At 41.1% G+C, this 144,179-nt stretch overlaps 1 protein-coding gene and 1 long non-coding RNA gene across 5 annotated transcripts; both read right to left on the bottom strand.

Annotated features, from left to right (window-relative positions):
- Positions 1-41,128: 41,128 nt before the first annotated feature.
- On the bottom strand, positions 41,129-123,251 carry LOC122051144 (methionine aminopeptidase 1A-like). 4 transcript variants are annotated; one of them, XM_042612104.1, is made up of 6 exons: positions 122,954-123,251; positions 120,875-121,007; positions 42,303-42,364; positions 42,126-42,224; positions 41,897-41,967; positions 41,129-41,354 (listed from the first exon to the last, which is right to left on the bottom strand). In XM_042612104.1, the coding sequence occupies exons 2-6, from the start codon at positions 120,937-120,939 to the stop codon at positions 41,193-41,195; spliced, it is 459 nt and encodes a 152-aa protein (XP_042468038.1). In that variant the 5' UTR covers positions 120,940-121,007; positions 122,954-123,251; the 3' UTR covers positions 41,129-41,192. The 4 variants fall into 4 exon arrangements, 1 of the variants encoding a protein (XP_042468038.1); XR_006131338.1 differs by lacking the exon at positions 120,875-121,007 and having other exon boundaries at positions 41,897-42,224; XR_006131337.1 differs by lacking the exon at positions 120,875-121,007 and having other exon boundaries at positions 41,129-42,224.
- LOC122051145 lies at positions 44,642-54,446 on the bottom strand. Its single transcript, XR_006131340.1, has 3 exons — positions 53,336-54,446; positions 53,194-53,238; positions 44,642-44,657 (listed from the first exon to the last, which is right to left on the bottom strand). It is a non-coding gene; the product is annotated as an uncharacterized LOC122051145 (long non-coding RNA).
- Positions 123,252-144,179: the final 20,928 nt, after the last annotated feature.

Here is a 144,179-nt window from a genome sequence, read left to right as displayed (position 1 = left end):
TTCACTAACTGAAGAATAGGGATATCATTTCCAATGAGTAGTATGTCATCTATATACAATATGAGAAAGATGACTGTGCTCCCACTAACCTTCTTGTAGACACAAGGTTCATCTTCATTCTTAATAAAACTAAATGTTTTGATCGCATCATCGAATCGAAGATTCCAACTTCTAAACGCTTGCTTTAATCTATAAATGGATCGTTGCAACTTACAAACCTTTCCAACATGCTCTGGATCTACAAAACCCTCAGGTTGTGTCATGTACACATCCTCGAGTAGATTTCCGTTAAGAAATGTGATTTTGACATCCATATGTCAGATCTCATAATCATAGTAAGCAGTAATAGTAAGCATGATCTGAATGGACTTGAGCATCGCAACTGGTGAAAAGGTTTCATCATAGTCTATACTATGAACTTGCTTGAATCCTTTAGCCACCAATCTACCTTTATAGGTATACATATGACCATCCATGTCAGTATTCACATTGAAGATCCACTTACATTCAATGGGTTTGATCCCTTCAGGTGGATCAAGCAAAGTCCATACTTGGTTAATGTACATGGATTTCATTTCGAATCTCATGGCCTCTAGCCATTTCTCAGAATCTGGCCGCTGTACAGCTTCCTGATAAGATGTAGGCTCATTGAGACCAATAAGCTCTACATCACCGTGGTTAGACAAGAGAAATGAATATCTCTCAGGTTGACGACAAGTCCTATCAGATCTGCGTAGAGCATGTGCTACTTGAATAGGTTGTTGCTCTACAACTTCTTGTGGTGTAACAAACTCCTGATCCATAACATCTTATCGTACCTGTTCAATTTCCATCAAGGTATCAGTGCTAGTTTGTATATCTTGAATTTCTTCAAGATCGACTTCACTCCCACTAGTTTTTCTATAAATAAACTCCCTTTCTAGAAATACACCAGTTCTAGCAGCAAACACCTTGCCTTGTGTGGAATTATAGAAGTAATATCCCTTTGTTTCCTTAGTATATCCAACAAAGTAGCACTTGTCTGATTTGGGTCCTAGTTTATCTGAGACTTGTCGTCGAACGTAAGTCTCACAACCCAAAATATTCATAAAAGACATCTTGGGACTCTTTTCCTGTCCATATCATATATGGTGTATTTATGACAGCCTTGGATAGAACTCGATTAAGTGTGAAAGTGGCCATCTCTAGAGCATGCCCCCAGAAGGAAGTAGGAAGATCTGTATGACTCATCATCTATCATACCATATCTAGTAAAGTACGGTTTCTCCTTTCTGATACACCATTCCATTGTGGTGTTCCAGGTGGAGTGAGTTGAGATATGATCTCACACTCAACGAGATGGTCATGAAATTCTTGGCTAAGGTATTCTCCACCTCGATCTGATCGAAACATCTTAATACTCTTACCAAGTTAGTTTTGTACTTCATTCTTGAATTCTTTGAACTTTTCAAAGGATTCTGACTTGTGTCTCATCAGATACACATATCTGAATCTACTGAAATCATCAGTGAAGGTAATGAAGTAATAATAGCCTCCTCTAGCTGCTATTCTGAAAGGGTCACATACATCAGTATGTATGAGTTCTAACAGATCATTAGCCCTTTCGCCGTGTCCACTAAATGGAGCATTTGTCATCTTTCCTTGAAGACAAGATTCACATACCTCATATGATTCAAAATCAAATGAGTCCAAAAGTCCATCCTTATGGAGTTGGGATATGCGACTCTCATTTATGTGACCTAAGCGACAATGCCAGAGATATGTTTGGTTCAGATCATTAGATTTAAACCGCTTGGTATTTATGTTATAGATTGTGTTTTCAAAGTTTAGAACATAGAGTCCATTTATCAGAGGTGCACTACAATAAAACATGTTATTTAAATAAATAGAACAACATTTATCCTTTATTATAAATGAGAACCCCTTCTTGTCTAAACAAGAAACAGAAATTATATTTTTGGTTAAAACATGCACATAACAACACTCTTCTAGTTCTAAAACAAGCCCAGTGGGCAAAGATAATGAATAGGTTTCTACAGCGACAGCATCAACTCTTGCACTATTACCTACTCGTAGGTCCACTTCGCCCTTTGTCAATAATCTACTATTTCTCAACGTCTGCACATTAGTACAAATGTGAGATGCACATCCGGTATCTAATACCCATGAAGAAGAAATAGATAGATTGACTTCTATAACATATATACCTTAGGCATAAGTCTCGCTTCTCTTCCTTTTCAATTCCTCTAGGTACACCTTACAGTTTCTCTTACAGTGTCCGGTATCCCCGCAGTGGAACAGGTTCCTTCCTTAGTAGCCCCACTTTTGGATTTCAGTGCATTAGCCTTGTCCTTGCTTTTGGCTTGGGTCTTACCCTTACCTTTAGGCTTCCACTTACCTTTGCCCTTAGATACCATCAGAATGGAACTAGGCTTTGCCTTCTTAAGGTTGATTTCAGCAGTTCTCAACATGCTTAATATCTCAGGCAGTGGTTTATCAATTTCATTCATGTTGTAGTTCATGACAAATTGACTATAACTGTCAGGCAACGACTGCAAGATAAGGTCAGTGGCCAATTCTTGGCCTAGTGGGAATCCCAACCTTTGTAGGTTCTCCACATACCCGATCATTTTGAGCATATGAGGCCCAACGGGGCTTCCTTCTTGCATTCTGCATTAAAACAGTGCTTTAGAGATCTCAAATCTCTCATGTCTTGCTTGTCCTTGATATAGTTATCTAAGATGTTCAACCATATTATAAGCATCCAGGTTCTCATGTTGCTTCTGAAGCTCAGAGTTCATGGTGGTGAGCATAAGGCATGACACATCTAGTGCATCATCTTGATGCTTCTTGTAAGCATCCCTATCAGCTCTAGTGGCAGTAGTGGGGGTGCTTCAGGAATAGACTGCTCTAGGATATACAGTTTTCGTTCTTGCTTTAGGACTATTCTCAAGTTTCTATACCAGTCTAGAAAATTAGCTCCATTGAGCTTGTCCTTGTCAAGGACAGATCGCAAAGAGAGGGTATTTGTTGTACTTGACGACATGGTGATCTACAATAGTGAAATGCAGAACTTAGTATTATATATCAATTATTTAATTAGGCCTTTAATTAAATGATTCTCCCACTAAATTCTAAAGCTTGATAGGAGCAAGTCACTACTAGCTCTAAACCCAAAAGCAAAGACATTCTAGTGGGACAAGATCCATATTATACCTCATCTTGAGTTAGCATTGGCTAATCGCCCGAGACTTGTATAAATTAGGTAGGCAACGTGTACCATTTGGACAAGATCCATATTATACTTTTCTTGAGTTAGCTTTGGTTATTCACCCAAGACTTAGTATAACTTAGGTAGACATGTTTACCAATTACATCCTATGTAGCTCTTGTATCCTTAGGTGAATAAGACTATTTGTTTGTTTTCCCATCTTATGAAATCCATATTATAATTCTTCTTGAGTTAGCTTTAGCTAATTGTCCAAGACTAGTATAATATGATTTACATCTCATGGGTTATGTCTTTAAGTTCTTAATCCAATTGAGGTAACTTAGTTAAGTCATAACCAAAGTTCAATAGTCGAACATCACAATTGTCCTGTCACACTCTACCAAGATAAAACGAGTCACTTTGCTTTGACAAACTTGACTACAGATGATCGAGGTAGTAGTGAGTACTAAACTTTGGTAGGCATATGACAGAGACTTACTTACGATAGCTACACATGCATCACATACATCATGACATATATCAACATATACACAAGTTTAAATGTAACATGGTTATGGCCCCCATAAACTATGATCTTCTCAAGCCAATGAGAAGAGCGATAAGTCAACCTAGGTCTAAGCAACTTCTCCAAGCGCTTCCTTGGTTGTCGTGTGTTGTTGTCCTTCCTTCCTTTTTCACCCGTCGTCTAGAAGACTAACTCTTTCTAATTTTGTACATTACAAAATCTAAAGAAACTCGAGTTATATTCGAGTGTAGTCTATTTTACAACTAGAATAAAAAGAAGAAGGCACGACACGCAGGCCGTATTATGAATTACAACATTACACACATCCAATCACATTAGGGTCAAAAGACCATAACCATGCACCATGTCATATCTATTCATAATATTTTATGACATAAGATTTACTATGATTGGAACAACTAATTATGAGCCGAAACGCCACGGCGGTCCCGCTAGCCGGTTAGCGGGCGGGGTCAAGGGGCAGCGCACCTTGCGGGGTTTCAGGGGGCAGCACCCGAAGTAAAAAATATTTTGCATATTCGTTTATGAGTTGCTTCCATATCCGAGACCCTACTACCCATAATATCAACTATGTTTCGTTCCAAACAAAACATCTGGCCGAGACTTTGTTGGTCACACACTAACTTCATTTTGTTCCCAACAAAACACTTATTTCAATCAAGACTCAAGATTTGGCCGAGACTCAGAATCTGGCTAAGACTCAGAGTCTGGTCGAGACCCATAATCTGGCCGAGAGTCAAGTGTGGTCGAAACTCACAATTTTACCAATCATAGAAAACCCTATCATGCAATTTCTATATCATATATAAAAATTCTAACAACTTAACATATCCCTTCGCAAGTGGATTGATACCACTGTTGGGATCTAGCGCGCCAAAGATGCGAAAATACAGCGGAAAAATACTAGAACCTCTTATCCAGCGGATCCATGCGAAGGGAAGAAATAATTTCTAAAAACTAATCTATGCTAAGCTACATGATAGAATTATACCCTTGATGCGTGCACACGATCTCCCGATAGCTCGGATCACAACACGATCTCATGTTCGTGCCTCTACGGTATCTACACGAACAAATCTTCCCTTCATTTGTCTCACAAACTCAACAAGATGGAGAATAAAAACACACAAGGTTGTGCTAGCAACCTACAAGTGTGTTTCGGCCAAGAAAAGGGAAGGAAGAAGAAGAAGATGAAGGAGGCTTTTCACATTCTCAAGTAATGAAAAACTTATGAAAAATATCATCCAAAATGATATTTATAACCATCCCATGGTATACCAAGAGTCTCTATCCTTTCATCTTCTAATCCAATGGCTCAAAATTAACCATTCAATCCAATGCTTCAATTTTGACCATTCAACTTCCTTGGTGAACTCAAGTGCACCCAATGAGTCTAACCCATTGATTCCCATGCAATTCAAATCAATCCAACGATTGGATCCATTTGAGTCTAACTCAATGAATCCAATTCGGATTACACTTAATCCAATGATTCATCATATGAACCTCTCTCCAAATGTACTTGTTCTTTGTGTGTGACCCTGTAGGCTCTCGTAACATTGACAATGTATACAAACCAACATTTGCGATACATAAGCAATGAGTGGCATCTAGCAAGGCATCATTACTACCCAAGTGACGAGAAAGTCATGATCCGACCTAACCTTTCTGTGGCTATCATCTTGTATGACTTGATCCTTCTATCCTTGATATCTAGATTGATCAATGAGGCATAGACCGTGTCATCCTCTTATAAATCTTTGTGTTTCTTGATCTCCAAGTAGACACACTCAATCAAATAAGCTCAATATCTCATATTGACTCATTTGCGTATGGTCATGTTTTCTTATATCCTACTAATCAAAGGGCCCACAGATATCGCTTCCGCCATATGGAAGGGATATATCTCATCTACATCACTCATATCCCTCCGCATAATTCATTACATGCCCAGTGATTGACTTTATTGTCCACCCTGTTACGAATGACGTTTGACGATACCAAAGTACATAACTACTTATGTATGGAACCGTAGTGACTTCAGGTCTAAGGACTATTCATACCAATAGTCACATGAGAATGCTTATGACACTCATATGACGATACATGAAACATTCTCATGGTAGGTCATTCAGTATATATTCTCTAATATATACCCATGTGCCAACCTGATATCTCATATCAATGACTTGTGAGATCAAGTCATCCGTTGACCTACATGCTAGTCTCAACGCATTAATATTGTCCTTGTATATTAATGCTTGACTAGGAATAGTTAAGAATAGTATTCTCTACAATATCTCACTATCAATTCAACTAATTGATATACTATAGATATGAACCGACTACCCAAGAACATTATTATATTTATTCAATCAGCACTAAAATGAAATAAATATAATAACCATAACCTTTACCTTTTATTAATAGTGTAATATATGATACAAAATGAGCCCTTTACAATCATCTCATAATTGGTACTAAGGCTAATACTAACAAAAACAACCTTGGGGTTCCAACAATCTCTCCTTTTTTGATATGAGTAACCCAAGTTAAGTTAGGGTAAACAGACATAAAACTAAAACACTAAATTCTGCAATAAAGTGCAAAAATAAAAAATTTGAATCTACCTCTCCCAGATTTAATATTTTCCTTCTCCCCCTTTAATCACATAAAAATAGGGTACCAAGAAAAATCTAAGGGTAGAAATTTTTTGAAAAACTTTAAAAATTTTGATAATTCTAAAAAATTTGTAAAAATTTCTAAGTAAAAAATTTCAAACAATATTTTTGACTATCTATTTAAATCAAAAAAATTATTTTTGAGAAATTTTGCTGAGTTTTTCCATGTAAAAATATTTTTGAGAATTTTCTATGTAAAAAAAACTTCAATCTGAAAAATTTTCTAAGTTAAAAAAATTAAGTTAGACATTTTTTAATAAATATATATATTTTGAGACATTTCCAAATAAAAAAATGTTTGAAAAACTTTTTTAAAGCATTAACTAATCTCAATTTGATGTTTTATCAGTTAGTCAATTAAACATTTTATTTCAATATTTTGGCTTCCAAGTTGTGGCGAGACACTACGCCTTTTTGGTTATTGGATCATCAACCACTTCTAGACAAAGCATCATAAAGAAATTAAACATTTAATGAACTCTCTGAATGTCCTAAGTCCAATTAAAATTTTAATTAAGATAAGACTTTGGAACCCAGTAAAGGTTCCTTCCGACTGAGTTAACTAGGAATTTTTTAGGGACATATTTCTTTGAAATATTTCTAATTTATCTCTTGTGATATCTAAAATACCAATTTAGATTATTGAATTTTCTAAAACTTGTATTAGATGGGCATACATGATTTTTCAAATTATCTAATTGTATTTTCAAATTATCATTTTCTAACTTTACTTTGTCAAACTCCTCTAATGGGCAAGATTTAGCTAGAATTAATTTTAAATTTTTAATCTCTTTTTCTAATTTACAGCAATATTTAGTTAATAATTTAACAAACTTAAATAATTTATCGGGAGGAAGAGATCGTACCTGAAAGAAAGCAGCAGTTCAGGGGAGGTACGGAATCTTCTTTCTACCCTACGGATGGTTAGCTTTTCTTGATTTACATAATTTCTTAAAACGTCTTACCATCATTACCATTTCCTCATCGTCGAGAGAAGATTCCGACCCATGTTCATCTCTCGTTACCTTGAGGACGATGTTGTGCTTCGTCTCCTTCGTACCTGCACATCTCGATTTATGCACTTCAAACGTAGAAAATAACTCTTCTAAGGTAATAGTTTCTAAGTCCTTAGAGATATAGAAGATATCTACTAGTGATGCCCATTTCATATTTCTCGGGAATGCATTAAGAGCATATCTTAGCAAATTTTGGTTGCTTACCTTTTCTCCGAGATTCGAGAGTCCGGTGATGAGCTCCTTAATCCTCGAGTGAAAATGCACAATGGTTTTGTCCTCTCTGAATTGTAGGTTGATGAGCTAGTTGCAAAGTAAGTCCCGTTTCGTGAGCTTGGCTTCAGACGTCCCTTCGTGTAGCTCAAGGAACTTCTCCCATAACTCTTTTGCTGAGTCGTAGTTGCCGATCCGGTTGACTTCTTGTGGCGGAAGGACGCTCAGCAGATGGAACTATGCTTTACCGTTTGTCACGTAGTTGGCCTACTCCTTTTTCGTCCACTAGTATTTTTCTTTACCTTCCAGTGCTATAAAACAGAATTCCATTATCAAAAGTAAATCGAAATCAATTTTAAAAAAATACCAGCATTCACTTTTTCCAGCTTGTGAACTCCCCCTCGAACTTCGCGGGTATATGCTCAGTCCAACCATCGTCTTTGCTTCGATCGACGGTTAGTCCTCCTGAAGCGTCCTAGCTCTGATACCACTTATTGGGACCGTTGGACGGGCTAAAAGGGGGGTTAAATGGTCCTGCACAAATAAAAGCAAAACCCTTCTCGGACTTTAAAAGAACACTTGTGTAAATTAAATAAAGAAGAAAATTAAAAAGATGAGGCTCGCGGATTTGACTTGGTTACAACCGGGGAGGTTGTTAATCCAAGGAATGGATCACACTAAATATCTCCTTCAGGCAGAGAAGCCTCTTACAATAGTGAAAGCACAGAAATGAGAAGCCAAACTAAAATAAGAGTGCACAAGTGTCGTATTGCTAATTGCTTGATCATTGAAAAGCTTCTAGACCAAGGTTGTATTTATAGTCTTGGTCGGGGTGCCTGGAAGAGTTTCATGCGCCTGGGGGAGATAAAACTTTATTCCCTCCACAACGGATCATGGTTAAACGCGATCTGGTCAAAATTCTCTTCCGAGCTCTCGGAAGGGTTTCAGAAGCCCGGAATGGATTCAGGCACCCGGACCTCAAAGTCAACCCCGTTGACTTTTTCAGTCCAGGCCCTCTACTCCGGTTCAGCTCGCCTCGGTTCGGGTCTTCCGCTCCGGTTCCGCTTGCTTGGGTGATTTCGGCCAACCGAAATAAGGCTCACCCGAACCCAATTTCGGCCTTCTTGAGCAACCTTCCATTTTTGCTTCTTGTCCCTCGGAAACACCGTGCGCCTCCTTCTCATCCGCCCACGTACTCTTCCGTAGCACCTCATCCCTCAGACGCACTGAACCCGTCGGCTCTCTCTCATACCGTCCTTCTCGCTAGCTGCGTCTTCTGCTCGACTTCTTATGCTTCTAAGCTCCTACACACTTATACACAAGGTTAAAACACTACAAGACCTAACTTAACTTGTTTAATCACATCAAAACAACCTTGGGGTTCCAACAGTTCAGAGTTATGTCGCTTCTTCGACTTCCGCTGCGCAGCCACCACCGGATCCGACCCCACTGTTAGTTAGAGCCCTAGAGCCAATCATTTGATGATTGTATGGACTCATGTATATCATATTCTTGTATATTAATAAAGGCATTTGTTTGGTTATTATACTTATTTGTATTAGTGTCAAATAGACTAAGTATAATAGCGTCCTTGAGTAGAGGGTTCATACCTATATCAATCGATTAGTTGAATCGATAGTGAGATGATATAGGAAACATTACTCTAAATCATTCCTAGTCGAGTATTAACATTCAGGGACAATGTTAATGCAATAAGACTAGCATGTAGGTCAGTTCGATGACTTGATCTCACAAGTCATGGATATAGAGATATCAAGCTGGCACATGGGTATACATTGGAGAATGTATACTGAATGACCTGCCATGAGAAAGTATCATGGATCGTTATATGAGTGTCATATACTTTCTCATGTGGCTATTAGTATGACTATTAGTCTTTAGACCTGAAGTCACCATGGATCCCTACATAAGGAGTTATGTACTTTAGTTTCGTCAAACGTCACCCGTAACTGGGTGGACTATAAAGGCGATTACTGGGTATGTAACGAATTATGCAGAGGGATGTGAGTGATGTAGATGGGATCTATCCCTCCCATATGACGGGAGCGACATCGCTATTCTTGATAGAGAGAGACCACTAAGTGCATGGCCATGCCCAAATGAGTCAACATTAGATGTTGAGCTCATTTGATCGAGTGAGTCTACTTGGAGTTCAAGATTTAGATTGATTAGAGGATGACACGGTCTATGCCTCACATTGATCAATCTAGATGTCTAGGATAGAAGGACAATGTCACATATTGTGAGGAGTCACAATTAGTAGTCACAAGGTGATGTCGGATCTCGACATTCTTGTAACTTGGGTAGTAATGATGTGTTGCTAGATACCGCTCATTACTTATGCTCCTAAATGGGTTTAGGGCATTGCCAACGTTACAAGAACCTATAGGGTCACACACTTAGGACAATTAGATGGAGATTAGGTTCATATGATGAACCAAGAGGATTAGATTCATTTGATGAATCAAATTAGATTAAGAGTAATCCTAATTGGGCTAACTTGAGTTCGACTCAAGTTGATTCATGTATTTAATGAGTCTAATTTAGATTATGACTTATTAAATCAATTTAATTTAATGAATTAGATTCATTATATTAAGTTGGCTCGAATCAAATGGTTGGATTAGATCAACCATGGTAGAGATTGGGTCAAGTTGGACTTGACTAGAGAAGGAAGACCAAAGGTCAATTTTGACTTGACCTTTTGCCACCTCATTGGTGAGTTGGCATTAGGTGGACCAATGATGATGTTCCACATCATCATGGTGTGCCACCTCATGGAAGTTACAAAGCCATTTTCTTATTAACTCCACATTAATTGCATTTAATGGGGAGTTACTCTTGTGAAGAAAGTGGCCGGCCACTTTGTGAATGGAGGTGAATTCATTTTCATTCAAGTGTGGTGCATCTTCTTCCTTCTTCCTCTCAAGCTCTCCCTCTCCCTCTCCTCCTTGCTTGGCCGAATCTCACCAAGGTGCTAGCACACCTTTGTGTGAGGTTTTCTCCATCTACGTGTCCGTGTGGATACTTCTAGAGGATCGGCGCTTGACGGTCTAGAGATCCGGCAACTCCTTGGACGAGCGGGATAAGCGAAAGGCACGCTTCGAAGGTATAACCCTTATCTAGTGTAGATCTAAAGGTTTTACAAACTCGTACAAGAAAAGGTTTTTCGAAAAGTTTTGTTTACGAATCTTTGCACGGATCTACGGATTTGGGTGACTCGGGGTTTCCGCGACGCGAAAAAGCGGTTTTCGCGGCCCGACGAACCCAACACCCACAACCTTCCTTAATGACTTTCTGAAATGATTTAAGGATCATCAGGCTTCTGATTTCACTGTTGTTGTTGTACACGCTAGTAATTCCTTTGCTGGTATATCTCGCTCTTCAGGTCCTTGGGTTCTTTATTCTGGGGCCATTGATCATATCACTGGTAATAAATCTCTATTTTCTTCTCTCACTAGTTTTAGTTATTTACCAATTGTCACCATGGCCAATGGTTCCCAAACTCAGTCCAATGGTATTCGTATTGTTCATCCTTCTCCATCTCTTTCCATTCATAATGTTATATATGTTCTCGGAGCTCCCTTTAATCAATTGTCAATAAGTCAACTTATTCAGTCTCTTGATTGTATTATTTCTTTTACTAAAACGTTAGTTTCCTTAAAGGACCGGAGTACAGGGAGGATGATTGACTTCGGATGTGAGTCTCATGGCCTTTATCAGCTTCAACAACCCTCTCTTGTTGGTTCGACGGCGGCATCTCCACTTCATATTCATGCTCAGTTGGGATATTCAGGTCTTGATAAGTTGAAATAATTACATCCTAGTCTTTCTCACTTTGAGTCTTTGTCTTGTGAATTGTGTCAATTAGGTAAGCATGTTCATAGTTATTTTTCTCCTCGCACTGTGAGTCGGGCTACACCCCCCCCTTTGCTTTGGTTCATTCTGATGTTTGGGGTCTGAGTCGTGTTTCTTCTACATTGGGATCACGATATTTTGTTACTTTTGTAAACGATTTTTCCCGTTGTACATAGTTATATCTGATGAAGGAACGTTCAGAATTATTTTCTATTTTTTAATCTTTTTTTCATGAAATCAAAACTCAGTTTGGTATTTCTCTTTGAACTTTGCAAAGTGATAATGCACGTGAGTATCTTTCTGCTCAGTTTCGTTCCTTCTTGGCATCTCATGGTGTACTGCATCGCACGTCTTGCCCTCATACCCCTCAACAAAATGAGGTTGCAGAACATAAGAATCGTCATCTCCTTGACACCACTCAGACTCTTCTTCTCCATTCTCATGTTCTTCATCAGTTTTGGGGTGATCTCATACTTACTACGTGTTATCTCATCAATCGTATGCCTTCCTCCACTCTCCAAGGTAAAATACCTCATCATATCCTCTACCCTCATCATCCTCTTCATCCTTTACCACCTCGGGTCTTTGGTTCTATCTGTTTTGCTGATGATCTTGATCCTAGCATTGATAAACTCTCTCCCCGGTCTCATAAGTGCATTTTCCTTGGCTACCCAAGGTCTCAGAAAGGGTACAAGTGTTATTCCCCTACTCTTCATCGGTATTTCATCTCTGCTGATGTCACATTCTTTGATTCAGTTTCCTTTTTTGGGCCTCATGTTTCCCAGTCTGAGATATCTCCCTCTCCACCTGCACTAGTGACTATCTTTTGTCCTCCAGAGGCGCCTCTATCATCCCCAGCCTCGTCTCCTCCTTTGCAGGTTTATCAGCGTCGTCCTCTTCCTGCTTTGCCGCCAACCGACCCTGACACTGCCGTGGACACATCTTTTGAGCCAAGTCCTTCGTCGTTTCCTCCGGTCTCATCTCTTGACTCTGATATTCCTATTGCACTTCAAAAGGGTATACCTTCCACTCGTAATCATTCTCCTCACTATGTTTCTTTGAGTTATCATTGTCTTTCTCCTTCCTATTATTCTTGTCTGTCTTCCTTGTCATCTATTTCTCTTCCTAAGATTGTAGGTGATGTTTTTGCCCATTCAGGATGGAAATAGGCTATGCTCGATGAAATTTGTGCTTTACAGAGTAGTGAGACTTCGGACCTTGTTTCTCTACCACCTGGAAAGCAGTTGTTGGTTGTCGATTGGTATATACGGTGAATGTTGGTCGAGACAGTATGGTTGACAGACTTAAGGCGCGTATCGTCGCTAAAGGCTATACTCAGATCTTCAAATTGGATTATGGGGATACTTTTTCTCTAATGCCAAGATGCCTTCTGTACGTCTATTCTTGTCAATTGCTGCTGATCCTGTCCGAATGTGAAGCCGATGGACGCCGGGCAAGTGGCGCTCTCTAAACTTTTGACGTGGATCTCTGACTGGCCGTATAAATCTCCGGCGAACCTGCAAGGAAGTCGGGCCGAGGGGGGGGGGGGGGGTTCTCGGCGACGACCCTCCGACGCTCAAGTTAGGCAAGAGGAAAATGAGAAAGTGGCTCTGAAGATGAAACTGCGTGAATGCGTACCTCCGTCGAAGTCTGAAGGCTCTTATATAGAGCTATGAGGAGGCTCGTGCACACCTACCGAGGCGTACACGTGTCCTCTCACCATACCTCAGTATGGACTTGCCAGAGGAGTTTGCCTGATACCATACCACTACAGTCCGAGCACCTCTCTGATGGGACAATAGAACCTTCCATCATAGGATTATGTGCATGGCTTGGTCTTCGAACATGCTTGTTGTCAGAAGATGTTCCTTTGTCCTTTTGTCTCTTCTCTGCTCATGCCAAGCGCCCCGCCGCTCGGCAGTCCCATCACGTCCAACCAGACTCAAGTACTGGTCCGCTCGGGAAATTCCCGGTCGTGTGCTCGGCCGAGCCTGTTCCTTCACAGTATTGCTGCTTTATGCCTCGGCCGAGCGGGCCACCCGCTCGGCCCGACGACCTTGTTCACCATGAGCGTCGGAAACCCGACTCCCCGCCGGGTTCTTTGATTCTGTTCTGACCCGTTCAGCCGGTTGACCCGATCATTACCCGGTCGGCATAACCTTATATTGCCCTTAGGCTTTTGACCTTTACGTGTCATTGACTTCCCTCAAAAGGGGGTCCCCCATCCTTACTGCCAGATCACTTGCCTCCCCTTCAAGTCCAGTCGAAGGAGGCGATTAGTCCGACTGACTGGACCGCCAGTCACGCCAAGCGGCGTCTACAAGCAACTATCCTCCGCTCGCCCCACACGGGGGTAGCTATAACGTCAGTCAATGCCAACCTTCCTCAGATCTCTTCGAAGTTTGCGCCAATCTCCATCATTAAGGCCGAGCATGCGCTCTGTGCCTCGTTAAGGCTCTTATTAAATGCTCTCCTGTGGTGGAATGCCACGTAGCATTGCTGACATCATCGTACGGCGGCGGTGCCATGGGTGATGAGACCGAGGCGGTTTAAAATGGACGGCCCGATGCATGCTCCGGTTTCCGTGACATGCATCCGACGGCGGAAGCCGCTCGGACTCAACCCTATAAAGCTTTCGCCTTCTCCGCCCTCTCACCGCATTTGCATCTTCTCGTGTTCCACCGCTACTTCTTTTGGCGTTTCAGTGCTCCGGCGATCCTGTTCTTCCGTTTCCGGCGATCCCGTGTTCCTCGTCGATCCTCCTTATTCTCCGTAAGGTTCTTTTTCTTTTCTATCTTCGATTCTATTTTCTTTGTGTTTCTTTCCCGAGTTTTGGTCCTTCGGGCACTGTTTCGTCCGTCACCTTCTTCCTCCTATTATCCACCTTTCTCTGCCTTTTGTTGTTTCTTCCGCTCGGACAATGGCTAGTTCGTCTCAGCCTCAAGACCAAGCCCTCGGCCCGTGGTATACTACCATAGAGTCGCGCTTTGATCAGTGCAACGCCGATATTCTGATGGACTCTTTTGAAATCCCTTCTGATTTTGAAATTATCCTACCCTCCCCCTCCGCTTGGCCACACAAGCCGCCGCGCGGAGCTTTCTGTGTTTTCCGCGACCAATTTGTAGCCGGTCTGTGCTTTCCAATCCATCCCTTCATCATAGAAGTTTGCAATTTTTTCGGCATTCCGCTTGGAAGCCTAGTCCCTAACACTTTCCGCCTTCTGTGCGGCGTCGTCGTCTTGTTCAAAATCCACCACATTCCCCTCCGACCGGAGGTCTTCTACTATTTCTATTATCCTAAACAGTCCGAGCTGGGCACTTACATGTTCCAGGCTCGCCCCGGTTTAGTTTTCTTTAATAAAGTATCCTCTTCCAATAAACATTGGAAAGAGTACTACTTCTATCTTCGTCTGCTCGAGCGGGCCTCTTTCTGGACCAAGTGGCAAGTCGGACCGCCAATCTCCCCCGAGCTCAAAAGGTTCAAGACCCGACCGGATTATCTTTACGCTGCTAACATGCTAGCCGGTCTGAAGTTTGACATCAATAAGTTCTTGCCTGAAGGGGTGATGTACATATTCGGCCTGAGTCCGATCAGGACCCCCCTCCCGAGCGGCTTCGGTAAGAATTTTACTCGTACATTTGCCTTGATTGCTAACTGATTTTCTCCTTTTTTCTTTGCAGCGGACATTGTCATGGAGTCTGTGATGGCCTACATTTTGAAGAGGAAGGCGACGGCGCTCGAGGCCGCAGCTGCCAAAGAAATGGCGGCACTTGGCATTGAGCCGGTCGACTCACATGAAGGGGAGAGCGCGACCCACGACTCGACCGCTCAAGCCTCCGCCCGGGATGAGGAAAGAGGCACCACCCCAAGCAGGGGGCCAACGATCCAGGAGGGAGGCTCCGCGCAGGAGGAAGAGCGCCCTCTTCGATAAAAAAGGCGCCGAACGGAGACACCACTCCAATCGGCCACCTCCATGATCCAGCCGCCCGAACGGGCCACAGCCGATTCTCGTGGCAAAGCCCCAGCGGTTGAGGCAATTTCGTCCGATCGGACACCATCTTAGCTGGATGCGTCCGCGGACCCCCTAGAGGCCATTCCAGTCAGCGTCCTTCCGCCCGCTCCCCGCCAAGTCCAACGTTCAACCATTTTATCCCAATTTTCTGCGCCGGCCTCCGATCCTCTTCCATCTTCCGCTCGGACGACCCCCGGTCATGGCCGCACCGTTAGGGTCACCCTGCATCTCCCCACCGAAGAGTTAATGCCTGAGCCTGATCGTCCCACCGCGCCTGAGCACACGATCACCCTGAAGGGCCCCCTAGCCGAGATGTGGGCCGACGCTCGGGCACGCGTCGCTCTGATCCCCCTCAGAAATCTGGCCAACAGCCACATGCAGCAGGCTACTGGGGTAAGTATATTTTCTCTAAGTCTTTTACGCATTCTTTCCGATCGGCTATTAATGATTTTGTTAATTGCAGAGATGGGTAGAGGAGATCGCTGTCTCCAATCGTCTGGCGATGGTGGACGAAGAATTGAAAAGGCTGAAGGCTGCAGGCGGTCCGTCCGGCTCGCAAGGTCCCTCATATGCTGAGCTACAGCAGGAGCTCAAGAAGACTCAAGATCGTCTGGCGGCCGAGCAAAAGAAGACGGCCTATCAGGCCCACACTTTGGCCGAGCTCAATCGACAGGTCAAGACGCTCGACCAAAAAATAAACCTGGCCACCACTCGGAAAAACACTGCTATCTCCGATCTGGAGAAAAAGAACGTCGAGGCTCAAAGCTTGGAGCAAAAGGTTAAAGAGCTGGTGGAGCAGCTGGATGGCGAGAAGGCGGGCCGCTCGGCTGAAGCGGTTAAACATGATGATGAACTGAAGACTCTGTAGGAATCTCTCGCAGCTTCCCAAGCCACCTTCAAGGAATATCAAGACGCTGAGCCTGGCCGAGTCGCAGCCCTGAGGCTGAATTACATCCGTTCGGACGAATTCTTGGAGAAAGTCTGCGAATGGATGTACAATGCTTTCGAGCTTGCCATGACCGCCACCACCACTTATTTGAAGTCCAAAGGTCATCTTCCTGACTCAGTCCTCATCCCGTCCTAAGATCAAGCAGCGCTCCTCGGCACCATCCCGACGAACATTTATGCTTTTCTTGAGTAGAAGTTTCTGTGTAATTAGGCCGCTCGGCCAAAGACTATCCTTTTTTGTAATTCGGCCGCTCAGCCTTAATTTTTCTAATGATATGCCATCCTTTTGCTAGCTTTTTCTTTTATTTAATCAATACACGTGTTGTCCGCTCGGCTTACCAACTGCCGTTGTTCATGTTCCCTCACTTTTCCCCGTCATTCGCCTCTCATCGCACCTCTCTTGTGTTTGAAAGGTATTTTTTATGAAGTATTTTGCATAGCTAGTCCGCTCAGCTTAATATAGCCTGTTTTCCCAATGGGATTTTCGCTAGATGTTCACGAAGTACTTTTGGTTACCTGGTCGATCGGTGAAACGACTCACAAGTCGACCTCTTTTTTGTCTTCGTCCGGCCGGAGAATTTATAGTCGCCGGTCCGACTCTCGATTTTTAACGTCGGAGCTTGACGGTATTCCGACCGGAAGATTTATAGTCGCCGGTTTGACTCTCGATATTTAATGTCGGAGCTCGACGGTCTTCCGACCGGAAGGTTTATAGTCGCCGGTTCGACTCTCGATTTTTAACGTCGGAGCTCGACGGTCTTCCACCTGGAGGGTTTATAGTCGCTAGTCCGACTCTCGATTTTTAACGTCGGAGCTCGACGGTCTTCCGATCGGAGGGTTTATAGTCGCCGGTCCGACTCTCAATTTTTAACGTCGGAGCTCGACGGTCTTCCAGCCGGAGGGTTTATAGTCGTCGGTCTGACTCTCGATTTTAACATCAAAGCTCGACGGTCTTCCGCCCGGAGGGTTATAGTCGCCGGTCCGACTCTCGATTTTTAACGTCGGAGCTTGACGGTCTTCCGCCTGGAGGGTTTATAGTCGCCGGTCCGACTCTCGATTTTTAACATCGGAGCTCGACGGTCTTCCGCCCGGAGGGTTTATAGTCGTCGGTCCGACTCTCGATTTTTAACGTCGGAGCTCGACGGCCTTTAAGGCTAATTTCAACACGACCGTTCGGCGAATAATACCGAATGCGTGTTATCATTTTGATTCCTGCATTAAAAAGACACAGGCGACCAAGAGACACATAAAATGAATTACATCAGCACACCTCTCACCCAGCTCGGTACGGCTAGAGATGATTTACGCTCCATGGTCGATCCAGCCGCCGTCCGTCTTCATCCTCCAAATAATAGGCACCCGAGCGGAGCTTTTCTATGACTTTAAAGGGGCCTGCCCAAGGAGCCTCCAGCTTGCCAACGTCCCCGACCGGCTTTACTTTCTTCCACACTAGGTCTCCGACCTGGAATGCTCTGGGGATCACACGTCGGTTGTAGTTCTGCTTCATTCTCTACCGGTACGCCATCAGTCGGACGAACGCCTTGGCTCGCTCCTCGTCAATCAAGTCCAGTTCCATATTCCTCCGCTCGACGTTGTCATCGTCATAGTTCTGGATCCGGACGGACTCCACGCCGACTTCAACCGGGATAACAGCTTCACCGCTGTACACTAAGTGGAATGGCGTGACGCCCGTTCCCTCCTTTGGGGACGTGCGGATAGCCCATAGGACACCCGGCAGCTCGTCCACCCAGCTTCCTCCCATATGATCGAGCCGAGCCCGAAGAATGCGAAGGATCTCCCGGTTGGCAACTTCGGCTTGACCATTGCTTTGGGGATACGCCACGGAAGTAAAGTGTTGCTCAATGCCATAGCTTGTGCACCAGTCTTCAAGCTGCTTCCTGACGAACTGTCACCCGTTATCAGATATGAGCCGGCGGGGAATGCCGAATCGACAGATTATATGCTGCTAGATAAATCTTTTGACCATTTTCTCAGTGATCTTGGCCAGCGGCTCGGCTTCCACCCATTTGGAAAAGTAGTCGACTGCCACTAGTAGAAACTTCCTCTGTCCGGTCGCCATAGGGAACGGCCCGACGATATCCATTCCCCACTGATCGAACGGACAGGACACTGTAGATGCTTTCATTTCCTCCGCCGGTCGGTGGGAGACGTTATGATACTTCTGGCAGGAGAGGCACGTGGCGACGGTCCGAGAAATGTCTTCTTGTAGGGTTGGCCAAAAGTACTCGGCCAGAAGGATCTTCCTAGCCAGCGATCGTCCGCCCAGTTGTCCTCCGCATGATCCTTGGTGCACTTCCTGGAGGATGTACTCCGCGTCCTCCGAGCTCACACACTTCAAAAGCGGGCAGGAGAAAGCCTTCTTGTAGAGTTGATCTCCAATCAGTGTGAACCAGCCGGCTCTTCTCCTCAATAGCTGGGCTTCCTCCCGATCGGCTGGTGTCGCACCCGAGCGCAGAAACTCCATGATGGCTATCCTCTAATCGCTCGGGAATGCGAGGCCCTCCATCCGGTCAATGTGCGCCACCAAGGATATTTGCTCAATTGGCTGCTGGATGACGACTGGTGATATTGAACTTGCGAGCCTGGCTAACTCATCTGCCGCCTGGTTCTCCGCTCGGGGTATCTTCTGGATAATGACCTCTCTGAAGTTGGCCTTGAGCTTTTTGAAGGCTTCAGCGTAGAGCTTGAGCCGAGCGTTGTTAATCTCAAAAGTATCCGAGAGCTACTGAGCGGCTAACTGGGAATCTGAATGGATTCTCACCCAACCGGCTCCTACATGCCGGGCTGCCTGCAAGTCGGCTATGAGGGCCTCATATTCCGCTTCGTTATTTATGGCTCTGTAGTCCAGCCGGACGGATAGATGCATCCGTTCTTCTTGTGGAGAGAGTAACAACACCCCAATTCCGCTTCCAAGCCGAGTGGACGATCCGTCCACAAATATTTTCCACATAGCTTCGGGCTCGGGATTTTGCACTTCAGTAACAAAATCTGCTAAGGACTGTGCCTTTATCGCCGAACGGGGTTGATACTGAATGTCAAATTCACTCAACTCTGTTGTCCACTTGATGAGTCGTCCGGACGCTTCTGGATTCAGCAGTACTCTTCCTAATGGGCTATTCATCCGGACGATGATTGTATGTGCTAGGAAATAAGGACGAAGTCTCCGAGCGGCGAGAACCAAAGCAAAAGCCAGCTTCTCAAGCCCAGTGTAGCGAGATTCAGCATCTTTTATAATATGGCTCAAGAAGTACACGGGTTGTTCTTCACCGCTCGTCCTCACTAATGTCGAGCCTACTGCTTGCTCGGTTGAAGATAAATAAATAGAGAGCGGCTCGCCTACAGCTGGCTTGGCTAGCACGGGCAAAGAGTTTAGATATGTCTTCAATTCCTCAAACGCCTGATCGCATTCCTCGTCCCAATGAAACTTAGTAGCCTTGCGTAGGATCTTGAAAAAAGGGAGGCTCCGGTCGGCGGTCTTAGATATGAATCTTGACAATGTAGTTATCCGACCGGTCAGTCGTTGTACTTCCCTCAGATTTCTAGCACGGGCATATCTTGTAACGCTTTTACTTTGCTGGGATTGGCCTCTATGCCCCGCTCGGTCACTATATAGCCCAAGAAACGCCCACCTTTTGCTCCGAACAAACATTTCTGAGGGTTCAGCTTAACTCCATACTTCCGCAGCGTTTGGAAGGTCTCCTCCATGTCCCTAAAAAGATCAGCCGCTCGGACAGACTTGATGAGAATATCATCCACGTACACTTCTAAGTTGCGTCCGATCTGCTCCTTGAATACTTTGTTCATCAAGCGCTGGTAGGTTGCTCCTGCGTTCTTTAGGCCGAACGGCATTACATTGTAGCAGTAAGTGCCGTCGGCTGTGACGAAGCTGACCTTCTCTTGATCTTCTCGGGCGAGCGGCACCTGATGATAGCCCTGATAGGCGTCTAGCATGCATATCAGCTCGCACCCGGCTGTGGAGTCCACCAGTTGATCAATCCGGGGCAGAGGGTAGAAATCCTTTGGACACGCTTTATTGAGATCCCGGAAATAGATGCAAACCCTCCACCTGTTGCCCGGCTTGGAGACTAGTACCACATTTGCGAGCCAACTCGGAAATTGAACCTCCCTTATATGGCCGACCTCCTGGAGAGCCTCGACTTCCGCTCGGATTATGGCGTTTACCTCGATCCGTGGCGTCTTCCGCGCGGCATTAGCTTCGGCTCAGACCATTTCGACGTAGCATCGCCGAGCCGCCAGCTGGTCTCCTCGCACTTCTCCAACTTTGTCTTCCACCGGGAACTTGATTTTCTGGTAGAAGGTGGAGATGGCCGCTCGGAACTCACTGAGCGTCGGTCGCCCCAGAATAACATTATATGCTGAGGGAGAGTCGACCACGACGAAGTTTGCAGTCCGTGTCCTTCTGAGCGGCTCTTCTCCCAGCGAGATAGCCAGTCGGACCTGTCCGACCGGTAGAACTTCATTGCCATTTGTAGTCGGTCGAAGGCCTTTTTAAATATGATATTGACCGAGTTGCCTGTATCAATGAAAATGCGGTGAATAGTATAGTTAGCTATTACCGCTTTGATGATGAGGGCGTCGTCGTGTGGCACTTCGACTCCCTCAAGGTCCCTGGGCCCAAAGCTGATTTCCGGCCCGCTCGCCCGTTCTTGACTGCAGCCGACCGCATGGATTTTGAGCTGCCTGACACTTGCCTTCCTTGCTTTGTTGGAGTCGCCTTCGGTCGGTCCACTAGCGATGATGTTGATTTCACCCCGGGACATGTTATTCCTATTCTCTTCCTCCCGTGTGGACGGCCTAGGCCGCTCCCTGGACACCCAGGGATTGTCCTCGTGCCTCTGAGGATGATATCGCTCGGGCAATCTCCTGGATATCTGCCGACCGGCTTCATGGTGTCGTTGTCGCCTGTCGAGCGATGGCGATCAGCGACGACCACTCCGGGGAGTGGGGTGGGCGATCAGGGGAAGGCTTCAGCAGTCTCGGGTGTTATGTGTGTCAGTCCGGTGGAATGAGTAAAACATGGACGTCCATACCTTCTTTTTTGGCTTTGGCCGCTCGACGGCTACCTCTTGGATGGCGTGGGACCTTGCGTGGTGAGGGCGGACTGCTTTGGCTCGAGGTCCTCTGGGCGGCTGATGGCTGGTGAGCGGTTTCCGCTCGGCAGGTGTTAGCCGCTTAGTTGGAGCTTCTTTTCTTCAGGCTGCTTGGGCTTCCTCCACATTGATGTATTCATTGGCCCGATGTAGCATATGATCGTAGTCTCGGGGCGGCTTCCGAACAAGTGAGCGGAAGAAGTCTCCGTCCACGAGGCCTTGTGTGAACGCATTCGTCATTGTTTCTGAGGTGACCATTGGAATATCCATGGCCACCTGGTTGAACCGCTGGATGTAAGCTCAGAGCGATTCTCTGGGCTCTTGCTTGATGGCGAACGGACTGACACTGGTCTTCTAGTATCGCCGACTACTTGCCAAATGGTGGAGAAAGGCCATGCGGAACTCCTTGAAGCTCGTAATGGATCCGTCCAGCAATCTCCGAAACCATCGTTGCCCCGATCCCGACAGTGTAGTGAGGAACACCCGACACTTTACTCCATCTGTGTATTGATGTAAGGTAGCTGTGTTGTCGAACTTACCCAGATGGTCGTCCGGGTAGGTGGTTCCGTTGTATTCCCCGATCGCCGGGGGCACATAATGCTTTGGCAGAGGGTCCCGCAGGATGGCCTCTGAAAACTACCGGTTAATCCGCTCGGGGGAGGCGTCCGTTCGGGGAGCCTTGTCTTTTCTGTAGTCTCGCCTGGGCACCTCGTCGAATGAAGATCCTCGATCAAAGTTAGCTGGTGCAACTTCAGGAGGCGTATGAAATAGGGCCCGATGAAACAGAATCGGCTCAGGCGGTGCTTCTCCATGGACGCCGATCGGATCCTTATCTCGGCCCCCTGCCGCTCGGCCTCCTGACGTTGACGTCGCTTGTTGCTCCCTTTGATCGGCTTTCGCCTTCTGATTTTGCTGTTCCATGAGCTTAGCCGCTCTTGCCTCAATGAGAGCGTCGAGCTCCTCCTGGGAGAGCATCACGGTATGAAATCGTCCAGCTTCGTCCATCTCTTTCGCTCGGATGCAGGTGCTTTCCCACAGACAGTGCCAATTTGATCCTGTCTGAACGTAAAGTCGATGGACACCGGGCATGTGGCGCTCTCCGAACTTTTGACGTGGATCTCTGACTGGCCGTATGAATCTCCGGCGAACCTGCACGGAAGTCGGGCCGGGGGGGGTTCCCGGTGACGACCCTCCGACGCTCAAGTCAGGCAAGAGGAAAATGAGAAAGTGGCTCCGAAGATGAAACTGCGTGAATGCGTACCTCCGTCAAAATCTGAATGCTCTTATATAGAGCTGTGAGGAGGCTCATGCACACCTACCGAGGCATACACGTGTCCTCTCACCATACCTTAGTATGGGCTTGCCAGAGGAGCTTGTCTGACACCATACCACTACAGTCCAAGCACCTCTCTGATGGGACAATAGAACCTTCCATCATAGGATTATGTGCATGGCTTGGTCTTCGAACATGCTTGTCACGCCCCCAGAGGAGTCCCTGTCCGAGAAAATTTCGGCAACATCTCCCCTGTACGGCGGACAATCAAAAATTTCCTACAAGCACTAAATACTCAGCCACAGGCGGCTGGAATCATAACAATAAATAAAATCAATCACCACGCAGTTTATATATATATTCAGCCTCTGGCTGACACAACCACGCAGTAATAATACTCTGACTCGAAATCCACCCTACTCCACTACACTCGTAAAGCTCAAATCCGATTTTTCCTACTCCACTACACTCATAAAACACAAATCCGACAAACTTACCTCTTCTGCCATCCAGGCAGGCCTATAGTAGAATAAAACCAAATCCAAATCCATCGACATAATAAAATCCATACAATGTCCATAAGTGGAAAAAATCCAAAACATAACAAGTTCAAACAGTCTAGAACAGAAAGTAAACCAAAAGACAACTAATTCTATCCTCGAGGTCTGCAGGGACCAGCAACTGGAACTCTCTCCTGACAGCATCAACCTGAAAATATCAACAATGGAGGCGGGGTGAGTCCAACGCTCAGCAGGTACAATTGATATGCAAAGTAAAGAAATAACCCTAGCACTAATCATGCGTACAGTCTCCTGATGGAAATAAAGATAAATGTAAAACGAAGTAGACAGGAGAAAATCTGTACTAACCAGGACCCAGTATAAGGACAAACAGTCCGAAGGGTATAGAAAACCTGTATGCATGTCAAACATAGGTATCCAAACAATATGCAGCATATAAATGCAACAAACACAATCACAAACAATAAATGCATCATGCATATGATGCCAATGTCATGGTCACCCCTGACGCCAGTCAGCCAACTCATAACAAAAGTGGGACCGAGTGGGTAGGTGTGACGCTCCGCAAGTGTACGGAAATGTCGCAAGTAATATAAAAAATTATCGTATCCACAGGGACGGGGAGGGATCTCTAACGTGCTACACGCTGCGTCACACTACCCATGAGCGGACCAACGGAGCACCGGAAGAGCCAAACTGACGTGCTACCACGCTGTGTCAAGCTACCCATGAGTGTCACAACGGAGCACCGAACAGTGATGAAAATTGGCAAAGTGCTCGACAATAATGGAGCAATCTATCGCACAGCATGCGATCATGCAAATGGTGCATGTCACTAAGCATGGTAATCAACTAAACCAACCTCTGGACATATTATAATGGGCACCATAATGAATAAATCATATCAATATGTACTGATCAATAAGGAATCAATCCTAGGTCCTGGACATGTGAAACATGGTTATATCACTACCCATGAGCATGATAAATCAGGTACGATATCAGTACGAGATGCAAACACACAATCAATCAAACAGGTAATATGTATTGGGCAGTGATTAACCGAAACAAATAAGGAACACAATTAATGCAACATGTTAATTTCGTTACTAAGCATATCAAAGACAATAAGTCAAAAGTACCCGCCTCCAATCGAAAAGGATCGTATCCAAAACAGATCCCCCGTCAAGACACCGTCTCGAATCAATATCCTGTAATAAATCGTACAGTTTGGCTAAGTTTAATTATAACTAAAATAGCTAAACCAAACTATTTTCTTCAGGAACCCCAATTGAATTGAACTAAAAATCAATTAGGATTAGTTCCATTAACCCTAACCATTCTACTATTCGATTTCATTAAAACCTACACATGAATCCAAGTTAACAACTATTGCTAACTCGACTAGGAATCCTCAACAACTAAGATCAATTCCTACACTATACCTCAAGCTCGGTCGTTGTTGAACATAGAACACGATGAGCTAATTGCTGGCTGGAAACAAGGTATACCACAGCAAGACCTCCTTGCTGCTAATTTCCCCACAGCGCACAACCCTGCAAAAACCGAACCTCACTGCTGGAATCACTGTTGAATTCAAACGGATCATACAACAATCCCAACTCACCTTGCTATTTTGTTCAGATCCGGCAGCAAGAGGCAATCTAGGGCACGCTCCTTTGAATCTTGGGCACAACAGAGAGGAAGAGAAGAGAAGTCCTCGGCGTCGACTGTGGTGGCGGCACCGGCGCTAGGGCATGGAAGGGGTCAGCGTCATCAGAGGAAGGGCGACGATGGCGTTGTACAAAGGCTAGGGCATGGCGTCGGCAGTAGGAAAATGACCGACTTTGGATCTAGGGCACGCTGGCATTGTGGTGGCGTTGGGTGGCTAGGGCAAGCAGAGGAGAGGAGTTTGGCTTGGGTAGGCGGTCGGGCGACGGTGCTAGGGCTTCGGCAATGAACCGGCCGCCGGCGTTCGGGAAGAAGAAACCGCCGGCCGGCGGTTAGGGCAAGGAGAGGCACGGCGGCGTCGGGGAGAAAAGGAAGAAGAGGTGCGGGAACGGCTCGGGTTCGGCGACAAAAGCAAAGGAAAAGAAATAAAGAAATAAAAAGGAAAAAAATATATATATATATAATCTTTTCCTCGCTTAAATCGGGTAGCCTAAACAGGCTTTTCCGGACCCCGTTTTTATCCCCGTTAACTCGTCCGTACGAGCTCCGAAAAATTCCCGAAAAATGTCCAAAAATTCCGGAAAATTCCCTTATTAATATTCGTCTATTTCTGGTATTTTACATTCTCCCCCACTAATAAAAATTTGGTCCCCAAATTTTGTTATCTACCATCAGCAAGTACTAACAACAAATAGAAAGTATAAATGCTGAACGGTAAACTAAATCACATACCTCAAGTGAAAAGATGGGGATATCGAGCTCGGATCGTATCCTCGAGCTCCCAAGTAGCCTCCTCGTCCGAATGATGCTGCCATCCGACTTTAACCAGCCGGATAGTCTTGTTCCGCAACTGACGCTCTTTCCAGTCGAGAATCCGTACCGGAACCTCCTCATAAGTAGCATCAGGCTGAAGGGGAACTGGAATATCTGTCAGCACATGCGTCGGATCAGGTACGTATCTCCTCAGCATCGATACGTGAAATACATCGTGAACGCCTGACAAAGACGGTGGTAGTGCCAATCTGTAAGCTACTGCTCCGATCCTCTCCAAGATCTCGAAAGGGCCAATGTACCGCGGAGCTAGCTTACCTCTGAGGCCAAATCTCTTCACCCCTTTCGTGGGTGAAACTCGTAGAAATACATGGTCACCAACAGAGAACTCTAAGGGTCTGCGTCTCCGATCTGCATAACTCTTCTGGCGGTCCTGCGCCTCTGACATCCTCCGCCTGATAGTACGGACTAGCTGTAACACCCATAGGGTCCTTAGCAAAATTCTAGAATATTCTATCATGAATAAAGAAAAATATATATGCTTTAGTTGAATTTTTGCTCCTAGCCAAACACTTAAATAAATAAAATAGAAATAAAAATACATAAGGTCTAGGACTTGAACTCTAGATCTCTCATTAGATACCTGAATAAGATAACCACTAGACCAAGAGAAATTATTGTAAGGAAAGAGAGGGAAACCATAATTAAATGTAAGAAGAAAAGGCTCTTCTCTTAGAAGGAGAAGTGAGAGTTGTCTTCTCCCTCTCTAATGAAGAGATGCTCTAGAATATTCCTTTCTTACTCACCAAGAAGGGATGTATCTAGACTTTTCTTAATGATGAAGAGAGTAAAAGAAAGGAGGAAGAAAAATATATTTTTCCTTCCTCCTCTCATGATGAATAAAAGGAAGAAATTAAAATGAGTTGGCATTTTTTCTCATTCACTCTCTTACTCCTTCCTCCTTCACCGTGCCCCCTTCTTCACCCATTCTTCTTCTTGCCGAGACCAAGGAGCAAGGAAGCTTCCCCTCTCTAGGAAGGATCCACAACAAAAGGTTAAATCTCTAAGGAAAACAAGCGCAAGGATGTGAGTATCCCCTCACTGCAGTACAAATAGCTTCAGTTTTTAGAATGTTTTTCTCTTTCGAAACTCTAAAACTTTTCTTGAAAGAAGATGGTCAAGATAAAGAATAGGTAGTTACTTAGGGTTAACAAGTGATAAGAGATGCTTCATGTTATATAAAAAAAAAAAAAAGAAATTTAGAACTTGTTGCATGATTCGGCCAAGGATGGATGAAAGGATCTAGAATAAGTTTTTCTTTGATCACATACTTAAATTTCTACTCTATGATATATGAATTTCATATGTTGTTAGTTTAGTCTTCATTCTTCATGTCGTGAAGAAGAAATAAAAAAAAAAAAAAAAAAAGAGAGAAACCTAGCTATATGGTTCGGCCAAGTTGATTATAAGGCCTTAGGTCAAGAATTTTAGTTAGAAACCATACTAGTTGTACCTCTTTGTGATGTATGAATTTTTACATGTTTATAACTAAGGTTTTTATGCTTCATATGGAATGAAATGGTGGTAAACCCTACTGATATGGTTGGCAAAAATTGAATAAATGGGTTAGGGTTTAAGTTTTTGAACTCAAATATGCTTAGAACATGAAGTACAATACCTTGTAGGCACTTAGATTAAATGGGCTTGTTATAAGTTTAAGTTTTATACTTCTTATGGAATAAAATGATATGGAACTCTACTGATATGATTCGGCCAAATGAAAATAAAAGGGTTAGGGTTAGAGTTTTGAACTCAAATAGGCTTATTCATGAAGTATGGTTCCTTGTAAGTACTTGTACAATATTCTATAGGTACTTAGATTAAATGTGCATGCTACATGTTTAAGTTTTATGCTTCCTAAGGGATAAAAAGACATGAAACCTTACTGATATGTTTTGGCCAAATGAAAATAAAAGGGTTAGGGTTAGAGTTTTGAACTCAAATAGGCTTATTCATGAAGTATGGTTCCTTGTAGGTACTTGTACTATGCTCTATAGGAACTTAGATTAAATGTGCATGTTACATGTTTAAGACTTATGCTTCTTATGGAGTAGAATGATATGAAATCCTACTGATATGTTTCGGCCAAATTGAAATAAATGGGTTAGAGTTAGAGTTTTGAACTCAAACATGCTTATTCATGAAGTATATTGCCTTGTATGTGCTTAGATCAAGTTTACATGCTATGTGGATAAGTTTTATGCTTCATATGGAACCAAATGATATAAGAACCCTACTGATATTTTTTGTCCAAATTGAGATAAATGGGTTAAGGTTAGAGTTTTGAACTCAAACATGCTTATTCATGAAGTATATTACCTTGTATGTGCTTAGATCAAGTTTACATGCTATGTGGATAAGTTTTATGCTTCATATGGAACCAAATGATATAAGAACCCTACTGATATGTTTTGTCCAAATTGAGATAAACGGGTTAAGGTTAGAGTTTTGAACTCAAACATGCTTATTCATGAAGTATATTACCTTGTATGTGCTTAGATTAAGTTTTACATGTTATGTGGGTAAGTTCTATGCTTAATATGGAATGAAATGAGGATGAAACCTACTGATATGGTTCGACCAAGATGGATAAATTGGGTTAGGAAAGAGTTTAAACCTAACCAAACATGCTTAGCATTTTCATGATATGTAGTCTTTGATATATATAAGTGGAGTAAGCTTTCATGCTTTATGATATGTTGCATTTCTATGTCTTATGATAAGATGTGCCATGTTTATGATATGACATGATAGACTTATGACATGATATGCCATGTTAATGATATGATATGCTAGACTCATGATATGATATGCCATGTTCATGATATGTATGTTAAGTTCATGAGATGATATGCCATGTTTGATGATATGAAAATGACATGTTATGCTTTATGTTATGATAAGAACATGTTATGTTTCATAATGCATGTATGAATGACTTATGTAAGAAGAAAAGCCTAAAGAGTTGCTTCCCTTAAGCTGGGACCAAGAGCACTCTTCATGTTATGGAAAAGAGTTGCTTCCCTTAAGTTGGGATCAAGAGCACTCTTCGTGCTTTGGTAAAGAGATGCTTCCCTTAAGTTGGGATCAAGAGCTCTCTTAATGATATGACAAGAATTATGACATGTATGATATGATGAGATATGATATGCATGATATTTTACCTTGTATGGCTTGTACCTAGGGTGGGCTCCATAAGCGCCCCGGGGTCGACGGACTATGAACGGACCTCGTTAAGGGATGGGCTCCTCAGTACGCCCCTAGGTCGACGGACTATGAACGGACCTAGATCCCTAGTCGGTTCGGGGCTAGCTACCCTGTCCTAGGGATTGCGCGCATTTATGTTTACATGTGGTACAAGCCATGGCCCTTCTCATGATGATGATGATATGATATTCATGTATGTATACTATATGTTTTGAAAGAAGCATGATGCATATGTGCATTCCATGATACATGTTTTAAAAATATACATATTGCATCTACATGCACATATTTATGAAATTATGTTTATGCACCCTTATGAACAGGTATGAGTTATGATACTTGTTTACATGACATGATAGGCTTCATGATATGTGCTTACAGAATGTGATATGAATCATGATATGCACTCACATGATATACTTTGATATGTTATGCTCCTTATGTGATATGATATATTATGTTCTGCTTTCTCTCATGTTATGCTATGAGTTGTTATGGTTTTTACATGATAAGATATGTTCTATGTTATGACTCTCCATGCTATGTTATGATATGCTATGTTTTCTACATGTTATGTTATGTTATGTGTTTTTCGGATTTATGGGTAGGCAAGGATCTCACTAAGCCTTTGGCTTATAGCTACACGTTTTCCTTATACTGTAGATAACGGCAAGGAATGGATTGTTTAAGGGGAGCAGAGCAGGAAAGGCAAGGAAGATGTGTGTGGAAGTGCTGGTGGATAGATCTATTTAAGTTTCTTTGAATTATCTAAGTTATGCATGTGAACAATGTTGGACCTATGCTTATGATGATGATTTCAGCTAGTATTTCATACACTTATGATATTTTACTCATGTTAGAATAATGATGATATGATGATAATGTTCAGTATGCTTTGATTCACATGCCATGATAAGTAAACTAAATGCATATGAAAAAAAAAAATTAAATAAGTCTTCCGCTGCCATGAATCCATATGCATTAGTATAATTGATGTCTATGTTTCAGTGACGTCCGTCCCTCCGGGGTGGCCTTAGTTCTACCTGGAAGGGCGGGCGTTACACTAACTCTGCGTCCTGCTGAGCTCTCTGAGGTCCCAACAGCTGGGCCTCACCAACCTCATCCCAAAGAGTGGGTGTCCGACAAGGCCTACCATACAACGCTTTAAACGGTGCCATCTGGATAGCCGAATGAAAGCTGTTGTTGTAGGCAAACTCAACCAACGACAGATGGTCCTCCCAACTGCCTCCGAAATCCATAACACAAGACCTCAGCAGATCCTCAAGAGTCTGAATAGTTCGCTCTGACTGTCCATCAGTCTGAGGATGGAAAGCTGTACTGAAACGTAGCTGTGTGCCCAAGGCCTGCTGCAGACTCTGCCAGAAACGAGACGTAAACCGTGGATCTCTATCTGAAATGATACTCAAAGGAACACCATGTAGTCTGATGATCTCTCGGCAGTACAAATCTGCCAATCGATCCAGGGGATCAGTCCTCCGGATCGCTAAGAAATGCGCAGATTTGGTTAATCGATCAACGATTACTCAAATCGCGTCATGGCCTCGTCGTGTCCTCGGCAAACCTACCACAAAGTCCATGGTAATGTGATCCCACTTCCACTCAGGAACAGGAATCCGCTGAAGTAAACTTGGTCTACGGTGCTCGGCCTTCACCTGCTGACAGACAAGACATCTAGCTACGAAATCCGCGATGTCTTTCTTCATGTCGTTCCACCAGTAGGAACGTCTCAAGTCTGGATACATACGGGTCCCACCTGGATGGATCGCAAATCGAGAGCGGTGAGCCTCCTGAAGTAGCTCCTGTAGGACCGGATGAGACTGGGGTACACATAATCTACCTCGAAAGTATGTAACACCCTCCTCGTCTCGTAAACTCGAAGCTATCGAAATGAACCGCAAATGTTGATCACTAGCACGGCCTCGGATCTTCGCACCGATCGACGATCGAGCAACCATGGTAACAAGAATACCCTGCTCAGATCCTCCCTCAAGGTCTAACTCGGAGAAACCCTAAACCAAGTCTCAGAAACTCGGTGACATGCCAAAGTCCCTCTGGACTTTCTGTGCATCTCAACTACATTAGCTTTCACGGTGATAGCTAATAGTACAATCGTAGTCCTTAGAACTCCATCCATCTCCTCCGTCGAGATTAAGCTCCTTCCGAGTAAAATGTATTTGAGACTCTTATGATCGGTGAGAATCTCAAATGTGATACATATAAATGATGTCGCCATAGCTTCAAAGCAAAGATGATGGCGGCTAACTCCAGTCATGAATGGTAGTTCTTCTCATGCTCCTTCACCGACGAGAAGCATAAGAGACTACTCGGCCGTGCTGCATCAGAACAGCACCCAAAGGTGTAGAGTACAAATCCGTCCTCTCCGGAAGGTAAAACCAAAGCGAGCCGACACTAATCTCCGCTTGCTCCTGAAAGCGTGGGCTCCTGACCACGTGAACTTCACGCCTTTCACGGTAATGTCGGTGGCATAGCAATACGAGAAACCCTCGACAACGTCGATAATAATCCAAAACTACGAAGACCGCTCCCATCCGGTGACCTCGATCTTCGAGGATCAATCAAATACCGCTAGAAACCACGTGTCCCTAAAACCGATCAGAATGCACACTTGCTGAACTTCGCGTACAACTGATGTCGTCTAAGAATCTCCAAATTGTGCGAAGATGCTGTGCATGCTCCTCCGAACGTGAGTAGACCAATATATCATCAATGAAGACGATAACAAATCGGTCCAGATACTCCTGCTGTTCATCAAGTCCATAAACACCTGGAGCATTGGTAAGCCCAAATGGCATTACTAAAACTCATAATGTCCGTGATCCGTACGGAAAGTCGTCAATATCCGAGTCTCGACTCTCACCGATGATATCCGGATCGCAGATCAATCTTAGAATACACTGATCTGGGCTGATCAAACAAATCCTCAATCCGTGGCAGTGGATATTTACATTCAGCTGCCTATAGTCAATACACAACCTCATGGTGCCGTCCTTTTTCTTGACACTGAAGAACCCCATGGTGAAACACTAGGGCGAATAAATCCCCTATCTAGAAGCTCCCGGAGTTGAACCTTCAGCTCGCTCAACTCTTTTGGTGCCATACGATACGGAGCTTTCGAATCAGCCCAATAGCGAACTCCACTTGCCTCTTGGGAGGCAAACCGCAGCTCCGAAATACATCCGAGTACCCGCAGTGGAATGTCGAGTCGAACCATCCTCAAGATCGATCAAAGATAGCAAACCATGAGGAGACAAGAGCTTCGCGCTACCGAAATAATGGAGATGCTGTCATCTCTGATGCCAGTGAAACTCCACGAGGGTTGGTTCGGAGGCTGGAAGGTGACCCCCCTCGTCTGGCAATCAACGGTAGCATGATATACTGACAGCCAATCCATGCCAAGTATGATATCAAACTCGACCATCTCCAAAACTAAAAGATCTACCGTAAGTATCATGTTGCCAAAGTCTAATGGGCAACCTCTGATCTCCTGGGTGACTTCTAAAGTATCACCGGACGGTAGAGAGACAGTCAATCGCTGGGGTCTACAAGTTGGTAATCTACCAATCTCCCGCATAAAGGTACGGGATATAAAAGAGTGTGAGCTACCAGTATCAATCAATATATCAGCGGAAAATGCATAAACGAAAATCGTACCGCGGAAAACGGATGCGCATCCTCTCGGGTAATCGCATGAACCCGCCTCGGAGGAGGAGGTGGTACGGCCACGGCCTGCCAGTGAGGCGCTGCTGGACTATGTGCCAGATAAGACTAAGAGGATGATGACTGGCCGATCGAGTTTGTACCGCTTCGAGTCGGAAAATAAGGTCTGGAACAAAACTGGGGGTGCTATATACTAGAGTACTCCGCCCATGCATGCCAAATGCCGCCGAGGGAGCCGCTCCACTGACGCCGTGAGGGTGAAAATCTCGCCTCCTCGCCGAGACACCGATCGACTAGATCGCCCCTGCTCGACCGTCCGGAGCCGAGCCTTCACCGACAATCCCCGCTGCAATAAAAGCAACCGATCGAAATGTCAAGTGATGTGGTCTCTAGAACCACATCGAAACACTGTATATCACTGGTGGACAGTTTCCGAGGAAGACTGCCCTGACTTCTAAGGCCTACGAGATACCCTAGAAGAACTCGACCGACTGTCGCGACTACTCGATCTGCCGTGTCACCGGATCGCCTCGATGTCCGATTCGTATGCCTCCTTTTCTGTCCGGATATGCGTGGCGAGCTAACTCTATCATCAAAGCTCGCCGCTGCATCGTAGTAGGATGCGATCCCTAAACCGCAAGTCGTATATGCAGATAACCATCTAACTCGAATAAATCAGTACGTCCTCCGACTAACTCGACAAAACTTAGCCAACCGGTTGAATTCATGATATATTCGACCACCGAATTGTTCCTCGACTCATAAATCGCCGACGAGCCATCCGATAAGACAATGGAAAGAAGCGGCTCAAAAGCCTCTCAACTCGTCCACGTGACGCCGCCACCAATAATAGAACGCCGAGCAATCCACGGGCATTAGCTTCATCTCATAAATGTTAGGCGAAGCTCTGCTTTCTCCCACTCGGAGCAAGCCATATAGAAGAAAGTCTGCCCATAGTCTCTATCCACGAGCAGAGCATACCCGGATCAAGATCTCCGCGGAAAAGAGTGAAACGAGTCTTCATCGACTCAACCAATGGAATCCTAGCTCGTGCAATGACAATATCAGTGAGCTGTGTCGGGAGCGAGCCGATACTATGTGGTACCGCTGGAATAAATCGGAGGTGGAACTCCGTGATATATCGAAGCATAAGCCGTGGTACCGCCGGTGAACATAAGTGGTCGCATGAAGGTACAGATGATGGTACCGGATCGGAGGAGTAACCGGTGTATACAGATATCAAAAGGTGTCGGGTACATGGTGTACCGAATACCGTATCTGTGGCCGGAGCGTATGCACGCCAATGGTACCCGGTACCGGAACTATGAGGGATAGGTACGCCAGACAACCGGTAGGTACCTCTAGTCCGAAGCCCAACGTGCCGATGCCGAGTCGTCGACAGCTCACTAACAGTGGGCATCTCTGGCATATCCAGAGATCCCGTGGTCCTCGCACGTGGTCGTCCACCACCACGTCTCGCAGCAATATGAGTAGATCGTCTCATATCTGTTAAATTAAATTACAGATATTACTACAAGTATAAATATCATAAAATAAACATCATACCTATTTAATGTCTGGAGATGTTCCGTCGCTGTCCAGTCCCCAACTTTTGACCTCAAAATTCCGAACGAGAATATCGCCGGAAGTCCAAATAAATCCGAAACATAACCATATCGAAAATCCGAAAATGCCCAGTTTGACTCGCAAACCTGGCTAACCCAAACATATCCAGAATACCAACAACAGGTATCCGATAAATCTCCAGAACACCAAAAGCAGGTATCTTAACCTGGCTCTGATACCAAATACCAAATAAATTGGTATCAGACAAATCTCGGAAATCCAAAATACAAAAATCCAACAAGTATCGCCAAACTTGGCGCTTTGATACCAAGTAAATAAATTGGTATCAGGTTATCCCAAACATCCAAAATACGAATATAAAGATCGTAAAACCTCACTCTGATACCACTAAATTGTCACGCCCCCAGAGGAGTCCCTGTCCGAGAAAATTTCGGCAGCATCTCCCCTATACGGCGGACAATCAAAAATTTCCTACAAGCACTAAATACTCAGCCACAGGCGGCTGGAATCATAACAATAAATAAAATCAATCACCACGCAGTTTATATATATATATTCAGCCTCTGGCTGACACAACCACGCAGTAATAATACTCTGACTCGAAATTCACCCTACTCCACTACACTCGTAAAGCTCAAATTCGATTTTTCCTACTCCACTACACTCATAAAACACAAATCCGACAAACTTACCTCTTCTGCCATCCAGGCAGGCCTGTAGTAGAATAAAACCAAATCCAAATCCATCGACATAATAAAATCCATACAATGTCCATATGTGGAAAAAATCCAAAACATAACAAGTTCAAACAGTCTAGAACAGAAAGGAAACCAAAAGAAAACTAATCCTATCCTCGAGGTCTGCAGGGACCAGCAACTGGAACTCTCTCCTGACAGCATCAACCTGAAAATATCAACAATGGAGGCGGGGTGAGTCCAACGCTCAGCAGGTACAATTGATATGCAAAGTAAAGAAATAACCCTAGCACTAATCATGCGTACAGTCTCCTGATGGAAATAAAGATAAATGCAAAACGAAGTAGACAGGAGAAAATCTGTACTAACCAGGACCCGGTATAAGGACAAATAGTCCGAAGGGTATAGAAAACCTATATGCATGTCAAACATAGGTATCCAAACAATATGCAGCATATAAATGCAACAAACACAATCACAAACAATAAATGCATCATGCATATGATGTCAATGTCATGGTCACCCCTGACAACTCATAACAAAAGTGGGACCGAGTGGGTAGAGTTGTGACAACCGGCCGCACACTACTCACGAGTGATCGAGTGGACGGATGCTATCGGAGTACACACATACTCCTACCCCAAATCATAAATGGGGAGCGCAATGCTCTCATCTCCATGACGGGGAGGGATCTCTAACGTGCTACACGCTGCACACTACCCATGAGCGGACCAACGAGAAGAGCCAAAGACGTTACCACGCGTGTCAAGCTACCCATGAAGGCCACAACGAGGAATCCGCAAAGTGCTCGACAATAATGGAGCAATCTATCGCACAACATGCGATTATGCAAATGGTGCATGTCACTAAGCATGGTAATCAACTAAACCAACCTCTGGACATATAATAATGGGCACCATAATGAATAAATCATATCAATATGTACTGATCAATAAGGAATCAATCCTAGGTCCTGGACATGTGAAACATGGTTATATCACTACCCATGAGCATGATAAATCAGGTACGATATCAGTACGAGATGCAAACACACAATCAATCAAACAGGTAATATGTATTGGGCAGTGATTAACCGAAACAAATAAGGAACACAATTAATGCAACATGTTAATTTCGTTACTAAGCATATCAAAGACAATAAGTCAAAAGTACCCGCCTCCAATCGAAAAGGATCATACCCAAAACAGATCCCCCGTCAAGACACCGTCTCGAATCAATATCCTGTAATAAATCGTACAGTTTGGCTAAGTTTAATTATAACTAAAATAGCTAAACCAAACTATTTTCTTCAGGAACCCCAATTGAATTGAACTAAAAATCAATTAGGATTAGTTCCATTAACCCTAACCATTCTACTATTCGATTTCATTAAAACCTACACATGAATCCAAGTTAACAACTATTGCTAACTCGACTAGGAATCCTCAACAACTAAGATCAATTCCTAGACTATACCTCAAGCTCAGTCGTTGTTGAACATAGAACACGATGAGCTAATTGCTGGCTGGAAACAAGGTATACCACAGCAAGACCTCCTTGCTGCTAATTTCCCCACAGCGCACAACCCTGCAAAAACTGAACCTCACTGCTGGAATCACTGTTGAATTCAAACGGATCATACAACAATCCCAACTCACCTTGCTATTTTGTTCAGATCTGGCAGCAAGAGGCAATCTAGGGCACGCTCCTTTGAATCTTGGGCACAACAGAGAGGAAGAGAAGAGAAGTCCTCGGCGTCGACTGTGGTGGCGGCACCGGCGCTAGGGCATGGAAGGGGTCAGCGTCATCAGAGGAAGGGTGACGATGGCGCTGTACAAAGGCTAGGGCACGGCGTCGGCAGTAGGAAAATGGCCGACTTTGGATCTAGGGCACGCTGGCGCTGTGGTGGCGTCGGGTGGCTAGGGCAAGCAGAGGAGAGGAGTTTGGCTCGGGCAGGCGGTCGGGCGGCGGTGCTAGGGCTCCGGCAATGAACCGGCCGCCGGCGTTCGGGAAGAAGAAATCGCCGGCCGGCGGTTAGGGCAAGGAGAGGCACGGCGGCGTCGGGGAGAAAAGGAAGAAGAGGTGCGGGAACGGCTCGGGTTCGGCGACAAAAGCAAAGGAAAAGAAATAAAGAAATAAAAAGGAAAAAAAATATAAATATAATCTTTTCCTCGCTTAAATCGTGTAGCCTAAACAGGCTTTTCCGGACCCCGTTTTTATCCCCGTTAACTCGTCCGTACGAGCTCCGAAAAATTCCCGAAAAATGTCCAAAAATTTCGGAAAATTCCCTTATTAATATTCGTCTATTTCCGGTATTTTACAATGCTTGTTGTCAGAAGATGTTCCTTTGTCCTTTTGTCTCTTCTCTGCTCACACCGAGCGCCCCGCCGCTCGGCAGTCCCATCGCGTCCGACCAAACTCAAGTACTAGTCCGCTCGGGAGATTCCCGGTTGTGTGCTCGGCCGAGCCTGTTCCTTCACAGTATTGCTGCTTTATGCCTCGGCCGAGCGGGCCACCCGCTCGGCTCGGCGACCTTGTTCACCATGAGCGTCGGGAACCCGACTCCTCGCCGGGTTCTTTAATTCTGTTCTGACCCGTTCGGGCGGTTGACCCAATCCTTACCCGATTGGACGAACCTCATATTGCCCTTAGGCTTTTGACCTCTACGTGTCATTGACTTCTCTCAAAAGGGGGTCCCCCATCCTTACTGCTGGATCAGCTGCGATTCGTCATTGGCCTCTTTATCAGTTGGATATCAAAAATGCATTCTTACATGGTGATCTGCTCCAGGAATTCTACATGGAGCAACCTCCGTGTTTTGTTGCTCAGGGGGAGTCTTCTGGTCTACGAAAATCTTTATATGACCTCAAGCAATTACCCAGAGCATGGTTCGGTAGATTTAGTACTGTAATCCAACAGTTTGGCATGACTCGAAGCGAGGCTGACCATTCTACCTTTTATCGCCACTCATCTACTGGTTGCATTTACGTAGTGGTTTATGTTGTTAATATTGTCATCACAGGTAGTGATCATCTTTGGATTTCACAAGTGAAACAACATATTTTTAAACATTTCCAGACAAAGGACCTCAACAAACTCAAATATTTCTTGGGGATAAAAGTAGCACAGTCTAAACAGGGGATCGTCATATCCCAAAGTAAATATGCAATGGATATTTTGGAAGAAACATGAATATTAAACTCAAAGACAGTCAACAGCCCTATGGATCCTAATGTCAAGCTCTTGCCAAATTAGGGGGAGTCTCTTCCAGATCCTGAATGGTACAGGCGATTAGTAGGGAAACTAAGTTACCTTACTTTTACTCGTCCGGATATCTCATTTGCGGTAAGTGTAGTAAGTCAATTTCTCAACTCTCCATGCAAAGAACATTGGAATGTTGTGACCCACATTATTCGATATATCAGAGGTGCACCAGGAAATGAGCTTTTGTATGCAAACAAAGGGCATACTCAAGTCGTAAGATAATCTGATGCGGATTGGCCAAGATCTCCCACTGATAGAAGGTCCACTTTTGAATTTTGTATATTTGTCAGAGGTAACCTTGTTTCTTAGAAAAGTAAAAAACAGAATGTTGTGGTAAGATCCAGTGCAGAGGTAGAGTATCGAGCTATGACCATAATTAGTCAAGAGCTTATATGGCTAAAACAGTTGCTTCAGGAACTCAGGTTTGAGGAGGTTACATAAATGTTACTTATATATGACAACCAGGTCGCTATGCATATTACCTCGAACCCAATTTTTCATGAAAGCACAAAGCATATTGAAGTTGACTATCACTTTGTTAGAGAGAAGGTCATATCGGGAGAAATATCTATTAGCTTTGTCAACTCACATGATCAACTAACAGATATGTTCACTAAGTCACTAAGAGGTCCCCGAATTGACTACATATGTAACAAGTTTGGTGCATACGATCTAAATTCTCCAGCTTGAGGGGGAGTGTTAGAATATTGTAAACATAATAATTAGGGGTATTATTATAAGTATGTTGTATATTCTATTCTATATAAGATAATAACTCCATGATGTCTAATACGATTTTCTCTTAACAAGTGTGATTAGATATTATGTTCAGAAAGAAAACTCTGGAACATAGAATAAATAACTTTGTCTAGATATAAAAAGGAACTGTGTAAAGTGCCATATCCCTTAGGGTGTACCATCCATTCATTATGTAGATAGGTGATAAGCCATAATATTTGGACTCTTTATCTATCCCCTTTGTATCTTTGTAGAACCTCAATACTCAGACACACTCCATATGAACATCTAATATCCCTATTAATGTCCCTAAGATGTAGCACAGACGGTGGGTGCATAGTATCTCTGGCGTAATGGCTAGGGGTCGATTCTCAGGAACTGACGACTTGAGATTTACCCCGTCATGTTCCTATGACCTGTGTACCTGCATGAACCTCCCTCCATATCCGTGGAGCCGGTACTAGGGGAGCCGCTAAGGTAGCGGATCTATTTTTATTTTTTATTTTTTATTTTTTTATCTAATATCCCTCACTTCAGAAATAGCTGTGTTGGGCATTTGTATCACCTCCATTTCAGATAACTCGTACTTGAATCTATGTAACATAGGTGATGGAAGAGAGTTGTAGACAATAACTTGTCATTACCATAGATGTCCCATTTGATTTGGACATGTGGATGTAGCGTAAGAAAAAATTGCTTGCATGTTTCTTTATAGAATTTTGAGTTGTGTTATAAATGATTACCCTTATTTAACATAAATACAGCTCGCAATTTGTTCATTCGTTTTTTATTTTATGAGTTCATGGGCATCATTTTTCACAATTTATACTTTTGTATATGATAGGAAGGTTTCATTTATTTTAATTGTACAAACTAATATATCCATAATTATTATTCTTCATGTTTACTTAATAACATATGATAGTGTTGTTCTTTCATCTTTTAAAACTGGAAAGGTGTGTAGATTCCAATTTGGTCATTTGCCTTGCATTTCTTAGTCATTCAACTTCTCAGTAAAACAATGATCTCCTTCTCCTATTACTCATATTTTAACTTCACGAAAGAAATTCCACTGGTGAACTTATCCTCTGGTCTAATCATAATGCTATGATCTAGTTCTATGAAGGGGTTGTGCCAATGTTGTCTCTTCACTGTGGACTGCTTTGGGTTTCTATTTGTTGAATGAGACTCGTCAAAATTATTAGTGTTGATTCATATTTCATAAATGAGTGGTTAGGCTTCTTTAAACCCTTGAAACATGTGGTTCTCGTCCAATGTTCCTACTGCTGTGATGGGGAACCACTTTAACTTCATTAAGAACTTTAAAGAGCTTATTCTTGGTGCTCTGAAAGATCTAGTAGTAGTTGAAATTTTGATTTAGAACAAAAGATTCTTCTCTATCATGAATTATGTATAATATTCAGGAAATAAATATATAATTGGTCATTTTCCTAATAGCTCTAGTTTTTAAGACAAGTGGTTAACCCGTGAACTTTAAAATAGAATTAAAGCAGCATCCAAGATTAGATTTATGCCAGTCAAAGTGAAAGGATAATCACATGAAGGCCAAGTATCGGTATAGTCACTCACATGTGAAGGGAAAGAATCGAAGGTTAAATACATAACTGCTCTTTCCTAATGGCTCGTACGTGCTTTTGAGATAATTGACTTGCCGATCACTTTTCACAATATAAAAAAAAATATATAGTGATAATAACTTACCATTACAGAAAAAAAAACAACAAACAAACAAACTAAAAAGGCAGCATGGTGTTACTCAAGCTGCAATGAAAATGAATATCAAGTTCCAGAAAAGAATCATGGATTAATAGGATACTCAAGCACATAAGTAAGACTCACAACTACATTTGTGCCCTAATTTCCTAAGGAAATCTCCATTCCAGACCAAAAACTATTCTGTTAGAATGTTGCTTAAGATGATGATAACCAAGCATCTAAGATGTGAAATTTTGAACAAACTAAGCGATTCCAACTAACAACCCAAGAATATGTTTAGGAATTATAACAGTAATTATAAATATTTAACTATCAGAAAGCAATACAATTTTTTTAGAAGCATAAACAGTTGACTCCAACAGAAAATTTATGATTAGCATTTAAAACACTCAATAATATAAAGGTGCTACTCGCCAAAAGAGTGTGCTCAAGTTGAACACTTCGTTTACCATCTCCAGTAACTGCAGTCCATCCATCTGGCCATAACCGATCACGCTAGATTCCTCAAGATAAAAACACTTGAACAATATAAATAAATGGTGACTATAAACACAGAAATACTAATCAAATAAAAAAAATGACGTGCATTGATCATAGGTTCAATTATAAATGTCTGCCCAGCTTTCATGATACCAACAGCTTTGTTTCCTATTTCAAGTGTCAAGGCAACAATTGCATGCACATCAACATGATAAAAAAGTACAATAGAGTTTTTAACTCAGATCTAGATATCTAGTATGTCATCAACTATCATTGGATATGAGTAGCATAACCAAGTTCATGTGCCCCATTCATAGATGGGAATTTTTTTTCCTCTAAAAATGTAAAGATTGGAAACAAAAAACCAAATATAGTAGAATAGAGCATTCATCTAAATTTGTTAGCTAATACTCCCATAATGAGGAATACTCAGAGCACAGTGAAACAACTCTCTGATACCATGCCTACAATATGATTTTACTTGCATCAAACAATTATATGCTGAAATAAGTCAATACCAGCATATAGTTAAATTGGAGTGTTGTGAAATGTCATACCACTGCTAGCCCAGACATTGTTGCATGACGATTAAAAACTTCAACATCACGGAATCGAATGCCAGGTTTAACTGAACTTGATGTAAAACAAATCAGAATAAACTCAATTTGATGTGAAATTTATGTAATGGAATAGTCTGCTGGACAGAAAGCATATACATGATGTAATCTTAAAGAAATCTACTAGCAATTAAACCATCAACATCATCAACTGTCAGTGAGTATTAACCTATAAAAATGGCTTTCTCCAAACATTCATAGGTGCAATGGACAAGATGCCGAGAAGCTTCATCCACTTCTCCAACAAAGAAAGTCTCACTTAGATCACCTACAAAATCAAAACTTGGTAGACTTATATTTACAGTGTACGCAAAAAGAAAGTTGAGTGGATTTAAGGTTGACTTACCATGGATACCTTTATAATATACAGTTACATCAACATTGACAATGTCACCATCCTCGAGCCTCCTGTAGAATGACAACTGAGAATCATGTGTAGTTCAAATTGTATGTGGTAAACAAATATATACACCACTTCATGCACCCAAAAAAAAAAAAGGCCTTTCTCTTTAGGACCTAGTAGCTGCTTGAGAAATAAAAATTTAAGATCAAGCGAACAAACATTACTGAATTACACATTCTCCAATCAAGTCATCTTGGAAGAATGTAATCTCTATCTAAACATCAGTGTTACTTGCATCAAATTTAGGAGTCAATAAGAACCACCCTTAGTAACAAAAATCAAACAACTGAGCTCAGAGAATTTCCAAGTCAAATGCTTGACACAATCCAATATTCCTAGTCTCAGCTAACAGGTGTGGCATTCATCAAATTACTCATCTAAAAGAGGACTATTGTTAAGTGTGATTCAAATCTTCCCTACGATTATATATTTAAATGCCACAATGATCAACCTTTAGAAATGCTGAGCCAAAATCTATGCCAAGCTATGGATAAAAGGATTTAGGAGCATACCTGTCAAGAACCAACCATTTGGATCTAGCATGTCAAATCTGGATTGAACTGATACAGTTGGATACTTAATCTAGTTTGCTAACTTGGGAACCCTAAGATCGTGGAGATCAAAGCATATCAACATGGATTTTATGCCAACAAAATATACAGTGCCTCTGTTCAACTCCTGATGTTTGACACAGTTGCCCTTTATAATTTGAGGTAGTGCAATTTTGTTTTCTGCAGCATCTAGCCGGAATGGAACAAAAAGTAGAGTGGTCATCCAGATATCAATATGATCTATAAGGTAACAGTTAGGTTTTTGTGTTCTGCATTGTGTGCTCATAATGTAACTTCTGTACATCTGCATCATTGATCTTTACCTTCATCCTCGCTAGTGGTCTTCTCTCCCATCTTGAGGTTTCTATAAAAGTCCTTGTGTGTTTCTGTATCTTTTCTGTTTTTGCAGTGTGTTTGAACTTTGGTATGTTATGTTGGTTCTACTACAGGACAGATCAAACCACCAAGGGCATCTTATTTTGGCTTTAAAGCCTTTTTGTCTTGTATTTCCTGACAATTATATTTTAACTACTGAAAGTATTACTTTAAACACCAAGCGGCAAAAATAAATAAGAAAATAGAAAAGGTCATCATTGAGAGACAACAATGCAAACAAATATCCGTGCATATTTCAGCATGCAAATCATCTTGCCATTGCATCATCATTGAAGCGCTACATTCTAGAATCTAGCTTGTAGATATTAATAAATTACAAGTTAGTCCCACATCAAATGCTTCAAGAATTTCTTGAACTATAGAACATAAATGATAGATATTTTATAAGATTCATCTCATGAAGAAGTTAACAAAGCTACATATGGAAATTAAATGATTAAGTGAAACAATTGTCAGAAGAAGATTGCACCCACGGCAGATGACTTCATTAACAGATCTGTCGATTTTCAAAATGTTACAGTTCAACAAAGACATTTTGGAAACATACTGATATACGGTGTATTGGAAAAACAACCTACGTGCAGCAAGATTTTGGGGGGAAAAATGATAATTCAATGGGGACTATAGATTTTGGGGAAAAAAAATGATAATTCAATGGGGACGGATAGTCGGATACCCTCCTAGAAAAGAATAAAAGGAGTCAAAAACCATGTTATATTAATATCATTTTAAACATAATTGAGCAAGTATACCTTTGCAAGCAAGAAGCATAAATAATTTATAGGACTAAGTGAATAACTAGAACACACAACAATTAGAAGAACTCAGTGTGACCTCAACTTGCATAAATGTAACAGATGCAGCAAACCTAGATGGGAATCAACAATTGGACTTATAAAACAACTCTTCAATCATATATTTGGGGAATGACATGAGAGACAATAACAGAAAACGTAATCATTGGGTTTGACTTCAGAGACTTAGCTTCTAAAGTAACACGATCTTAAATTTACAGTACACCAATAAGAAGTCAATTGTCTTGATATGTCCTGCTTTGCTTCCTTCCAAATATGGACACTCCTATGTGCACCCAACAGGTGCATACACTTGGCAATAAGTGAATATGCATGGAACAAAAGGAAAGCTAATCAATAAGACCATGCCTAAGAATTCCTGAAACAATATTGAACAATTTGCTAATAATACAATGAAGTAGTGAACCAAAAGCATCTCTTCATTTCATGCAAAAAGAGACACTACCAGCAGCAATTGTAGCTACGTCATCAATTTCATCTGCTGTAATTCCAGGTCGAGTTATACAAGCAGAGACATCTTAAACCTCTCTTGCAATCTGATAGTCATAAAGTGACAATAAAAGGACAATAAGTGATTCGTGTGGACAAACCAACGAAACAAAATAAAAAAAATGGCAATTTACTGAACCATGTAGCCAACTTTCCCTAATACCCAAACTACGTACCCAAGTTTCATATTTACCAAAACACATACCTAATTCCCATTATATCCCTCCTTCACTCATCAGTCGCCTACTATGTATCCAATTGACTACCCGACTCGATTCTTGAACATTTTGTGCTTCGTATGTGGACTCCAGTTGATTGTGTTAGTTGACTACAAAACTTTCTGTAAGACTATCACAAACCTATCACTAGCAGGCAACTGATCTTGAACCATTGATGTGTGCAAATCCACAAGTACTTGGAAGTGTTGTCAAATAATAAAAAGATGTCTGTTCAAAGCAAAACCTAAAATCTCGTGTCTTGGGAACCCCATGAGTTAGGCCTTTATATAGAAAAGAAGATATACACCAAAAGACAAAAATACCCCTTTACTTATTCTAACACTCCCCCTCAAGCTTGAGAATATAGATCATATACACCAAGCTTGTTACATATGTAGTCAATCCGATGACCTCTAAGTGATTTAGTGAATATATCTGCTAGCTGATCATTTGAGTTGACAAAACTAGTAGATATTTCTCCAGATATGACTTTCTCTCTGACAAAGTGACAGTCAACTTCAATATCCTTTGTTCTCTCATGGAAGACTGAATTTGAGACAATATGCATAACGGCCTGGTTGTCACATATGAGTGACGTTTGTGTAACCTCTCCAAACCTTAGTTCCTGAAGCAACTGTTTTAACCATATAAGTTCTTGACTAGCAATAGTCATAACTCGATATTCTGCCTCTGCACTGGATCTTGCCACAACATTCTATTTTTTGCTTTTCCAAGAAATAAGGTTACCTCCGACAAATATACAAAATCCAGAAGTGGATCTTCTATTAGAGGGAGATCCTGCCCAATCTGCATCAGAATACCCTACGATTTGAGTATATCGTTTGTCTTCATATAAAAGACCCTTTCCTGGTGCACCCCTGATATATCGAACAATGCGAGTCACTGTATCCCAATGTTCTTTGCATGGAGAGCTAAGAAACTGACTTACTACACTCACTGCAAATGAGATATCCGGACGAGTGACAGTAAGGTAGCTTAGTTTCCCTACCAATCGCCTGTACCGTTCAGGATCTGAAAGAGGCTCCCCCTGATTTGATAGGAGCTTGACATTAGGATCCATGAGATTGTCGACTGTCTTCGAATTTAACATTCATGTTTCTTCTAGAATATCCATTGCATACTTCTTTTGGGATATAATGATCCCATCTTTACACTGTGCCACTTCTATCCCTAGAAAATATTTGAGTTTGTCGAGATCTTTTGTCTGGAAATATTTGAAAAGATGTTGTTTTACTTGTGAAATCCCAAGATGATCATTACCTGTGATGACAATATCATCAACATAAACCACTACATAGATGCAACCAGTAGATGAGTGGCGATAAAAAACAGAATGATCAGCCTCGCTTCGAGTCATGCCAAACTGTTGAATTACGGTACTAAATCTACTGAACCATGCTCTGGGTGACTGCTTGAGACCATATAAAGATTTACAAGACCAGAAGACTCCCCCTGAGCAACAAAACACGGAGGTTGCTCCATGTAGACTTCCTCGAGCAGGTCACCATGTAAGAATGCATTTTTGATATCCAACTGATGAAGGGGCCAATGGCGAATTGCAGCAATAGACAGAAAAAAAACGCACAAAAGATATCTTGGCAACAGGAGAAAAGGTGTCTCCATAATCCAATCCAAATACCTGAGTATAACCTTTAGCGACAAGACGAGCCTTAAGCCGATCAACCGTGTCGTCTACACCAACTTTCACCTTAAACACCCATCGACAACCAACCACTGACTTCCCAGGAGGTAGAGAAACGAGGTCCCAAGTCTCACTGCTCTGTAAGGCACTCATTTCATCAAGCATAGCCTGTTTCCATCCTAGATGGGCAAAGGCATCACCTGCAGTCTTTGGAAGAGAAACAGGTGACAAGGAAGACAGACAATAATAATAGGATGGGGAAAGACGATGATAGCTTAAAGAAACATAGTGAGGAGAAGGATTACGAGTAGAACGCATACCCTTTCGAAGTGCAATAGGAATATCAGAGTCAGGAGATGGGACCGGAGGAAACGACAGTGTTGGTCGGTGGCAAAGCAAAAAGAGGACGACGCTGATAAACCTGTAAAGGAGGAGACGAGGCTGGAGATGATAGAGGCGCCTCCGGAGGATAAAAGATAATCACTGGTGCAGGTGGAGAGGGAGAAACCTCGGCCTATGAAGCGGAAGGACCAAAAAAAGAAACCGACTCAGAATGTGACATCAGCAGAGATGAAGTACCGACGAAGAGTAGGGGAATAACACTTGTACCCTTTCTGAGACCGGGAAGAGAGTTTGTCAATGCCGGGATCAAGAGCATGAGCAAAACATATAGAACCAAAGACCCGAGGTGGTAGAGGATGAAGGGACTGATGTGGATAAAGTACCTGATGAGGTATTTTACCTTGGAGAGTGGATGAAGGCATGCGATTGATGAGATAACACGCAGTAAGTACTGCATCACCCCAAAACTAATGAGGGACATGAGAATGGAGAAGAAGAGTCCGAGTGGTCTCAAGGAGATGACGATTCTTGCGTTCTACAACCCCATTCTGTTGAGGGGTATAAGGGCAAGACGTGCGATGCAACACACCATGATATATCAAGAAGGTACGAAACTGAGTAGACAAATACTCGCATGCATTATCACTTTGTAAAGTTTGAAGGGAAGTACCAAATTGAATTTTTATTTCAAGGAAAAAGGATTCAAAAATAGAAAATAATTCTGAACGATCCTTCATCAGATATAACCATGTACAACGGGAAAAATCGTCTATAAAAGTAACAAAATACCTTGACCCCATTGTAGAAGAAACACGATTCGGACCCCAAACATCAGAATGAACCAAAGCAAAAGGAGACATAGCCCGACTCTCAATACGAGGAGAAAAAGAACTACGAACATGCTTACCTAATTGACACGACTCACAAGATAAAGACTCTAAGTGAGAAAGACTAGGATGTAACTATTTCAACTTATTAAGACCTGGATGTCCCAACTGAGTATGAATAAGAAGTGGAAATGTCGCCGCCGAACCAACAAAAGAGGGTTGTTGAAGCCGATATAGGCCATGAGATTCACATCCGAAGCCAATCATCCTCCCCGTACTCCGGTCCTTTAAGGAAACAGACGTGTTAGTAAAAGAAATGACACAATCAAGAGATCGAGTAAGTTGACTTATCGACAATAAATTAAAGGGAGCTCCGGGAACATAAAGAACATTATGAATTGAAAGAGATGAAGAAGGATGAACAATACCAATACCCTGGGATTGAGTTTGGGAACCATTGGCCATGGTGACCATTGGTAAATTACCAGAAGTAGTGAGAGAGGAAAAAAAGGGATTTATTACCAGTGATATGATCGGTGGCCCCAGAATCAAGAACCCAAGGATCCGAAAAACGAGATATGCCATCAAAGGAAGTACCAGCATCTGTAATAGTAGCAGTGGAACTCGAAGCCTCTCGATCCTCAAACCATTTTAGAAAGTCAGTATCGGAAGGTGTTGAAGTAGAATCCGGTGTTAATTGTGAAGTGGAAGCTGAAGGAGCAACAGAACTCTGAACAATCTGAGCAGCACGAGGAGGACGACCATGTAAACTCCATCACTTGTCAATCGTGTGTCCCGGTCGGTGGCAATGATCACACCAAGGACGTTCTTTGCCACCCTTGCGAGGTGGAGGTCCTTTGTGTCGAGAGACCAAAGTTGACGAGTCGACAAGAACAAAAGAAGGCATCGTCAAGACTTTGGCCGGGACACGGAGAAGAGTCGCCCAGGTATTGTCCATGGTAGCTTCTGGAGGGCTGCTCAGGATCTGATCACGGACATGAGAATAATCTGTAGGCAGACCATATAAAGCCAAAGACATAAAAAATTTCTTCCGATTTTCAAGCTCTTCAACAGGATTGGCCGCAGGTGGGAGCAATTCATTGAAGTGACAAAGAAGGCTAGAGACTGAACCCAGATAAGTTGACATTGAATCCTTAATTTGATGCGCGCTGAGGATGGTCATGAGATCTTCACAAACTTGATAGAGGCGCCGAGAGGTGTTTGTAAAGAGTTGTTAAGCCTGTGTCCAAACAGCCTTGCAGGTTTTGTGAGTACGGAAGACATTCCTAAAAGATAGATGGATGGTGGCTTGGATAATACAACACAACTAAGCATCAACTTTCTTCCACAAAGGACGATCGGGGACTTGAATATCTTCTTCAGTTTGAGTGAGATGTGTCTCATAACCCTGTCTAACAAGCCAAAACTCAATGTTAGATGCCTAGGAGATATAATTTTTACCGTCCAACTGCTTGGAAGAAAGGGGTGCAGTGATATGGTTGGTAAAGATTGAGGTATCTGGTTTTGGGGTGCCGGACGTAGCCATGAATAGAGCTTGTTGGCTGCTGGTGACAGGGCAGAAGAAAAAGCCAACAGCGGCAGAGGCTGCTTGGAAGAAAGGAAGCTCGGCGTCGCAAGAGGGAAGAGAGCGGCGGAAGATCGGCGCAAGAGGAGAAGCTTTAGCTCATGGGAGCGGCGGCAAGCTTTTGTTGTCCGAGAGTTGATGAAGATGGCGACATCAGGAGATAAAGCTTCTGTTGTCCGAGAGTTGATGAAGATGGCAACATTAGGAGATGAAAAACATCGAAGAGGGTGGCGCAAGCTCGACGGCTACGAGCAGTAGGTGGTGCAGCATGCTCCACAGGCGCGAGAGGGAGGCGGAAGCTCGGCGACTACGAGCAGTGGGTGGTGCGGCGTGCTCCACAGGCGCGAGAGGGAGGCGGAAAGAAATTAGGGCACTGTGTGGACGACGTCGGAGTTGACGGCTCATGTGAACTATCACCGGCGTCCAAGATCATCCGGCAGATGGCATCGCGGCGGTCTTGTGGAGACGGACGTCGCACGGGCAGTCGCGAGGAGAAAAGGAAAAACTAGGGCGCAGTAAGGAAAGACGGCGGGGAAGAGGAAAGAAATTAGGGTTTTGGCTCTGATACCATGTTCAAAGCAAAACCTAAAATCTCGTGTCTTGGGAACCCCACGAGTTAGGCCTTTATATAAAAAAGAAGATATACACCAAAAGACAAAAATACCCCTTTACTTATTCTAACAATGTTGAACCACAAGGACTGGTAGTTGAGTACTAGCTTACCAATCAGATTTAACTATCTAGACTAATCTCAGGTTTTGGGTGTCAAGAACTAGAAACCCCAATGGAAAGGTAAGAATAAAATAAGAAAATAGATTTGATCAATTAGACGGAGAGAAATCATAGAGAAGGCAGAGTGGATCACAGAAGGAAGGCAAAATAAGCAAGGTGAGAAGGCAGAGAAATCATAGAAAGAGGGCAGGGTGATCATAGAAGGAAGGCAAAGTGATCAAGATGAGAAGGCAGAAAGATCACAGAAAGAAGGTGATCAAAGTGAGAAGACAGAAATACCATAGAAAATTCAGTGGGTGAAAGGCAATTCTAGGATTTTGGTTTCACTATAATGTTAACAAACACTTTATCTACGTTTGGCTTCCTATCCTCAATGTTGGTTTATGTAGATAAACTATCCTATGTATCCAATGTAAACTTTTAGAACTACATCAGCATATCAATCCCAATTCATCGTCTATTCTCAAAGCAGTTAAAACTAGGGTTCGCTTTCCCAAGGAGACCCTATCACGAGATCCCACAAACCCCAATTAAGCCTTTTTCTTTTGTGACATTGAATCCGATTAAGATCAATGATAGCCCATTGCTACTCGCAGCATACCGATCTACTTTCATAGTCGACTCCCCACGTCTCAGTTTTCTACGGATTGAAGGATTAGGTTCTCCTTTTAGTTCATCCCCAAATCCTTGTGAGATACAATTCTCATGCTTTTGGCATCAAGATCGTATTTACATGGTAGATCTGGACCACAAATCAATATATCATGGAATAAGAACAAAAATTCATTCATAGATCAAATCAGAAATGCTTACATAACAAAGGGTTAATCCCTGGTCCTAGAATTAAGAGTCTACTCTCCATACTCCATACAAATGGAGTTACAACCATAAATCATGTTCAGACGGCGACAAATTCAGATATAGTTCAGAAATCAGAAATTCATATATAGAGAAGAAGAGTTTAGGCTCAATGCGAGATTTCTTCTCCAGATGCTCCCAATCCCCCTTCCACACCCAACTGGCGTCGAATCCTCTTCAGAACAGCTTCTCAGGTCGCCTTGGAACCCTAGGGCGACTCCATATCGGGGATCCCATCAAAAGAGTTGAAATCAGCCATTTATAGGCAATTCGTATACCACTCTAGAAAACTGACCTTCGAGCTAGTCTTGATGGCTCGCCGATTAAGGACCTGCTTTGTCTCTCATCCATTTACTATCCTTACCAATAGTGCTCTTGGTCAAGTGTTAATCAATCCAGAAGATTAATCAAATGCACCACAAGGTTAAGTAATATGGTATAGTATTAGCCCTGATCGGCAATAAAGGTTCAAGCCTTAGCTACCCTTGATTGAGAAATTGGACAAGAAGTCGTGCGAGGATCATCACTAAATCGGCCCACTAGAGATCAGGTCAATTGGAATGTTACAGACCACTTGTCTAAGTTTTAAAAATTCTTCAATGGGGGTAGGCTTTGCAAATGAGTAACCAAGAGAGATCTAATCAAATTGAGCTGATGAAGGGGAAAATCCAGTTCAAAATAGAGTAAGGAAAAGGACGTCAAGCTTCCACTTCAGTAAGGACCCGACGAAACATCTACTAAGCCACAAAGAGTTGCCAACCTATGAGCATTGTTGAAGATACTAACTGAAAAGAAATCACGAACAGGCCAAATGCATTTCCAAGACGAGGACAAAGGAAAGCCCAGTGCAACCAGCTTCCACAGGCACATTGTAAGCTATACTAACATATGAACTACTAGCATACTTGGTTAAGGATGATCATTGCTCCCCTAATGGACGAAATCCATCACCCATGAGAACTACATTATGAAAACCCCTTAGAGAGAGAACTTGTTTAAGTGTATGCCAAGCAATGTTATTAAAGCCTTTTCATAGCCAAGAAGGATAATCACTACTACTTTTGTTGGGCACCAGCTCACCACATCAATGGCATGCATGTAACAATCAATTGTGCTCTTGTCTCTAACAAAGGCAATTTGAAAACCCACTACTAGGTCAGAGAAAAGCTTTTGTTGTTATTGATGGAACTAAGGGGAGCCTGACCATAATAACAATCTTTTTATAGTAACAATAAATCCTCCTTAATTACGTCCCAAGAGCCATAAAATTCAATATTGAAACTATCAGGCTTAGGGCCCTAAAGCTTCCCCATACTTCGAATGGCAGAAAAAAAATTTCCTCTTCACTAAATGGGGAATATCAGATAATTTAGAGACTTGCCAAGATCAGCCAAGAGGGATGGAGATACCCACACAATAAAGAAAAATACCTTGTGAAGGCTGCAAGAATGCACAACTAATCCAAGAGTTTGAACCCTTGAAAGTGGAGATAACATTCCTCTGCTTTCGATCATTAGCGACCATATGAAAGTATTTCGAGTTCTGGTATCCCTCCTTAGCCCAACTTAGTTTCACCCTTTGTAGCCAATGCCAAGCCTTGCCTATGTTTTTAAATTCTGACTCACAATTGCCTTCCTAGAGAATTTGCCAAGTAGAATTCACAGTATCCCTTTATATCTTATCCAATAAGTGACAACCTGAATGTTGAGTAGGTATGGGAAAATGTCATTTTTCACAGCATTCCTTTCAATGATTATAAGTGTAATGAGTCGATAACACCTCTTAGTCATTTGACAGTCGACTATTAGTTGACCCCATAATTTACCTCCCTTCACATGGGGCATCCTGTGAAGGGCACTTGGGTAAGCATAATCACTTTTTGCTACAATAAATATAATGAGTCGAGCGGATCTGGAAAAAAATTCATTGGATCTAAATGTTCTACACAAGCAAGTTTATGGGAAAGAAATCCCCACCACACTGAGGACGAGGTGATCAAATTTCAAAGTTTTATTTCCCATGAATTATCAACATATGGGTTTTATAGACATTTCATTTAATATTAAGTCTAGGTTAAATCATGCTTTTCAATCTCTCACAGTACTAAATTTTTCTAGAAACATTTTGTATATTAAATATTTCTTTTATAAATTTTTTGTACTTTTTCTGGTAGGAGCAATATTATCCTGTATTCCAATGCCAATTTCTGAAATCAAACACACACACACACACACAAACAAGATGACTATATAATACTCAAATTTATGGAACCTAAGCTCTGTTTACTCCAAGGCTACACACAATAATAGGCAGACAGAAATAAGAAAGCGCGTGTAAATTTTGGATTGATTGAATTACCCGGCATGTTTCTCTCATTCGCTCAATTTGCTCAGGCGTCTTGATCTTTAACAGTTAGGACATAGAAATTATCAGATAATTTGGAGATAAGAAGTTATTGATCAAAAACTATTATAAGCTCTAAAGACAGTATCTTGCTCACCTCCACTATATTCTGGAAGTCTCTGCTGGGTTCAATCTTTGAGATACCCCGCCAAAATTTACATAAATGAGGTACATTGTATCTTTATAGAAACTATTGGAATATTGTAACATAACTAGGGGGATTATTGTAATTATGTTGTATATTCTCCTCTATATAACACAATAACTCCGTAGTGTCTAAGACACGGGTTTCTCTTTTTAACATGGTATCAGAGGCAAAACCCTAATTTTCTGCATCATCGTTCCTCTCGCGCACGCACAGTGCCGTTCACCAAAACCTTAATTTTCTTTCCCTTGTTCCAATAGAGCGTATCATTTGCGTCTTCTCTGGTGAGTCCCTTGTCCCGCAGGTGGCCAACGTCGTCCTCCCCCTCTCTTCCCCGTCGATGCCCAACTCACCAAGAAGTACAACCAGGGCGTCTCTTACAACCAGGAAAACACAGCATCGCGGCTTCCTCGCAATTTTCTGCTAGGGCACTGAACAGCACCTCCTGCACCACTTCTTCTTCCTTTCTCCTCCGAGAAGGGTTACGCCCTCTCCTCCGATGTTCTTCGCACGCAGATGCGTCGTCGCTGTTCTGTAGCCGCCGTCTCGAGGATCGGCGACACCAACCCTCACACCACCTTCCGTAGTTGCTCGCCCGTGAGGTTGTTCCAACTGCCGAATCAAGAGTACACCACTAACTTCTCCTGCTTCCTCAGCCACATCCTGTTCACCGGAGACTCGGGTACAACCACGATCCTTCCGGCACTGTTTTCTCCCGCAATCAAGAGCCTTTCTTCACAGTTCTTTCCAAACTAATCAATGGCTACATCTGGCGTCCCAAAGCCGGATACCTCAATCTTTGCTTACCACATCACTGCACCTCTCTCTTCCGAGCAGTTGGATGGTAAAAATTATATCTCTTGGGCATCTCACATTGAGCTTTGGCTTATTGGACAGGGTTATAAGACACATCTCACTCAAACTAAAGAAGATGTTCAAATCGTCGATCGTCCTTTATGGAAGAAGGTTGACGCTCAGTTGTGTTGTATTATCTGAGTTACCATCCATCTATCTCTTAAGAATGTCTTCCATACTCACAAAACCTGCAAAGTTGTTTGGACATAGGCTCAACAACTCTTTACAAACACCTCTCGGTGACTCTATCAAGTTTGTGAAGATCTCATAACCATCCTCAGTGCCCATCAGATTAAGGATTCAATGTCAACTTACCTGGGTTTAGTCTCTAGTCTTCTTTGTGACTTCAATGAACTGCTATTGAAGAGCGTAAAAATCGAAAGAAATTTTTTATGTCCCTCGATTTATATGGTCTGCCTACAGATTATTCTCATGTTCGTGATCAGATCCTGGGCAGCCCCACAGAAACTACCATGGACAATACTTGGGCAACTCTCCTCCATGTCCCGACCAAGATCTGGACGATGCCTCCTTCCGTTTCTATTGACTCGTTAGCTTTGGTCTCTCGACACAACAACAGACCTTCGCCTCGCAAGGGTGGCAAAGGTCGTCCTTGGTGTGATCATTGCCACCGCCCGAACCACACGATTGATAAATGTTGGGGTCTGCATGGTCGACCTCCTCGCGCTGCTCAGATCGTTCAGAGTTATGTTGCTTCTTTAGCTTCCACTTCATAGTTAACACCGAATCAGACCTCACCACCTTCCTATAATGACTTTCTGAAATGGTTTGAGGATCGTCATGCTTTTGATTCCACTGTGACTGTTGTACACACTAGTAATTCCTTTGCTGGCATATCTCGCTCTTCAAGTCCTTGGGTTCTTGATTCTGGGGCCACCGATCATATCACTGGTAATAAATCCCTATTTTCTTGTCTCACTACTTCTAGTTATTTACCAATTGTCACCATGGCCAATGGTTCCCAAACTCAGTCCAAGGGTATTGATATTGTTCATCCTTCTCCGTCTCTTTCCATTCGTAATGTTCTTTATGTTCCTGGAGCTCCCTTTAATTTATTGTCAATAAATCAACTTACTCGATCTCTTGATTGTGTCATTTCTTTTATTAAAACGGCTGTTTCCTTACATGACCGGAGTACGGGGAGGATGATTGGCTTCGGATGTGAGTCTCATGGCCTTTATCGGCTTCAACAACCCTCTCTTGTTGGTTCAGCGGCGACATCTCCACTTCTTATTCATGCTCAATTGGGACATTCAAGTCTTGATAAGTTGAAACAATTACATCCTAATCTTTCTCACTTAGAGTCTTTGTCTTGTGAGTCGTATCAATTAGGTAAGCATGTTCGTAGTTCTTTTTCTCCTCGCAGTGTGAGTCGGGCTACGACCCCCTTTGCTTTGGTTCATTCTGATGTTTGGGGTCCGAGTTGTGTTTCTTCTACATTAGGATCACGATATTTTGTTACTTTTATAGACGATTTTTCCTGTTGTACATGGTTATATCTGATGAAGGAACGTTCAGAATTGTTTTCTATTTTTCAATCTTTTTTTCATGAAATCAAAACTTATTTTGATATTTCTCTTCGAACTTTGCAAAATGATAATGTACACGAGTATCTTTCTACTCAGTTTCGTTCCTTCTTGACATCTCATCGTGTGCTGCATCGCACGTCTTGCCCTCCACCCCCTCAACAGAATAAGGTTGCAGAACGCAAGAATCGTTATCTCCTTGAGACCACTCAGACTCTTCTTCTCCATTCTCATGTTCCTCATCAGTTTTGGGGTGATGTCGTACTTACTGCATGTTATCTCATCAATCACATGCCTTCCTCAACTCTCCAGGGTAAAATACCTCATCATATCCTCTACCTTCATCATCCTCTTCATCCTTTACCACCTCAGGTCTTTAGTTCTATATGTTTTGTTCATGATCTTGATCCTGGCATTGATAAACTCTCTCTCCGGTCTCATAAGTGTGTTTTCCTTGGGTACACACGGTCTCAAAAAGGGTACAAGTGTTATTCCCCTACTCTTCGTCGGTACTTCATCTCTGTTGATGTCACATTCTTTGATTCAGTTTCCTTTTTTGGGCCTCCTGTTTCCCAATCTGAGGTATCTCCCTCTCCACCTGCATCAGTGACTATCTTTTGTCCTTTGGTGGCGCCTCTATCATCCCCAGCCTCGTCTCCTCCTTTGCAGCTTTATCACCGTCGTTTTCATCCTGCTTTGCCGCCGCCCAGCACTGATACTGCCGTGGACACATCTTTAGAGTCACGTCCTTCGCCGTTTCCTCCGGTCCCATCTCCTAACTCTGATATTCCCATTGCACTTCGAAAGGATATGCGTTCCACTCGTAATCCTTCTCCTCACTATGTTTCTTTGAGTTATCATCGTCTTTCCCCTTCCTATTATTCTTGTCTTTCTTCCTTACGTATATTTCCCTTTCAAAGGCTGCAGGTGATGCCTTTGCCCATCCAGGATAGAAACAGACTATGCTCGATGAAATTTGTGCATTACAAAGTAGTGGGACTTCGGACCTCTTTCCTCTATCACCTGGGAAGTCAGTTGTTGGTTGTCAATGGGTGTATACGGTAAAGGTTTGTCCAGACGGTATGGTTGATAGACTTAAGGTTCGTCTCATCGCTAAAGGCTATACTCAGATCTTTGGATTGGATTATGAGGATACTTTTTCTCTTGTTGCCAAGATATCTTCTGTACGCCTATTCCTGTCAATTGCTGTGATTCACCATTGGTCGCTTTATCAGTTAGACATCAAAAATGCATTCTTACATGGTGATCTTCTTGAGGAAGTCTACATGGAGCAACCTTCGTGTTTGGTTGCTTAGGAGGAGTCTTCTGGTCTTCTATGTCGCCTGCGAAAATCTTTATATGGCCTCAAGCAATCACCCAGAGCATGGTTCGATAGATTTAGTACTGTAATTCAATAGTTTGGCATGACTCAGAGCGAGGCTGACCATTCTGTCTTTTATCGCCACCCATCTACTGATTGTATCTACGTAATGGTTTATGTTGATGATATTGTCATCACATGTAGTGATCATCTTGGGATTTCATGAAACATCTTTTTAAACATTTCCAGACACAGGATCTCGGCAAACTCAAATATTTTTTGGGGATAGAAGTAGCACAGTCTAAACAGGAGATCGTCATATCCCAAAGTAAATATGCAATGGATATTTTGGAAGAAACAGGAATGTTAAACTCAAAGATTGTCGACGGCCCTATGGATCCTAATGTCAAGCTCCTGCCAAATCAGAGGGAGCCTCTTCTAGATCCTGAACGGTACAGACGATTAGTAGGGAAACTAATGGTGCGTTTGGTACGCGCGTTTTTCATTTTCATTTTCTGAAAAACGCATGTTTTCTGAAAAATGGTGTTTTGTTTGCGTTTTTCGTGCCTGTTTTCTAAAAAAATAGATAGCGTTTTCTAGAAAAACAGAGAATAGCAAAAAGTCATTTTCTGTTTTCTAGAAAACGCACGTTTTTCAGAAAATGAAAATGAAAAACGCGCGTACCAAACACACCCTAAGCTACCTTACTGTTACTCGTCCGAATATCTCATTTGCGGTAAGTGTAGTAAGTCAGTTTCTCAACTCTCCATGCAAAGAACATTGGAATGTTGTGACTCACATTATTCAATATATCAGAGGCGCACCAGGAATGGGTCTTTTGTATGCAGACAAAGGACATACTCGAGTCGTAAGATACTCTGATGCAGATTGGCCAAGATCTCCCACCCACTTCTGGGTTTTGTATATTTGTCGAAGGTAACCTTGTTTCTTGAAAAAGCAAAAAGCAGAATGTTGTGGCAAGATCTAGTGTAGAAGCAGAGTATTGAGCTATGGCTATAACTAGTCAAGATATTATATGGCTAAAACGGTTGCTTCAGAAACTCAGGTTTGGGGAGGTTACACAAATGTCACTTATATGTGACAACTAGGTCGCTATGCATATTGCCTCAAACCCAGTTTTTCATAAGAGGAGAAAGCATATTGAAGTTGACTATCACTTTGTTAGAGAGAAGGTCATATCGGGAGAAATATCTACTAGCTTTGTCAACTCACATGATCAACTAGCAGATATATTCACTAAGTCACTAAGAGGTCCCCAAATTGACTACATATGTAACAAGCTTGGTGCATATGATCTAAATTCTCCAATTTGAAGGGGAGTGTTGGAATATTGTAACATAACTAGGGATATTATTGGAATTATGTTGTATATTCTCCTCTATATAAAACAATAACTCTGTGATGTCTAAGACATGAGTTTCTCTTTTTAACAGAAACAAAGTCATATAAAACCATCGAAGAACATAGTTCTAAAAGCAAATTACAGCTCTCATCTTGTGGTTAACATCAAGTTTCAACAACCATTTTAATACCTGTAACTTCTTTAATCACTTTAACCATCTCAGGACTTGACATGTTAGTTCTACATAGCAAATTCTGAGCTAATCAATTAAGATGTCAACTATATTAATTTATGCTCAAGAATTTTGGATCAGTAGTTAATGGGCCAATTCTCTTAGCTGGGTAGGTTATGACATAGTAATACACTGGACAATCTTAAGTATTGCTACTTAGATTTCAACACCTCAGTTTGAGTCGACATTTGACACCTCTATTTATCGCATGTAGAATTTCAAACAACCATATTAGAGACTTAGATACTCATACTATAACATAGATCTTAAGTTGGAATGTTTAAAAAGGACCCTTAGTTTGATGGCAAAGCCAAAGCCATATTACAAAATACAAGATGGCGTTTGGATCTCGATGGGGGCATCAAGTCTAAAGCAAGAGAGATCAAATCACCCTCTAGTCTCATACAAAGAGTGATTGACTAAAGACTGAAGTTTGTAGACTTGGAGTATTAACTTAGAGTTAAGCATTTTGGAAAAAGTGGATAGACCTAACAAAGTTTATAAGTCAATTCTCTCATCTAGATGGATTTTGATAGCACATTTTATACACCAATTTAAAAACTTTGACGTTCACATAGTTCATAAGCTAGATGATTAGTTACTATCTAGTTAACTATTTTGGAACAGTGAAGAGGTCTAACAAAGTTATTGGGGAATATGTCTCATCTAGGTAGATTATGATAATATTTGGGTTTTAGAGCAGCTAATTGCAAGATAAGGTCTTTTGAAGAGAACTGTATGTGTGGTGATGGACCACTATTTAACCTCACACATCATCTATTAGGAAAATTCTAAGTAGTAAGTTGCACTTTGAGTTTTGACAAGGGCATTAATCCAAAGTGGGAGACTAACACCCTAACTTAACCTTAAATGTCAAGTTGTTGCTAATTAAGGAGATTTTAAGCAGTCGATGAGTAATTACCATTAATTTGGTTTAAACATTTTGAATCAATAGTTGAGTAACTAGTTAAGTTTCTCATCTAGGAGGATATTCTTGTACGTGGAGGTGACAATTCGTGTTTATGTGACTTCTCATTGACTTGCAACCCATTTAATCCAATTCCAAATCTGACTTAGTTAATAAATTTATCAAAGTCTCCAACCAGCATACAACCCTCTTTATAAATAGGTCAGCTGGCTAATGACCCACTTAATTAAATGGATTAGACAGGTCATTAACTGAGTCATTAGACAACCTATATAATTACATGGATCACAGTCAGGTTGAATGACATGACTTATTTTAAAATTTTAAATACAAACTACATATCATAGATTAAAATTTCAAGTCGTGTCGGTGGATAAAGATGAGAATTTTTAGTACCGCTCCCACAGTTGGTAAGTTTCATCTCCTATCAATAAAATCCAAACTAGGGGAACTAGGGGAGTTTAGGTGAAGCATGTTTCTAACTTAAATGAATTGTCGATTGCTAGTGCAATCATACCCTAGGTAATTATATTCGACTAAGATGCTTAGATGTGTTTGGCAAAAGATTTAAGTTAGGTTTCATATATTACTATATGTGCATAAAGTTGGCAAGATGCACATGAATCTGAGTTATGTTAGTTGACTTGCGCAGCTTAGTTGGTGCAGTTTAAAGGCTTAGATCTTCGCTAGAGATCGGTGAAAGATGGTATGAGAAAAGACAAGAAAAGGAGCATGGGGCTGATTTGATGAAACTTGAGAAGATTATGATTTAATAAGGTTGATTTATGGTTGTTGACTTGGCATGGATAAGCTAGTTTAACTCGATGGTGAAGGATGGTTTAGGACATTTGCGTCGAACAAGGAGTTTTGCTTTGGTTCGGCAGCTTAGATTATAACGGCAAGGGGAGAACTACATAGATGACATAGAGAAAATGGTATGTAATGGCCTGATGAGAGGTGTGCTCTTAGGCAACATAATGTTGCAACAACTTGAAGACCTAAAGACAATGAGTTGCAAGATTGTATGGCTTAGTCTTGAATTCACATACTTTAAGCATGTATAGCTTGTGTAGAGCCTTGGACCTATGAATAAGGATTCCTAGTTGTTTACAGTGACCAAGCTCAATCTCAAAGTTTTACAGAGGCGTAAACAATTAAAGTCGAGATCTCCAGTAGGTTATGTTGATTGGAGGTACATTCAGTCAACTGATGGCTTGAATTGACTGAAGACTACCTGATCAAACAGGGAATGCTCTCCATTAAGCTTGAGGTGATTGAAAAAAGTGCCCAATTGACATCATTTGAGTCAAGTAGAGACACTTTGAGTCAACTGATTTCCAGATAACATCATGTCAACAACTCTTTAATTTGAATTCCAGTCAACTAGAGTTGATTCCAACGGACTGGGATAATCAAAAAATGGTGAAAGTCATGGGAGGCTCATCTACATCAACAATGGACAGATTCATTTTTGACATTTGTGCACATACATTCTACCCATATTGTTGCTGCATAGAGCTAAGATAACCACAACCAGGGACGGATTGTTCGAAGAATACTTGTATAGGATTTAGTAATCTTCTCCCATAAACACTCTTTGTATATTCTTGTAGAGAAGATATTGCTCTTGTAATAGATTTCTCTACCTAAGAAAAAGTAGATTTTATTAGAGGGAATTGCGAGCTTATCCACCGAATGGACCTTTAGGTCGTAGAGTAAGAACCAAAGGTCTGAACCACATAAAACCCTCTTGTGTTAGCATTATATTTATTTTTTTCCGTTGCATTTAACATCTTTGTTTCGCCATGCAAGAACACACAAGGGGAAAAAAACTATTTGCAAGTCAAGGGGCTATCGATTTAATCAATCATAAACACACCTTACCACACAAAGTAGCACACACCAAGATAGCAAATGATTTCAAATCTTATAACTTTTATATTTTTAGATAAGAAAGTCGATCTCACCTAGTAGAATAAGACTTGATTGTTGTTCTATTTTTAGATGAGAAAGTGAAAAATGTTTCACAAAATTTATTCTGAGGTCTAAATCACTATTTTTATAGTATATCTCTAAGGTAAATTCAAAAAATATTTAGAAACATAATGCATTTAAATACAATAAAAAAATTAATAAACAAGAAATTCAATTAATATTTTCACATCTCATAGATATAGAATAGCTCTATCTTTTAATGTTTGGAGTAGTAGTATATGTTGCTCTACATATTAGATAGATGATAGTTAGCTTATCCAAAAAAGAATAATTAATACTAAATGATCCGGGGATGACCTAGGAGGGCCCACCGTCGGAGAGGTTCAACGTTCGGATGGTCGTTGAAGTCAAAAGGTGGTCAGCTAAGAGACTAGCCGAACCGAAGTCTCCATAGGCCGACCGGCAGGAGAAGTTTGTGGAAGTGAGGCCGAGCCTACAACCCGATCAGCCTAAAGAGTTCAAAGCAGGCAGGCTGAATCTAAGACGGGCTGAGAATAGGGATACTTTAGCCGATCGGAATAAGTATACTCGTAGAAGACCAAAGAGTTGGCCGGCCGGATAGACCAAGGGAAGTTTCATCATATTAGCAGCTGACACTTAAGAAGGGAAATATGTGTTAACATCCTTTTGGGAGTTAATGCCGCCGGCTGACGGCATGAATGGACAGGAAATCGTACGGAAGAAGATTGCGCCGCCTTGGCAGAGATGCGTTCGCCCCGTTATGGTAGGGTGTCAGGGATCCTTTCCCGATGCTAGCTATTAAGGAAAGTTTCGAAAGTCGTGTCCGCCCGGGAAGTGTGTAGTCAACTCGTCGAAGCTCTATATAAGAAGGGGAGTAGCCACCCACGGAGAGAGGCGCACAGAGACTCTCTGAAGCCACTATTCATTTCTCCTTTGCTTTTTCTATTCTCCACTTGCTGGTGTGTGACTTGGGCGTCGGAGGGCCGTCGCCGGGAACCCCCTCCCGGCTTGGCACTAACGACTTTTGATCGCAGGAGCGGAGAGCCTACCTCGTAGCGGAGATCCACTTCAGCGTTATTTCCCGGTGGTCATTCACTCAGCTTCAGGGCAGGATCAAATTGGCGCCGTCTGTGGGAACTTCAACCTGAACCCAGATGCAGAGGATGGAAGACACCGGACGACCAACAACCGTAACGTTGACGACAGAAGAGTTGGAGAGGCTGATCCAAGCTGGAGTGGCAAGAGCAATGGAACAACAGCAGCGAATGCTAGCCGATCGACCGGCATAGGAGCCAGCCATCTCAGGATCTGGCCAACCTGTAGATCCTGGTTGCGGAGGAGAACCCATAGCCCAACCGGACGTGGGAAAGAGATCTGACACAACTGGGCCAGCGCCAAACGCACCAATCCCTTTTCATTGAGCATTGTTTAGGATGCCTTCAGAGGAAGGAGGCAAAGCCCGCCGAGACAGAGGTTCCTCGTCGGATGAGGCGCCCGATGTTAGTTAAAGCCCTAGAGCCAATCATTTGATGATTGTATGGACTCATGTATATCATATTCTTGTATATTAATAAAGGCATTTGTTTGGTTATTATACTTATTTGTATTAGTGCCAAATAGACTAAGTATAATAGCGTCCTTGAGTAGAAGGTTCATACCTATATCAATCGATTAGTTGAATCGATAGTGAGATGATATAGGGAACACTACTCTAAATCATTCCTAGTCGAGTATTAACATTCAGAGACTGTGAACTAGAGCATGTGAAGCTCGATGACTTGATCTCCCAAGTCATGGATATAGAGATATCAAGTGGACACATGGGTATACATTGGAGAATAATCTTGAATGACCCGCCATGAGAAAGTATCGTGGATCGATATGAGTGTCATACTTTTCTCATGTGGCTATTAGTATGACTATTAGTCCTTAGACCTGAAGTCACCATGGATCCCTACATAAGGGTTATATACTTTGGTTTGTCAACACGTCAAGTAATGGTGGACTATAAAGGCATTCTTGGTTATATTACAAGTGAGCAGGGGTAGTGGTGATAGATGGGATCCCTCTATTGGGAGCGACATCATTATTGATAGAGTTAGACCACAAAGTGCGCGCATGATCGAGTCATTAGATGTTGAGCTCATTTGATCAGTGGTACTTGAGTTCAAGATTTAGATTGATTAGAGGATGACACCGATCACGCCTATTGATCGATCATATGTCTAGGATAGGGACAGGACATGTCACGTGTGAGGAGTCAATTAGTAGTCACAAGGTGATGTTGGATCTCAACATTCTTGTAACTTGGGTAGTAATGATGTTGCTAGATACCGCTCATTACTTATGCTTCTAAATGAGTTTAGGGGCATTGCCAACGACGTTACAAGAACCTATTGGGTCACAAACAAAGAACATGTGGATGGAGATTAGATTCATATGATGAACCAAGAGGATTAGATTCATTTGATGAATCAAATTGGATTAAGAGTAATCCAAATTGGGCTAATTGAGTTGGACTCAAGTTGATTCATGTATTCAATGAGTCTAATTTAGATTATGACTCATTAAATCAACTTAATTTAATGAATTAGATTCATTATATTAAGTTGGCTTGAATCATATGGTTGGATTAGATCAACCATGAGAGAGATTTGATCAAGTTTGACTTGATTTGAGAGGAAGAGAAAAAGTCATGTTTGACTTGACTTTTTGCCACATCACTAGTGAGTTGGCAAGATGTGGACCAATAGGATTGCTCCACATCATCAATGTGTGCCACCTCATGGAGGTTACAAGCCTCCATAGCATTTAATGTGGCCGGCCCACATTAAATGAGGAGGTTACACTTATTGCCATGTCATTTAGTGAGGTGGCAAGATGTGGACCAATGGTGTTGATCCACATCATCCTAGAGTGCCACCTCATGGGGGTTACAACTCTTAATGGTCTCCACATTAATTGGAATTAATGTGGAGGTTACACCTCCTAGAGTGGCCGGCCACTTTGTGAATGAATGGGAATTCATTTTTCATTCATGTGGTGTATTAACTCTTCTTCTCCCTTGAGTGCTCTCTCTTCTCTCCATGGTGGTTGTCGTGAGGTTCCAAGAGTGGAGAGGGTGATTTGAGTTAATCCAAGAAGTCCAAGAAGAAAGGTAATACTTTAGAGGAGTGTATTGTATTCTCTTCCTTGCTTTCCTTTCTTCTTCCATTCCCATCCGAGAGCCCTAGAAAGTGCTAGCACACTTGGGGTCTCTCTTCTCCATCCTTGCGTGCTAGAGCGCACTCCTTGTTCGTGTGGATATCACTAGAGAAGTATCTACTTTGATACTTTGGAGATCCGACGGTACCTTGGATGAGCGGGATAAGCGAAGGGCTCAAGGTATAACCCTCATCTAGTGTAGATCTAAAGGCTTTACAAACTCGTACAAGAAAAAGAAAATTTTTTCGAATCTTTGCACGAGATCCATGGCTTTGGGTGACTCGGGGTTTCAGCTGCTGTTTCATGTGACAGACCTTGATGGTATCGAGCCACGCAAAGACTTATACGAGTTCGTTTGTATTTTATGAAAATATACCTTCTGTGATTTTCTGTAAAATTGAGTTTTAGGTTTTTTATGAGTAATTTTTCCGTGAAGCTAAACAAGTGTCTCGGCACTTCAGCTTAGCTACCTGGAAAGTTTTCTTTAAACGACTTCGTTTGCCCCAAATCCGTTTGGGACAGCGGGTCGGGTGCCATTAGATCGCAAAGGAGCAACTCACGATGGTTAGATCGTGGATAGAGCTGCCCTAACCCCATAGGGAATTTGCTCATGATTGCACGAAATCGCTAAAACGAACTCGGGAAGATTTTCGGCGGCAATGTCTCGACCCAAATCGTTTTGGGACAGCGGGTTTAAGCGCTGTTGGATCGCAAAGGAACCCTCGTAATGGTTAGATCGCGGGTAGGGGCCTGGGCCCTGAGGATCCGTTCGCGATTCCAGCGCAAATCGCTAACGGCTGGAAATTTCACTCATAAAAATTGTAAAATTATTTTTAAAATTACAGAAAAATTATGAAAAATATATAATTTTGAATTATATATTAATTTGTGATAGTCATGGCCCAAAATACCCAATAAGATTGGATTTGTGTTGTAATTCATGTCTGACTGCGTGTCGTCATATGATTGTGTGTCTTTGTATTTTATTTTTCCACGACTGCTGCGTGCCTTTCTCTTATTCTGGTTGTAAATTAGATTTAGACTCGAATGTAACTCGAGTTTCAAATTATAATGTACAAATTGGAGCGGTGGAGGGTCCACACGAGACGGAGTTCCGAGGCGGGCACGACACAAGGTGGTCAAAGGAGGAGCTTGGAGCTTGGAAGCTGTTGACCCTAGGTTGACCATTCGATCTTCTCATTGGCTTGAGAAGATCGTAGTAGGCCATAACTAAATCACAAATAGATTAATTAATTAATTGTTATGTATCGATGCATGTTTAATAATTAATTAATTAATTAGTTTATACGATTAGATTAGATCTAAGTCATACACATGATGCACCCTTGCGATTAGATTAGATCTAATGCACAGATGCATCCTTCTCGATTAGATTAGATCTAGATCGAACCAACTCTAAATGTCTAACCGTGTCGTGATACCTATCACTACCTCGATCACATGTATTGTCTGCCAAAGCAGAGCAATACATATTATCTTGGTAAGTGCAGGAGGACAATCTTGGTCCGCCTATCAACGCATGGGTGAATACAAACTCAATTAGATTGAGTATTCCTAGTTACTCGGTTGGATCGAGTCAACTATAGGCATTCTTCCAATAGTTGGAAAGGTAGGACAAAATCACGTTTATATTAACTCTCGGGCGTATAGCCAAAGCTAACTCGAGTTTTAATATAAATATGGATCTTGATAAACAAGAGTTGCATAGAGATGTAATTGGTAATCGTTACCTACCGATCATACTAAGCCTTGGGCGTAAGCTAACTCAAGGTTAGTATGATGTGGATCTTGTCCCACAAAATTATAGTATTCAGTGGGAGCATCATTTAGTTAAAGGCCTAATTAAATGATTTTAAAAGAATATGATATTTATTTCTACAAATTTTATGTTGTAGATAACCATGACGTCGAATCTGAACTCTTTCTCCTGCGTTACGTCCTTAGAAGGATAAGCTCAGCAGCAAATTTCTGGTGATGCGGGGAACTTGAGAATAGTTCTCACTCGAGCGAATGCATGCGTTCAGGCGCCCCATTCGGAGACTCCTCACCCCTTTGCCACGCCAAGTCTGGAGGATGCTTCAAAAAGCATCAAATGTGCGTTAGATGTGTCTATCTTATGCTCGCGACCATGAACTCCGAGCTGAAGCAACATGAGTTGATGGGTGCTTAACATAGTTGCATCTTCGTCAACTATATCAAGGACAGTAGCCTTTGGAAGAGAAACTTCACGAGATACGGAAGATCTTAAGAAGAAGAAAAATTTTTACTTCAGGTATAAATGTTATAGAAGTCAACCTCTCTATTTCTTCGTCGTGGGTATTAGAATCTAGGATGTGCTTGCATTTGTCTGCATCAATGTTGAGGAATAGCAGGCAGGCATTAATGAAGGGTGAGATAGACCTACGGGTAGGCAATGGAGCACGAGTTCTGCTAATCTTGTGTAGGAACTTATCATCTATCTCTTCCCTCGGGCATGTACTAGAATTAGATGATTGTTGTTATGTGCCTTCCTTGACTAAGAACATTATATCGGTTTCTTGTTTGGACAAGAAAGGATTCTCGTTTATAATAAAGAACAAATGTTGTTACATTTAAACGATATGTTCTATGTAGTGCACCTACGATAAGCGGACTCTATATTCTAGATCTGAGAGTCCTATCTATAACGTTAGTACCAAGAGGTTCAAATCGAGCGATATGAACCACACCTATCTCAGCCGCAGCATGGGTCGTATAAAATGACGCTATCGACTCCATAAGGATGGTTTCTTTGGACTCATTTGATTTTGAATCATATGAGATATGCGAGTCATGCCTACGAGGCAAGATGACCAAGACTCCTTTTAGTGGGCATGGCGAGCGAGGCGGTTTGTTAGGACTCATACATAATGATGTATGTGGCCTTCAATGTCATTCGCTAGAGGTGGTTATAGTACTTATCACGTTCTTGATGACTTGAGAGATATGGTCATGTGTACTTGATGACATAAGTCCAGATCCTTTGAAAAGTTCAAAGAATTCAAGAATGAACCACAGGCAAGAGTATTAAAATACTTGATCGGATCGAGGTGGTGAATACTTAAGCCATGAGTTTCGTGACTATTTGGTGAGTGTGGGATTCTATCCACTCACTCTGGAACACCACCGGTGGAATGGTGTGTCCGAAAGGAGAATCGTACCTTATTAGATATGGTACGGTCATGATGAGTCACACAGATCTTCAGTATCTATGGGATATGCTCTGACTTTCGTTTCTCAACCGAGTTCCATCCAGGCCGTGATAAAGACACCATATAGGATATGGTGGGAGAGATGCCCAGGTGTCTTTCATGAGGATTTGGGGTTGTGAGGCTTACGTGCGACATCAGTCTCGATACAATTAGGACCCAATCAGCAAGTGCTTTTGGATATCCCAGAGGCCTAAGGATATTACTTACATTCGTCGGCCACCAAGGTAGTTGTAGGGATCGGGGGTCTTCTAGAAAGGGACTTTGTTTCAGAAAGACTAGTGGGAGCACGTTAGATCTTGAAGAAGTTCAAGATGCGAACAATAGTATTGATGCCTCGATGGAAATTGAATGGAACCACAAGTGTTGTGGATGATGTTGTTCAAAGAGTTGAGGAACAACAACCAGATTCAAGTCTCTTCCAGGAGTCGATAGGGTGCGTCGTCACCGAGAGATACTCATTCTCTTGTCGACCGATGACGTTATGCTCAGAGGATGAGCCTACCACCTACCGGAAGTTGTGATGAGACCAGATAGAGATATAGCGGATGGATGTCAAACCGCGTTTGAATGGAAACCTACTGAGGATGTGTATATGACACAACCTGAGGGTTTTGTAGATCCACAGACTAGTAGAGTATGCAAGCTGCGTAGGTCCATTTATGGACTAAAGTAAGCTTCTCGGTTGGAATCTTCGCTTCAACAATCAACAGTTTGGTTTCATCAAGAGCGAAGATGAACCTTGTGTCTAAGGTTATAGGGGCGTAGTTGTCTTCCTCATGTATGTGGATGACATCGCTTTCGTTGGGAAGGACATCTATGCTTGATGCATCACCGTCCGGACTGGCTAGGGAGTTGCTTCTCGATGAAGGACTTAGGTGAAGTATCTCGTATTCTGGAATACGGATCTATAGGGATAGATCTAGGAGTTGGCTTGGCCCAAGTCGGATCGAATGCATTGACAAGGTCTACTTGGTTTGCCGTGCAGAACTCAAGAAGGATTACCGATGTCGTGGCGTGAGTCTTTTGAAGACTCAAGGTCCCTCTTGAGAGAGAGAGAGACCGCACGTGGATCGGATCCTTATGCCTCAACTATAGGACGATCATGTACGCCATGCTATGTACTCGACCGATGTTTCGTATGCTTTGAGCATGACGAGCAGAGTCAGATCCGGTGAAAGTCACTGGATAGCGGTCAAGAATATTCTTAAGTACTTAAGAAGGACTAAAGAATATTTCATGATATATGGAGGCAATGATAAGCTAGCAGTAAAGGGTTACAGTGATGCTAGCTTCCGGACCCACCAGGATGACTATAGATCGCGATCGGGGTTCGTATTCTACTTGAATGGTAGTGCTATGAGTGGCAGAGTTCACAGCAGTTCTACAACGCTTCCATCTTATTCGAGAGATTATCGATGGAGGAGATGTGAAGATTTCGGTATCTATAGAGGCTAACATCGCGGATCCCTTGACGAGCTTTGGCCACGGTGAAAGCATGATGGTCACTAGGTCATGGGCCTTGAGCTATCTTGATTGGCACTAGTGCTAGTGGGAGATTGTTAGTTAGAGGCCCAGAGCCAATCATTTGATGATTGTATGGACTCATGTATCATATTCTTATATATTAATAAAGGCATTTGTTTGGTTATTATACTTATTTGTATTAGTGCCAAATAGACTAAGTATAATAGCGTCCTTGAGTAGAAGGTTCATACCTATATCAATCGATTAGTTGAATCGATAGTGAGATGATATAGGGAACACTACTCTAAATCATTCCTAGTAAGTATTAACATTCGGGGACAATGTTAATGCAATAAGACTAATGTAGGATCACTCGATGACTTGATCTCCAGTCATGGATATGAGATATCGTGACACATGGGTATACATTAGAGAATGTATATTAATGACCCCCACGTGAGAAAGTATCATGGATCGTTATATGAGTGTCATATACTTTCTCATTGGCTATTAGTATGACTATTAGTCCTTGGACTGAAGTCACCATGTATCCCTACATAAGGAGTTATGTGCTTTGGTTTCATCAAACGTCATCCAGGGTGGACTATAAAGGCGATTCTTGGGTATGTAACAAATTATGCAGAGGGATGTGAGTGATGTAGATGGGATCTATCCTCCCATATGACGGAGGCGACATCAATATTCTTGATAGAGTTAGACCACGAAGTGCACTGGCCATGCCCAAATGAGTCAACATTAGATGTTAAGCTCATTTGATCGGGTGAGTCTACTTGGGTTCAAGATTTAGATTGATTAGAGGATGACCGATGCCTACGCCTCATATTGATCAATCCGGATGTCCAGGATAGAAGGACATGTCACATATTGTGAGGAGTCGATTAGTAGTCACAGGTGATGTTGGATCTCAACATTCTTGTAACTTGGGTATTAATGATGTATTGCTAGATACCGCTCATTACTTATGCTTCTAAATGAGTTTAGGGGCATTGCCAACGTTACAAGAACCTATTGGGTCACACACAAAGAACATGTGGATGGAGATTAGATTCATATGATGAACCAAGAGGATTAGATTCATTTGATGAATCAAATTGGATTAAGAGTAATCCAAATTGGGCTAATTGAGTTGGACTCAAGTTGATTCATGTATTCAATGAGTCTAATTTAGATTATGACTCATTAAATCAACTTAATTTAATGAATTAGATTCATTATATTAAGTTGGCTTGAATCATATGGTTGGATTAGATCAACCATGAGAGAAATTTGATCAAATTTGACTTGATTTGAGAGGAAGAGAAAAAGTCATGTTTGACTTGACTTTTTGCCACATCACTAGTGAGTTGGCAAGATGTGGACCAATAGGATTGCTCCACATCATCAATGTGTACCACCTCATGGAGGTTACAAGCCTCCATAGCATTTAATGTGGCCGGCCCACATTAAATGAGGAGGTTACACTTATTGCCATGTCATTTAGTGAGGTGGCAAGATGTGGACCAATGGTGTTGATCCACATCATCCTAGAGTGCCACCTCATGGGGGTTACAACTCTTAATGGTCTCCACATTAATTGGAATTAATGTGGAGGTTACACCTCCTAGAGTGGCCGGCCACTTTGTGAATGAATGGGAATTCATTTTTCATTCATGTTGTGTATTCACTCTTCTTCTCCCTTGAGTGCTCTCTCTTCTCTCCATGGTGGTTGCCGTGAGGTTCCAAGAGTGGAGAGGGTGATTTGAGTTAATCCAAGAAGTCTAAGAAGAAAGGTAATACTTTAGAGGAGTGTATTGTATTCTCTTCCTTGCTTTCCTTTCTTCTTCCATTCCCATCCGAGAGCCCTAGAAAGTGCTAGCACACTTGGGGTCTCTCTTCTCCATCCTTGAGTGCTAGAGAGCACTCCTTGTTCGTGTGGATATCACTAGAGAAGTATCTACTTTGATACTTTGGAGATCCGACGTGTACCTTGGACGAGCGGGATAAGCGAAGGGCACGCTTCGAAGGTATAACCCTCATCTAGTGTAGATCTAAAGGTTTTACAAACTCTTACAAGAAAAAGGTTTTTCCGAAAATTTTGTTTACGAATCTTTGCACGAGATCCATGGCTTTGGGTGACTCGGGGTTTCCGCGACGCGAAAAAGCGATTTTCGCGGCCCGACGAACCCAACACCCGAAAGGGATGCGCGAAAGGGAAAAGCGCCACGGGACGGAGACTCGCCCGAACGGATCAACGACCAGTTCTCGCGAGGAATCATGGAGGATCCCTTACCTCGCCACTACACCCCATTGGCGATTGGGGAGTACAATGGGAGCGCCGATCCAGATGATCATTTGGCCAAGTTCGACAACGCGGCCACTCTCCACCAGTACACCGATGGAGTGAAGTGCAGGGTATTCCTGACAACGCTTTCGGGACCGGCTCAACGGTGGTTCAGCAGGTTACCGACCAGGTCCATACGTAGCCTCAAAGATTTCCGGGCCGCTTTCTTGCACCACTACACAAGTAGCCGCAGGCATCAGAAAACAAGCGTCAACTTGTTTTCATTAAAATAAGGTCCTCGAGAAGCACTAAGGGCGTACATCCAGCGATTTAACCAGATGACGATGTACATACTAGCAGTCTCATCAGAAGTACAGGTAAATGCCTTCACTCAAGGGCTCGTGGAAGGTGAGTTTTTCCGATCCCTCATTCGTAGACCCCCGAAAGATTTTACTCATCTTCAAAGGAAGGTCACGGAATACATCAACGTAGAAGAAGCACAAGCGGCCCGAAGGAAAGAGGCCCCAGCCGAGCCCCAACTGGCAACCGGTCGGAGAAGACCAAGTAACCATCAACCTCCGAGCGGTCCTCAGGCCACAGGGTTGCAATCGTATCTCGAGCCAAGAACGCATGCGGTCCATATGGAGACCGACCAACATAAGAAAGGCAAAAAGTGGACCCCGATGTTCTGCAAATTCCATCAATCCGGAACGCACAACATGTGGGAGTGTCGAGGCGACCCTAACGCGTATTGACCCGGGCTCAAGGAGTATAGATGTCGGTCGCCCACGCTGGATCGACATCCCGAGTGCCGAATCGACCGAAAAGTCGAGAGTCGAAGGGATCAGGAGCCGCTGGAGCATCGTCCCCGAGAAAGAATCTCGGCCCGCACCTCAGCCGATCGGAACAGACATTCAGGACAAGAAGAGGAGAGCAGGAGGAACGCTTCCCGTGGAGAAATTGGGATGATCTCGGGTGGCCCGACCGGTGGAGATTCCAACCGAGCCCGGAAGGGCCACGCACGGCAGCTGACCATCTACGCTGTAGGGTGTAACAAGGAGAAAGCAGAGGGGCCTGAGATCAGCTTCGGCCCTAAGGACTTGGAAGGGGTCGAAATCCCTCATGATGACGCGCTGATCATCAAGGCAGTGATCGCAAACTACACCATTCGCCGGACTTTCATCAACACAGGAAGTTCGGTAAACATTATTTTCAAACAGACATTTGATTTATTGCAGATTGACAAGGCTGAACTCCTGCCCATGGCAACACCACTGTACGGCTTCACCGACAATGAAGTCTCGCCGATCGGTCAGACGAGATTAGCCGTCTTACTCAGGGAAGAGCCCCTGATTAGGACGCGCACCACGAACTTCATCGTGGTAGACGCGCCCTCGGCGTACAACATGATATTGGGCCGACCAGCTCTCAATGAATTTCGAGCGGTGGTGTCGACCTAATACCAGAAGATTAAATTCCCAGTGGGGAATCTGGTAGGCGAAGTGCGAGGGGACCAGGTGGCAGCACGGCGGTGTTATGTGGAGATGGTCAAGGCGGACGCCAAAGCTGCCAGGAAATGCCCCCGATTAGAAGTAAATACCATCAGAGAGAAGCCGCCTTCACTAGTATACGACAACAAGGAGGAGGTACATATACACCCAAGTCGGCCGGAGGCTACCACTTTCGTAGCATCCGATCTGACCAGCCCGCAAAAGGAGGAGCTGATCGCCTGCCTTCAAAAAAACCACAATGTGTTTGCTTGGTCGACGCACGAGCTGCCTGGCGTCGATCCAAGCGTGGCGCTACATGAACTACACGTTCGGCTAGACGTCCGACCGGTCAAGCAAAGGAAGCGTGACTTTAGCGCTGAGCAAGATCTGATTATCCGGGCCGAGGTAGAGAAGTTACTGGAGGCCGGGCACATCAAAGAAATTCAGTTTCCAACCTGGCTCGCCAACGTAGTGCTGGTCTCCAAGCCCGGTAATAAATGGCGAGTGTGCATTGATTTCAAGGATTTAAACAAGATCTGTCCCAAGGACTCCTACCCGCTGCCAAGGATAGACCAGATGGTTGACTCAACGGCCGGATGCGAGCTGATTTGCATGCTTGATGCCTATCAAGGCTATCATCAGGTGCCACTCGCACGCGAAGACCAGGAGAAAGTCAGTTTCGTCACGGCTAACGGAATGTACTGTTATAAGGTCATGCCGTTCGGATTAAAGAACGCAGGCGCCACCTATCAGAGAATGATGAACAAGGTGTTCCGGAAGTAGATCGGACGGAATTTGGAAGTATATGTTGACGACATACTCATTAAGTCACTCCAATCTGTCGACCTGTGTGCAGATGTGGAGGAAACCTGCCGAACGCTGCGAAAGTACGGGATCAAGCTAAACCCAGCCAAGTGCTTGTTCGGCGCTAAAGGTGGGCGGTTTCTGGGCTACATAGTCATTGAGCGGGGAATTGAAGCGAACCCCGGTAAAGTAAAAGCTCGCCAAGACATGGCACCACCTCGCAACCTGAAGGAGGTACAAAGGTTGACTGGGAGGATCATAGCCCTATCAAGATTCATATCTAAATTAGCCGACTAGAGCCTGACATTTTTCAAGATTTTGAGACGAGCGACCAAGTTCTAGTGGGATGGCGAATGTGACAGGGCGTTCAAAGAACTCAAGCAATATCTCAGCTCCTTGTCCATCCTAGCCAAGCCAACTGTGGGGGAGCCGCTTTTAATTTACTCATCGTCCACCGAGCATGCCGTCGGTTCAGCATTAATCACTAAGAAGGGGGGGGATCAACAACCGATGTATTTTTTAAGCCACATATTGAAAGACGCTGAGTCTCGCTACACAGGTCTCGAAAAGCTCGCTTACGCTTTGGTCCTCGCCACCCGCAGGCTTCGGCCATATTTCTTGGCCCACTTTATAATCGTGATGACTAATAGCGCCTTGGGTCGTGTCTGGCCGGTTAATCAAATAGACCACCGAGCTCAGTGAGTTCGACATCCAATACCGACCCCGGTCGGCTATAAAAGCACAAACGTTGGCAGATTTCATTACAGAAGTACCAGACCCGGAGCTTGAATCCCCATGGAGGGTGTACGTGGACTGCTCGTCTGCCCGACCGGGTAGTAGAGTAGGTATCCTGCTTATATCCCCGAAAGAAGACCGAATGCATCTATCCATTCGATTGGACTACCGAGCCACCAACAACGAAGCTGAATACGAAGCTCTCATAGCTGGCCTTTAAGCCGCTCAGCACGTCGGAGCCACCAAGATACTCTTACATTCGGATTCACAATTGGCAGCCTAGCAGTTGAACGGAACGTTTGAGATCAATAGCGCTCAGCTCAGATTATATGCGGACGCCTTTGAAAAGCTCAAGGCGAGTTTCCAAGAGGTTGTTATTCACAAAATTCCCCGATCGGAGAACCAAGCAACAGACGAGCTGGCGAAGCTGGCTAGCACGATGACGCCAATCATCGCTAGCCGTCCCATTGAGCAGGTCTCTCTAGTGGCGCACGTTGATCGGTCGATAGAGATACCACTTCCGGAAGACTGGAGGACACCCATCATCAAGTTCCTACAGTTTGGAACCTTACCAGGAGGCCGCGAAGCTGAACAAATTTTAAGAAGGAGAGCCGCTCGGTTCACTATGGTCGACGAACAATTGTATAAAAAAGCCTTCTCACGCCCTCTGCTCAAGTGTGTGGGTTCGGAAGACGCCGAATATATCCTTCAAGAAGTACATCAGGGCTCCTGCGGAGGACATCCGGGCGGGCGATCGCTAGCCAAGAAAGTTATCCTGGCAGGGTATTTTTGACCAACACACTAGAAAGATGCGAGCAAGGCAGTAGTTACTTGCTTGTCTTGCCAAAAGTACAGTAACCTGACTCATCGACCAACCGTCGAGATGAAAGCGTCTACTGTTGCATGCCTGTTCGACCAATGGGGGATTGACATAGTTGGCCCTTTTCCTATGGCCGCCGATCAAAGAAAGTTTCTGCTGGTAGCCATTGATTACTTTTTAAAATGGGTGGAAGCCGAACCGCTGGCAAGAATAACGGAAAGCATGGTCAAGAAGTTTTTATGGCAGAACATTATATGCCGATTTGGCATACCACGCCGGCTTGTCTCAGATAATGGGAGACAGTTCACAGGCCAAGAACTGAGGGAATGGTGCGTGGGGTACGACATACAGCAAGCTTTTACCTCCGTGGCTTACCCTCAGAGCAATGGACAGGCTGAAGTCACTAACCGGGAAATCCTCAAGGTGTTGCGCGCTCGGCTTAATCACATGGGAGGCAGTTGGGTGGACGATCTACCCAGTGTGTTGTGGGCGTTGCAGACGACTCCCAAGGAAGGAACTGGCTTCACGCCATTCCATTTAGTATATGGAGGAGAAGCGGTCGTCCCAATCGAGGTCGGGATAGAGTCCGATTGGGTGCTTCACTACGACGAAGAAAATGAGTGAAGGCGACGGATGGAGCTTGACATGGTTGATGAAACGCGCGACAAAGCAGCCGCCCGGCTAACAGCTTACAGACAAAGGATGCAGTAAAACTATAATCGTCGGGTAATCCCCAGATCTTTCCAGGTGGGCGACCTAGTCTGGAAAAGGGTCAAGCCGGTCGGGGATGCCAAAAAGCTAGAAGCTCCATGGACCGGTCCATTCAAAGTCGTAGAAAGGCTGCGGTCGGGCGCATACTACTTGGAGGACGCGGAGGGAAGGAAGCTGGATAGACCATGGAGCGCAAATCACCTCCAACCTTACAGAGTCGGATGAGAGGTGAGTGAATGAATTCATGTACACTTGCCTGTCTGTATGTTTCCTTGGACGCAGAAAGAAAACAATTGGGTCTCTTCTAAACCCCTTCCTATCAAACGTGTCATCAGCGGTCGAGCGGCGACCTTAAAACCTCGCGTCATCGACGGTCGAGCGGCGACCTTAAACCCTCGCGTCATCGACGGTCGAGCGGCGACCTTAAACCCTCGCGTCCTCGGCGGTCGAGCGGCGACCTTAAACCCTCGCGTCATCGGCGGTCGAGCGGCGACCTTAAACCCTCACGTCCTCGACGGTCGAGCGGTGACCTTAAACCCTCGCGTCATCGGCGGTCGAGCGGCAACCTTAAACCCTCGCGTCATCGGCGATCGAGCGGCGACCTTAAACCCTCGCGTCATCGACGGTCGAGCGGCGACCTTAAACCCTCGAGTCCTCGGCGGTCGAGCGGCGACCTTAAACCCTCGCGTCATTGACAGTCGAATGAAGACCTTAAAACCTAGCGTGATCTATCGACGAGTAAGAACGAAGCGATCGCCTAAGCATACGTCCTCGACGGTCGAGCGGCGACCTTAAAACCTCGCGTCATCGACGGTCGAGCGGCGACCTTAAACCCTCGCGTCATCGACGGTCGAGCAGCGACCTTAAACCTTCGCGTCATCAGCGGTCGAGCGGCGACCTTAAACCCTCGAGTCCTCGGCGGTCGAGCGGCGACCTTAAACCCTCGCGTCATTGACAGTCGAATGAAGACCTTAAAACCTAGCGTGATCTATCGACGAGTAAGAACGAAGCGATCGCCTAAGCATATTCAAAGACGAGCAAAATATCAAAGAAAATTATCCAAAATCAGATAGAAGCGGGTCACGTCTCAAAAGTTTATGCCAACCAGATACACACGGTGGCTGACTGATATAACTCAAAAAATCACTTGGCAAATCGAGCTGACAGAAACGCTTTCAAGGGTTCACTCCAAATAATCCAAAGCATCGTCGGGGATAGAGGCATTAAGCTGGTCACGATCAATCGTGGAGCCGGGCAGATCGACAGGCAGGTGCCCCTTTTTCTTGAGTTGAGCGAGAGTGTTGTCCACGGCACAGCCAAAGAGCCGGAGAACTCGAGCAACAAACTTATCTACGAAGGTGTCGGACCGGATGTAAGCCACCTCCATCTCCTCAAATCGGCTGGGCTCGCTTTCTTTATGAGCCTCCAAAGCCGACCGGGCGCTCTCCAGATCTGCCTTCACCACCGCAAGATTGGCATCCCTGTCGGATAGCTGGCTTCTTAAGGTAGCTTCTTCGGACTCACGGGCTTGCCGATCGGACACCAGCAGATCTTCGACATTTTTCAACTTGTCTTCTGTCTGCTTTAGCTTCTGCTCGAGAGCCCGGGCTTCCACATTTTTCTTCTCTAGGTCCTCAACAGCCCTTTGCTTGCGATTGGTGGCCAGGGTGATCATGCCTTCAAAGGTGGATATCTCTTTCTTAAGTCGGTCAATATACCCCTTGCTCAGCACTCTTGCCCCGCTCGGCAGTCAGTAGCTCTTCGCTCTTAGCCAAATCGGCCTGCAGCCGAGCCACCTGGGTGTCATTTAAACCATGAGTGGTACCCGACTGACCGGGGGTTTCCTTTAGCCGTTTCAACTCGTCCTCTACAAAGGCAAGTCTCTAGCCAGACCGTCCACCCAAAACTGCGAAAGTCGTCGTTGGAAGGGGATCACAAACAAGGCCAAATTAATCAGTATGGAAGTTGGGGGAAAAACTCACGCCGGTAATTTGCTTAGTGTAGTTGTTCGCTAATACACCCGGAGGAGCAGTCGTCGCCCGGGCGTGCACATCTTCCCATATCTCGGCCAAATGGCCTTTAATGATAATGCGGTGTTCAATCTAATCGGCTGAGCTGCCTAGCGCTGAAAGATCTTCAGTCGGAAGGTGAAGTGTGGCCGTGACGTGTCTCCGATGAGTTGTGGCCGAATGGGAAGAGGCTGATCGGCCAGCGCGGGAAGAAGAGGGCACTGGGTTGATGCTTGACCTTAAGATGTGACCCTGAGCCGACAGTGGCGGCAGACTAGCGACAGGAGAAGCAGCGAGAAAGGCTGAAGGTGTCTAGTCAGAAGAGACATTGGCAGCCTCCGACGGTATCTGACCAAAAGCACCGGTCTGATCGGCAACCCTCGCCACCGAAGTCGCGGAGCAAACAGCTTTCTTCGCGCGACGCCTCTTGCACATATTCTCAAGCGGTGCTTCCGATTGCGAGCCCTCTTCTGGAGCTAGCTGATCCGCCGGAGGCTCCGAAATTGTCGCTCTCGATGCTGCTGCTCCGATTGGCATCAGGTTCGACTCCCCGCCGGCCTCCTGAATAGGTCCCTGATCGGGCAATGTCGGTACAGGGAGATCTTCCGGCTGAAACCCCCGCTCGGCCAAGACTTCAACCACTACCTGGCCAACATCTGCCACGGTGAGCTTCGATTGCCCGACCAAGCGCGCTTGCATCATGATGTCGGCTGCAGAATAAAGAAAGAAATCAGTTACATAAAGAGAAAAGGGGTAAGTTGATGATGTACCTAGGTCGATCTGTTCATCTGGGCTGATCGGACTAAGGCTAAAAAGCGCCAAGACCCCTTCCTCCAGCAGCTTGTGAATGTTGAACTTTTAGCCGGCTAGCATGGAGGCAGCAAGCAAGTAGGCAGGAGTGTTCTTGTACCGAGCAGCGAAGGTTGGGGCCCTAGCGAAGGTTGTCAATTGGTCTGGAAGGAAGGTCGGTCGGGGAAGTGGACAAAGAAGAAGAATTCTCTCTAATGCTTGTTGGAGGAAGGCATCTTGTCAAAAAAGACCAAGCCCGGTCGAGCTTGTAAGAGGAAAGTGTCCGGCTGGTCGGATAGTTTGGGGTAATAAAAAAAGTGGAAAATCGAAGGGGTCAGGGGAATGCGATGTAAGCGGAATAGGATAATTACCCCGCACAGAAAGCGAAAGGAGTTAGGAACTAGCTAAGAAAGGGGCAGACCAAAGTATCTACAAACATCAAGGATGAAAGGGTGAAGAGGAAGCCGCAGACCGGCAGCAAATTGGTCGCGAAAGAAACAGACGCAGTCGGTCGGCGGAGAAGAAGGTCGATCGGTGGCTAGCGGGACATGGATCTCGTAGCCAGGAGGGAGTTCAAAGGTATTGGCCAAGGTTCGGGCATCATCCTCATCAAACCTGGACTCCATAGTATCGTACCAGGGGCCAGGGACATAAGACGAAGGCTCCGATGTGCCGGCCATACCAAAAGGAATGAAGCAAAAGAAGACGGGAAGAAAAGCAAGCCGAAAAAGGAGGACAGGGGCAAGGAAAGGAGTTCGCCGGAGAAGTAAAGAAAATATAACAAAAAGGAGCCACAGAAGAAGGCGATAAACTCACCCGAGGGGAAGCAATAAGGGAAGTAGAGAGATTCGCCGGAGAACACAGAAGATTCGCCAAAGAACACGGAAGAAATCGTTGAGGGGAACAGACGAAGACCACCAGAAACGAAAGCACGAAAGGAGACGACGACGACAAGCTTATAAACATCAAGAGATCTCGCCTGGCAGTCCGATAGGCAGCACAAACATCGAGGGGCAGATCCGACCGTTCAAATTCAAATAAGCCCAAAGGTCACATCCCAACTGGTCACGTCAAACGTGCGTCGACAGAGGGCGACACGTGGCGTACCTCGATAGGGCAGTTGTTAGAGTAATTAAGGAAGCATGCGGCACATCAATGCGACAGGGTGAGACGATTTCCAAGAGATTTCGCGGAGATCGCCCAGACAACGGCTCCCTGAGCCGATCGAGCAAGTTATACAACTCACGATCAGACAGTCCTTCGTTCCTGCCGATCGGCTAGCCAATAGCACCCCGTCGAAAGGAAAATCAAGGTCAAATGACCAAGCGCTGGCCAAGAGGCATAATTGACTGAAACACCTGCGAGAAATTATTTTTTTTTACACCAGTTGGTCCAGTCAGTCGGACTTATAGCCTCCTTCGACTAGACTTAAAGGGGAGGCATGTGATCCGAGGATGACCTAGGAGGGCCCACCGCCGGAGAGGTTCAACGTTCGGATGGTCGTTGAAGTCAAAAGGTGGTCAGCTAAGAGACTAGCCGAACCGAAGTCCCCATAGGCCGACCGGCAGGAGAAGTTTGTGGAAGTGAGGCCGAGCCTACAACCCGATCAGCCAAAAGAGTTCAAAGCAGGCGGGCTGAATCTAAGACGGGCTGAGGATAGGGATACTCTAGCCGATCGGAATAAGTATACTCGTAGAAGACCAAAGAGTTGGCCGGCCGGATAGACAAAGGGAAGTTTCATCAGATTAGCGACTGACACTTAAGAAGAGAAATATGTGTTAACATCCTTTTGGGAGTTAATGCCGCCGGCTGACGGCATGAATGGACAGGAAATCGTACGGAAGAAGATTGCGCCGCCTTGGCAGAGATGCGTTCGCCCCGTTATGGTAGGGTGTCAAGGATCCTTTCCCGATGGTAGCTATTAAGGAAAGTTTCGAAAGTCGCATCCGCCCGGGAAGTGTGTAGTCAACTCGTTGAAGCTCTATATAAGAAGGGGAGTAGCCACCTGCGGAGAGAGGCGCACATAGACTCTCTGAAGCCACTATTCATTTCTCCTTTGCTTTTTCTATTCTCCACTTGCTGGTGTGTGACTTGGGCGTCGGAGGGCCGTCGCCGGGAATCCCCTCTCGGCTTGGCACTAACGACTTTTGATCGCAGGAGCGGAGAGCCTACCTCGTAGCGGAGATCCACTTCAGTGTTATTTCTCGGTAGTCATTCACTCAGCTTCATGGCAAGATCACTAAAGATTTTAAATTTCCTCATACTGGTTATGTTATTCCTCATCTTTATAATGTTGCTTATTTTATAGCATTCATAACAATTTTTTCAATCACATTTAATGATGCATCTAATAAGATGTTATTTTGATAAATAATTTAAAACAAAAAAATAATCTTATCATACTAGGTAATTGTTTTTATATGCATTGTATTTGTCACGTCTTAATCCTTTATTTACAAGGTTGACTTAAAGTAATTAATATAAATAATGTTTCACTAAAACAATGCTCTCTAATGTACTTGTAGGTGGATCTCACCCTACCTAATGCTAAAATAAGTCTTATAATTTAAGCAGCACCCTTTGCCATCTTATACGGAAGCTAAATTTGCAAACTCATAAAAAGATCGAGATTAATTATGTATATTGAGAATGCAAATGAATTTTCCAATGTATGTACCTCAGCATCACACCTAATGTTTCACTCTTATTTTACTATGAGCAATTTATTGTAAAATTACAAATATAATAACTTATTCTATAAGCTATTTTAGAAAATTTTCAAAAATATTATCTTAATATTCTTGATGTTATTGGTGTAGATATATTTTTAAATCCTAAATTAAATATGTAGATTTTTTTTAATACTATGGCTAATATTATGAAATTTACAATTACAAAATGTACCAGAAAAATTATTAAAAAATAAAATTATATAAAATAAAATGTATTCAATTTACCAAAAGAAATATGATCGCCGACAAGCCCTAGAACCTCCTATACCATCTTTTCGTGAAAGTCAAAGCAAAATATTCATATAGACATTTAGAAAACTAATGCACATCCGACTCAAACAAATAGTCTTGCACATTGAACTTTAAAATGAGATGAACCAACTATACTTTTACTTGACTTACCCAAAGATAGTCTTCTATATATCATACCTTAGCCACCATAGCTCGTGATGTACTAATCACTTGATGTCTACACTAGTTTAGTGTAGTAGTTAGGTGTTGAAAGACTAAAAATACTTGTTAATGGAAGATACATTGTAGTCGTGCACGTCTCAAGAATTGGTTGGATACAAAGAAATACCAACAAGATAAAGGTGAGATCTTAACATTGGACTCAAAACCCAATGAAGTCAATTACCAAGCCAAGTATGACATGGTCTCACCCACCTCCATCTCACACATAGCACGTAAAAGTTAATTATGAGGTAGATAGAACTATGTAATTAGGCAGACCTTGTGGAAGGCCTAAAAGGCTAGGTTTGAAATGTTTTAATTACAAATTTAAGATGCAATATTTAACACAAATATGCTCCATAACTTAATAATTAAATCATTATGATGCAAATATTAATTACCTCCAACGTATCAAGATATAAATTATTAAGTATTACTTAATCCCACACCACCCATGACTACTGCTCATTCTTACATGTAGACTCATCCATCTTCCTTGAGCTTCTCCCTGCACATTGTGTAATCCTCTTTGTCCTTAGCTCGTAGAATCTTCTACTGCTAGAGGCTCCACCCCCTACGCTACACAAAAAGTTCCCTACCAGCACATTTATCACCCTCCTTCACTACCAACACAAAAGCATCCCTACGACCCATGAATACTACTCATTCTCACACATAGAACCATCCACCATCCTCAACAGCTTCGCCTTGCCCTTTGTGTAATCATCTTCATCCCTAGCTCGTAGAATCTTCTACTGCTAGAGGCTCCACCCCCTTCACAACACACAAAAGCTTCTTTGTCAGCACTTCTATCACCCTCCTTTGCTCTTTAAACCTTCCGTCATCACTAGATCCATCTACCACCTCTCTTGTATGTAGGCAAACAATTACACTTTTCTGTGATGGCATTGTATCAATTCGACCAACAACCAAAATGATGTGTTGACCATGTTGATAGAAACCACTCAAAATAAGGAAGTCTTTTGTATAAGCAATATTAGTGTATCCATACAGAATATTAACAAAGGTAACATATATATTTTAGTAATATAATATTTATTAGTATTAAACTATAAGTTAATGTTCAATAATGTAACCCTAATAATATCTTATTAGCTACATAACTTAAATGAAGGCATTTTCATTTTGCATCCTTTGCAACGTCTCTTGGTGTACCTCTAGAACACGCGAATGCCAATTGAGAACTTTGAGCAAGTGATACACACAGTATTAGTGACGCAATCATTAGATTTTCGTAAAGTTGGCTAGGTCAAATATTTTTTGGAATAATCCACGTTTAATTGTAAATAAAATAGGGCAATACTAAAATTACCAACCTCAATAGTGTAAAAATATAAAATCAATATTCATAATCATATCAAGGTAAAAAAGACTACTTAGAGAATGAGATATCCTAATAGTTCTCCCCATTAACTTCAATATGGTACAACCCTTGTCGCAATGATTATTTGAAGTCTATGTTGAAACCAAGATTAGATCCTGGTCTTAGTAAAACGGGATTTAATTAATAATTTTATCTTATTTTTATTGTGCTAACTCTGTTTTACAAGTTACCTTTTGTTATTTGGACTAACGTGGCTTGCAGGAGCAAAGTGCAATATTTAGCCTTGGATGAACGATGCTCAAGGCGCCTCGGAGCTGACTGAAGGCACCTTGGATGGTTGTAGGCGCCTTCGCACAAATAATTCTCGCGGATGAAGTTTCAGATGTTGGAGGCGCCTCAGATGCGACTAGAGGCGCCTCATATGCGACTAGAGGCACCTCATATGCGACTAGAGGCACCTCAGATAAGGTTGAAGGCGCTTTCAAGAGAACAATGGCCAAAGTCCACGGAGAGGATCAACGCCATTAGAGGCACCCTGGCTTGATGGAAGCGCCTCTAATAAGCTATAAAAGGCAATTTCAGCCAACACCTTGTGATCATCCGATTGCTCCACCTTCGTGCTACTATTGTGATGCGATGCTACTATGCCCAACTACTGCATATGGACCAACACCGACACTCGGCCATTTCACCGTCTTTGTGTTGGGTAACATTTTAATTAAATTAATTATTGCTTAAGGAAATGTAGGATTGTTACACTTTCTTTATTTGTATTGAATTTTGCGATTATTAGTGAATTACCTGTCGAAAAGGTCCAAAAAGCCTAAGTCATGGAGTAGTAGTCGTCAAAAGCTCTGAACCAAGTAAAAAATAATCGTGTTCTATTTTATGTTTCAATTCTTTCCTTAGTCCTTTTTCCGCTACGTACTCAATTTTAAGAAAAGAAAAAAGAACGATTTTAAAATACACATGATTCACCCCCCCCCCCCCCCCCCCCCCGGCCCGCCGTCGCGTGTATCGATCCTACAATTGCAACTGCGTACTGTGTGATGTCACAAAATTAGTTAGACAACACCCACACCCCACTCCCCTCCCCCAAAACCCCACTGTCACTCGTCTTTCTTGAATATCAATTGCTTCTTTTCTACAACCAAAGCCTTCCACGACAGGAGATCATTTGTGAGGCGAAAAAATAAAAAACATGCAAGCCATTGTGGTCTCATCTTCAACCAAGATGTACTCTAGTCCTCATCTTCCTGCAGATCTTCCTTCAATGCTAGTGATAGCAGCTTCTGAAATCTAAATTTGCCCCTTGCTCCACAGTGCTAGCAAATCTATGATCTAACTATCCTTGAACAATCTTCATCTTATTCTGATGTATTTCTTATTGTGTCATTAAATATCAGATCTCATCATCAATTTTGTTTCAGCACAATCAAAGGATCAGATTTCTATTTTTTACAGAATTCTGTTTTTTGTGCTAAGCCCATGACAACTGGTCATGGTCAGTCCCAAACCCGGATAAAGAAGGAGGGTTGCGTTAGATTGCCAACCAGCGTTAAAACTATGACAAATATTCAATGAATGGATTCATTAAACTATTGTGTTAATGCTAGGTTGTTCCCCCGAAGAAACGCGTTGCAGGGTCCGACTATAACGTCTCGGCAAGGACCGCTACATCTCCAGAACTCAGGTGTATTGTTAAATATGCAAGAGTTCACGTTACAGGATCCGACTGTAACATCTCAGCAAGAACCACTACATCTCCATGAGAACTTGGGTGTAGTATTAAATAGACAAAAGTTCTCACACCATAGGTTGGATAAGAACAAATATGATAGGAAAAATAATAATCTAAGATTTAGAACATAGAACATAGGAACTCTCGCAGGTAAATCAATGAAGGTAGTAGATATGATGATTAGGAGAAAAATTAGTATTTTGTGTGTACAGGAGATAAAATGGGTAGGCGAGAAGGCAAAGATGATAGAGAACTAGGGTTTTAAGTTATAGTATATATACTGGAAAGAGTAAAGCAAGAAATGAAGTGGGTACTATTGTAGATAGTTTGTTAAGGATAAAGTTGTAGGAGTAGTTAGAAAAGAGGATAGGATTATAGCCCTTAAGATAATAGTGACGAAAGAAACTATGAACATAATAGCGTATATGCACCACAAGTAGGATTAGATGAAGTTACTAAATCAAGGTTTTGGGAGGACTTAGATGAAATATTATAAAATATTCCACCGAATGAAATGATTTTAATAAGAGGTGATCTAAATGGGCATGTCGGAGTGAAAAATGAGGAATATGAGAGGGTACATGGGAGTTATGGGTTTGGAACGAGAAATGAAGAAGGGAAAACTATATTAGATTTTGCGATAGCATATGACCTTATATTAGCTAATACATTTTTTAATAAAAGAGAAGAACACTTAGTCACATTCAAAAGTGGAAACAATAAATCACAAATTGACTTTCTTATGGTTAAGAAGAAGGATAGAAAGATTTGTAAAGATTGCAAAGTCATCTTTGGAGAAAGTTTAACTATCCAACATAGGTTAGTAGTATTAAATATACACCTCAAACATAGTATCGATAGAAAGAGAATATATACGATTTCTAGAATTAAGTGGTGGAAGTTAAAGAATGGGAAGCAAAATATATTTAAGGAGAAGGTAGAAGTACAAGCATTAGGTGAAATATACAATGACTCTAGCACACAACATGGGATAAGATGGTATCAAAGTTGAAAATAGTGGCAAAGAGTGGACTCGGTGAGTCAAAGGGGCATGCACCACTAAGTAAGGAATCTTGGTAGTGGAATGAGAAAGTACAAGAGAAAGTGAAGGAAAAACGAATAGCTTATAAGGAATTATATATTTGTAAGAACGAGGAAAACTTAAAAAAATATACAATAGCCAAAAAAAAGAAGCTAAGAAAATAGTGAATGAAGCAAAAAATTAAACTTTTGAACGATTATATCAAAAATTGGATACAAAAGAAGGGGAAAGAGACATTTATAAAATAACTAAAGTGAGAGAAAGGAAAACAAGAGATCTTAGCCAAATAAAATGTATTAAAGATAAATGTAATAGGGAATTAGCAAATGATGGAGAAATAAAAGAGCGGTGGAAGAAGTATTTTCATCAACTTTTTAACTTAGGTAATTTAAGTTGGTCAAATGAGCATAGAAATTTTAATTTTTATCGTAGAATTCAAACTTCAGAAGTAAAACAAACTTTAAATGAGATGCATAATCGAAAAGTCATTGGACCAGATAATATTCCGATAGAGGTATTGAAGTGCTTAAGGAAACAAGGCATTGGATGACTTACAAAATTATTTAACATGATATTGAAAACGAAAAAAATACCTAATCAATGGAGGATAAGTACTCTAGTTCCTTTATATAAGAACAAGGGAGGCGTACAAAATTGTGCAAACTATAGGGGTATTAAACTAATGTGTCATACTATGAAACTTTAGGAAAAAGTAATAAAGAAAAGATTAAGGAAGGAGACCACAGTGACCGAAAATCAATTTGGGTTCATACCTGACAATAGAAGTTATACATCTTCTTAGACAATTAATTGAAAAATATCGGGAGCAAAAACAAGATCTACACATGGTATTCATAGACTTAGAAAAAACTTATGATAGAGTTCCAAGAGAAATTATACGGAGAATTCTATAAAAGAGAGGTGTTAGTGTAACATATATTGAACTAATTAAGGATATGTACGAGGATGTAACGACTAGAGTAAAGGCTTCGGGCGGAGTAACTGAAGCATTTCCAATAATGATAAGGTTACATCAAGGATCATCTCTAAGTCCCTATCTTTTAACACTAATTATGGATGAACTCACTGCGCACATTCAAAACTAAGTAACTGAAGGAGTAAATGTTAAACTAGAATCTTGGCGGAAAACACTAGAAGGGAAAGATTTTAAGTTTAGTAGATTAAAGACAAAATATATGGAATTTAAGTTTAGCAATATTAGAAGTAATGAGACAATTGTTAAAATAGGAGAGGACGAGTTGCCCGGAACCAAGAGATTTAAATATTTAGGATCATTTTTGCAAAACGATGGAGGGATTGAGAAAAATATCTTACATAGAATACAAGCAGGATGGTTGAAATGGAGAGGAGCGTCGAGTGTTTTATGTGACCGTAAAGTACTTCTTAAACTTAAAGGTAAGTTCTATAAAACCGCAGTTAGACCTGCTATGTTATATGCAGCTGAATGTTGGGCTATGACTCGAGTACATGAGCAAAAGATGAGAGTTGCAGAGATGAGGATGTTAAGGTGGATGTGTAGACATACAAGGATGGACAAAATAAGAAATGAGAGCATTAGAGAGAAAGTCAGAGTTGCATCTATTGAGGAAAAACTCCGAGAGACACGTTTAAGATGATACGGACATGTACTTAGACGACCAATAAATGCTCATGTGAAACTATGATAAACATGCATATAAATCGAGAAAGAAGAAGATCAAAAAAAACTTGGTTAGCAACAATAAAACAAGATAAAATTTATTTAAATATAAATGATAATATAGTCGGAAATAGAGTCGACCCCACCTAGTGGGAAAATGCTTGGTTGTTGTTGTTGTTGTCATCGTCTATTTTTTGCATATTTTATTGCACTTCAATTGGATTATTCCAAATTAATTTTCTTGTTGTCTTTATATTGATAGAGAATATCTCTGACCAAAGTTTGTTTCGTGTTGAACTGTGGTGCTTATCACCACCTTTACTAGTGATTCATCTAAGGACATTTTTCATGATGAGATTCTTGGCAGAAGCTCTTCACTGCTAGATCCACTGTTAATAAAAGACCATCAGTGCTTTCAGAAATGGCAGACTACTCTGGTATATCAGCTTTGGTTCATAGAGAGAGGTAACGTTATTGCCTGCATAACATGTTACCGAGTTGATCGCTTAGATTCTAACTTCACAAGTTTTTGAGTATATGTACCCAGGGAATAAAATTTCAACCCGTGTTGATCAGCCTGGACAAGATTTTTCATTCCTGCTCCTGCACCGAGACACGGAACAAACCAGCACCACTATCTCGGCCTCTAGATTCATCTTCCATGAATCTCCTCATGATCTCTTCGACTACTAATGTCCTCAGCCTTACTCTGTCCACACAATCTCCACAACCACATGAGGGTGAAACCCTAATTTCACTAGTTCTCCACATGTTAGCATCTTCTCGTTCAGCATTGGTGCACCTCCTTCACCAGTGAAAGCAATACCACCAGCATCCCAATGGAATGCCTCCTCAACCTCCTCACAAAACTGCACTGCCTCCTCCGGCATCAACCATGCCTCCGACTACCAGAAGGAACAATGGCTCCTCCCCCAGTGTGGTTGATAACTTCAGCCTCCAGGTTAAGCTTCTTCACTTCTTCCTCTTCTACTTTCTCCTTCTCATCCTCCTCACAACCTCCATTCTCTGGCTATTGTCAATGCAATGCTCCTATTTGTTGGCATTTCAGGCATTCCATGTTTTTGTTTAGCATGCTTATTTATGCTTCATATTTTTCTTTTTAATAGTCAAACTTTCATCCCCATATTTCTTCCTGCAAGATAGAAATACTGACATGGAAAAATGATCCAATAAATAGTACTTTTAAGCCAACGGCATCCCTTTCTGGTCATAAAGTTACAGTGACATCATTTATGGTGGGTGACATGCTTTACTTTGCCTTACACAATTATATATATTGTTACATATGTATATAAATAAGTATTGAAATTGTATCAGTACGACATAATATGATATGGAAATCATATAGTTCCGATCAAAGTCTGAAACTCGAGCACAACTCAAAATTTTAAATAAAATCCCTTTTATCTTGTCTTGAGCATATATCTCAGCCTATTCATGTCGCTAGTTCACTCCTGCAAATAATCACTTCACTTCTCTACGTAGCTAAATTCCATTTAATTATATTTTTTAGTGAACTTACCAAGTTGTTCAATTGCCTTAGGTCACTCCGATGCTAAATATTTAGTGCAATTATACCCTAAGTGATCGTGTTCGACTAAGATATTTTTTGATGTGTTTGAAAAAGGGTAAGTTAAATTTGCCTCTATAGTACATGAAGTAATACAGAAACTTAGCGGATGCACACGAAGCTTGCAAAGCTTATAGCTGAGGTCGAGTCATGGTTAATAACTTGGCACGACCAAACTGGTTTAGCTCAATGGCTCAGTGATCCACTGGAGATGGATGTACAAGTAGCATTGAGTTGGGTTTGTAGATTTGACAGTAGGTACAGGAGGTAAACTGCATAGGTGGCCTAGCAAAGAATGACATGTAGAGCGAGCTAAGGGTCTAATGCATCCTAAGGCTAAGGACCTAACAAAAAGATGGACCCTTGAGCAACATAAAATTGTGACAACCTGAAGACATCTTGGTAAGATGTATGAGATTATGAGAGGACGTGTAATCTTAGGTATGGTAGTTTCTATCCAAAGGTGAGCTAAACCACAAAAAAAAAAGGTGTTTTTCATTTTCAATAATCCAATTGACTAAAGGTTAAGTTATTCAAACGTTGAGTCAATTGGGCAATCGACTTAAGGCATTCTACACACTAACAGAGAAGTTTTATTTTGAAATTGAGTCAACTGAAAGTGTTCAGTCAATTAGGTTGAGTCAACTATAATCAATCGACTAAACTATTGTTTAAAATTTAAATTATTAGACCATTCAACTGGATCCAGTTGAGTCAATTAAAAGGAATTCAATCGAATAGAATGGATTTAAGTCGACCAAAATAGTGCTCAGCCAACTAAAGACAACAGCTGCACATCAATGTTTACTATAATTAATACAAGTTTGAAGTTTATCCAAGTATAGTCTAAAGCATTTCTAAGGCTCCACTTTATATTTTATTTTTTTTATAGTTTTTCTTATTTAAGGCCTAATGTTTATATCTTTAAACTCTTCCTTTCTTTTATACAATTATTAATCTTTTGTTTGGACCTTGTTTGCAAAAGAACAATTTTGTATGAGTTTTCTTCACCTCTAATAAGGAGAAAAAAAAATAGGGGAATTATTCACTTTAGGAGTCCATAAGACATGTAAACCACATAAATTCTCAACTTAGTGTTGTGACTTTTGTCTCATACCTTTATTATTCATGTTGCATTTAACTTGTTTTCTTTGACTTTGCAAAAGACAAGAAAAAAATATATTCTCCATTTTCAAGTCAAAAGCTATTCACCCGACACTATAGTCATCATTATATTGATCCTCACTTCAACATTAACCACTTCCTTAACTTCTCCGTGTGACTAAATTCCCTTTGAATTTAGTTTTTTTATGAAGTTACCAAGTTGCTCAATTGTTGTAACATTCATTGCTAATTTTATTTCCATTCATGAGGATTCACGTCGAGGAAAAGTTCTTGGTACTTGAGAAGAGTATTGAGGGTTACATTAGTTGATTATGGCTATATCATTTGCTAGTGGCCAACTCCTCTCCACATCAAATCAATTGTCATCCTATACTCAGATACCTACAAATGATGGTCCCCGGTTTGTTCACTCTTTAGAATCCAAAATGTGAGTGTCAACTAGGAAGTTATATTCAATACTTATTTCCTTCTAGTGCTCATAAACATGTTTTTGCATGTTTTTACTTGGTACATTACATTTCATATTTGGAATTCAAATTGTGTCTGATCAAAGCTTAGTTTCCAATAGTCCTTCATTAATGATTATCATAGAATAATATACCCTTAGTAAAAGAGTTTTGCACTATTTTTCATTTTTCTCTTTTGTATTGAGATAAGAACAAGCCTTGAGAAGTGACAATATTATGGATTACTTTTCTCATATCTTCAATACTTTCTTTCTAGCTAAAGCATCCTTTATGTCCTCATACACTCAAAAAAGCATTTGATCAAGATCTCGTACACTATTGTTATATATAAGTGTTCCTCTTAGTTGATTATTGCTTCATATGAGATCACATACAATCTCCAACTCTTTATGATAAAATCTCCCTCAATTTTTTCCCTTATGATGCTCTTTCCACCTTGTATGTTCAGGCATACTTTTCTGCTCATTTATTTACTATGGATAGAGACAAATTGTCTTTCACTCTAAATAGAGACAAATTGTCACCCAAATCAGTAAAGTGAATCTCTCTTGATTACTCTTGCACATGCAACTTGGTATTGATGTAATTCTCCTAAGCAAGTGTGCCTTTTTTTTCTACATATGTATACCTAACCTTTGAGTCTACATGAGCTTTTCCGCCACACTACCTGGGTCCAAGTTTGATGAAGGTTAGGTTTATTTTCTGCCCATAGTCTCTTAGAGATTTTAGCACCAACTCCAGTAATATTGATGACTAATAAATGTAGACTCCAAATTGAGTCAATTAATGCTATCCCTTGAGATTATGTTTCTCTCCCAGAACCGTTCCGAATCTAATATATTATTTGGATCTCCCCATTGCTTTTCAAAAAGGTCCCCCATATTGTTTAGACATCTTTTATGCTTCTCTATCACCTAGTTATTTTGCCTTCATTTCCTTTAACTTCAGGTTGCATTTCTAAGATTGTTTTAGAGGCACTATCTGATTAGGTATGTGATAGGCTATGGTTGATGAGATAACAGTTTTACATCCTAACGACACTTAGGAGTTAATTATCTTCCACCTTACAAATCTTTACAGCTGGACATAAATGGATACTCACTGTTAAGCCCACACCCATAAAGATATTCTCGAGCAATTGAAGATTCAATTGATAGCTAAAAGATTAAAGATTAACACTAATTTAAAAAGAGATGAGCCTTCATACATTTTTTTTATAAGGCTAAAAAAACATCAGCTAACCTTTTTTTACATTGGTAATTATATATAAGTGTTCATCATATCAATTAGACATTAAGAATGGTTTCCTTAAGGAAATCTAGATGATGAGGTATACACATGGAGTAACCACCTATATCTGATACTTGGAGGGGAGACAGGTCTAGTGCATAAACTAAAGAAGTTTTTCTATGAACTAAAATAATTTTCTAGGGAATGGTTTAGAAAATCAGTTTTGCACTTCTTTAGTTGGATAATCAAAAATATATGAGCTCACTTAGCTCGTTATTGTTTATGTAAATGATATCATCATTGATTATGACTGTTTAAATGAAAAAAACTTAAAGCATACGTGCGCCAGGGATAATCAAAAGTATATGAGCTCACTTAGTTCGTTATTGTTTATGTAAATGATATCATCATTGATTATGATTGTTTATATCAAAAAACTCAAAGCATACCTGCACCAAAAATATATCATGCTCAAACTAAAAATACAACAACAACCAAACTTTATCCCACTAGGTGGAGTCGGCTATATGAATCCTTTTACGTCATTGAGCTTTATCTCCTACTATATCATCATCTGTACTTAAATAAATTTTATCTTATTTTATTGTTGCTAACTAAGTCTTTTTTGGTCTTCCTCTTCCTCGTTTGATATGCGTGTTTGTCATAGTTTCACATCACCTAACTAGAGCATTTATTGGTCGTCTAAGTACATGCTCGTACCATCTTAAGCGTGCCTCTCAGAGTTTTCCCTCAATAGATGCAACTCTGACTTTCTCTCTAATGCTCTCATTTCTTATTTTGTCCATCCTCGTATGTACACATATCCACCTTAATATCCTCATCTCTGCAACTCTCATTTTTTGCTCATGTGCTCGAATCATAGCCAACATTAAGCTCCATATAACATAGCAAGTCTAACTATAGTTTTATAGAACTTTCCTTTAAGTTTTAGAAGTACTTTATGGTCACATAAAACACTCGACGCTCCCCTCCATTTCAACCATCCTACTTATATATTCTATGTAAGACATCTCTTTCAATCCCTCTATCGTTTTGCAAAAATGATTCTAAATATTTAAAGCTCTTGGTTCCGAGCAACTCGTCCTCTCCTATCTTAACAATTGTCTCATTACTTCTAATATTGCTAAATTTAAATTCCATATATTCTGTCTTTAATCTACTAAGCCTAAAACTTTTCCCTTTTCTGCCAAGATTTTAGTTTAGCATTTACTCCATCACGTGTTTCATCTGCCAAAATAATATCATCTGCATGTTGGAGTGTATACTGAAAGCCTAAGCTTTTGTAAACATTTGTTTTGAATAGAGAATCACATTTGGTCAAATAATCTACATTTGCTTGTAGTTGTTCAATTAATTTATATTGTAGATAACATAGTATGTGATGTCACATACAGAAGATGATGTTATCAGTACCTTATAAATTATAAACAGTAGCTCACGACCAAAATAGAAAGAAACAAACCATTGGAAGGTAGTAGTGTAATTAGGAATCAGTTTATCTTAACTATCTAATTACACTAGTACACTTAGAGTGTATTGAGTAGGACCATTAGAGGTCATTTCTTTTATACTGACTTTATAAAGAAACAATGACCTCAGTTATTATGGAAGTGTGTGCTCTTAATCCTAATATAATAACAAGCACATATATTTGATATTTATTTCTTTAATTTATCAATGGGTGAGATTTAGTTCGATGAATCAATAAGCCCGATAAGTTGGGAAATGATATCACTTATAGTGTGTGTTGTTGATTATAGAAGGAAACTGTGTCCTAGCTATCTAGGTTGATAATGTCCCCAAGATGAGCTCATAAAGATTATCATGTTAAACCCTGCAGGTGGACTTAGTCCACATGATGATAAGGTTGAGTGGTACTATTCTTGGACAAAGATATTAATTAAATGAGTTGTCGGTAACTCACTTAATTAGTGGACATTCGATATCTTAAACACAGGGAGACTAACACACTCATAATAAGAAGGAGCCCAAAAATGTAATTTGGGATTGGTGCGGTAGTTCAATGATAGTTCTCTAGTGGAATGAATTATCATTGATAAAATTAAGTTGTGTGTTCGGGACGAACACGGGATGCTTAATTTTATCAGGAGACCAAAACCAATTCCTTCTCTCGGTCCCTATCATAGCCTCTTATTTATAGAGTACTATACCCACCTATACCCACCTTCTATACCCACCAATAGGGGGCCGGCCAAGCTAGCTTGGGAACCAAGCTAGGGCCGGCCTAGGTATAAATTGGGGTGGCCGGCCCTAGCTTGAACCCAAGCTAGAGGGGCCGGCCATATTAAATTAAAAAGGGATTTTAATTTTAATTTTTATTATGTGGAAGATATAATTTATTAAAGAGAATTAAAATTAAATTATCTCTCTTGTAAAAGATCTACAAAAGAATTAAAGGAGAGAGAATAGATCACTTTCCTAATTTGTAGATTGGAGAGAGTTTTTATTTTCTCTTTAAAAATTATTCACATGATAAGAAATTAAAATTATGGAAATTTCTTTTGATCAACCATGAAGAGATTAATATTAAAAATTTTATTTTTAAAATTTTTCCGGAAGCAAATAAGGAAAGTTTAATCTTTCTTGTGGAAAAATTTTTCCTTAATTGCTCCATGAAGTGGCCGGCCATACACATTGATTAAGAAAAGTTTATTTAATTTTTCTTAATTAATTGTTGTCAAGAAAATTAAGGAAATTTTTATTGTAATTAAATTTCCTAATTTGCTTAGGCCAAGGAATATAAAAGAAGGGGTGAGGGTGCCTTCATGAGTGACAACCTCTATTATTTTCTCTCCCTCTTTTGTTCCTTGGTGTGGCCGGCCATCTTCTCCCTCTCTTCCTCTTGTGGTGGCCGAACCCCTCTCTTCCCTTGGAGCTCTTGTGGTGGCGGATACTACTTGGAGAAGAAGAAGAAGAAGGAGAGAAAGCTAGCATCTCTTGGAGCTTGGTTAGTGTTTTGATTTTCTTCCTTGGTGAAGCTTCTTTCTTTGTGGCCGAACCTAGCTAGGAGGAGAAGAAGGTGGTTGGTGGTTTCTCATCTCGGAAGATCGTTGCCCACACAACGTCCGAGGTTAGAAGAGGAATACGGTAGAAGATCAAGAGGTATTTTTACAAGGTATAACTAGTATTTTCCTTTTCCGCATCATACTAGTTATTTATGGAAATAATACCAAATACAAGAGGCATACGATTTAGTATTTCGAATATGTTATTTTGATGTTGTGTTCTTTTGTTTTATTTTATCCTTGTGATTTGATTGTTCTTTTCGGTTAACCTAAAGTTATTTTAGGAAATTAAATATTAGATTTCTATAAAAGGTTTTGTCTAGTCGGTGGTGGTTGCTCTCATATCCAAGAAGGCCATGTGTCTCGCCACGTCAGTACTGGGAACCAATTATGGAAATTAATATTTAATGGAATTAATAACTTAAGGTGATTTGGGTCGAACGTGTTAAGTTCCGCAGGAGATCCAAGTCTAAACCTAAAAGAACAAATAGATTAAGTTTTGGATCAAACGTGTTAAGTTCCGCAGGCGATCCAAAATTTAATCTAAAAGAACACATGGTAGCTAGGAAAAGGTTCAGACCTATGTACAAAATTTTTGTACAGTGGAACCTCTAGGTTTTCCGAGTAGCAACCAACAATTGGTATCAGAGCTAGGGTTTTGCCTCTGTGTATTTGGTATTTAGAATAATTATGCACATGTCATACATAATTTAGGCAGGATAATAGTAGGATATGCTAACTCTTTGGATGCAAGATCCAACTATTATGGCTTTTAATTATTATGTGTGATTGACCTGGACATCAAGGCCATTTATTCATGCGTGTGCATGATTGTATTATAAAATACAAAGAGTCGATTTAGTTTTATTAGGATTTTATTTTTATCTAGATACGTATATTCCTTTTATGGAATATAGGATCAAAATTGTAAAATTCTATTTATGTCAAATCGAATCTTGTAAGCGTGGAACCTCAAGGACCGTAAGGCGTGAATAAGGAACAAGATGGATCACGCGACTAGACCCGATGGCGGTGGCAAATATGGCGGCAAAGAATTGGGATGACAACACACGGAGGACAACCAAAGATAAAAGTCATAATAGTTGAAAATTAGATTTTTCTATTTATTGCTTTTATATTGTGCTGTGTGTGCATGTTAGTATACTTGTTTAGTAGGCTAGCATAGTTAAAATTCCTTATTTATAAATAACTAAGTGGGAGAGGGATTTTTAAGTAAATCCCATGGTCTCCATTACTGGTTTGTAAGTGATGCAAACAAGCTTGCGCGTTGGCTCTGAGTGCCTTCCTCCATAACGGATGAGCTTGTTTGTGGATCACTAGGACAAACTTCCATTTTTGGATGACTATAGGAAGTTAATTAAGAGCGTGTGATCTTCCCCAACGGAAGGGGCATAATCTTATTAATGGACTTAGTGTCAAGTAATGGTATACACTTGACACATATAATAGTATCCTCCCATCCGGTCACCGCTATTATTTGTGTGACCAAATGATACCAACTATTAATTTGTCAAAAGTTAGTTGACAAGATAATAAAATTAATGGGTTAAAACCCTCCTTTACAAATGTTGAATTTGTATACGTTCACACTAACGTGGCATACAAAATTCACGGTGTTTTGAGGCGTTGGTTAATTTAAAATAGTATTGTTTGAGGAATCAATATTATTCTAAATTTAGAGTCCTAACCAAAAGTTATTTGTGATTCTTAGGATGACTTTTAACCCATCGTCCATCATACTACAAAGTATAAAGCACCTTGGACCTAACTACATAGATTGAAAAGAAACCCGATATTGTTCTTCATCGAAAGCTATAAATTATCTTGACCGAGACTTGCTGATGCACCTAATGGTGAATCTACCCAAGAGGAGATTGAATATCATAAGAAATGGGTAAAAGCGGAAGAAGAGGCGGTGTTACATTTTGGCTTCAATGTCAAATGTATTGCAACATCAACATTACCAACAACTTATGATATCATGAACAATCCAAGGAACTCTTTGGTCATCAGAACAGGGCTTCTAGGCAAGAGCCATGAGAAAATAATGATGACCACCATGCAAGAGGGTACTCCTGTGAGGGATCATATCCCAAAGATGATGGCTTATCCGAACGAAATACAAATCCTTTGAGGTGAAATTGATGGGAAACCCAGATCGATATGATCCTCCAAACACTACCTAGAAGTTTTGATCTTCCACCTAAACTATAATATGAATAAGAGGATATATTCATTAACGGAACTACTGACAGAACTCCAGCGCAGAAGGATTATTTCGCCATAATTCTCAGATTCACTATGCTGAAAATGGTTCTACTTCTAAACCGAAGGAAAGAAGAAGAAGAAACAAGTTGGCTCGAAAGAAGGTGAATAAATCTCAGTACGTGATTTAAAGTCGGTGAAGAAGTCAAGGGCAAGTGCTTCATCCGTCAAGCGGTCGGGCGTTGGAAGGCGGATGTCCTCGTAGGAATCAAAACAAAGGTAAATCTCTTGCTCTAGTTGTTGAAACATGTTTAGCGGTGTTATCTACCAAGACCTGGTGTGTAGATACGGAGCCATCGATCATGTCTGCATTGCAGGGGTTCCAGAAACCCGACGACTATCTGAAGGAGAGTATACATGGGCAATGCTACTAAGGTGGCATTGTTGCAGTGGGAGACGTCTACTTATCTTTTAGTAGAAATAAAAATTTGGTTTTAAGAAATTGTCTTTATGTACCCAGTTTTAGAAAGAATTTAATTTCAGTTTCTAAACTGTTTTTAGATGGATATTCAGTTTCTTTCAGTAACGATATAGTTATTAAAAGAAATAAAGTGATTATCTGTTCTGGTGCATTAGTTGGCAATTTATATATTTTAAATCCAATTTCTTCCACAAAGCAAAACATGGAAATTTATAACTCATCTTCTAACTCTAATAAGAGAAAAGAACCTTCGGAAATGAACCAAGCATATCTTTGGCATCTAAGGCTTGGTCATATTAACTTAAGTAGGATTCAGAGGCTTATAGCCGATGGACTTTTGAGTTCATTAGAGTTGGAAAATTTTTCAACTTGTGAATCTTGCTTGGAAGGTAAAATGACCAAAAGGCCGTTCAAGGCCAAGGGGTATAGAGCCAAAGAAGTGTTAGAATTGGTTCATTCTGATTTGTGTGGTCCTATGTCTGTCCAGGCAAGAGGTGGTTTTGAATATTTCGTCTCTTTTATAGATGATTATTCAAGATACGGATACATTTACCTAATGCGCCGCAAGTCCGAGTGCTTTGATAAGTTCAAAGAATACAAGGCTGATGTGGAGAAACGACTAGGTAAAAGTATCAAGACACTACGGTCTGATCGTGGTGGCGAATACCTCTTAGGAGAGTTTAGGAATTACTTATCAGAAGTTGGGATTCAATCCCAATTGTCTGCACCTGGAACACCCCAACAGAATGGTGTGGTAGAACGAAGGAATAGGACTCTTATGGAGATGGTTAGATCGATGATGAGTTATTCAGAATTACCAAATTCGTTTTGGGGATATGCTCTGGAAACAGCAGTATACGTACTGAACTTAGTACCTTCTAAATCAGTTTCTTCTACTCCCATAGAATTGTGGAATGAGCGAAAACCCAGCCTAAGACATATTCGGATTTGGGGTAGTCCAGCACATGTGCTGAAACCAGATGCTGATAAGTTAGAATCTCGTACAGAAGTTCACGTATTTGTGGGATATCCCAAAGGAACGAAAGGTGGTTTGTTTTATAGTCCTAAAGACCAGAAGGTCATTGTTAGCACCAATGCCCAGTTTTTAGAAGAAGACTATATAATGGATCACAAGCCCAGTAGCAAAATTGTTTTAGAAGAACTAAGAGAGGACACGTCTACCTTAGTACCAACAGTACAAGATGAAGTACCACAAGAGACTGCAACACGTGTCACATATGATACACAACCACAGACGGTGCCTCGTCGTAGTGGGAGGGTTGTGAGGCAGCCTGATAGATTCATGTTTTTGGGAGAGTCTTCGGACTTGGTACCAGGTAAACATGAACCTGATCCCCGAACATATGACGAAGCACTCCAAGATATAGATCGTCTTGGCAAAAGGCGATGAATTCTGAAATAGAGTCCATGTACTCTAATAAGGTCTGGGAGCTTGTAGAACCACACGATGGTATAAAAGCCGTTGGATGCAAGTGGATTTATAAAAGGAAAAGAGGGATGACGGAAGGTAGAAACCTTCAAAGCTAGGCTTGTTGCGAAAGGGTATACTCGGAAAGAGGGAATCGATTAGAGAAAACTTTTCACCGTAGCCATGCTTAAGTCTATCCGGATACTCTTATCCATTCTTTTCATATGGATTATGAGATTTGGCAAATGGATGTCAAGACAGCTTTCCTGGAAGTCTTGAAGAGAACATCCATATGAAGCAACCGTAAGGGTTCATTGAAAAGGCAAAGAGCATCTAGTGTGCAAGCTCAATCGGTCCATTTATGGATCAAAGAACTTCAAGATCTTGGAACATCCGGTTTAATGAAGTAATCCGGTCATATGGATTTAAAGTCCGGATGAGTCTTGTGTATATAAGAAGTGTAACGGAAACGCGGTGGTATTTCTTGTACTATACGTAGATGATATTTTGTTAATTGGCAACAATGTCAAGGTATTATCGGATGTAAGGGTATGGTTGTCAAACAATTTGATATAAAGGACTTGGGAGAGTGTGCACATTCTTGGGATCAAAGTAATAAGGGATCGCAAGAAAAGAATGTTGTCTCTGACCCAAGCATATATAGATACAATCCTTGCTCGTTTTAGTACGCAGGATTCCAAGAAAGGTTTCTTACCTTTAGAAATGGAATAGCTCTATCTAAAGAGATGTCCCCAAAGACATCAAAGGAGATAGAAGACATGAAAGCAGTTATGCTTCGGTTGTAGGAAGCCTTATGTATGCAATGCTATGTACGAGACCGATATTTGTTTCTTGGTAGGAATGGTTAGCAGATACGAGTAACCACGACAAGGACATTCGGTAAAGCATATATTAAAGTACCTGAGAAGGACTAGAGATTATATGTTAGTTTACCAAGCAGACGATTTGCTCCCTTTGGGTTACACGGATTTAGATTTCCAATCAGATAGGGACAACAGTAAGTCTACATCAGGCTATGTGTTTACTTTAGGAGGTTGAGCCATTTCATGGAGGAGTGTTAAGCAGAAATGCGTTTCGGACTCAACCATGGAAGCTGAGTATGTAGCAGCCTCTGAGGCAGCTAAAGAAGCAGTATAGCTCAGGAACTTTCTAATGGACTTAGATGTGATTCCTGGTTTGCCCAAAATCATCACAATTTATTGTGATAATAGCGGTGATGTTGCACTCGAAGGAACCACGAGCTCATAAGGCAAGTAAACATATAGAGCGCAAGTACCACCTGATACGAGATATCGTGAAGCGAGGAGAAGTTGTCATCGCCAAGATTGCATCAGCGGATAACCTGGCAGATCCTTTCACTAAGGCCCTTCCGGCGAAAGCTTTCGATCGGCATGTGGAAGGAATGAGAATCAGATGTTTGGCAGAAGATATGGCAGCTTAGTCATTAGTATAAGTGGGAGATTGTTGGAGTGTATACTGAAAGCCTAAGCTTTTGTAAATATTTGTTTTGAATAGAGAATCACATTTGGTCAAATAATCTACATTTGCTTGTAGTTGTTCAATTAATTTATATTGTAGATAACATAGTCTGTGGTGTCACATACAGAAGATGATGTTATCAGTACCTTATAAATTATAAACAGTAGCTCACGAACAAAATGGAAAGGAATAAACCATTGGAAGGTCGTAGTGTAATTAGGAATCAGTTTATCTTAACTATCTAATTACACTAGTACACTTAGAGTGTATTGAGTAAGACCATTAGAGGTCATTTCTTTTATACTGACTTTATAAAGAAACAATGATCTCAGTTATTATGGAAGTGTGTGCTCTTAATCCTAATATAATAACAAGCACATATATTTGATATTTATTTCTTTAATTTATCAATAGGTGAGATTTAGTTCGATGAATCAATAAGCCCGATAAGTTGGGAAATGATATCACTTATAGTGTGTGTTGTTGATTATAGAAGGAAACTGTGTCCTAGCTATCTAGGTTGATAATATCCCCAAGATGAGCTCATAAAGATTATCATGTTAAACCCTGCAGGTGGACTTAGTCCGACATGATGATAAGGTTGAGTGGTACTATTCTTGGACAAAGATATTAATTAAATGAGTTGTCGGTAACTCACTTAATTAGTGGACATTCGATATCTTAAACACAGGGAGACTAACACACTCATAATAAGAAGGAGCCCAAAAATGTAATTTGGGATTGGTGCGGTAGTTCAATGATAGTTCTCTAGTGGAATGAATTATCATTGATAAAATTAAGTTGTATGTTCGGGGCGAACACGGGATGCATAATTTTATCGGGAGACCAAAACCAATTCCTTCTCTCGGTCCCTATCATAGCCTCTTATTTATAGAGTACTATACCCACCTATACCCACCTTCTATACCCACCAATAGGGGGCCGGCCAAGCTAGCTTGGGAACCAAGCTAGGGCCGGCCTAGGTATAAAAGTGGGTGGCCGGCCCTAGCTTGATCCCAAGCTAGAGGGGCCGGCCACATTAAATTAAAAAGGGATTTTAATTTTAATTTTTATTATGTGGAAGATATAATTTATTAAAGAGAATTAAAATTAAATTATCTCTCTTGTAAAAGATCTACAAAAGAATTAAAGGAGAGAGAATAGATCACTTTCATAATTTGTAGATTGGAGAGAGTTTTTATTTTCTCTTTAAAAATTATTCACATGATAAGAAATTAAAATTATGGAAATTTCTTTTGATCAACCATGAAGAGATTAATATTAAAAATTTTATTTTTAAAATTTTTCCGGAAGCAAATAAGGAAAGTTTAATCTTTCTTGTGGAAAAATTTTTCCTTAATTGCTCCATGAAGTGGCCGGCCATACACATTGATTAAGAAAAGTTTATTTAATTTTTCTTAATTAATTGTTGTCAAGGAAATTAAGGAAATTTTTATTGTAATTAAATTTCCTAATTTGCTTAGGCCAAGGAATATAAAAGAAGGGGTGAGGGTGCCTTCATGAGTGACAACCTCTATTATTTTCTCTCCCTCTTTTGTTCCTTGGTGTGGCCGGCCATCTTCTCCCTCTCTTCCTCTTGTGGTGGCCGAACCCCTCTCTTCCCTTGGAGCTCTTGTGGTGGCCGGATACTACTTGGAGAAGAAGAAGAAGAAGAAGGAGAGAAAGCTAGCATCTCTTGGAGCTTGGTTAGTGTTTTGATTTTCTTCCTTGGTGAAGCTTCTTTCTTTGTGGCCGAACCTAGCTAGGAGGAGAAGAAGGTGGTTGGTGGTTTCTCATCTCGGAAGATCGTTGCCCACACAACGTCCGAGGTTAGAAGAGGAATACGGTAGAAGATCAAGAGGTATTTTTACAAGGTATAACTAGTATTTTCTTTTTCCGCATCATACTAGTTATTTATGGAAATAATACCAAATACAAGAGGCATACGATTTAGTATTTCGAATATGTTATTTTGATGTTGTGTTCTTTTGTTTTATTTTATCCCTGTGATTTGATTGTTCTTTTCGGTTAACCTAAAGTTATTTTAGGAAATTAAATATTAGATTTCTATAAAAGGTTTTGTCTAGTCGGTGGTGGTTGCTCCCATATCCAAGAAGGTCATGTGCCTCGCCACGTCAGTACTGGGAACCAATTATGGAAATTAATATTTAATGGAATTAATAACTTAAGGTGATTTGGGTCGAACGTGTTAAGTTCCGCAGGAGATCCAAGTCTAAACCTAAAAGAACAAATAGATTAAGTTTTGGATCAAACGTGTTAAGTTCCGCAGGCGATCCAAAATTTAATTTAAAAGAACACATGGTAGCTAGGAAAAGGTTCAGACCTATGTACAAAATTTTTGTACAGTGGAACCTCTAGGTTTTCCGAGTAGCAACCAACACTGCAAACAACATGTACCACGGTACTGTGTCTTGAATGTGCGCAATAAGTTCGTCCATAATTAGTGTAAAAAGATAGAGACTTAAAGCTGATCCTTAATGTAACCCTATCTTTATTGAAAATGCTTCAGTTACTCAGACTGAAGTCTTTACTCTAGTTGTTACATCCTCGTACATATTCTTAATTAGTTCAATATATGTTACGCTAACACCTCTTTTTTCTAGAATTCTCCATGTAATTTCTCTTGGGACTCTATCATAATCTTTTTCTAAGTCAATAAATACCATGTGTAGATCTTATTTTTGCTCCTGATATTTTTCAATTAATTATCTAAGAAGATGTATAGCTTTTATTGTCGACCTTCTAAGCATGAACCCAGATTAATTTTTGGTTACTATGGTCTCATTCCTTAATCTTTTTTCTATTACTTTTTCCAAAAGTTTCATTGTATGACTCATTAGTTTAATACCCCTATACTTTGCATAATTTTATACGTCTCCCTTGTTCTTATATAAGAGAACTAGAGTACTTATCCTTCATTGATTAAACATTTTTTCATTTTCAATATCATGTTAAATAATTTTGTAAGTCATTCAATTCCTTGTTTCTCTAAGCACTTTCATATCTCTATCAGAATATTATCTGGTCAAACATTTTTTCCATTGTGCATCCCATTTTAAGTTTGTTCTACTTCTAAAGTTTGAATTCTACGATAAAAATTTAAATTTCTATACTCATTTAACCTACTTAAATTACCTAAGTTGGTCACCTAAACTTTCATTAAAAAGTTGATAAAAATACCTCTTCCACTGCTCTTTTATTTCTCCATTGTTTACTAATACCCTATTACATTCATCTTAATACATGTTATTTGGATAAAATCTTTTGTCTTCCTTTCTCTCACTTTAGCTATTCTAAAAATATCTTTCCCCTTCTTTTGTATCCAATTTTTGATATAATCGTTCAAAAGTTTCATTCTTTGTTTCACTCATTACTTTCTTAGTTTCTTTACTGGTTATTGTATATTTTTTTAAGTTTTACTCGTTCTTACAAATATATAATTCCTTATAAGTTATTCGTCCCTTCATTTTCTCTTGTATTTTCTCATTCCACCACTAAGATTTCTTACTTAGTGGTGCATGTCCCTTTAACTTGCTCTTAGCTACTATTTTCAACTTTGATACCATCTTATCCCATATTATATTAGAGTCATCATATATTTCTCCTAATGCTTGTATTTTTACCTTCTCCTTAAATATATTTTGATTCCATCCTTTAACTTCCACCACTTAATTCTAGGAGTCATATATATTTTCTTTCTATTGATACTATATTTGAGACGTATATCCAACACTACTAATATATGTTGGATAGTTAAGCTTTCTTCAGGGATGACTTTGCAATCGTTACAAATCTTTCTATCCTTCTTCCTAACAATACGAAAGTCAATTTACGATTTATTATTCCCACTTTGGAATGTGACTAAGTGTTTTTCTCTTTTCTTAAAAAACTGTATTAACTAATATAAGGTCATATGCTATCGCAAAATCTATAGTTTTCTCTTTCTCATTTCTCGTTCCAAACTCATAACTCCTAATGTACCCTCTCATATTCCTCATTTTTCATTCCGACATGCACATTTAGATCACCTACTATTAAAATCATTTCATTTAATAGAATGTTTTGTAATATTTCATCTAAGTTCTCCCAGAACCTTAATTTAGTAGTTTCATCTAATCCTACTTACAGTGCATATACGATAATTATATTCATAGTTTCTTTCGCCATTATTATCTCAAAGGCTATAATTTTATCCCCTTTTCTAACTACTCATATAACTTCATCCTTTAACGAACTATCTACAATAATATCTACTCCACTCCATTGTTTTACTCTTTCCAGTGTACTATAACTTAAAACCCGAATTCTCTATCATATTTACCTTCTCGCCTACCCATTTTGTCTGTTGTACACACAGAATACTAATTCTTCTCCTAATCATCATATCTACTACCTCCATTGATTTATCGATGAATATTCCGTTCTATGTTCCAAATCTTAGATTATTAGTTTTTCTATCATATTTAGTTTTATCCAACATATGGTATGAGAACTCTTGTCTATTTGACACTGCATTCAAGTTCTCATAGAGATGTAGTGGTCCTTCGGACCCTGTAACGCGAACTCTTACATATTTAGCACTACAGCCAAGTTCTGGAGATGTAGTGGTCCTTGCCGAGATGTTACAGTCGGACCCTACAACATGTTTCTTTCGGAGAACAACCTAGCATTAGCACAATAGTTTAATGAATTCATTCATTGAATATTTGTAATAGTTTTGACGTTGACTAGCAACCTAATGCAACCCTCTTTTATCAAGGCTTAGGACCGGCTATACCGGTCGTCATGGACGGAGTTACATTCAAACTAAGAAGTGTTTGACATGCTTAATGAGATTGATATGTTAAGAGTAAAGTGACTTTAATGTCAAGTTGGAAGTAAAAAAACAAGAGTAATTATTATTTGATTCAGAGAATAACACATGACTAATTGAAAAAGTGAAATATATAGTACTAGCCTTGAAATCTCTTTTTTTCACTTTGATTAGTTAATTTCTTGAGACTATGTAACATGACTCATAGAAAGCAACCTTAAATTTTATATGATATTTCAAGACTAAATCAAAAAAAAATATCTCTTATGTCATGACCATAGCTATCTACAAATTGTCAGTTGTAGAAATTCATATCGGATAGGCTCTCCCACAGGTAGGAGATTCTCTTTAGAATATTATGTTATTCTTGAAAACGGTCTTACATCTTGGAAAACTAAAATGTAAATCATTATATCCACACAAATCAAGCGACAAAATAAAGTTCAAAGTCATAGCTCTTGTTATATAAGTTTATCTAACTCAAACAATTAATGACCAAGCAAGAATGACGTTCTAATTGAATCAATAAAGCATTATTATGAATATCATGTCCTACGGATTGCTTCCAATCTTATCTTTCATGAGGATGAATAAAGCATATGAGCCAAAAATGCAATAGAAGGATATCTTAATTAACTAGCAAATTTACTCGTTATATCTTTATGTGGTCCTAGAATTGAGCACATTTGTAGGATTTACAATATCAGTAATATAGCTTGAAAGGAAATGTTGAGGTGCAAAAGAATTGGGTTTCATTTAAACATACCGAGTTGAGGGGAGTAAATATAAAAGAACAAAAATGATATTATATATCAAGGGTAAAGGAGACCTTAATAATTTTTAGACCCTCAATAAAACATTCCTAGAGATGAGATACCTTAATAATTTTTCCCATTAACTTCTAAAAGCTAGAGTTTATTTCCAGCAAAAATTTTCAAATCTCTAGCATATATTGATCCTGAATGTGGTAAAAATCAGCAAGATGAAATCTCGATCAAAACATCTCTACAAACCCCAAAAGCATTCATATTAGAAAGTGTATTCACCATGGTTTGAAATATCGTTTCGTGCCGCCCGGCACGGACAGTTTTTACCATTCCGCCGGGCGACCGAAACCGGCACGGGAGGCGTCCCCGACTCGGTGGTGCCGAAGGAGACGTGGGACGCCTTCGTTGGCGCCAGAGGAGACGCGGGACGCCTCCGGCGGCATCCCGCAACGCCTTCAGCACCGAAGGCGTCATGCACGACGCCTTTTGCAGCGCCGAAGGCGTCGTGCGCGACGCCTTCTGCGACACCAAAGGCGTCCGACAGGGTCGTCGGACGCTTCCGGTGTCGCCGGAGGCGTCCGGCAATGCTTCCAGCGCCGCCGAACGCCCCCCGTGAGATCGCCCGTGATCATCGCGGGCGCGATCCCGCGTTACTGCGTACGCGATTTTTTTTCGATTTTAAATAATTATTTATTTTATTTAATTAATTTAAACAATTCCCAAGAATGTGTGGAGGATGTGTGATATTTCCAAGAGGCTTTTATAAACCCTAATTAAATTATCCTAATAAAATATATAAAAAATATATTTAAAATTAAAATAAATTAAATAAATTTTATTAATTAATATTCTGAAAAAATAATATTTAAATTTTATTTAAAAATTTAAAAAAATATATAATAATTCTTATTTATATTCTAATATATTTTTTATTATTTTAAATTTCATTTAAATTTTTTAAAAAATTCTAATAAATTATATTTATATTCTGATATTTTTTTATTTTTTAAAATTTTTTTACTTGATATTTTTTACTATTTAAAATATATATTATTTAATTAATAATTAATTAAATGAATAAATAGTTAATTTATATAATTATTATTGATATAAAGTAATATCTTGTATTAATTTATTATTATTATTATTATTATTATTATAATAGATACTTTCATTTTAATTTGAATTATTGATATATCAATTCTATTTAAATAAAATTATTTTTAATTATTTTTTCTAACAATATTAAATTATTCAATAATTGAGAACTTATAATAATCAATATAAAACTTATTTTTATATACACAATAAATATATTTATCTTATAATTACTATAGATAAATAAAAAATACCAAAACTGTATCGGCACGGCACGATACGATACCGAAACCGTATCGTTCCGGTCTGAGACCGAAACCTCGGCACGGGTCGAAACTTTAAACCTTGGTATTCACACTTTCGTCTCTCGTATGTCCATCAAACTGATACATTTCTATAAGCTTGAGTAAAGTTTTAATAGCGCCCAGGGCATAGCCAAGTTGGTCACTACATGGTAGACTTGCAAAAATAGACAAGGGTCGATTACCAACAAAGTCGGGGAAAAATACACTCTCATATGGTGGTCTGCTCGATTTCCTGATTTACATCTCTACAAATGATTGTGGGGCTCTCGAGGTCAGTGTATGACCTTTTTTACAAAAATTGAGTATTAATTGTTTCATATAATTAAAATTAGAATTAGACATTGACAACTTAAAATTTAATTTAGGCATTGACACCCCACTTTTTACCTTTAGAGTTACTCTTAACTTCAGCTTCCAATTTTCTTCTATTCTTTCATGGGTCTTTTCTATTTGATCTTCTCCTTGTTTGATTAATAGGTATGATAGTGTCCTCTTTCATGGCATGTGAAGCAAATGATGTGATCCTTCTTGTTTGCTTCCTTCTTCCTACCATGGGTGAATAACATTTATATGATATAATTTACCAAGTTTAGAAGTTTTTACCTTTCTTTCCTCTTCTTGTGAACATTTATTCTTATAATGTCTCTTTTCATTGTATCCATTATAAATGATATGTGTTGGACCCCGTGATTATTTTTGTAACGACCCGACCTCTCGACCCCTTGGGCTGCCCAACTGGCGGCCCCTTGGCGGTCCCTTGGGCGGCCCATTTGGCGACCCCTTATATCGTCGACCAACAACCCTCGGCCGTGCCGTTACTCAACAAGGTCTTCCCACCCCTGGCCAGTGGATTTTTGCCTTCCCCAGGATTCGAACTCTAGGCCTCCAGGTTAAATACTAGAGTTTATGAATCCTGGTAACCAAAGATTCATAAACTCTAGTATTTAACCTGGAGGTCTAGAGTTCGAATCATAGGGAAAGCAAAAATCCACTGGCCAGGGGTGGGAAGACCTTGTTGAGTAACGGCACGGCCGAGGGTCGTCAGTCGACGACATAAGGGGTCGCCAAATGGGCCGCCAGTTGGTCCGCCCAAGGGGCCGAGGGATCGGGTCGTTACAATAAAAAGACATCTTTTATTGTAACGACCCGACCCCTCGGCCCCTTGGGTGGCCCAACTGTGGTCCATTTGGCGCGCTCACTTGGCTATCAGGATTCATAAACTCTAGTACTTAGCCTGGAGGTCTAGAGTTCGAATCCTGGGGAAGGCAAAAATCCACTGGCAAAGGGTGGGAAGTCCTAGTGAGTAACGGCACGGCCGAGGGTCATCGGTTGACGACATAAGGGTCGCCAGTTGGACCGCCCAAGGGATTGCCAAGGGGCCGCCAAATGGGCCGCCAGTTGGGCCGCCAGTTGGGCCGCCCAAGGGGCCGAGGGGTCGGGTCGTTACAGTTTTGATGTAATCAACCAAGTTAAGTTAGGTCCTGTTTGATTTTAATCCTTGTGTCTAAGTGTGCAGGAACTTAAGAGCACAGGAAGTCGAGCGGAAGACGTAGCTGACGAGAAGGACGACACAAGAAGGGAGCCAACGGGCTCGGTGCGTCCGAAGGACGAAAGAGCTGCAGAAGAGTACACCGGTAGACGAGAAGAACGTGCGCGACGTTCGAGGGACGAGAAGCCGGGGTGGAAGTCTGTTTGAGAAGAAGGCTGGAAATTGGGTTCGGGTGAGCCCTATTTCTGTTGGTCGCAATCACCTAAGCGAACGGAACTTCAAAAGCTGAAAAGGAGACGAAAAGAAGCTGGAAAAACAGCTGGAGGCGCCCTCAACGGTCATTGGAGGCGCCTCCGACATCAGCATGTTGAAAGTGCCGTAATGGCATTGAGGGGGCCCTCGACCTGGCCAAAGTGGCCATTGGCAAGCGGATAAAATTTTATCCGCTTATCCCCTTAGAGATGCCCTCAAGACTTGAGATAGGATTTCCAAGAGCTATATAAAGGCCCCTAGCGCTAGGAATTAAGGAATCAACTCTTGTATTCAATTCCTAGCAACGTTTGACCTTTCTTAGTGTGTAAAAGGCTTCTCCGCCTTCAGAAAAGGAAATTGTTTCTGAGCTTTTCAACCGCCTTGGATTAACAACCACCTAAGTTGTAAGTAAGTCAATCTCTTGAGTCTTTTCTCTATTTTCTGTCATTTTATTATTTTATTGTCACATTTTTAGAGTTGAAAGAACGAGGAAGGTATTTCTTATTTTTCAGACAATTCTCCCCTCCCCTCTTGCCGGCCCGCTGCGCCAACAATTGGTATCAGAGCCCAACAGCCTCAGAAGGACTAACCGTCGTCTGAAGCAACAAAGATCAAGACGATGGTCGGTGCAAATATTCACCCTCCAAAATTCGACGGAGACTTCGCTACATGGAAACGCCGAATGGAGATATTTTTTAAAACGGATTTCGATATTCTTTTAACAATGAAATATGGATTTACAGTTCCAAAAGATAAAGAAGAATATATGAAGATAGAGCAAGTTGATTTCGTGGCGAATGGGAAAGCAGAGTTTTATCTGCTCAGCGTCCTTCCGCCTCAGGAGGTCAACCAAATCGGCAGCTACGACTCCACCAAAGATCTCTGAGAGAAGTTCCTAGAGCTCCACGAAGGTACCTCAAAAGTGAAGTTAGCAAGGGGGGACATCCTCCGGACTCAGCTTACAAATCTCCGGATGAATAATGGAGAGAAGGTAACGCAACTCCAAGCGAGAATCAAAGAACTAATAACTCAACTGAACAACCTCGGAGAATCGGTAACAAACCGAGATTCGATCCAATATGCGCTCAACGCCTTCCCGAGAACGTCAGAATGGGTGTCCTTAGTAGATGCATACTATATCTCTAAGGACTATGAAGTATGTACACTAGAAAACTTATTTTCTACTTTCGAACTTCACGAGTCTCGAATTGCAGAACCTAAATAAATAGAGAAGTCAAATCTCAATGTTGCCCTACAAGCCGAGATGGACAATCCCAACCCCGAAGCGTCGATCGATGAAACTGAAACGATGCTATTGGTAAGGAAGTTCAATAAGTTTATTAAGACTAATAAATTTAGATCGCAGTCAAGAAAGTATTAACGCAACAGAAGGACGGTTCATTGCTACAATCGCAATGAAAAAGGGCACATCAAGGATGATTGCCCAAAAATAAAGAAAAAGAACAACAAAAAGGAGAAAGGAAATTACAAGCCAACATCCTCTAAATACAATACCCTGAAGGTCACGTGGTCAAATTCGTCGTCCTCCGAATTTGAAGTCGAAACCTTCTTGGGATTAACACTGATGGCCAACCATCAAATTGAAAGAGAAACCAGCTCAGAGATGAGCATAGATAAAAGGGGAGAATCATTAGAAGAAAGCTGTGATGAAGGGGGAGCATCAGAAATAGAGGTAAGTGAGGTACGTACTTTAAAAGTCTTTTCATTTTATTAAAGTTCTTACAAAAGATTTAGTAAAATCAGAAAAAAAAATTATGATTTAAAAATACTGTTAAATAATTTACAAAAAAAAAATGATAATTTGAAAATGCAAATTCAAAATCTAAAAACTGATGCATGCTTAAAACCTAACAACTTTCAAAAATCAAAACTTAAGAGTTTATGGAAAGTTAAGTTGGTAAATTAGACAACATCAGGGACAACTTAGAAAAATTCCAAAAAATTATGTACCCCCTAAGTTTTTATTAACCCAGTAGGAACATATACTGGGTTCCAAAATCTTATCTAGATTAAACTTGTTTGTTAATTAAGATTTTCAGCAAGAAATTAAATATTTAAATTCTTTAAAAGGCTTTTTCTAGAAGTGATTGATGATTCAATAACCAAGAAGGCCTAGTGTCTCGCCATAGCCTGGAAGCCGATTATCGAATTGAATATTTAATTGATAAACTGATAAGCATAAAAATTAATTTAATGCTTTTAAATTCTTGTCAATCATTAGAAAATTTTATTTTTTAAAAAATTGTTTTTAAAATGTTCAATTAACTTGAAAAATGTTTTTTAAACTTGACCTTCTGTACCTTTTTTTTTTATGTGATCAAAGGGGGAAAGATAGGTACAAGTCTAGGGGGAGTTAATTTTTTTTTATTGATAGATTTTTTTTATCGATTTTAATGTTGCAATTACTTATATTGTAAATTTATGCTTAAATGTTTTATTTGCATTTATTACTTGTCTGTTATTACCCTAACTTGAACTTGGGTTGATGCACATCAAAAAGGGAGAGATTGTTGGACCCCGTGATTGTTTTGATGTGATCAACCAAGTTAGGTTAGGTCCTATTTGGTTTTGATCCCTGTGTCTAAGTGTACAGGAGCTTAAGAGCGCAGGAAGTCGAACAAAAGACATAGCTGGCGAGAAGAACGGTATGGGAAGGGAACCGACGGGCTCGGTGCATCCGAAGGACAAAAGAGCTGCGGAAGAGTACACCGGTGGACGAGAAGAACGTGCGCGACGTTCAAGGGACGAGAAGCCGGGGCGGAAGCCTGCTCGAGGAGAAGACCGGAAATTGGCTTCAGGTGAGCCCTATTTCGGTTGGTCGCAATCACCTAAACGAACGAAACTTCGGAAGCAGAAAAGGAGACGAAGAGAAGCTGGAAAAACAGCTGGAGGTGCCCTCAACAGTCGTTGGAGGCACCTCCGACATCAGCATGTTGAAGGCGCCCTCAATGACTGTTGGAAGCACCTCCGACATCAGCATGTTGAAGGCGCCCTCAATGGCATTGAGAGCGCCCTCAACAGCCTTGGAGGCGTCCTCAATGCCTTTTGAGGGAGCCCTTGACCTGGCCAAAGTGGTCGTTGGCAAACGGATAAAGTTTTATCCGCTTATCCCCTTGGAGGCGCCCTCAACCCCTTTGGAGGTACTCTCAAGACTCGAGATAGGATTTACAGGAGCTATATAAAGGCCCCTAGAGCTAGGAATTAAGGAATCAACTCTTGTATTCAATTCCTAGCAACGTTTGACCTTTCTTAGTGTGTAAAAGGCTTCTCCGCCTTCAGAGAAGAAGATTGTTTCTGAGCTTTTCAACCGCCTTGGATTAACAACCACCTAGGTTGTAACCAAGTCAATCTCTCAAGTCTATTCTCTATTTTCTGTCATTTTATTATTTTACTGTTGTATTTTTAGAGTTGAAAGAACGAGGAGGGTATTTCTTATTTTTCAGGTAATTCTCCCCTCCCCTCTTGCCAACCCGTTGCGCCAACAATATGCTCCTTTGACTTGATTTGGATTGACAAGCTCAAGGAATCATCTTCTAAAGTCTTTATCGGCAAACATTGATATATCTTCATTCCCTAAAGAGGTTAATGGCTCTCCACTTGAATCATTTGATGAAGAGGGTCTCACATCTTCATTAATTTCCTTGATCAACTTTAGCTCATCATGATGAGTTTTGATGGAGCAAACCAGCTTTGATATCACTTGTTAGCACCATGAGCGATAATAGTTAGGTGGTTAGAGGGGAGGGGGGAGGGGTAGGGGGAATCTGTGATGCGGAACAGTAGAACCTAAAGTTTTGGGACCATTTTGATCATAAGCTTTGAAAGGTCATAACTTTTGATTCAAGTTGAATCATGGGGCCTAATATATTTAGAGATCTATATATGTTACTGGATGTAACTTGTAACGGTCCAATCTTAGGCCCAAAAAAACATCGTTTAAAACCTTTTCAAAGGCTCCAAAGAATTTGTCCTTTTATTATGGTTATTTTTATCTTTTGCATCATTAGGATTTTGGGACTATTTAAACATTTGTTTAGTTGATAATACAACATTGTCTTTGTTTGAGTTAATATTATTCAGTTAAACCAAAAGAAGGATTCTCTGTGTTTGGTGATTTCCGATATCAAAAATTCTCTATTATAACTAGCCTATAGAATAATCGTTATTATGTCCGACATTTGGTGAATAACACTTTACCGTCAAATACAAATATCTACTCTTGCTAATGCTCTTAGCAAGGTTAATCAAAAATGTCAGATGCAACAAAAATAATAAACGTAAGTTCAAGCTCTCTAACAAACCATATAATGTGGTTCAGAACCCTCGTTTCTACTCCCCAACTTATGATTCTTTAGTGAGTCACGGTAAAATTCTGACTATGCTTTCTCCTTCAAGGATACCTTCGCCTTCAAGGACTCTCCTTAGTTCTTTTTTAACCTCTCAGCATTTCCTTATATCTTCTATTGTTGATTAGTCAATATCTACACCACTAATCGACTGTTTTCATAATAGCCACATGCTTCAACAGTTGATTGCTCAACCTAATCGCTTCTAGCATTTGATAGCTACAACTTTCCTTTGCTAGATCAACCATTTTCTTTCTACTCATGTGAGGGGATCGATTAACTAAATTGAACACCAGTTAACTCAACACGTTCAATTGATTGCCCAATCAATTGACTTCGAATAAAAATATTAAGTTCGCAAGTCATCAAGCCTAAGTCGACTCAACTCACAAGTTAACTAGGAATACCTTAAAGTCAGGATACCATTATCTTATTGATCGAGTCTTCATCTAAATTAAACACTACCCTAAATCCAAAGTACGGATTACTCGACTCTCACAACTCATTTATTAGTGCAATCAGACCCTAAGTGATTATGATACCTTATAGATTCTAATGTTTGACTAAAGAATTTGAGTTAGAATCATAATTGTATTTGATATACTATCAAGTCATACAGGACATGATCGAGATATACGTGGAGACTTGACTTGGCAAGGGGTACTCATGACTTGATAGCTTAAGGTCCGTGAAGATTGAAGAAGTACAACATGACACATCCAAGGGACCACAAGACGAGCATCAGGGTGCAACTAAGCTAAAGGAGGCAAAAATGTAGATGAAGGCGTGAACAATGACACAGAGCACAGGTGCATCTAAGAGACGAGTGCCTAACGAGAGATGGCATCGAGACAATATAAAATTCTTTGATGAATTGAGAGATATATGCCTAGGAGAGGGTAGATCTTAACTTAGACGGACTTAACCTTTAAACTGGTTGTAATCGATGATCCAACTATTGAAGGGTGCCTTTAGTTCACTGGTGGTTTAGTCAACTAAGTAATCAACTTAAGTGAATTAGCAAGCGAATAGAATAATTTTTACTTGGAATTAAGTTTGGAGTTAGCCAACTTATTGTACTTGAGTCAACTAGGTAAATAACTGAGGCTAATTAGCTAGCAAACAGAATATTTCAATTTATAGCTAAGTCGATAATCAACTAATTGGGATCAATTGACACATAAAAGAATCTAGTCGATTGATGCGACAATACAAAAGTTGGAGAGAACCCTTGATATGAAAAAAAATTGCACGACAATGTTAGATGACCTAAAGGATAAAATACATTAGTTAAATGATAGTGCATTTTAATCAACTAATCAACATCAACACAGTAGAATGGTCAAGAGAAAGAGAAGTTGGATGAAGGCTCAAAAAAGAGTCAAGCGGAAGAATCAAGCGTCAATGTTCCAATATTAAATTGTAAAATATTTTGAGCCTTTATTGAACACTCCCTTTCCTTCATATTTGAGCTTCAATTGTAATCACTCCCAAGTGCTTGTAAGAGGTGTCTTCATCTTCAACCTTCGAAAGTTGTCTAAGAAGTAAAAAAATAATGGTATATCTGGGAGTGATCGACTCAAGGACAATAAACCATTAGGCCATAAAGCAGAAATGAGAGTTCCAAACCACATTAAATTGATTGCTAGCATTCATATTTAGTTTTTTTTTTAAATTCCATTATGCATTTATTGGTACCCCAAGGTAGTTTTGATGTAATCAAAGAAGTTAAGTTTGATCCTTTTGTGTTTAACCCTGTGTCTAAGTGTGCAGGAACTTAATAGCGTAGGGAGTCGAGCAAAAGATGCAGCTAACGAGAAGGACGGCACGGTAGGGAGCCGACGGGTTCGGTGCGTCTGAGGGACGAGGTGCTGCGGAAGAGTACGCAGGCGGACGAGAAGGAGGCGCGCGGCGTTTCCGAGGGACGAGAAGCCGGAGCGGAAGCTTGCTCGAAGAGAAAGCCGGAAGTTGGGTTCGGGTAAGCCCTATTCCGAATGGCCCAAATCACTCAAGCGAGCGGAGCCAGAGCGGAAAATCAGGACCGAGGCGAGCAGAACTGGAGCAGAGGGCCCGAATCGAAAAAGTCAACATTGTTGACTTTAAGGGTCTAGGCGCCCGGAATGGAGCTTTATCCGGATCACGTTTGACCGCGATCCATTGCGAAGGGTATAAAATTTGATCCCCTTTAGACGGCTGAACCCTTCTAAGCGCCTCGGCCAAGGCTATAAATACAGTCTTAATCCAGAAGCTTCACAACAACAAGAATTACTGAGCAACACTTGTACACGTTTTTCTCTTTGTTTAGCTTCTTCATTTTTGTGTGTGCATTGTTGTAAAGAGACTTCTCCACCTGAAGGAGAAAGTAGTGTGATTCATTTCCTTAGATTAACAACCTCCCCGGTTGTAACCAAGTAAAAACTTCGGTGCATCTGTCTTTCAGTTTATTCGTTATTTTATTTATGCAAGTGTTCTTTTAAGTCCGAGAAGGGTTCGTTTCTTTTAATTCTGTAGAGCTATTCAACCCCCTTCTAGCCGGCCAACAGTCCCAACAAGTGGTATTAGAGCAAGGACGCTTCAAGAGGACTAATCGCCGATCGAAGCATCAAATCAATGGCCGGACCGAGCATATGCCCATCGAAGTTCAAGGGGGAGTTCACTAGCTGGAAAAAGTGAATACAGGTATTCTTTAAAACCGACTTTGAATTACTTTTAATAATGAAGTTTAGTTTTGTAGCATCCAAAGGTAAGGAAGAATACCAGTGGACGAAAAAGGAGTAGGCTGACTACGTGGCTAATGGCAAAATAGAGTTCCATCTGCTGAGCGTCCTTCCGCCATAAGAAGTCAACCGGATCGGCGCCTATAACTCAGCAAAGGAGCTTTGGGAGAAGTTCCTTGAGCTACACGAAGGGACGTCCAAAGCAAAGCTCACGAAATGGGGCTTACTTCGCAACCAGCTCACCAACATTCGATTTGAAGAAGACGAAACAATTATACACCTTCACTCGAGGATTAAGGAGCTCATCACTGGACTTTCGAATCTCGAAAAATGAGTAAGCAACCGAGATTCACTAAGGTACGCTCTTAATGTATTCCCGAGAAATACGAAATGAGCATCATTAGTTGATGCCTTCTATATCTCTAAGGACTTAGAATCTATTATCTTAGAAGAATTATTTTCAACTTTTGAAATGCATGAATCGAGATGTGCAGGTACGAAGGAGCCGAAGCACAACATCGCCTTCAAGGCAACGAGAGATGAACATGAGTCAGAATCCTCTCTCGACGACGATGAAATGGTAATGATGGTAAGATGTTTTAAAAAGTTATTTAAATCAAGAAAAACTAATCATCCGCAGGGTAAAAAGAAAAGGACAATCAAATACTACCACTGCAACAAAGAATGACACGTTAAGGACAACTGCCCTAAGTTAAGGAACCAGGATAAGGACAAAGGAAAGAAATCTGTCCAAACAAACAAGTACAAGACTTTAAAGGTGACTTGGGACGAAACGTCATCCGAATCGGAAGTTGAGGTTTTCTCCGGACTTGCATTAATGGCAAGTCATCAAGAAGATGAACACGAAGCAAGCTCGTCTGAAATGAGTATCGAGAGCATCGATAAAAGGGAAGCTACATTGGAAGAAAGCAGCAATTCAGCAGGAGCTACGGATAACGAAATCGACAAGGTAAGTCAGGTACGATCTCTCCCACCTGACAAATTGTTTAAGTTTGTGAAATTATCAACTAAAGATTGTTGTAAACTTGAAAAAGAAATTAAAGAATTAAAATTAATTCTAGCGAAATCATATCCACTAGACGATTTTGATAAATTAAAGTTAGAAAATGACAATTTACAAAATGAGATAAAGAACTTGAAAAATCATGCATGCTTAAATGCTAGAACTCAAAATTATAGACTAAGCTAGCATCTTAGATTTCATAAAGGACAAATTAGAAAAATTTCAAAGAAATATGTCCCTAAAAAATTCTTAATTAATCCAGTTGGCCAGAACCTATATTGAGTTCCAAAGTCTTGTCTAACTTGATATTTAATTAGACTTGGCGCTTTCAACGAGAAAATTAAACGTTTAATTTTCTTATGAGGCTTTGTCTAGAAAGTGGTTGTTGCTCCAATAACCAAGAAGGTCTAGTTCCTTGACACAATCTGGAAGTCAAATATTGAAATAAAATGTTTAATTGATTAACTAATAGAGCATTAAAATTGAAATTAGATAATGTTTTTAAATAGTTACTCAAATTTTTTTTACTTGAAAATTCTCAAATTTTTTATCTGCAAATTTGTTTAACTTAGAAAATTTTCTTATTTTTTTAATCTGTTTAACTTAAAGCTTTTAAGTTATTTTATAAACTTTGCTTTACCAAAATTTATTTTATACGTTGCACAAAAATTTTATCTTTAAACTTAGAAAATTTTTCTACTTGAAATTTTCTCACTTAGAAATTTTTTTAAAGTTTCTAAACTTATAGCAAATTTTTTTATATCAAAATAATTTTCAGAATTTTCAAAACTTGATAAGTTGTTTCAAAATTATTTGAAAATCAGAATTACCCTTAGATTTTTTTTGGTACCCCACTTTTTATGTGATCAAAAGGGGAGAAGAAAAAGATTGAGTCTAAGAGGAGGTAGATTAAAATTAAATATTTTTTCACTTTAATTGCCTTTATTTTTATGTTAGTTTACCCTAACTTAACTTGGGTGGCTCACATCAAAAAGGGGGAGATTGTTGGTACCCCAAGGTAGCTTTGATGTGATCAAATAAGTTAAGTCCTTTTGTGTTTAACCCTGTGTCTAAGTGTGCAGGAACTTAGGAGAGCATAGAGTCGAACAAAAGACGCAGCTAGGGAGAAGGACGACCGGGAGGGAGCCGACGGGCTTGGTGCGTCTGAGGGACGAGGTACTACAGAAGAGTACGCGGGCGGACGAGAAGGAGGTGCGCGACATTTTCGAGGGACGAGAAGCCGGAGCGGAAGCTTGTTCGAAGAGAAAGCCGGAAGTTGGGTTCGGGTGAGCCATATTCCGGATAGCCCAAATCACTCAAGGGAGTGGAGCCGGAGTGGAAAACCAGGACCAAGGCGAGCAGAACGAGCAGAGGGTACGAATCGAAAAAGTCAACGTTGTTGACTTTAAGGGTCTAGGCACCCGAAATGGAGTTTTATCCAGATCATGTTTGACCGCGATCCGTTGTGAAGGGGATAAAATTTTATCCCCCTCCAGGCGCCTAGAACCCTTCCAAGCGCCCCGACCAAGGCTATAAATACAGCCTTAGTCCAGAAGCTTCACAACAACAAGAATTACTAAGCAACACTTGTATGCACTTTCCTCTTTGTTTAGCTTCTTCATTTTTGTGCATAAATTGCTGTAAAGAGGTTTCCCCGCCTGAAGGAGAAAGTAGTGCGATTCATTTCCTTCGATTAACAACCTCCCCGATTGTAACCAAGTAAAAACTTCGGTGCCTCTGTCTTTCAGTTTATTGCTTATTTTGTTTATGCAAGTGTTCTTTTAAGTCCGAGAAGGGTTCGTTTCTTTTAATTGTGCAGGGTTATTCAACCCTCCTTCTAGCCGGCCAACGGTCCCAACAGTATTTACTTCAAGTATAACTTGGTAGGAACTACTATTCATCCTCTTTTGGCTATCCCGACCATCTCTACACCGGTCCTAACGTCACTTAAGCAGTGCAACTTGACTCCACCCACAAGATCATTCCCCATCAAGTTTTATGTACCTTAAATGCAGCAAGCCAACAGATCGCTTCACATGTCATTCTTCATTTCTTACCTACATAGTTCGCCTTCATTTAACTACTATTAACAATGCACCATGATGCTCCTTGTCTTGCGATCCTTCAGATGTCGCATCCCATCTTTCTTTGAACTCCATCAGACCTCAAGTCAGAAGCCAACTAACTTGGTCATGCAAAGTGAAGCCCCACGAATTTCACCAACACCAACTTGATGATTCTCATCCTAGAATCCCTCAGATGCCTCATGTAATCCTACTCCAAACTTCATCACACCTTCGATCCATTGAGGAGATCTCCTTGGTCACACCAAATCATCATCATCCACACTTGACCTAATCAAGTCACAAGCTCAGTGAGCTCCATGTGCATCCTGTCAAATCCATGCATAACTTAACACATATATCAAATATACAAGTAAAAGTCTAACTTAAACTCTTTGCCCAAACATCAAAATCTATAATTCCGTATGATCACTTAGGACACAATTGCACTAATAACATTTTTCTTGATGTCTCTTTATCGCATTTACCTTACATTCTAACCAAATCAACTCAAGAAAGAGAAGCAAATACCAAATCATAGATATCCAATAGTATTCCTAGCAAAGTATTTGAGGAAAACATATGCCTTGACTCTATTATCAGCAATAGATGCACTTTACTTGTGTTTCCTGGAATATTCAAAACTAAATCATGACTCACAATTGTGCAAGAAAGTCATTTATTGAAAACAAGAAACATGAATGTCAATATTGCTCTTTTTAGGAACCATAAGCTTAAGTATGTACCTTAAATCACTCAACTCCAAAGTAAGATCACTGATCTCCATGCCTGAGAGTCTTATTGCAGCCATGGACTAGGAAGTTCCTCTCGTGTAGTTTCTGCATGTCTTGTAAGAGATATTGCAGCTCACTTCATTGCCTATAGAAGAAGGAACATATTTCCAACACTTCTCAACAGGCAACATGAACGTTATTCACAAATTGTGTTCTAATAAACCAACTACTCTCATTTAAAACATTGACCTTCAAAATATAACCTTATTTGGGTCTAATCAAAACTCCATAACCATTAGTCAAGTGAGAGCCACAATTGCATTGCTGCCCAAACTTCTAGCATTCTTGGCTATATGTCTGGATTTTGTTTTGGAGGGCTTTTCTCCGTAGGTGAAGAATCTTTAGCTCTTTATTATCTTCAACAAGAGCAGATTCTAATTTGTATACAATTCAGCAGAACATCAGACTTGCATACCTTGTTTGTACAAGGGTAGCACTCAGAAAATATTGAATAGATCAATACAATCTCAATTAGAGTTTTATGTACTAGCATTTACTTAGACTGATAACTACCAATTCATATAACTGGTACAAACTGCAATAGGATCTAGGATCCAGGATCCACAGTTCTAGAGAAATATTTATCAGCATCATCCAATGAGATGCATTAAGTTTCAAAGTAACCAAACATTCAAAGCTAGTTGGGTGTAGCAAGAAACAAAAGCACCATTGCTGCCCCAAATCTGCCTGCAATTCATCTTCCCTCTTGGTTTTAGCAAGTGGATGAGGTTGATGTAAAAATATTGAATAGTAGAACCCCATCACATGAAGCTGTTGAAGTCCATCATAGTGGGACCAAGTCAATTCGAGCACCACATGGCACTAGTCCTCCGCATGCCCCATTTTTCCAATAAAACACATTGACAATGGGCATTCCACCTAATTGCAGGCCTCCACAACCATCCTCTACTGATTACCCAATAAATGAGTTTTTCATTTTCTCACATTAATGACTTAAGCCAAAATGAAAGGATTTCAAAAGACCTACTCTCTTTCTCTATAGCTGTTAACTTTTCATTTACATTTTATCTGCTTTATATGCTTAGTATCACAGCTACAATGAAAGTTCGAGGTCTCCCTGTAACAGCTCCTTCCCAAACCAGATTAGGCTTTCCCTACAAGGCCTTCTCAAACATTTGGATAAGTCCCTCCAGCATCCTTATCTAATGGCTCAATTGGCAAATTTGACCATGATAGAATGGAGCTAAAACAGAGAGAATTCTGCCATATAAGATGGAATTGTCTAATAAAATTTCATAAAATGAACTGGGCTTATATAAATTCATAAAGAAATGGCATGATAAAAGTTCAGAAAAGTTTAGGAAAACATAATACATCTTTCATATTAGATTATCTTGGATAGAGTAACGTAAATGCTACAGCTAAAATGAAAGTTGGAGGTCTCCCTGTAATGGCTCCTTCCCAAGCCAGATTAGGCTTTCCCTACAAGGCCTTCTCAAACATTTGGATAAGCCCCTCCAGCATCCTTATCTAATGGCTCAATTGGCAAATTTGACCATGATAGAATGGGGCTAAAACAGAGAGAATTCTGCCATATAAGACACAATTGTCTAATAAAATTTCATAAAATGAACTGGGCTTATATAAATTGATAAAGCAATGTCATGATAAAAGTTCAGAAAAGTTTAGGAAAACATAATACATCTTTCATATTAGATTATCTTGGACAGAGTAACGTAAATGCTTACGATAAGAGTTGGGATGGCTGCAATTAAGAAGCTAGTAAATGCTACTGAGGTCTACATCCAAAGAGAAAGAAGAAAATAAAATAAAATCTTCAGTCCAACTGCACTATGAAATGATCAGTAAAGAAGCATAATATCAGCTTATAAGTTAACCCAATTTAACAATTCATCAGCTATTTCAACACTGGTTCAAAGGAAACACAATTGTTAAATCTGAACATGCAAATGAAACAGAAAACAAACTGTAAGAAAACTAAACAGATGGAAGTTATGACTTTGCTTATGCAACATATACTTCTTCAGATAGGTTAGCTGTGTAGGTTACCGTGCAAGAAATGAACAGCAGGAAGAATGCCTGATCTCCTAAGCTCATCCAGTGCGATCTTATTTTGCTAAGAGTAGCAGGCACGCCGATCCTGACGGTAAGTCCATCCAGTTCCAATCTTTTTTCCTCGCAGTTCTCCGTTCCCCCTCCTACCACCTCGGACTCCTCCACCAATGGATCCACCTCCAGATCCGCACCATCGGTCCTATTCATCGAGTACTAAAAAGTCAGCAGGCGAGGGCACTGAGAGCCTAACGGCGTGGGTTAGCAGATGCTCTGGAAAGAAGGTTTAGGGAAAGATAAGGATTTCTAGAGTTTTGACTGAGGATGGTGATAAGATCCTTTAATGGATCTTTTCAAATAAATCCATTAATTTTATTTCCTTTTTAAAATAAGTTTTAGATTTTTTCTTTTTTATTTTAGATAAATTTTAATTTGATATTTTCTCATGAAAATATATTTTTATTTTATTTTTCTTTTACACCTTTTCTTTTGAAAAGATAGTTTTATTTTATTTTCCTTTTAGACCTTTTCTTTTTGAAAAGGTAGTTTAGGTTTCTATTTAAAGAGACGTTATGTAATTTTGGAAGATAAGTAATTTCCCTTTTAATTAATCAATTTCATTTGATTATTGGAGGCCGATCCCCTCGAAGCGATCACCCTATCCCCTTTTCCCTTTCTCTTTCGATTTTTTCACGTGATAGGCCCCTGGGTTCCTATCAACTTGGTATCAGAGCAGTTCACTTCATCTTCGCCTTATAGTATCTTGCAGCAACTTCAACAAGCGCATGGTCTTAACCCGACTTCAAGAGAAGAAAATTTACTCTGACATGATGACCGGAGGATCTCATCCTGACGCCAAATGAGCTTTGGAATTTGAAGCTAAGCACGAGACAAGGATGGATAAACTCGAAAAAACTATGGCATCGTTGGTCACGATAGTGCAAGAATTGAAGGATCGTTTAGAAGTAGATTCCAGCTCAAGCATACTAATCAAAAGGGGAAAAAATCAGCAGTCTCGACAACAACAATATGACCAAGGTGCAAACTCAAATGAAGATCGAGAGCACAACTATCCACGTATGAAGGTGGAATTTCCTCGCTGGGAGAACAACGATCCGATTTGATGGATTTCAAGGGCTGAAAAATATTTTCGCTTCCACAGCACATCGGACAATGCAAAGGTAGAACTAGCATCTATAAACTTCGAAGGTGATGTCATCCAATGGTATGACTGGCTTGAAGCATGCCATGGATCTCCAAAATGGGAGGAATTCAAAGAAGAACTCATCAATCGATTTGGTCCCTCCGGTTATGAGAATGTTGATGGAGAATTGACCAACATTCGATAGACTTCAACCGTACTAGAGTACCAAGGACGATTCGAGAGACTCTCTAATCAAACTCATGATTGGTCAGAAAAGCAACTATTAGGCACTTTTATTGAAGGACTTCGCATTGATATACGACAAGAAGTAAAAATGAATCAACCCCGCACCATGAAGGCTGCCTTATCCTTTGCACGACTACAAGAAGAGAAGATCAATGAAGAAGGAAGAAGAAATAACAAGGTAATTCGTGAAAACCCATCACATTATTCAACACCTCGTAGATTGACAAAAGAAGAGATCAAGGAAAGGATGGCAAAGGGATTATGCTGGCATTGCGATGAAAAGTGGCACCGTGGTCATCAAGGCAAGCAAAAAAGGATACTGATGATTGAACCAATAGAGAACTCTGAGGAAGAAGATGATTTCCATGAAGGTGAAACACAAGATAATATCAACGAAGTACAGTATGATTCTATGGCAATATCAGTTCATGCCTTAGAAGGACTACAAACTCCGCAAACGATGAAGGTAAAAGGATTCATTAAAAAACAACCAGTAATGATACTTGTAGATTCAGGAAACACCAACAATTTTCTAGACTCAACCTTGGCAAGCAAGCTTAAACAAAAAATAGAGCAAGCATCTACATTTGATGTTAAGGTGGCGGATGGAAGATCACTTACAAGTCCGGGAAAGTGCAATAGTATTAAAATTTTCTTACCCAATTATGAATTAATAACAGATCTCTTTCTTCTTCCCCTAGATGGATGTGATGTTGTACTTGGAGCACAATGGTTGAAAACATTAGGAGATATAATATGGAATTTCTCTCAACTAACAATGCGCTTCCAAGATCAAGGAAAAGAAGTTTGCATCAGAGGCAAGAAACAAGATATTATCACACCAATCAGTAGTTATCAGGCAGAGCAGTTATTAAAGAAAGATTGCTCTATTTTTCTCATGCAACTCTCTATCAAAAAAGATCATAAAGTAAATGTTAGGCCTTATCGCTACCCTTACATACAGGAGGAAATTGAGAAAATTGTACAAGAGATGCTTCAGGCTGGTATCGTTCGCCCAAGTATAATTCCATATTCTTCTCTAGTACTGCTTGTACAAAAGAAAGACAAAAATTGGCGAATATGTATAGATTACCCGACACTCAATAAAATTATAATGAAAGACAAGTACCACATCCCCATCATTGATGAACTACTTGATGAATTAGGAGGTTCCTCATTATTCTCAAAGTTGAATCTTCGCTCAGGCTTCCATCAGATAAGAATCCATCAGCCAAACATTCCAAAAACAACCTTTCAAACTCATGATGGTCATTATGAATTAGTCATGCCTTTCGGTTTAATTAATACACCTTCTACATTCCAAAGTTTGCTGAATGATATCTTCAGGTTTTACCTCCGTCAGTTTGTTTTGAATTTCTTTGATGACAACCTTGTTTATAGTTCATCATTCGAAGATCATTTGCATCACCTTTATAAAGTACTCACTCTTTTGTGTGAGCATTCTCTTTATGTGAAAAGAGCTAAGTGCAGCTTTGGGACAACTAATGTGGAATACCTTGGCCATATTGTAAGCCAAAACGGAGTAGCTACTGATCCCTTAAAGGTGCTAGTTTCAAAGAGTATCAAGGCATTACGTGATGTTCTGGGTCTCACAGATGCATTTAGATGGTGTCTTGAAGCAAAAAAGATATTCCAAAATTTAAAGGAGGTTATGATGACAACACTAGTTCTTGCACTACCTAATAAGCAATTCGTTATTGAACCTGATGCATCCGAAGTTAGAATCGGAGTAGTACTTATGAATTATATGATACCATTCAAGAAAATGTTCCAGAGTTTATTGCTAAACAACCTTGAGGACAAGGTTGTTTTGAAGGGCGGTGGAATGATAAGATCCTTTAATGGATCTTTTCAAATAAATCCATTAACTTTATTTCCTTTTTAAAATAAGTTTTAGACTTTTTCTTTTTTATTTTAGATAAATTTTAATCTGACATTTTCTCATGAAAATGTATTTTTATTTTATTTTTCTTTTACACCTTTTCTTTTGAAAAGATAGTTTTATTTTATTTTCCTTTTAGACCTTTTCTTTTTGAAAAGGTAGTTTAGGTCTCTATTTAAAGAGACGTTATGTAATTTTGGAAGATAAGTAATTTCCCTTTTAATTAATCAATTTCATTTGATTATTGGAGGCCGATCCCCTCGAAGCGATCACCCTATCCCCTTTTCCCTTTCTCTTTCGATTTTTTCACGTGATAGGCCCCTGGGTTCCTATCAAATGGAGGAAGTAAGAGGAGATTTACGGAGGAGCATCTGGAATTCCTTCTGTATGTCGCCAGAGAACCACTTGCTCAGAGAGGAGCGGCGTTGAACACGAAGGTGGGGCAAGAGAGACTGAGCACGGATCTTGGTCCGTAATTTGCGGAACAGGGGTAGATTGATCCATCAGACCGTACCAGAGGAGAGGATGGACCACGATGATTAATTGATTTAGATGGATTCTACCATCTTATTAGATGGGATCTATCCATATAAATCCATAAATGCACTCTTGGTCCGCAAAGGATCCGCCTGAGAGAGACCTTCTGTTTTCTGCTAAGGGAAGATTTTATTCTGATCCTTGTTTTTTCTGCCCACATTTTTAAAGCTTTGAGATCCTGGTAGAATTTAGAAATTTTCTAACCCTAACTATAATTAATTTATAAATCAGTTTAAATAAAATATTTTTTATTAAAATAATTGTTTAGGTAATTACAAGTGCATTTTTTTAACCAAAATGATCTAAGAAGTATCTTTTAAAATTAAGTAAAAAACTACCTCTTCCCTATTTAACTTTATCAAATGCCCCTTTAAATATAGTTGATCCGACCATCATAACCCAACTTGATTGTCTCGAGGATTAATTAAAAGTTGGTTAATTTTGCATCCTATTCATTTTGTACCACTTGCAATGTATATTTTCAGATCGATTGTTTCAGATTTGTTCGACAATTGTTTCAGATTTGTTCGGCGTTATCTGATCTAATTAATTAATTTTTATATATTGGCTTCATCGTTTATCATTGTTAATCCATTGTCACACTTTCTAACTAAACTCGTGGAAATTTATGAATAATTTTCCAAAGATTTGCATCAAAGCTTCTAGGGTCTTACAATGTCTAAAAAAGTTTTTGAATTTAATACTTTGTTTAGTTTTAGTTTATGCCTTTTGAGTGGGAATTTTCTCATAGTGTAGTGTGTATAAGCAAAGCGAGGTTGTGTCAGCCTGTCCGGCAGGTATGTTCCCATAAATGCATATGAACCAGTGAGGATATTCTTGGACAAGAATATTTTCATAGTCAAATGAGTCAAACGGAAATGTTCTCATAATTATGGTAAAAGGTGAATACGTTCGTCCCCAGCGTCCTCGTCAATCTGTCTCAGGACCAACACGGAGGAGATAAATCATGGGCGGCTACTAGCCGGGCTACTAGCCTTTAGAATAGTGACTAGCACATAAGGGAGGTATTTTATCTCGGTTTCGTCGAGATTTGAACCCTAGACCTTATTGTGGCAACACCTCATACGCTAGCCACTAGATCGTCCCGAGAGAACAAACAGAGATGTTCTCATAGGATCGTATGAGTCGTGTTCCCAAGTAGAGATGTTATCATAAGAAGTATAACTTAGCTATCAGGCATGAGATGTTCTCATAGGATCGTATGAGTCGTGTTCCCAAGTAGAGATGTTATCATAAGAAGTATAACTTAGCTATCACGCTCATGCATACTCGAGATTAATTATTAGGACTCTAACATGCTGTTTTTTATTTATTTGGTATTTTATCAAAGGGCATTTATAAATTATGCATGAGATTTTGATTTTTACCAAAAGACCCATTTCTTTCCCGAAAAAAACTCTTTGTATCTATTTTTTGCTCTAAATTAAAATAAAAAATATTTTTTATTAAATAAAATCAAAATAAAAAAACTTAATTATTTCATTAATACTTTCATACAAAACTTACCAATTATCTTTAAAATCTTAGATTTATATTAAATTAATATTGTTTACTATCAATAACTTTTAAAATTTATTTATAATTTTTTTAACATTGATCCTCGTCTGAAACCGATGAAGATGGTACGTTAGATAGGTGGATAGAAAGAGATTTTTTATCAGTGAACAGGATGTGAACCGGGATGAAAATCCTCGGTACACACTCAAACGAGCAAACAGAATGTTAATATCCAAAAACTAAGGAAGGATCCCTATCAAACAACCTCCAACACTCAATTTAGTGTAATGCCTAAGTGGGAATTAGAACAATAATGATTCGTGCGTAGATGAGACTGTTTTGTAAGCGTATCTTTCCATCGGAGATGATCCCCTTTATATATCATCTCTAATAACCTCCACAATTGCCCCCAGGGCATAGCGCAGACGGTGGGCACATGGTATCTCTGGCGTAATAGTCAGGGGTCGATTCTCAGGAACTGACGACCTGGGGTTTACCCCGCCATGCGCCTATGACCTGTGTACCTGCATGAACCTCCCTCCATATCCGTGGGATCGGCACTAGGGGGGCCGCTAAGGTAGTGGATCTACCTTTTCTAATAACCTCCACAATTATGATGTGACAGAGAATATCGGGATATCAGAAGTTGTCGAATAAGGGAATATGTATAGTCTGTGAGGCATATAATCACTGTCCAAGGAATATAATCTTCCATTACTCGTATGCATCCCTTTTTGTAACTGACGTCATTAATGTGACAGTTGAAAGAATTGTTGGCGCAGCAGCGAGGCCGACAAGAGGGCGCAGCGTCTGTTAAGAAAATAAAACAAAACTCTTCCCTTTTTCCAACTAAGATTAGTAACACTATCACAATAATTATAATCTCAAATGAACAACTAATAAAAAGAAGAGGCAAACAGATTTGACTTGGTTACAACCTAAGTGATTGTTAATCAAAGATGGTTGCAAAGCTGTACTAAAAAAATCTCCTTCTCTATAAGCGGAGAAGTCTCTTACACTCTTTGAAAAACTCAAAAAAGACTAGGAAATGATTACAATAGTTGTTCTAAAGTTATTATTTTATTTCCTAACTCCGAGGGCCTTTTTTATAGCTCCTGGAAATCTTATCCGTAGCTTGAGAGCATCTCCCAAGGGTTTGGAGGGTGCCTCTAATGAGGCACCAAGGGATAAAGCTTTATCCCTTGGCAACGATCAAGTTGGCCTGATCGAGGGCACCCTCCATGCTCATGGAGGGCGCCTTCCATGCTCATGGAGGGTGCCCTCCATGCTTATAGAGGGCGCCCTCCGCCTAAAGGTGGCGGAGGCGCTGGCGCGTCTTGGAGGCGCTGGCGCGTCTTGGAGGCGCTGGCCCGTCTAGAAGGTGCTAGCGCATCTTGGAGGCACCTTCAACCCCTGTTGAGGGCACCTCCAGCAGGTTTCTTCGGCTTCTTTTACTCTCCTGCTGCTCCGATCGCCTGGGTGATTGCGGCCAACCAAAATAGGGATCACACAAATTCAATTTTCAGCCTTCTCCTCGAGCAAGCTTCCGCTCCGGCTTCTCATCCCTCAAACGTCGTGTATGTTCTTCTCGTCCATGAGTGTACTCTTCTGCATCATTTCGTCTCTCGGATGCACCGAGCCCGTCGACTCTCTTCCCGTGCCATCCTTCTCACTAGTTGCGTCTTTTGCTCGACTTCCTATGCTCCTAAGCTCCTGCACATTTAGACACAGGGTTCAAAATCAAACATGACCTAACCTAACTTAGTTGATCACATAGAAACAACCACGGGGTCCAACAAAAATATGCTGTCATAATGTATCGACTAATGAAAAATATAGTCACTTTCAAGGAAGGTTCTATTGAATACCCATGTCATAACAGAAGAATATTTTCAGACAAATAGTTGTCATTCTCTGACAGGTTGTTGTGATTCTCTGAAAATATTTATCTCCTAAATGTATCATGGTAGGATACTTAGCCGATCAATTGCATATTGCATAAGTAGAGTACTGAGTATGGTAGGACATTTAGCCCTTAAGGCTGCTCGAATATATGACAAGTGATATAGATTTGGTTATGAAATAATGGGAAGCCAAGTCCCTTAGGTCCGGAAGATTATTATGACCGACCAGCCTTACACAAGGATGCTTTCTTATGGAGAATGGGGAACCGAGCCCCGAAAGCCCGACCGGTTCTTTCAACTAGTCATCCTTATATTTGGAGGCATGTCCCTGAAGTGATATCTTGAGCTCTAGGTATTAAGTATGATTTCTTCTAAGAGTTACCTTGTATGTCTACCTTGCAGAGATAAAGATGTTGAACCCTATAACCCCGGTCAGCTTTATACTCGACCGCCAATATAGGTGGGTGAGAGAATGAACAATGAAAACCCCTAAGTCAGACTGGATGTATATGGAGTTGTACTCTAAGAGTGGAAGACCAGGTCCTTGGGCCTGACCGAACATATTCTCGACAGGTCTTATATAGAAGGTCAGTCCTTTCTTGAACTCAAGAGGATAATGGATGGTTGGATATACACTGAGTGTTGGTGTGGGAGTAAAACACTGGGTCCCCCAGGCCCGATCGACTCTAGGGTCGGTCGTCCTTAAATTGGAAGCCTAGTGCTAGGTGAGGAGTTAAGCCCTATTGAGAGTAACCCTTTGACTATCACCTTCTCTTGACTTGGACCGCCACCTCACCTTGACTTTGACTTCCATGTTAAATCTGGGTTCATTCATAACATCCCATATCACTAGCATCCCCTTCAAGTTTAGTCGAAAGATGTTGGTAGCCGACTGACTAAACCCAAATCCTATCTTTACTCGACTTATTAGCTTATTGGCTCGATCGGATGAACATGCTTCTACTTGCCACTTATTACGACGCTTAGTCGTATTTTTTGAAAAGATGCATGTCAGAGGGTTGGCATGCCCCATAGTGTGCCATTGATACGCGAGAGGGTGTTTTTCAGCATAATGATTCGATTATCTCATCCATCATAAATATTCATTTATGGGTGAATGTCATGTGTCCCACTAACACATTATTTGAAGTAACAACTGACGCATGTCTTTTCATACGGACCAACAACACTCCTCCATTTGCAAATCAACGGTCAACAATGAGCATGCTGTTTTAATTGAACGACTGTGGTGTGGCCTTATCCGGTGGTGTATGTTTTAAAACCCTAAGTAATGCAAAATCATATCACTTTGTGATTTGTCTCCTTCGACCTTCTCTCCAACGACTTTCTTGTACCAACCTTTCTTTCTTTCGATTTGAATAAATAAGTCCTTTCTCAGATTCTTTGTTATTTTTATAACACTCATGGCTCAAGAATCCGTTGCTCCGTGGTATACTTTTTCTCATTCGAATTTTTATGGCAGTGATCGAGAGGTTCTTCGTCTTTCATTCGAAATCCCTATAAATCATCGCATTCGCCTTTCGACTCCTCTGGATCATCCTCATCGCCCCCCATCGGGCTATGTTACCTTCTTCAAGGATCAACTAAAAGCGAACTTGCATTTCCCGATTCCCCAATTCCTTTTTAAGATAAGCACTTATTTTAATATCCCTCTCTCCTAGTTTACACCGAATGCATTCCGCAGCATGTACGTAATGTTCATTTTGTTTCATCTATACAACATTCCACCGACTCCTCACAACTTTCACTTGTTTTTGTATCCTAAGAAGTCGAAGACGAGAGTTTTTCTATTCCAGTCTCACCCTAAGGAAGTGTTCTTCAAGAACCTGCCTTCTTCTAATAAGGGTTGGAGAACTTATTTCTTCTTTGTTAAAATGCCCGAGCTAGCTTCTTGGCCAACCGCATGGCGATCCGAGCTTCCCGCCCTTCCCGAATTTGGGAACTTCAAGCTCGACCCTACTTTTATTTCCTTCTCAAAGAAACTGGGTGGCATGCAATTCAAAGCCCCTAAGTTGTTGTAGGAAGAGCTACTATATTTGTTCGGGCTAAGTCCTATTCGAACGAAGCTTCATTGCTCTTTTGGTAAGGCTTGTAATTTTGTCTCTTATGTTATCCAATCTAGTGAGATAAGGCTTGGTTGTTGTATGTTATCACTAACTAAGGTCTCTCCTATTTCATGCATTGGATGCTTTCTTCCAGACTGTAGCTTCCGAGCATATCCAACTACAGGAGGACAATTTACGCTGCAAAGAGCAAATGCTGCTAGACGAGCGGGCTCAACAGCTAACCACCCCTCCTGGTGAGGCATCCAATAGTCAAACGGTTGCATCTAGTGAGACAGTCGTGCAGGAGGCAGTGTCGGCCAACCCTCTCACCGTTTATGAGGAGTCTCCATTTGAGGAAGAGGCGTCGCAAGAGGCACAAGCTCATTCTCTCCACCCAAGTTCCTGAGGGACCGACATCTCCCATCGAAGTGCCTTCGCCTGACCTTACACCCATCTGGGAAGAGACCTCGACACAATCTTTCAAGCAGACTTTGTCCGCTCATCCATCTATCTCCTCTCTCTTGAGTAGTCCAATTTAAGAGGTCACCTCCCGGTCGGTTGGCTCTCCCGATCAGTTGGCTCTCCCGATCAGTTGGCTCAACAACCTACCGTTCTCCCAGTCACTCCTCTTGTTGAGTCTCCTCCATCTTCAACTTCTGGTATAGATCCAAAGAGGCTTTACAAGTTCTCCACCATCTATAATCTCATCCACCCCTATCTTAACTTCTAATGATCGTATATTATTCATGGGCCCGATGATGGAGGCTTGGGAAGCTGCTATAAACATACTGAGTGACCTTACCCCAGCATGGATGATAGATGAGTATTCTTTTGACCTAACTATGGTAAGATCTTAACCCTTCAACTATCTTTCATTCTGCACATTTTTGATTCATTTTGCAGCAATAGCCGTTTAAGTTGGGCATGTTGTCAAAATTTATAACTTTGATCTAAGAGAATGAGGATTTGAAGAAACGTATATCAGAGGTCGGTTCGATGTGCACTCCCACATGCTCGCCCCGAGAGAGTCAGGTGTAACTTGAGCGACTGAGCTAATTCTAAAAAGAACTACAAGAGGCTCAAGCGTCGAGCAAGGCTAACTCGGAGTGGGCACTGAAATCAGAGCTAGAAAACCTAGGGTCCTGACTGAGATTAGAGGAACTAGCTTATTTTTATGCAATTTTATGACGTTTTTCGCTACAATAAAAAATACAAAGTATAAATAAACTAAGTGTAAACAAAAAATAATGATATTGAAATCATACTAAGGCATGATCGGGCTCTAAGGAAGGCTATAGGGGGTAGAATAGAATGAGAGAGATGAAGGTGGAGAAGGATTTGGATGAGACAAGCATTCTGCCCGAGTCTCGTTTATATAGAGCATGATCGGTCAACCAATAAAGTTATCGGTCGACTGATCCCTTAAAATTGTCGATTTATTGACTAATCAGAAAAAGGTGGTTGATTTTTGGTCAATTGAAAAATAGGATCGGTCGACCAATAAATTGATGATAGGTCAAATTTTGCATATTCGCTGAGGATGAACTTAAGTTATCGGTCAACTGAATCGAGTTTCCAGTCGACCAAAAAAATGATGATAGGTTGATTGAACTTATGTTATCGGTCGACTGAATCAGATTTTTAGTCAACTAAAAAATTGATGATAGGTTTATCGGTTTGCAATGTTTACACCGGGTTTGGTTGACCGAACCAGGTGTTCAATAGACTGAACTGGTTTTTTTTTTTTAAATCATCTCACATTTCTATGTTTTCAACTATGGTTAACTTATGATTTATAAGAGATGATTTATGATTAGGTTAACTTTAGGTTAATTTTTGGATTAAGTAAATAATTGATTAATTTGATCTAACTAAATTAAAATTTGAGTTAAGTTAATTTAGTCTAGTTATTGTTTTGATTTACTTATTAGAGTTATTTGTTTTAAATTATTTTATTATTGATCAAATTAATTTTTTAATTAAGATTATTGATTTTAAATAATTAATATTGATTTCATTAGGTTTGGAATTAAGGATTATTAAGTTGATATTAAATTAGTTTAAACTAATTTTGAATGTTGAGTTGGATTGATTAAGTTAATTAACTTTAATTGTTAATTTTAAATAATTTTATTAATTTATAATTAATTGAAATTAATAGAGTAAAGTTAGGTTTATTTTAGATATTAAATTAAATTGTGAGTTGTTTAAGTTTTGATTATGGAAATTAATTTTGAATTAAGATTAAAGTAATTAATTAATTAATTAATGTTATTAATCAATCAAGATAATTTTAATAATTAGTTAAAGATTAAAATAATTGATTAGAATTTAAAGGTTAATTTATTAAATTTTTATGAATTAATGTTAGCTTATTAATTTATTAAAATTTTAACAATTAACTTATTAATTTATTTATATTTGATTAATTGATTATTTTATTATTTTATTTTATTGAAGTTATTTTTACGTTTATATTAACTTGGTTTGAATTATTAAGGAATTTTTGAAAAATTGTTTGATCTATGTTAGATTCAAATTTAATTTTGGATTCATCAAGAAGTTTATAGGGTAAGTCTCTAGACTATGGTGAGTCACATCGGACATCATTAGAGTAACCACATCTAAGATAACTTTCCAAAAATATCCCTCCCAAATAACATAATACTGTATTTTGGTCTAACCAGCTCATGTTTAACTAGGGTAGCTTCGGCCAAATCTACTGAGCCTAGTGCACTAGGTAGAACACATGATTCGACCTAGACATGTCTTCAATAGAGTTTTCTTGACGTACTATTATCTCAATTCATTATGATGCTTAGTCTAAGCATGCATATTAAATCAATCAAGTAGACTAGTGAACAATTTTTCTATTTGTTCCCCTGAGTCGTAGCTTAGATATGGTCTATCTAAGAGATGGATCTAACTCTTAGGAATAAAATATTGATTTGGTTCAATCAATTTAGTTAAGCATGACTTAGTTACCCATGTTTGGACTTGTTTTCTAATGTTTTGACTAAGTAAAGATAGATATAATTTGTTGGTTGTATTTGGTTTCTACCTAAATATAGATGATGATATCCTTGGAGATAAAACTCAATTGCATAAAAGGATTAATATAGCCACCCCACCTAGTGGGATAATATTGGTTGTAACTCGGAATAACGTATCGGCTCCACTGTACAAAATTTTTTTTGTACAAGTGTCGAGTCTTTTCTAATAACCTATTGTATTCTTTAGAAATTAAACTTGGAATCACAAACAGAACTTAACATTATTGATTCTAAATTTAACTTATCTGTTCTTAGAGGTTTAGACTTGGATCGCAAACAGAACTTAACACTATTGATCTGAGCCCACCTATGTTACAAAGATGATTAAATATTTATTTCTAAAATTGGCTTCCAGTTCTGCGTGGTGAGGCACTAGGCCTTCTTGGATAAAGGAGTAACCACCACCGTTCTAGACAAAGCCTTTTAAAGAAATTCAATATTTAATCTTCCTACAGTAACCCTAGGTTAACCACAAAGAACAATCGAAACACAAGTTTGAAAAAGAAAAACAAAAGAACACAATTCAAAACATTGAAACCTAGAATCTCTAGCCTCTTGTGTTTGAAATTTTAAACAAAGAAAAATAACTAGTAAGATGCGGAAAATAAATAACTAGTTATACATTTTCTTTGTATGCTAATAACCTCTTGATCTTCTATTGTATTCCTCTCCACCTCTTGGACGTCGTGTGGGCGACGATCTACCAAGAGGAAACCACCTGAGCCCTTTCTTCTTCTCCACCAAGTTTCGGCCACCTAAGGGATGAAAGCTTCCTTCTATTTTCCTTCTCCAATCAACCGGACACCAAAAGGATGAGAACCAATGGAACCGCCGGCCACAAAAAGAAAAGAAGGAAGATGTATGGTCGGCCACCAAAGAGAAAGAGAGGAAGAATAGAAAAGGTTGTCCCTTGATGAAGGCACTCTCTACCTCTCTTTTATTGTAACGACCCGCCTTCTGGGTACTAAGCTGGAAGGCGAATCGCTACAATACTGCTAAGCTATACTGCGCGGAAAGCTGGGCTAATTAAAATTTTTGCTAACTAATTGATTCTTATAAACTAATCGCCTTACAGACCGATCTCGTCTTTGAGTGCGTCACAAGACCACGATCGTCTGCGTCCGATCCTGAGCTTCATTGCTTCATTCTGGTGGATCGGTCTCTGCCGATCGAGTGCCGATCGGTCGGTAGACCGATCGTGGCTTCAGTGCTCGTTACTGGATCGGCCGTGACCGATCCTTAAACCGCGTAACGGGTTCGCTCTTCGTCCGTCGATCGGTCGGCGGGGCCGATCCAGCGATCGGATCGGCGGGCATCGATCCAGTATAGCTGGATCGGTCGGTCCGACCGATCCAGTACTAATCTCTTGAGGTATCGTCTTTGGATCGGTCGGTGGCCGATCCGAGAGATCTGATACTCTTATCAGATTCTCTGGATCGGTCGGTGGCCGATCGCATGCTCTTCGTTCGAGTGCACCGATCGGTGCGAGAGCCGACGTCGTCGATTTGGCCGGAACTCGATTTCGGACTCGGTGTGCCAAATACAATCCAACAACTACCTACCCGATAATAAACTATTCTAATAACAGGTAGTGGCAATTCTAAACTGGTTCATGGCATTTCACTCACTAAAACACATTTTAACAACTTAACGTGCATGAAAACGACAGTATCAAACTAATAAACTGAAAGTGCTGAAAGTAAATGCTAAAGAGTTCTAATGTATAAATGAAGCTCGTTAGATCCCTAAGATCTTTCATTCCAGTTCACCACACACACCATCTTCGCATTGCCCTCCGCCCCTCCGCTAGTCCATCTTTCCTTTACCCTTATCTGCAGTATAAGGAAAAATAGAATCTGTAAGCTTAAAGCTTAGTAAGAAACCATCTACCTCACAAAAACATGCAACGATGCAATCATGGATTTAAATCATGCTATTTGAAAACATGCACTGAAAAGCTAAACCATGGCATACTGAAATCTAATGGCATAACATATAAGCATGGCATATACACTGGAATCATGGCATAGCAAGTAATAACACTAAGCTAATCATAAGTTAAGCTAACTAGAACTAAAGCTGTAACTGAAAACAAACTCTACTAGCATATCTGATTTTGAGTTTGAAACTAATACATAATAAGTGAAAATAATAAACATGCTGTAGGGCCCGGCAACCGTACTTTGCTGTGCGCGCATTTAGTAGGGTAAACTAGGTTATCTAAACCTAGGGACGACTGTGGGAGCCCAACCCAATAGATATCTAATCCAGTACAGTGCCAACTGAAAGTAAAATACTGAATAGCTAATCTGTTTTGCTGAAACTAGGTTATCTGAACCTAGGACTAGGTTATCTAAACCTAGAGGCGACTATGGGAGCCCACCCATTGGATATCTAATCCATATTAGCTGAAATAACTATTTTACTGGTTTAAATGCTTCTAATGCATTTATCTAAGCTGTTAAAATGCCTAAGTTGCATTTTAGCTGATCTAATCATTTTATCGAACACTTGGTGTGCCTAAACCCTCCTCTCCATTAGGGAATCGCTTCTAGGCACCCAACAGCGTCTATGATCCCCAACTGAAGGAGAACAGACGTATTCGGCCCATCTAAAAGCGCTAAACTAATCCCTAATTGGCGAAGAGAGCTAAATACGCCCTAGGTATCGATAAAAATCTGCATACATCCTAACTAGAGCATAAAAATTCAAGCGGAAACTATTATACTGCAGGTGAGGGGTTTCTTACCTCTTGATCGTAATTTCTTACGATTCTATTCGCTAGAACTCCGGTGGAGATGATCCTCTCGACGATCCGATCACGTCTTCGCGTTCCTCTCGCGGAGAAGAACCTCTTTCGTGTTGGAGTCGTCGCCGGAAGATGAACCTAGGGACCTTGGGCTAGGGCGCCGAGAGAAGGAGGAGGAAAGAAGAGGCGGCGTGAGGTTTTGGGAGAGGAGAAAAAGTGGCGTGAGGTTTTGGTTGAGAGATTTCCAAACCAAAACTAAGTTAAAATAAACCAAACCCACTTGAACCTCCTATTTATATTAAGTGGTAATTTCCGCCCAAACCTAACATAAATATTATTGAATCCCTTTCCTTTCAGTACGGCTTGGTTCACTGGTTTCTAACATTATCCGTAAACCGTAGGTCTCGGGTTCAATTCGCTTAGGCTTTTTACGATTCTATTTATTTTGCTACTTCCGCTACTCGAAAATTCGGAAAAATATCTAAAACTCCAGAAAAATCATAGAATAATTCTAAAATAAATTGGAATTTTTCGGCTTTACAATCCCATACCTTATAAAAGTTCGTCCCCGAACTTAAAACTCTGGGTACTTCGTCTCATGCTTGTCTCTGTCTCCCAAGTCGCCTCTGCTGTGATTTTGCCAGCTGACTTTAACTAATGGTACTTCCTTGTTCGTAATTTCTTCATCGCTCGGTCTATTATCGAATAAGGCCGTCATATGAGATCATCACGGACTGTACCAATGGGGCTCAATCACCGGGTGGCGTCTGGATATGCTTCTTGACATGGAGACATGAAATCGTTAGGACAAATGACATCTCCGAGGTAGCTCTAGCTCATATGCTACCTTGCCCACTCTCTTCGTGATAAGGTATGGTCCCACATATCCGGGAGCTAGCTTGCCCTTCTTCCAAACGCATGACTCCCTTCATGGGAGCTACTCGAGGAAAACTGTATCCCCAAACTCTAGGGGTCTGCGGCATGTATCGGCATAGCTCTTCCGACGACTCTGCTTTGGCGAATCTGCTATATAGCTGCCGTGGTATCTGCCACTAGATCAGTCTGAAGCTCTAGCTCTTTCTATTCACCACTCTCATACCAGCAGATTGGTGATCCGCACCTCCGCCCATAGAGTGCCTCATAAGGAGCCATGCCGATAGTGGCACGATAGCGTTGTATGCAAATTCTGCTAGACTCGGATATTTGCACCAACTTCCTTGAAATCTAGGGCACTGGCTCGAGCATATCCTCAATCTGGTTTACTCGCTCAGTCCGACCATCCGTCTGAGGATGGAAGGTCATCTTGAATTTTAACTGGTGCCCATGGTGGTGAACACACTTCCGTAAGTGTGATGTAAATCATTGCCTCTGTCTGAAATGATGGTTCGTGGGACTCCATGTAGTCGGACGATCTCCCGGAGATACAACCGAGCTAGCTTCTCCATGGAGTAGGATATCTTGATAGCTAGGAAGTGGGCTGATTTAGTCAACTGTCAACTATTACCCGGATGGCATCAAAACCATTTGTGGTTGGGTAGCCCCACTATGAAGTCCATCGAGATATCCTCCCACTTCCATTCTGGAATCAGAATCCTCCTCCTGGTCGCTGATGTTCCGCCTTGACCCTCTGACAGGTGAGGCGGATGCTAACATATCTGGCGATGTCTCGCTTCATCCGGACCACCAAAAGTGTTTCTTGGTCTTGATACATTTTGGTGGAGCTCGGATGCATCGGGAGTCCTGTGAGCCTCACCTAAAATCTATCTCCGTAGCTCCTCCCGATCGGAACATAGTCTGTCGCCAAAATACAACACCCCGCTTTCGGACACTCGAATTCTCTACTTTCGGATTCTGCTAGCCCTTGCTTGATTCTCCGAACTCGGGGTCCCGATCCTGAGTGACTGAATATCACCAAGCAAGGTAGACTCTAGGGTCATAGTAGAGGCTGTCCCACGATGAGTTCGAGACCAAATCCACGATCTCCTTCGTAGGGCGGTGACATGGTCAGTAAGAGCTAATAAGGTAGCACTAGATTTCTGCTAAGTGCATCTGCTACCTTATTGGCTTTCCAGGTGGTAGAGGATGTCTATATCGTAGTCCTTGACCAGCTCGAGCCATCTCCGCTGTCGCATATTCAGATCCTTCGGGTGAAGAAGTACTTCAGACTCGGATGATCTGTACACTCTGCCCTGAGCTCCATATAAGTAATGTCTCCAAATTTTGAGAGAACACTATCACTGCAAGCTCAAGGTCATGAGTAGGTAATTCTTCTCATAATCCTTGAGTTGTCTGGAGGCATAGGCAATCACCTTGCCGTTTTGCATCAATCTTGCTCCTAGTCCCAACTTAGAGGCATCACTATAGATGTCAAAGCTGGTGTCGTCTGGTAGAGCCAAAATAGGAGCAGTCAATCTCCTTTTTAGCTCACTGAAGTTGTTCTCACAGTCCTCGTCCATCCATGGAATTTCCTGTTCTTTCCGGTAAGAGCTGTCAGTGGGGAGGCTACCTGAAATCCTCTACAAACTTCCTGTAATATCCTGCTAATCCCGTAAAGCTCCTGATTTCACTGGCGTTCTTTGGTCGCCTCCAGTTTTCTATCTTGCTGGGATCCACCATAACACCATCCTTTGAGATGATGTGACCCAGAAAGGACACTGATCTAGCCAAAATTCACATTTCGTGAACTTGGCGTAAAGTCGGTTCTCTGCTGAAGTGTCTGCAATACTAGTTTCGGTGCTCTGCTGTTCTTCCTGAGTTTCTGAGTAGATAAGAATGTCATCGATAAACACAATAACAAACTTATCTAAATACTCCCGAATACTCTGTTCATGAGATCCATGAATATTGGTCACGCTAAAGGGCATGACCACGAACTCGTAGTGTCCGTATCTGTTCCTGAAATCCGTCTTCTAACCTTTACGTGATAACCCGATCTGAGATCTACCTTAGAGAACACCGATGCCCCTTCACTTGATCGAATAGGTCATCTATTCCGGAAAGAGGATACTTGTTTTGATTGTTGATCTGTAGTCTATGCATAGCCGCATGCTTCCATCCTTCTTCTTCACGAACAACACAGGCGCTCCCCATGGTGAGTGACTCGGGCGTATGAAACCCTTGTCAAGCAGCTCATGAAGTTCCTTCAGTCCTGCTGGAGCCATGCGGTATGGTGCCTTGGAAATTGGATTTGTGCCGAATAAGCTCTATCTCAAATTCAATCTCACTGTCTGGCTTATGACTCGGACCTCTGCTAGCTGTTGGTCCCTGTACTGGCTGGCCTTGACCACGTGTGCTAGGAATCCCATGCATCCCCATAGAAGTGCCTTCATGGTGAGAGAAACCTCTTGGCCTTTCTCCTTGGTTCCCCGACGAATTCGAACGCTTGTTGAGCGTGACTTCTGTTCTACACGACTCGATAGAGCCGTGTTTGACCGAAAGTCCATTCAAGATAATGTCATAGTCGGTCATTTCTAGCACTATCGGATCGCAAAGAGCTCCCCTCGCTATAATGGACCGCCTCGAGCCGGTCGTGGACGCCATGATCTCTCTCAAGGTAGCGCCAAAACCGATCACCGAGTATCTCCGGGGTACCTCTAATTTTTCGGAGAACATCCGGCTATATATGAATGGGTTGCCCCGTGTCAAATAGAAAGAGCACTATCTTGAAAATGCTAATCGACTGTGACGGTGACGCCGAGGCATTTGCTACGTCCTCCTGGTGAGTGAGTAGATCCTCATTCGCCATAGCCGGGGGCTTCTAACCTGCCCGGCTGATATGTGGGCTTTCTAGAGCTGCATCGATATCGAGCGGTGGTGGCTGCATCTTGAATCTGCGGCCGAGGAAGACCGCCTTGTTCGGCACCGCTTGGCCATGTGCCTTCTTGTCCACATTCAGCATCCTCGTGCCCTTGCCAAACCCCTCGGTGGAATTTCCCACAAGTAGCACACTTTGGATAACTGGTCGCTTGCTAGATGGCCCTCCTCTTGGGTCACTCCCGATTTGCGCTTCTTGTTGGAGTTCCCTTTCCAGTTGGAGCCGTGGCCCTGCTGTTTCGAGTGTGAGCTTCCTTGGCCTTTGGACTCGAGAAAACTTGCTTCTGCTGCTTCATGCTGTTCGTGGTCAAGGCACTGCTCACTAGCTCCTCCGTGGTCTGTGGCCTATGAATGCCACCGCCACGTTCACTGCGATCTCGGGCCTCGGCATCTTGAGCATCAACCGACCTCGTTCCTTCTGTGCTGACTAACTCGGGACATAGACGAGCCAACCTGTTGAATTTCTTCACGGCTTCCTCCACTGAAAGGTTGCCCATGAAACTCCGTGAACTCGTCGGAGTGGCGGTTTGTAACCCGCATGTGAAAGAACTCCTCGAAGAATTCCCTCTCAAGTCCCCCATGACATCTGATTCACGGGGCTCGCTCGATCCTTTCCACCACATGCGTGCATCTCCAGCAAGGAAGGCACACTTCACCTTCGTTCGCCACCCGAGCTCCATCGTGCTCTCGGGTTTTGAACCGGGCTTGAGCATCCCATGGTTCACTAGTGCACGAAGTTCTCGGCTTGACTCCGCCACCTTGGATTAGATAGGCTTCCTTCCTTGGCTCCAGGTCCGGTCGGTGAGGTCGAGGTGGAACCTCTAAGACTAGGAGTTGTCAAATTCGGTTCGGGGTGTTGTGAGGGGGTACTTTTTGATTAGCCTTTAAGGTGGCTATCTCCTGTTGCTGTTCAGCTAGCTGCTGCTGTCACTGAGCTACTGTAAGGTCCGGAGGAGGCACTGAACTGCTCTCAGTAGCTAGTGCCCTTCTAGTCAGGGCGTCCTCGTGCCATTTCTAATGACATAGAGAACATATGTATAACTAATACTATCACGGTTATATAATTTCGACATCCTGTTTAAACTATCATGTACTAACCGGCAATAAGCATATAACATGAACTGTAACTATAAACAAGAACAATTAAGAGAGTAGAGGTATTCTTACTTGGAAGTCGCAGGTTCGATGTGTGTGTAGGAAGTATGGAACATCGCTCGATACTCTGAACGACGGGTACTAAGTCGAAGGCTGCGAATCGCTAATAATCGCTAAGCTATCTTTAAAGTCGGGCTAATTAAAATTTTGCTAACTAATTGATTCTTATAAACTAATCGCCTTACGCCGATCTCGTCTTTGTACGGTCACAAGACCACTCGATCGTCTCTCCGATCAAGCTTCATTGCTTTTTCTGGTGGATCGGTCTGAGGCCGATCCAGAGTGCCTGATCGGTCCGGTAGACCGATCGCAGGTTCTTTCGCTTTGGATCGGTCGACCGATCCTTAAACTGGGTTCGCTCTTGTCGTCTTTGGATCGGCGGACCGATCCAGCGAGGCCGGATCGGTCGGCAGATCGGTATAGCCGTGGATCGGTCGACCGATCCGTACTAATCTCTTGAGGTTATCTTTGGATCGGCCGGATGGCCAGATCGATCTGTATACTATCTCATCGATCGGTCGGTGGCCGACCGATAACCTTCTCGAGCGATCGGTGCGAGACCGATCGTCTCGATTTCGCCGAACTCGATTTCGGACTCGGTGTGCCAAAATACAATCCAACAACTACCTCGCATAATAAACTATTCTAATAACAGGTAGTGGCAATTCTAAACTGGTTCATGGCATTTCACTCACTAAAACACATTTTAACAACTTAACGTGCATGAAAACGACAGTATCAAACTAATAAACTGAAAGTGCTGAAAGTAAATGCTAAAGAGTTCTAATGTATAAATGAAGCTCGTTAGATCCCTAAGATCTTTCATTCCAGTTCCTGCCACACACACCATCTTCGCATTGCCCTCCAGCTTCCTCTGCTAGTCCATCTTTCCTTTACCCTTATCTGCAGTATAAGGAAAAATAGAATCTGTAAGCTTAAAGCTTAGTAAGAAACCATCTACCTCACAAAAACATGCAACGATGCAATCATGGATTTAAATCATGCTATTTGAAAACATGCACTGAAAAGCTAAACCATGGCATACTGAAATCTAATGGCATAACATATAAGCATGGCATATACACTGGAATCATGGCATAGCAAGTAATAACACTAAGCTAATCATAAGTTAAGC

The sequence above is a fragment of the Zingiber officinale genome, chromosome 3A (assembly GCF_018446385.1).
Source record: "Zingiber officinale cultivar Zhangliang chromosome 3A, Zo_v1.1, whole genome shotgun sequence".
Classification (NCBI taxonomy): Eukaryota; Viridiplantae; Streptophyta; class Magnoliopsida; order Zingiberales; family Zingiberaceae; genus Zingiber; species Zingiber officinale.
This window is presented reverse-complemented; position numbering and strand designations above follow the sequence as displayed.

Excerpts from the sequence above, each read along its gene's own strand:
- LOC122051144 (XM_042612104.1), bottom strand. The coding sequence starts at position 120,939 with ATGGCTGCAATAAGACTCTCAGGCATGGAGATCAGTGATCTTACTTTG. Across the intron at positions 42,365-120,874 it reads TTGGAGTTGAGTGATTTAAG|GAGGCTCGAGGATGGTGACA; the intron begins GTACATACTTAA and ends GTCATTCTACAG. Across the intron at positions 41,355-41,896 it reads CAATGTCTGGGCTAGCAGTG|CGTGATCGGTTATGGCCAGA; the intron begins GTATGACATTTC and ends TGAGGAATCTAG.